The sequence below is a fragment of the Eurosta solidaginis genome, unplaced genomic scaffold, assembly GCF_040869045.1.
Source record: "Eurosta solidaginis isolate ZX-2024a unplaced genomic scaffold, ASM4086904v1 ctg00000120.1, whole genome shotgun sequence".
NCBI lineage: Eukaryota > Metazoa > Arthropoda > Insecta > Diptera > Tephritidae > Eurosta > Eurosta solidaginis.
Genome location: NW_027136879.1, coordinates 1,104,523 through 1,248,701, shown reverse-complemented (window position 1 = coordinate 1,248,701; position 144,179 = coordinate 1,104,523). Strand labels below are relative to the sequence as shown.

The 144,179-nt window shown below is 37.6% G+C and overlaps 1 pseudogene; it reads left to right on the top strand.

The window, feature by feature from the left end:
* Positions 1-27,557: 27,557 nt before the first annotated feature.
* LOC137235622 (uncharacterized) lies at positions 27,558-126,397 on the top strand (annotated as a pseudogene).
* Positions 126,398-144,179: the final 17,782 nt, after the last annotated feature.

Here is a 144,179-nt window from a genome sequence, read left to right as displayed (position 1 = left end):
TGGGTCGATTTATTAACAGATATCGCGCCATCGATTTTTCGATAGGATTTGGGCTCTGGAGAAAAAAGTTCCACTACGCATACCCAAAAAAATTATTTTCGAGCCTGCGAAATTTAATTTTTTTGACTTTTATCCGACTTTGATTGTAAATTTTTTTTTTTTTTTTTTCAAAAAACTATTATCGACAACGTTTTTAGCGGAGATTTTTGGGTCGGACTGGGTATACATATGAAAATTTTTTTAGTAGGTCATGAAAAAATCCTTAAAAATCAAAGTCAAAAAAATGAAATTTCGCAGGATCGACATTTTTTTTTTTGGGTATGCGTAGTGGAACTTTCTTCCTGAGCCCAAATCCTATCGAAAATCGATGGCGCGATATCGGTTAACTTTCAGTCATACAAATGGACCCACCCTAGTGTATATACTAGTTAAGTACTTGCATGCAAACAAATTTTGTGTATGCTCAGAGACTTTAATTTCCATCTAGGCGATGTGTACCTACATTTTGCTAAAGTGCAGTGACAACACTTTCGCTTACATTTTCTTTCTCTCTCTCTCTATCTCTCTCTCTCTCTGTGATACTTCATACGGTATGCCAATTTGCTATGTGAAGCATTTCCAAAGTAAATCTTTTGGAGTAATTGTTCTCTCTCTCCAGTATGCTCGCCGATTCAAAGTCAGGTTAATGGTCGCCCTCTGCGCAGTGGGCCGCAAGTGCTGTTTTTTGTGTGCTGACAGATGATGTACATTTTATGTCAGATCGGTGCCCAGCTATTCTGGTTTTTAGTTTGTTTTTTGTTGTGCCCACATATTCTTTCGCACAATTATCTTTTTTGTCTCCCGCACATGTAATTTTGTATATTGTGTTATTTTTGTCCATCGGGTCTACCTTGCTACTCATGTTGCTGAAAAATATATGATTAGTATAAGCTGGGTTCAGACAAACCTGGTATTTATAGCATGGATTTATATTTTGATGTAGATTTTTCTCCACCCTTCGGGTATTTCACTTTTAGGTATTATTTGATCAATTTTTGTATTAAAGTGGGAGGGAGGTCATTCGTTTTTAGTATCTGTGCTATACGTTTTTTATTGTCTGGGTGAAACACCACATCGCTCGTGTCTAATACTCGTCCAATAAAGTTATACCATACCACTTATAGCATACCACTTACAAAGACTAAACTTATGCTTACGTGCACGCTTACACTAGAGCTAAGATGTTCACACAAAATAAAAACACATGTCGATTCATTTAATATAAGCTACCGAATAAAAATTTCCCGATGAAATCTGCGACATCGAGTATAAATCTTCCGAAGAATAACCCAAGTATATTGATGTAATAACAAAAACCCGGGCAATTGGAAATACATCTCTAGCGCAAATGCGCCACTAAAGAAGGTTTCGTAATCTCAAAGAATTTCTTACGATACACTAATAACACCCAATTTCACCAATTTTGTTCGCAACTCGTTTTCAATTGTTAATACAAATGACATTAACAAAACCGACGATTTCTGCGCGTAACCACAGAACAACTTGTTCTACATGCGCCATAGGCTGAGTGCAAGATGTGGACAACTAAATGTACATCAAACAGCACAGCCATGTGATGCAACAGAAACAAAGCTAAAACTCAAAGCTTAATCTCATTAAGACTTTTGCGAAACCAAATACTGAAAAACCCTATTACAAAAACAAAAGCAGAGCCAATCACGGCGCAAATCAAATTAAAATGGTATTACAACAAAATCGGAAACTGCAAGATACGATATCACCTTCTAAGCGCAAGAAGATATACTCAAGCTGTGATTGTATTTGCTTCGGCCACAGCATGTTGCGTGCAATTTGTTGCAAGTATCATTAGAAGTTAGTTTTTGTATAACAATTTCATGCCATTTGCTTGCATAAAAAGTGCAAGCAGTATTTGTTTGTTAGCTGTTGTTCTAGTTGTGGTTGTTGTTATTTCCTGTTGAGTTTGCACTTCAGCCATAATGGCCGTTTCCAGTTTTAACGTAGCAGCATTGCGGTGTGTTTGAGCTGGTGCTGTTCTTTTTGTTGTTTTTGCTGCAACTGCGACTGCGGCTGCTGCTCGGAATCAGTCATACAATTCATTCAAATGTTGTAGTTGTTATTGGTTTATTATCTTTTACTGTTTGTGGCGTCTCCTGTCTTCGGTCTTTGGTCTTTTCTTTTTGCTATCACACTCTCAGTTTTTTTTTTGCCACCTTTCTTTGGTTTTGCCAAAGTTTTCCAATTAAGAATTCCATTCATATTGTAAATGTACTGGATACTAGCACTTTTAGGCTATTTTAGAAATTTCAAATTTGAAAAGTTTTCCAAGTATCCATTTTCTTCGACATTTTTATTGGAAACTTGACGTCAAAAGCGGCATTTGTGGTAGTGAGTTTAGCATTTCAAGTTGTGGTGACGCTGCGGTGATTTTACTGATGGGAATCACAGTTTCAATTGGAAAAGTGATATCAATGAATTTTCATGTAATCGTGAATTGCTGTTAGTCAAGTGGTGTTATATTTTTTGTTTTTTTTGTTTTTATGTTTTAGTGTAGTAGATTTCAAAGCAACACTCATAAGCACTTAAAATAATTGCTGAAAAGCTAATAAAGCTGCTGTGCGAATAATACGCCATGGTATGGTGGTAGCGTGCTCCATCTACCACCCCGCAGCTCGTGGGTATTCCTGCAGATAAAAGCCCTCCTTCGGATATAAGACGGAAGTTCTTTGAGCAGAACAAAGAGATCCGGCAAACAAAACAATTTAGAAAGTGTGTATTCTACTATTCTAAGTAGAAGGTTTTTGTCTCCGTTTTGTTTTGGCCGCGCTCTGCTTTAAATGACCCAATAAAAACAGGCTAAGCATGTTCATGTGTGTGCTCTCTCTCTGTATAGATCAATTGGTCATAACAAGGAAAACCATTTTGCTAACAGCAGTCCAACACTTTATGTGTCTGCACATTAGGGGAACTAAATTCGTCATGGAAGGTTCCTATCCAAAATCTCTGTTTACAGAGAGTCTTTCATCGTCTTTCGTTGTCCACTTAGTATCTATGTAAGGTGATAGTTAAGCCAGCTGTGCTTTCGCTCGTACTATTCCGCTACATTTCGATCAAGCGTGAAGATCCAGCGTCCTTTCATCGATACTTTCCACCGTTCTTGCCACCTAACTATTGTTCGTGACTGTGCGCTTTTTTTTTTTTTGCATCACCTGATGATCGCCCAACTCCAATGTCACACAGATCGGTCATTTCACTTGACAGTTTACTGGAACTTTCCGACATAAAAAATTATAGGCACTTGCTATTCGTATAGCAGTAATTCGGTTAGCTGATAGTACAACTTTTTGGTGGATTTAGATCCATGCTACACTGTTACTGCTTATAATATTATCGATATAGTTACTTGGTCAATAGCTGATGGCTGTCCACCACTCTGTAGAGCTCATTAAAGGCTATCTTAAAGTAAGTGTTTTATCCTATATATTTCTAGTAAGGATTTGAATTTATTTGATAATCTCCTATGCTTAGAACTTACCCACACAAAGTCTGCTTTAAGCTCACCAAAACCATTTCTGTCTCATTTCTAGCCATCTCTCGCCCCATATTCATCATCCATTCCATCATTCTTTCTACTTCGTCATTACATAATGCTTAAAATAGATCCAGTTACTTGGCCACTGCGTGGGCGACAATTTGCGTGCCTCCGAGAGTCGATTTGAAGCATGTGTCGCATTTTGTCGCTTTTTCCCTAGAACAGGTCTCTGGGGGACGCTGCCGTTTATATTTGCTCTCTTATTCCCTAACCGTATCAAAGAGGAATATTCTGTTGCTTAAATAGCTACCGATTATTCTCAGTAGGTAAGTATCCAATCCGCAGTATCAAAAAATAAAATAAAAATTAATAAATATAAGGCACGAATAATTTCCGAAGAAATTTTAGTCAGAGTTTCTCTTTCAATTTGCGTGGTGCTCCTTTTAATTTTTCCTACCAAATGGTGGAACGGGACCTACATGTTTTTATGCCGACTCCGAACGGCATCTGCAAGGCAGATGAGGGCGAGCTTTATGTATACAACTATTTGAATGGCATCTATCATATATCTTGGTTTTCGAAATTCACACTGACTATTTGACAAGTCCACTGGCCTTTCCTGGGTCTGCTCTAGATGCTCACTAATTATGCGCTCGAAATTCTGTCCTATTGATTCAAACATACAAAGTGGCCTGTATGCGGATGGCTGGTGGGGCAACTTACCAGGATTCAGCAAAAGGGCAAGTCTTTAAAGTTCCATGAGCGATGGGAACTGCCTTATGGGATACAGTTGATTAAGAGATCCGTAAATATTGATATCTTATATTGTATAGCTGCTTTAAAGGCTATATTTGGCACTCCATCGGAACCTGGGAGCTTATTATTGGCTAACTCTAAATGTGTAACGGATTTCGCTCTTAATTGTGCAAAGAAGAAGCTGGCATCAGTGTAGCCCCTTCAGCAAAATTGTGGTAGAACTAACAATATTTTTTTTTTTTAATTTTTTTCGAAAATTTCACTTTATTACACCTACCGCCTTTTTTAAATATGCCACAATTTTATATACTAACATGTAGTTATTTTACAGTTTTATAAGATATTATTTTCTTGTTGTAATTGTTTTGTATTAACGATAAAGGCACTTCCCGAGGGTTTTTGGAGAGTCGGTGTTGATGGTTCTTTGCCGGATATAGATCCGGTACGTTCCGGTAACAAGCACCTTTAAGATACTAGCCTGACTATCTCGGGAACGATTAATATGATCACATTAAACCTTCTAATCCATCCCGCCCCAACTCCTTAGCTTCATGAAGAACTTGCGGTTAGCAGAGTCTCGCCTGCTAAATATGTATATGATACATTTAAATTTATTATTAATCCGAGATTATAATATGATTTAACAAAACTTTAAAGTTTAGCTTTTTATTTTAAAAATTATACAGAAAACATAATCTGTCGATATTGGTTGAAATGTTCAGAGTACAATGAAAATCACAGAATCGAACTCCTCAAGCGAACAGCATTTAGGAAACAGAACCATGTGAAGTTTAAGTAGTTGTACCTGGGACAATCAGATTGGGATGCAGGGCAAAGGACTTATCACAGTTCAGAGTTGAATGTTGTCAGCATAGGCGTATAGTATAGCTGTCTCACAAAATAAAAACATATTATTTATGAAAATATTCTGACGAATATTAGCAACGCTAAGGGATACTATCATCTCTAAGCCAATACTAAGCAGTGACTTGTAGGCACATCAACAAATCAATCAGTATGTCTATACATATGTCCATACAAGCAGCGGAGAGCACAAACACATGCATATATCTGATATACTCCCAAAGGTGGGCAATCATCGGTGGAAGTATCACTCACATATACACGCGCATATGAGAAGCTATAACGTGCATCTGCAGTTATAGCTGGTAATGTTACAACTGGTAAACAAGTAGCAAATTCTAGAAATAGAAACGCCTAGAAATATGTCAACGAGGAAAGCAAAGATTATAAAAGTAGCACCAGCTGAGGCACGACGAGTCAGTTTGATTTAAGCACGCTATCTGTTGAGAAGAAGAAGTGTTATTGTGAAAGTAGTCTAATAAAGACCATTTTGCATTAATGAATACTGCAGTTATTTATTCAACAGTTTAATGATTCGAACGTTAGCGGAAATAAAAAATAAGAGAAATTACCCCAAATTCGTTACAATATTGAATATCAATGGACCAAGAATCAAGGTTTTAGTCCAGATGACTCACATCCAACTTTTTCTCGTTGAAACCCGTTGTTCATAAGCCTTGCTGAATTTTCACAAAATTCAAAAAAGTTTTTTAAATTTAGATCAAATAAGTTCATGATTTACTGAACTAAAAGCCTTTGGGAAATCTAATGGGCAAAGCAAATTTAAATGGTTGTTATCAAAAGTGATTCGGGCTAGCCTAATGAATGTACATACACGTTGCACGTTGATAAGATAAACGCTTCTAATCTATTTGCAAAATTAAAAATAGCTAACATATTAAATAATTAATATAGAGCGGTAAACGACTCACACAATAAAGAATTAAAATTGAAACTCCTTATAGTCGTTTATATATATATATATGTTTGTTTTATTTGGCAAAACAATTGTTTCGACAATCGCGACGTGTCTTCATCAGTTGCTAGTTATCAACTAACCATTGTCTACAAATATAAACAAAGTATGCCTATGCAAATCAAACATTCAAAATTTTTGTAAAAGCTAATGCAATGGGAAAATAATAAAAAGAGAGTTTAAACAACAACAACAAAATACAAAAGTAATTATGTACATATGTATGTAATATGTAATAACAATATATGGAACAATCTAAGTTTACTGGAATGCTGTGAAGAGACTCAAGTACAGTGGGCCTGTATCACGATTTACAGAATCATTTTTGTTTACATATATATGTAGAGATTCTAAAATGTTTAATTTTTTAATATTACATTCCGACTTAATTAACTGGCAATCGTCCTCACTTATTGAATGCTCATTCGCTAAAGCATGTTCAGCGATTCCACTTCTCGGATCAATATTCTGAATATATTTTAGGTGCTCAAGTAATCTGATTCGTACAGTGCGGGTCGATTGGCCGATGTACTTTGCGCCGCATACATTCCCGTTGTCGTTTTTCTGGGAGCAAGTGATTGAATAAACGCCAGGTTTGTCCAAATTTTCGCATTTGTCTTTTGTGGATGTAAGTAATGATTTTAATTTTGTTGTTGTTTTAGGAGCCAAATTCACATTTATTTGTCTGTAGCATTTTTGTAAATCGTTAAAATAATTAGAGTCGTAGGTCATGCTACACCAATTCTTTTTGTTTTCAACGTCCAACGTATCAAAAAATGAGCTACTCTCCCTTCGCTCTTTTTTGTTGTGGTGCTTTTTAATTATCTGCTCTATACTTTTAGAGCTATCTCCATTTGTTTCTGCAATGCTCACAATTTTATCTCTTTCTTTTTTGTATGCCGCATAACTGAGTGGAACGTTTACTAGCCGATGAGCCATGGAATTGAAGGCAGCTAGTTTGTGGGAGTAATGATGATTGGACTCAATTGGAATAAATCGATCAGTTGAAGTCGGCTTCCGATATATATCGAATTCGATAGCTCCATCGACATTGTGTTTGATTTTTAGGTCCATAAATGGGAGCTCGTTATTTGATTCGTATTCACACGTAAATTGGATAGCGTTATTTTTTGAACATAGCGTTATTTTTTTAACATATTATGTTACGTTAAATGAAAATGAATATTTTACCATTTTTCAATCTTCCAACCACCACTAATCAATTGCGTACAAAACACTCAGAAGATGCTGTCAAATTTGTCCCCATTTTGTAATTTGATATGTTAAATCGATTATTATTTTTCACGGCGCTTGTCAAATTTCACCTAATCAAATAAATCACACAAAATATGCTCTACAACGGTACTTACTTACCTCCGCCAAATGCTTTGGGTCTGCACAGTAACATCCATTCATCATTGTTTATAATCGCCGCACACAGAGTTGTTGGTCCTGAATTTTTTGTAATCCATACACAAACAATAACAACAACAAGGCCAGCAACGAAAAATTTGCAAAAATTGAAAAGTAGCTGACAGTTTTACCTTTATGCGGATTTTGATTTTCGTTTTTTTTTTTTGCAAATGTTTATTTATACATTTGTAAGTTTGTAACTGGGACTTTAGCAAAGCAATATTACAAGCTGACGTCATATTAACAGCAAACACAGTGATTTATTTACATGACAAGTAATATGGTTTTTTTTATTGTTACAGTTAAAAGAGAAAGTAAAGCTGAATTACGGGTGGGTGGATGAATGTAAGGACTGTAAAAAAAAACACTGCACAAGGGGTGGTAAAAGATAGGGGTGAAAATAAAAAAAATCCAAGGTTTATGTAAATAAACCAGAAATACTCAAGGGAGCAATTGTCTTTCAAGGAAATTGCAGACATTTTTGAGGTATGCGAAAATCGGATATTTTTATTACAAAATTATTAATTTTTTAAAATGTTTGACTATATATTTACATAAACAATATTAATAGGTGCTAGAGTATTTCAAAAGTGAGCTGCGCTAGACCTCCTTGGTCTCTATCCAATTGTATTCTTCTTTGTCTTCTACTCATCTTATTATGCTTGTCCATCACTGATTCCATTAGTTTTTCTCCCACTACCGCTAACTCTCGCACTACAAGTTCCTCAGATATGGAATCTCGATACTAAATATGGAATAAATGCTTCACCAAACCTTCCGATTTCAATATATTACACTAACACAGGTACAATTCTTAAAATCCCATTTTTTGCTTCTTCCTTTTAAAAAATATTTATAAAAGGGACATCATTACTTACAAATTGATCCTCTTTGCAGAACGCCAAGTGATCTAGTTCAAAAGTTATAATTCAAGAGTGATGATGCCAAAGAGGTATAACTTTTCACGAGTATACGAAGTGTGTTCAGAAAGTATCGCGAATTTTGAATTTTCGCAGGTTACGTATATTCGAATTTCGATTTTTTTATGGCGTTATGTTGGTATTTATGTCTCTCACTTATGTCGAAAAGCTTGGCCATTTTGAATGTTCACTTAATTGTTGACAGCTGCTTTGCTTGCACGTGCTTTGGCTCGTGTTGGATTTTTACCTACTCAAAAAAAAAAAAAAAATTATCAAAGAATCTGTATCAATTTTTGTGAGAAAAACGAAATTAAGTGCGCGGATGCATTCCGAATGTTGTCTGTGGCATATGAAGAAGCCACATTGGACCGAAGCAACGTTTATCGGTGGTACAAAATTTTTTCAGAAGGCCGAGAAGATGTGAACGACGAAGAGCGTGCCGGACGCCCGAGTACTTCAACAACAGACGAAAAAATTGATGAAGTGAAGGAAATTGTATTGGCCAATCGTCGAATCACCGTTAGAGAAGTTGCTGAGGACCTAGACAGATAGATTGGCTCGTGCGACTCGATTTTTATCAATGATTTGGGCATGAGACGGGTCGCCGTGAAATTCGTACCAAAATTGCTCTATTTGGACGCGATTTTTTGGCCAAAAACAACAAAATAATGATGCCGCAGCCACCGTATTCCCCAGATCTGGCCCCCTGTAACTTCTTCCTGTTCCCTAAACTGAAGATGCCGATGAAAGGACGACGCTACGCTACGATTGACGAGATAAAGACGGCATCGAAGGAGGAACTGAAAAAGATAAAAAAAATATTTTTTGAAGTGCTTCGAATATTGAAAAACCGTTGGCACAAGTGCATAATATCTCATGGGGATTACTTTGAACGGGACAAAATAGATGAATAAATAAATAATTTTTAAAAAATACAACTTTCCGATACTTTTTGAATACATCTCGTACTAAGTACATACATCTTTTTTTGCAAATTCAAACATTAGTTAGCTTTTTTTGTAATATATAATTTTTCTCTGCAGAGAATATATACTAATGTTTAGAAGTGAAACTTCCATGACTAATCTCGTATTAACCATATTTTGGAAAATCATTAATTTGGCTCTCTGAAACAACAATTTCCAGGATATCCACATCCTGTCTTTATAGCGACAACTTACTTAATAACCTAATTTGCGCTTAACTGTTTAAACGATTATGGCCATCCAAACGGGCGCGCCAGTCGTTTCCTCGTTGTGTTAACTGGCACCAATTGGTCACATCAAAAGAATTTAAATCATTTGCCACCTGATACTTCCAGCGGAATGGAGGCCGCCCTCTTTCTCCGCTTCCACAAACGGGTTTCGATAAAAAAAAAAAACATAGTGACAACTGCTTTCATTTAAAATTTAAACGTTATAAATATGTAAGAGTTACAGAGGTGCAAATTTAAGTCGATATATCTTACATCACGTCGGTTTTTCGAATTGCTTGGTATTTTTGTTGCAAAGAGATAACCCAAAAGGAAATAATCTGAGTTGATGGGTATAAAATTGGGTAGTTGCAGTGTTAATCAAAGTGTTTCATATCAGGGGGCGCATTTTCAAGTCACCATAAAACTAGTTTTACTTATACATATATTAGGGGAACTGCGGCATTTTTGGATAATTTTGGACTAACCACTAGTCAAATTCGGCAGTTGTTGGTCACAAGTTGTTTAGTGAAATATCATGTATAGCGTACTTTATCAAAAGTTGTATACCAACTACAGTTTACAATTTATAAGACGAAATTCGAGTGAACCCGAAATACCGATTTACAAAAATTGGGGGGTAATGTGGTATGCAAACGTAGTCTAATCTTATTATATAAAAAATATGTGTCACCAGTTTGAGGCCAATGGACTCCTAAACTAATGAACTGATTTTGAATTTGTTTTGCACCACGTTTGTGGTTTTATCTAACTTAAAATATAGGATAGGGTATATCTCAGTTTATAGTCGGAATATTATTTTATTGAAATTTTTTTATTTGTTTATACGTAATATTAAAATTTTACGTATACGCAGTGGCACTCATATTTTCAGGTGTTGCGGATATACTTCCGTGTAATTGCTTGTTGTTTAATTAAACAACCTGCTTATCAACAAAAAATATTATAGCGAATGATATTAAGTATAGCACATCACCAGGCGCACCGAGGGGGGGGGTTTCTGAAGTGATCCCCGATTTAGAGGTACTATGACATTTTTTATAATACAGGAGATTCTTTGGTTGTTCCATGTGCAATTTCAAGCCGAATTTCAAAAGCAACGAAAATCTGCATTTCTTTTTAATATTATAGTGAAATATAGTGAAATAAAAATCTATATATATATATATAAATAAAGGCTAAAATGTGTGTTAGTTGGTCGCCGGTGTTTGAAGAGATGCGTCGGTCGATTTTGTTCAAACTTTCACACAAGTTGCGTAAACCTCACGCGGTGGCTACTACAGGTATAGAGTCTCGAAATATAGGCCAAAACATGGGCCAGTGAATGCCTAGACAGTGTTTATGCAATATTGATATCAAATGAAAGCTGTTGATGAGTGCTTTGGTACAGAGTAATATATTATCCAGAGACGGACTGGGACTGACACTCGGAGTGGGACTGGGACTGGAAAAATATACATACCACTCTCTGGGACAGGCAATAAGGGATGCAGAAGAATGAGAAGGGATTGAGATTAGAGAAAAGAGAGAAGGAGATTGAGAGAGAGATAGAATGAGATGAAGATGGTGATAGATGAAGCGAAAAAGACGGAGGGAAGAGTGAATAAAAGGATTAGGAAAAAGGAAGAGAGGGGGAAGAGCAGAGTCAGGCGGAAAAAGCTTATCAAAATGTATGCAGATAGGCCAAATAGGGCAGGACAACGTCTGCCGGGTCTTCTAGTTTAGTATAATATGCCATTTAACCCGAATAATAACCAGATCAGTTTTACTAACGAAGATATTAAATAACTTGTTTTAAGATTCACCAATTTTATTAACAATAAACAAAAAGCTTCTCAAAAGATAAAATATAATGCCTCTTAGGCTCAATTTTAGTTGATATTAAAAAAGAACAAGTTATTGGAAAAGGCGATAAGTAAATATGAAAATTGCTTAAAAACTTCAATTTATGCTAGACAACTTTTCGCAAAAGGAGCAAATTGCTCCGTCTGGAGACATTTCAACAAAATCCCCTTGGTTAGATTCTGCGTAGACGATGCGTATTTCATTGGTTATTCTTCATATTCAACTTTTCTAGCTATCGCTGCTTTTTTTGGGAGGTTTTCGTTGCTGGTTTTTTTAAGGTTGCTTTTTTTTTTTTTTTTTAACTCGGACGTTGTGGCAGCGCACTGCCCGCAAGTGACCCAATGAAACCAAGCTAATCCTGTTTTTTTTTTTTTTTAATTCATATAAGAGAAGATAGAACCGTCTTTTTTATGGCAAAGAGCGAGTCCGAAACATCAATTATTCTCGAGTGAGAGTTATAATCTTCACACAAACAGAGAAAAGGTTCGTGTAGTTGGAAATTGCTTCTGCATTGTTTAAGAATTATAGGTTTATAATGCCTTGAAACTCGGCATGGAACATTCAGGTTTACTTCGTTCAATAGAAATGGGCTTGAAATCGATCCATTTAAAGGTCTAGCCATAAATAGTACACCTAGCATTTCTCTACGACTTGCAAGAGTAGGAAGATTTATTAGTTTTAATCGATTAGTGTAAGGAGGAAGATTATACGGAGAGTCCCATTGAAGATTTCTAAAGGCGAAAAGTAAAAACTGTTTTTGAATTTATCGATCCATATTCTAATATCGGCCTCACCAATGATGTAAAAAGGGTTTTTGTAACGTAAGGATCACTAAACTCCTTTGCCCATCTTTTCACAAATGCTAAAACTCCTCTCACTTTATTGACTGTGGCATTAATATGAGGGTTGAAACTAAGTTTGCAATTCATTGTAACTCCCAAGTCGACAAAAACATCAACGCTTTCCAGAGTTTGGCCATTAATTGTGTAGGAAGCTGGCTGTATGTTCCCACGTGAAAAACACATGGATTTACATTTTTCTATGTTGAGAGGCATACAATTCGCATTACACCAAGTAACTAAACGATTTAAATCCGCCTGGAGTACAGAACGTTCTTCAACCGACGCGTATGACTTAAAAAGTTTTACGTCGTCAGCATACATTAAAATTTTAGAACATTTTATAGTTGTGGAAACATCGTTTATAAAGATCAAAAACAGAATAGCACCGAGATGGCTGCCCTGAGGCACACCGGAGGGAACATCGATGACATTCGAACAAATTTTTTTAAAAATGACTCTTTGAGTTCTACCGCAAACATAGGAGGAGATCCAGCGAGTTAGGCCAGGTTGAAAACCAAGCAATTCGAGTTTATAAACAAGTAATGAGTGGCGTACTTTGTCGAATGCTTTGCTGAAATCAGTGTATATAACGTCGGTATGATGATTGTTTCTAAACCCATTAAAGACGTGAGTTGTAAATTCAAGCAAATTGGTTGTGGTTGATTTGGCTCTACAAAAGCCATGCTGAGAACTATCTATCAATGTAGAAATCAAAAATGTAAGGTGATTAGTAACGATTGCTTCGAAAAGCTTAGGGATAGCGGAGAGCTTTGCTATTCCACGATAGTTTTCAATAGACGACTTGCTTCCTTTTTTTTGGAATGGGATAAGAAAAGATTCCTTCCAAGCCGTCGGGAAAATGCCATTTTTTAAAGAGAGGTTAAACAGATCAGTAAGGGGCTGGTAAATGTATTCCGCACATTTTTTAAGAAAACATGTTTGGATCAAATCGGGACCGTATTTTAAGGATTCTTTTAGGGTCTTTAGATGTAGTAGAACATCTTCAGGCAGCAAATGTGGGGACTATATTGAGTTACTAGAATGGAGCTCATACGGATAATTTGTAGGTGATGAATCAACCACAGCAGCGTAATTAGAGTGAAAGAATTGAGCGAAGAAGTTTGCAATCTCTTGATCGTGGCTGGAAATGCTATTTCTAAACTTCATGGCAGAAGGAAATCCGTTAGTTCTGCGTTTAGAATTTACGAAATCATAAAAATGCTTCGGGTGGCAAATAATCTTTCTTTTAATTTTACATATGCAAGCTTTATAACAATTTTTATTAAGTTCAAAATACTTATGACGGAAAATAGCGTACTGTGCATAATGAGAATGTAAACCGGTTCTCTTATATAATTTGAATAAACGTGATTTCTTATTTTTTAAAGCTTTTAAATCTTTAGTAATCAAGGCTTGCACTGGTTTAATGCACGAGCATTTGCGTTTGGGCACATGTTTTTCAAAGAAAGTATAAATGGTTTTATTAAAATGTAAAAAGTTTTCCTCTACAACCTCTTTATATCGAGGCCAAGTTATCTCAGAAAGCTCTTTATTTAAATTTTTGAAATTAGTTTTGGAAAAATCAAAGCATCTGGTAGAGACACATGTTTTGTTAGTGCAGCCGACTTCGTTGCTTATGATTTCGTAAGTTACCTCAAGAGAAGGATGGTAGGCGTATTCTGGCAAAACAAGAGGTTCACACTGATTTATAGAGAATTTAGATATGTCGTCAACAAATGCTAAGTCTAAGAATTTTCCATACTTATTTGGAAATAAGTTGATCTGATTAAGGCAAAGATCAGTAATTCCATCCAAAAAGTCATTGTTATGCATCTTGTATGATACGGGGACAATATTGTGATCAACGGTATTCCAAGATATATGTGGCAGGTTAAAGTCGCCTAAAACAATCATTGAGTCCGTGAACATTATCATCGAATTGACTGATTGTAACAGTGAAATATGGTGCATATACACTGATAGATCAGAAGACGGTAGAATATAGCAAACGGCTAAGTAAATATGACCCCGGTCTAGTAAGATTCGGATGCATTTAAACTCGATGGAATCAACTTCGGCTAAATTAACATCTTCATATGGAATTGAAGAATGTACAGCTAGCAAGACACCACCTCCGGTCCTATTTAAGCGATCATTTCTATAGGTCTGATACTCACCGCAAAAAATTTCGGAATTAAAAACATTGGGTTTCAGCCATGTTTCGGTAAAAGCAATAATATTATAGTTACAGTGAATGGTTTTCAAATATAAGTCAGTTAATTTTGTATTTAAGCCTCTAACGTTTTGATAGTAAATGCTTAAGCAAGATGTTAAATCAAGTTTTTTGGATCGGAACTTTGAGGAGGAATTTTTGTTACATTTTGAGTAATCTCAATAGTCGTATGGACAAATTCGCGAACAAAAGCCCCTGGCGGCCAAAATGCGCTGTCCAAAAGTTTATCAAAATCTTCTGAGTAGACATCAATTCTAAATGAAGAAATGTTCCTTAGGTAATTAAATTTAAATTTTCTTAAAGTCATGCCGTCAGCCTTAATTTTCGAAGTGACATAAGATTTGATATCCTCAACGGAAATGTCTTTGTCAAAGCGAGATACAAAAATCGATTTTTTGAGCGGGACTACAACCAGCTTCTTAGCCGGTGCTACTGAATAAGAAGTCACAGATTGAGAAGTTGCAGTTTCAGAAGTTACAGTTTGAGACTCTAAGGGTTTTTCCGCGGCCTTAGAAGTGGATGGAACCACAGCTTGCGGATTAGGAGAAGCCAAGTCAATGAGCTCCACTTGCGGAAGATTAATGTTCTGAGCAGGATTAAGATTCAAAGCATTAGGTGAATCTTCAGAATGTTTTTGATTATTATCGCGGTTGTCTTTATTTCTATTTAAACAATGCGGTAACTCATCCAAACACTTGAAGGATTTGAACAAGCTATCTATTGATTGAACTTTTCCGTGATTACGGAAAACTCTTTAGCAATATCAGAAAACGCATTTCGTGTTTGTCTAAACAGTTTAAATAGGTCAACCTCAGTTGATCTGCATTTAATGCATGACCAACCTACTCCCTTCTCCCCATCATTGACAGTTTCAACAACTCTAGCCGTCAGTCCCGCGCACTTTCCATGGGCGAGCCCATCGCAAAGCCAGCAAGAGACAAAACGTTCGGATTCGCTTTTTACCTGACAGTTTTTGAAAATGCAAGTCATTTTTTATAGAAAGGTGAAAAGAAACTAGTATAAGAATATAGAAATGGTAGAGATATGTTTGTAAATTACAAAGAAAAAACAGTTGAAATAGCACTGAGAATGAGAAAGGTTATATATAAAGCAACTCTGAAAGTTTGGGAGCTTAGCGGTAGCTAGCAGTTTTAGAGTCACTATCACTTGACACTTTAAAAGGACGCTTTAAACACTTTAGAAAACAGCTGCGAAGATAGCAAATTGCGAGAAAAACAAAAAGTGTGCGCACAAAAGCAATTGCAAGATGAAAAGGTGCCAATCAAAAATTGCAACAAAAACACAAATGCACAATGACTCGGGAAACACAAAATGAATAATAAGAAATTGATTAAAAACTTTAAAAATTCACAAAATCTTAACTTTTCAAAGCAAACCAATTGTATTAAAATGAACTCTAGGTTTTCGCCCTTATTTTTGTCACAAACTAGTATTACAATTTAGATATTATAATTTAAAACTCGCAAAATAAACTCAGCAAAATAAAATGCAACTTCACAGCTATAATGACATTTGCGTACCGATTCCATTTTTAATTTTTGGCTTCGCTTTTTCCTGGATATTTCGAATGTTTTTTTCTAACTGTTTCTTATATGGTGATTTTGTTAATACTGTCGCTTTTGACTTTTTTTCTCTTCCGGTAGCTACTGTTTTTCTAATATTTGGCAATGGTAAATTCTTCCATGGTGATACGTCTTTTTTACTGGTTGATGCCACAGGTTCTTGATTAGTCACTCGATTTGTATTATATGTTTGTGAAATAAGAGTACGTCCAGTCTTGGAAGTTGCATTATTTTGCTCGGAAACTTCCAAGTTTTCAGAGTTACGTGTTCCTACATATCATTTTCAGCAATAAAGTCTGCAGTAAACATATTTTGATCGAATGTACACCTGAAACCCTTAACTGCAACCTAGCCAGTCTTAACCTTATAATACGCTTTGGAAAAGAGACCAACTAAATCGAGTTGAGTAACTTTTTGTCCATTTTCTGTCATAAAACCTTTAATTCGTTACTGTAATAAGTCTTGAGTGCACTCATGAATGCTCTATCTAGCGTTTAATATTTTGGACACCGACAAAATCCCGAAGTGTCAGAATGATTCCACTTCCTTCTTCGGAAAAACTTACTATTTTTAATGAGGGTAAGTAATGTGGTATATTACCACATTAGCCACCATCAAATGTATCACAAAAGCCGATTAGTCGCACTTTAACAAATGAACAAATAATATCACTCACACTCAAAATTTGCTGATAATAACACTTTTTTTTTAACAAAATGTAATACTTAATTTATTACAAATTGATTTTACAGAGCACACTTCTTTTATGGAAAAAGACGTTTAGCTCAACTAAAAGGAAGCATGTTTTGCAATAAGGTGCTACCAGATGTCACATATATTTTGTTTAAATTCCACACCAATTGTAGAACGTGGAATCTTCAAAAATTAAGTGGAACGTGAGATGTCCCTCTGTACCGGATTAGCCGCCAATACCACAAATATCGTACTTCCTCTAAAGATATATTTAAGTTTTCCTCTTCCAAAACGACCCAGCGACATCTCAAATTGATACTTCTTTGAGGTCTGAAAGTAGACAGCAAAATAATACACCTGAGCACAGTACCAACAGCAGCGAATAGCAAGAACACCTATGAAAACAGTCCCTCATTTAGAACTCCTTTGAAAAAAGGTCAACTTTCCGTAGAAAGACTGAAAAGCAATTTATACAAGAAAATCCTTGCGAAGTTATGAAATGAGGACGTCATAATTTTGGCATGCAAAATTGTTGATTTCATATTTTTGAAATGTTTGTGTGCATGAATGTATTTATAAGCACTTGTACGTAACTAAGTTGACGTTACAACCTCATGAACTTCATAGAGCTACCCCTGAGATATGAAAAATTGCGAATGGGTAATATGGAATGATGCGCTGCGCTGGCGGTATACAAATAAAGCAATTTGTATTCAAAATATGAAAACAACTTTCTTTTTGTCTTTTGTCAAATAACAGTGACATCAAATGACGACAACAACAACAATAACAAGAAAGCCATTGCAACCCTAATGCGACTATATAAATAGCAGCAACAATTTTGAAATTTTTTTTATACTCAGTTGAGCAGAGCTCACAGAGTATATTAAGTTTGATTGGATAACGGTTGGTTGTACATATATAAAGGAATCGAGATAGATATAGACTTCCATATATCAAAATAATCAGGATCGAAAAAAAATTTGATTGAGCCATGTCCGTCCGTCCGTCCGTCCGTCCGTCCGTCCGTCCGTCCGTTAACACGATAACTTGAGTAAATTTTGAGGTATCTTGATGAAATTTGGTATGTAGATTCCTGGGCACTCATCTCAGATCGCTATTTAAAATGAACGATATCGGACTATAATCACGCCCACTTTTTCGATATCGAAAATTTCGAAAAACCGAAAAAATGCGATAATTCATTGCCAAAGGCGGTTAAAGCGATAAAACTTGGCAGATGGGTTGAAGTTATGACGCAGAATAGAAAATTAGTAAGATTTTGGACAATGGGCGTGGCACCGCCCACTTTTACAAGAAGGTAATTTAAAAGTTTTGCAAGCTGTAATTTGGCAGTCGTTGAAGATATCATGATGAAATTTGGCAGAAACGCTACTACTATTACTATATATGTGCTAAATAAAAATTAGCAGAATTGGATGAAGAACACGCCCACATTTTAAAAAAAATTTTTTTTAAATTCAAATTTTAACAAAAAATTTAATATCTTTACTGTATATAAGTAAATTAAGTCAAAATTCAACTCCTGTAATGATATGATGCAACAAAATACAAAAATAAAAGAAAATTTCAAAATGGGCGTGGCTCCGCCCATTTTCATTTAGTTTGTCTAGAATACTTTTAATGCCATAAGTCGAACAAAAATTTACCAATCCTTCTCAAATTTGGTAGGGACATAGATACTATGAAGGTAACAGTTCTCTGTGAAAATGGGCGAAATCGGTTGAAGCCACGCCCAGTTTTTATACACAGTCCCCCGTCTGTCCTTCCGCTCGGCCGTTAACACAATAACTTGAGCAAAAACCGATATATCTTTACTAAACTTAGCCCACCTACTTATCTGAACTCACTTTATCTTGGTATAAAAAATGGCCGAAATCCGACCATAACCACGCCCACTTTATCGATATCGAAAATTACGAAAAATGAAAAAAATGCCATAATTCTATACCAAATACGAAAAAAGGGATGAAACATAGTAACTGGATTGGTTTATTGACGCAAAATATAACTTTGGAAAAAACTTTGTAAAATGGGTGTGACACCTACCATATTAAGTAGAAGAAAATGAAAAAGTTCTACAAGGCGAAATCAACAGCCCTTGGAATCTTGGCAGGAATACTGTTAGTGGTATTGCATATATAAATAAATTAGCAGTACCCGACAGATGATTTTCTGGATCACCTGGTCCACATTTTGGTCGATATCTCGAGAACACCTTCACATATACATCTAAGGGTCACTCGCTTTTAAAAGCCTCATTAATACCTTTAATTTGATATCCATATCGTACAAACACATTCTAGAGTCACCCCTGGCCCACCCTAATGGCAATATCTCGAAAAGGCGTCCACCTATAGACCTAATGCCCACTCCCTCTTAAAATGCTCAGTAACACCTTTCGTTTGATACCCATATCGTACAAACATTCTAGAGTCACCTCTGGCCCACCCTAATGGCGATATCTCGAAAAGGCGTCCACCTATAGACCTAATGTCCACTCCCTCTTAAAATGCTCAGTAACACCTTTCGTTTGATACCCATATCGTACAAACATTCTAGAGTCACCCCTGGCCCACCCTATTGGCGATGCCTCGAAAAGGCCTCCATCTATAGACCTAATGCCCACTCACTCTTAAAATGCTCAGTAACACATTTCGTTTGATACCCATATCGTACAAACATTCTAGAGTCATCCCTGGCCCACCCTAATGGCGATATCTCGAAAAGGCGTCCACCTATAGACCTAATGCCCACTCCCTCTTAAAATGCTCAGTAACACCTTTCGTTTGATACCCATATCGTACAAACACATTCTAGCGTCACCCTGGCCCACCCTAATGGCGATATCTCGAAAAGGCGTCCACCTATAGAACTGAGGATTACTCCCTTTTTAAATACTCATTACCACCTTTCATTTGATACCCATATCGTACAAACACATTCTAGAGTCACCCTTGGCCCACCCTAATGGCGATATCTCGAAAAGGCGTCCACCTATAGACCTAATGCCCACTCCCTCTTAAAATGCTCAGTAACACCTTTCGTTTGATACCCATATCGTACAAACATTATAGAGTCACCCCTGGCCCACACTAATGGCGATATCTCGAAAAGACGTCCACCTATAGACCTAATGCCCACTCCCTCTTAAAATGCTCAGTAACACCTTTCGTTTGATACCCATATCGTACAAACACATTCTAGAGTCACCCCTGGCCCACCCTAATGGCGATATCTCGAAAAGGCGTCCACCTATAGACCTAATGCCCACTCCCTCTTAAAATGCTCAGTAACACCTTTCGTTTGATACCCATATCGTACAAACACATTCTAGCGTCACCCTGGCCCACCCTAATGGCGATATCTCGAAAAGGCGTCCACCTATAGAACTGAGGATTACTCCCTTTTAAAATACTCATTACCACCTTTCATTTGATACCCATATCGTACAAACACATTCTAGAGTCACCCCTGCCCACCCTAATGGCGATATCTCGAAAAGGCGTCCACCTATAGACCTAATGCCCACTCCCTCTTAAAATGCTCAGTAACACCTTTCGTTTGATACCCATATCGTACAAACATTATAGAGTCACCCCTGGCCCACACTAATGGCGATATCTCGAAAAGACGTCCACCTGTAGACCTAATGCCCACTCCCTCTTAAAATGCTCAGTAACACCTTTCGTTTGATACCCATATCGTACAAACACATTCTAGAGTCACCCCTGGCCCACCCTAATGACGATATCTCGAAAAGGCGTCCACTTATAGACCTAATGCCCACTCCCTCTTAAAATGCTCAGTAACACCTTTCGTTTGATACCCATATCGTACAAACACATTCTAGCGTCACCCTGGCCCACCCTAATGGCGATATCTCGAAAAGGCGTCCACCTATAGAACTGAGGATTACTCCCTTTTAAAATACTCATTACCACCTTTCATTTGATACCCATATCGTACAAACACATTCTAGAGTCACCCCTGCCCACCCTAATGGCGATATCTCGAAAAGGCGTCCACCTATAGACCTAGTGCCCACTCCCTCTTAAAATGCTCAGTAACACCTTTCGTTTGATACCCATATCGTACAAACATTATAGAGTCACCCCTGGCCCACACTAATGGCGATATCTCGAAAAGACGTCCACCTATAGACCTAATGCCCACTCCCTCTTAAAATGCTCAGTAACACTTTTCGTTTGATACCCACATCGTACAAACATTCTAGAGTCACCCCTGGCCCACCCTAATGGCAATATCTCGAAAAGGCGTCCACCTATAGACCTAATGCTCACTGCCTCTTAAAATGCTCAGTAACACCTTTCATTTGATTCCCATATCGTACAAACACATTCTAGAGACACCCCTGGTCCACCTTTATGGCGATATCTCGAAACGGCGTCCACCTATGGAACTAAGGATCACTCCTTTTCAAAATACTCATTAACAGCTTTCATTTGATACCCATATCGTACAAACATATTCTAGAGTCACCCCTGGTCCACCTTTATGACGATTTCTCGAAAAGGCGTTCACCTAAAGAACTAAAGCCCATTCCCTTTTAAAATGCTCATTACCGCCTTTCATTTGATACCCATATCGTACAAACACATTCTGGAGTCACCCCTGGTCCACCTTAATGGCGATATCTCGAAAAGGCGTCCACCGATAGACCTAAGGCCCACTCCCTCTTAAAATGCTCAGTAACACCTTTCATTTGATACCCATATCGTACAAACAAATTCTAGAGTCAGCCCTGGTCCACCTTTATGGCGATATCGCTAAATGGCGTCCATCCATAGAACTATGGCCTACTCTCTCTTAAAATACTCTTTAATACCTTCCATTTGATACACATGTCATACAACCACATTCCAGGGTTACCCTAGGTTCATTTTCCTACATGGTGATTTTCCTTATTTTGTCTCCATAGCTCTCAACTGAGTATGTAATGTTCGGTTACACCCGAACTTAGTCTTCCTTACTTGTTTTTTATAATTTTTTTATTCACTTTGTTTAGCTATGAGTGAATGACATCCGTACATTGGGAGCAGGAGATGACAAGTTATTTGCAATGGCACCGGTAGCACTTTGGTCGCATTTTTAGCATTTTGCAGTTGGCATAATTCTCAGTCAATAGGATTACAAACATACCCACTTGTGAACAAAGAAAGTAATGCGAAAAATCGCAATCGTCAGATATGATATTGACATCAACAACAAATTACTAGGAATGAATTTTTATATATTTAACCGGCATGCGGCCTTTGGGACTAAGAAGACTTTTTTCATACATTAAATTATTATTATTTTCTTTTTGACTTTACGCTCTTGTGCACAGAATCTTTTCCGATCCAACGTGATACGAAATATGAGAAATGTGAGAGAAACGTAGGAGAGCCTAGACAGGAATTTCTTGGAATATTATAATCTAAACTAACGCTCCAAACCTGGAAAGAGAATATGAAAGTGTACAATTCTCAAATAACTGGATATAAGCTTATCATAACGACTTCCAGGCTGATGCAGTGCCTTTCACAGGAATGTCTTTAATATAGGAAGATCGGCTCAACTGCGGCAGTATTGCATAGTAAAAGCAACAAATGTAAAGACCTATGGTCCAGCAGACTTAAATGCGATACAATATCTTTGTGATACAATATCCTGAGGAAAATGAAATGAGATAGTATAGAGCAATGAAATTGGTACCTGCGAATGAGATAGTCGTGAAGTTTTCAAGTATCAAAAGCCATTGATACTAGGGTGCCTATTTTTTAATCGGAACTAATGAGAGTCAATCGAGACCTCTAGTGAAGTTTCTTCTTAACGTGGGCGCAACGGACCACGAAGCTCCCTCCCTAGGGTGCTTGAGTAAGTTAGATGGTAGGTGGGCAGCTCTTGGCGAGGAATGGTTAAAGTTTATTTGGAAACTCACTTTCGGATGTGGTGGTTGCATTGAAGAGGGCCGCTAGTTATCTTGAACTGGACCATGTTCAAAAGTCTTGCAATATAGTGAAAGCTACTTTCATTTCAGGGATGGGGAAGAACTCTCCCGTATATTATAGCACAGCAGTAGCCCAGAGAAGGGTGATAAGCGGAACGCCGCAATGTTTTCTATCTCCCCTGTTGACGTACCAGTCATTGTAAACATCTCCAACACCAGGAATGAAGGGTCCAGCAACACTATCTGTAAAGTCTAATAAAACTGAGAACTTATGAATAGAAGCAGAGGAAACAAGTAAGGAAGGCTAAGTTCGGGTGTAACCGCACATTACATACGCAGCTGAGAGCTCTGGGGACAAAATAAGGGAAAATCAGCATTTAGCAAAATGAGTGGGCGTGTTCGTCATCCGATTTTGGTAAGTTTTATTTAGCACACATATAGTAATAGGAGTAATGTGCCTGCCAAATTTCATCTTGATATCTTAAACGACTGCCAAATTTCAGCTTGCATAACTTTTAAATTACCTTCTTTTAAAAGTGGGCGGTGCCACGCCCATTGTCCAAAATTTTACTAAGTGTATCTTTTGCGTCATAAGGTCAACGCACCTACCAAGTTTCATCGCTTTATCTGTCTTTGGTAATGAATTATCGCACTTTTTCGGTTTTTTAATGTTTTCGATATCGAAAAAGTGGGCGTGGTTGTAGTCCGATCTCGTTCACTTTAAACAGCGATCTGAGATGAGCGCCCAGGAACCTACATACCAAATTTCATCAAGATACTTCAAATTTTACTCAAGTTATCGTGTTTACGGACGGACGGACGGACGGACATGGCTAAATTAATTTCTTTTTTCGCCAGATCATTTTGATATATAGAAGTCTATATCTATCTCGATTAGTTTATGCCGTTACGGATTAACGTTATGCGAACAAAGTTAATATACTCTGTGAGCTCTGTTTAGCTGAGTATAAAAAAGACCCCCCTTTCTGTTGGGAGAGCTATCCGGAAAGTTACTTACGTTCTCTTCATTTTTTTAGCTGGACGGCCAAATAACCAAGATGATTAAGAAATAATTAAGGAAGGAAGTTAGTTATATTTACTACAAGTTGAAGTATGCCTGTTTTCAAGTCTTCCTTAGCGGAGTGTCGCTGTTATTACTCGAATTTCTGCCAGAGGTCCTCGGCAAGCGCTAGGCTGCACAAGGACTCTAATTCAAAAAAGCTGAAAACCGTACATCAGCACTGATTGAAATCGGCGAAGCCCTTTATGCAACACCGGCTTTGGCTTTAAATTTAGGTACCTAATTGATTTATTTAGACCCAACTGGGTGGAAAGCTGGACGGGACGCTGACGGTTATAACAACGCTTGGCCTCAAAACTGTGCGCTCGAGCATGCCGAGCATGTCGATTGCCTGAGCACACTCGTACTTGAATCCTGTTACTTTCCTTAAATATTATTTATGTGACAGGTGAAGTTCAAGGAATTTTGTAGCGGAATCTTTTCCAAGGGTTGCCAAGGCAATTCGCAGCTTCTTCAGCCGAAACGTTAGACTCTGGCGACGGGTTTGGAAAACCTAGAAGGTTTAACGTGATATTATCAAATCTTTCCCGTGATAGTCGTGCAAATATTTTAATTGTGTTTTTTTTCGGAATGTGCCCCACCTACACCAGGTATGATCCAGCGATAAACCTCTATTCAACCTTTGGGGAAGTCTACTTAACGCTACAAAAATAAGAATAATAAGGTGGCAAGGTTAGTAAGGTCTCTGGCAAATTTAGCGCAGGTTCCTTAAGCCGAGCTTTTATGTGTGAACCTGTATACTACTAGTAGAAACTTCAGGAAACCACTGGTCACTTAAGGTCTAACCCAAGAAAGAAGAAATGACTTCTTACCAGATATCACTATCCTACTGGGTAATTCCAATCGCTCAGACTAACTAATATGTCTCATTTGTGTCCATTTGCGGATGGTGTTTGGAGCATTGACGGTACACCGTCTAATGGAAATCAATGCGCTTCAGCTCTTTCGTTCTTAACCAACCAGCTTTTGTAATTACCATAATTAAATATCTCGGAAGGGATGTTTAAATGGAGAAATTTTCGATCGATATTTGCCTTAATCGGCAGTGCGTACATATATCGTTTCTACCCAGCGATGATCAAAAACTAATGTCAAGAAATCTTACATCACAACAAGACTGCCAAGCTATTCAAATTAGCTTTTCCCACTCAACTTGAATAGCGGTCACTCACGCTTACATAACCTAAGCCCAGGTTTCGATAAAAAAGGACGAGGTTTCTGCTGATAACAAAAAAAAAAAAAACTGCAGCAAAGGTAGTTGCGACATTAACAATTTGACGCAGTATTAGCTAACGAACTTATTTAGAGAATCTTTTAATGGTTAAAATGTGTGTTCGTGTGTAGAGCCGTGTGTGTATGCTTCAAGTGGCTGACATTTTTGGCAGCATTTTGAGAGGCGCATAGTTATACTTAACCGCAATTTTGTTTTTTAAAAGTGTGTTGTTTCTAACGTTCGTTGTTATTAGTGTTCTTTTTTTTGTTTTTATTGCAAAACTTTCTTCGCACTGTCACTCATATAATTTCATACATACTTTGTTGTTGTTGCTGCAATCAGCTGCTGGCGCCATTGTCATTTTGTCATCTAACAGCCAATATCATTCGCGCCACTCAAAAAAGCTACGGTTTTGTTGTTGTGCGATAAGTTTGGATATTTCCACGTTTTTAAAAGAATGCATGTTTAGTAATGTCTTATATATATAAAAATGGTTGTGCTATTCACACTTTATTATTCTAAATTAGGCAAAGAACTCATTCTACAATTGACAATCTTTTCAGTTCCGGTACATTTCTGACTTTTCGATTTGTTGTCATTTCATTTGTTATTTCTCTCATTCGAAGTTCTTAAGCACATATTTATGTATGAGATCATAGATATATGTATATACATATGTGTGTATGAACATTTCAGAACTTACGAGATTTAAAATGTCAGCAAAATTTTTAGAACTAATTTAAAACTTGAACCAGAATCGGAAAATAGTTTTCTTGATGTTATTTAATACTTTATTATAATAAAGCGAATTATGCGTTGTGAAACCATTTTGTTTTTAGGTTAGCTGATTTCGGAAACAAACAACATTTGTTTCTTTATGTGAAAACAAAAAAGGTTAAACTTAACTTAAAATAATAAAAACAATTCGAATATATACTCAGCTGCACGCTGCAAGAATAGCTCACGAAATAGAAATATTTGACCTAATACATAAAAACTGAAAGTTCGAAGTTCTGAGCAAAACTTTGGATTTTGTTTCTGTAGCAAATATAAGAAAGCTACCTTTTACCTTAAAAGTTTAGGCTGAACAAATGCTCGCATTTTTTGCATGGCCATCGACATGTCGATATAAGAATCTTTAAGGATATAAAATGTGGCGGGTCTTTTTTTCGACTAAAGGAGTTAGACATATTAGGTGTGGTGAAATAACGCCCGATGAAATAATGCCCGCGGGTATTAAACACTTTAATGGGAAATAATGCTTTGGGCCTTTTTTCTTTTCAAAATGTAAATAACGCCAGCTGACAAAAAAAAATAATAAAATAAACAAATAAAATAAACAAGCGAATAAAATAAAATAAAAAACAAAATAAAATAAAACAAAATAAATTAAAAAAGGCTAAAACAAAATAAATATAATAAAAAAATTAAATGCAAAAAATAATATAAAATAACAAGAAATAAACAAAATAAAATAAAATAAAATACAAGAAAATAAAATACAAGAAAATAAAATAAAATAATATAAAATAAAATAAAATAAAATAAAATTCAAATTTAGAAAAATTAAAAAATAACAATAATTATCATTAGAAAAAAATTATTTTTCTGGCCTTGAGCTCGAATCGAACCTTGAATCATAAAATAAAATAAGATAAAACAAAATAAACTTAATAAAATTATAAAATAAAATGAAACAAAATGAAATAAAATAAAATAAAATTAAATAACATAAAATACAAAAAATTAAATAATATAAAACAATAAAATACAATAAAATAAAATAATGTAAAACAAAATAATGTAAAATAAAATAAAATAAAATAAAATAAAATAAAAAAATAAAACAAAATGAATAAAATAAAATAAAATAAAATGAAATAAGATAAAATAAAATAAAATAAAATAAAATAAAACAAAATAAAATTAATATAATATAATATAAAGCAAAATAAAATAAAATAAAAAAGGATAAAATAAAATAAAATAAAATAAAATAAAATAAAATAAAAAAATATAAAAAAAATAAAACAAAATGAATAAAATAAAATAAAATAAAATAAAATGAAATAAGATAAAATAAAATAAAATAAAACAAAATAAAATTAATATAATATAATATAAAGCAAAATAAAATAAAATAAAAAAATAAAATGATATGAAATACAATAACCCCTCCGGGGTTATCAGATCCCCCATGGGGCGCGTCTCCCGGTGGCGGATAGGGGAAAGCCCAGCAAATATGCCAGGTAGGTGGGAACCCAAATACCACCCGCGGACCAAAACTTGATAATGCAGTGAAAAGGGGTTTCTCTTGCTGTGCCTGGCGAGCACGCATTTCACAGCCAACGCCTTATGGGCCAACCACCCATACGGGAGCAAAATAGTTCCAAATATACACATGGAAGCCTCGAACGAGCATCGCAACGGTCAGGGGCGATGCGGGATACGATTGCCTGACCAACTAATTGACGAACCAGCAATAATCACTATTCATAACCCATCTCTAGCTATTTTACCGAGTAATTCGGTAACCACAAGAGAGGCATCACCTGGGCAACGCATGAAATGGACTAAAGAAATGAATGAGCACATCATGCGAAGCTACTATAAAATTACTAAAAACGAAGCAAGCAAAAGTGGATACCGAACGAAACAACACGAAGCTTTTCAAAGGGCTTTCCCAGATGTTCAAGTTTCAGTTCAAAGGATAGGCGATCAACGAAGTGCAATAGTAAGAAATAAATATATATCTATCAGGAGGCTGAATGAACTTAAACAAGAAGCGATGAATGAATTAACCATAGAGGCTGCAGCCATCAGGTCACATGAAAAGACCATATTTAACAATACGATCGAAAATATAGGCACGGAGGAATCAAATCAAGTGGAGGCCGTCGTTAATGTTATTGTTGAAAATGAGAGCACGAAAGTTATAAAAATTGAGTTCCAAAGCGCTCTGCTAGGGTTTTATGGTACGGACCCACTACTAAGACCAATTTTACCCAGGCAGAAAGCTACGAAGAATTTGGCGATTGCTGTTGTATGTATGAACACCGAAATCCTTCCAGCATACATACAACAAAATGCAAATTCATTTGAAGAACTTCAGACCGCAATATATGCAGCTGCAGCAGCAATAATTCGTTCCACTGGCGGCAGGCTAGTCCGCCGAAAAGCATACGGTAAGCCTAAGTCCTACACCCAACCTTGGAAACATAGGCTGCTCAATCAAATAAAAAAGCTAAGGACTGACCTCGGTCTACTTACGCAATACATAAAGGGCAATCGCTCTAGAAAAGTTCTGAAATGGCTTGAAGGTTTCAAAGTCGAGTATAAAACGCACTCCAGACAAGATCTACCAAACGACATAATAGTCCAATACCTAGACACTCTACGACAAAAACTAGCCATTAAATCGAACCGTCTGCGAAGATATCTACTCTCAGAAAAGAGGAGGACGGGAAACAAGTCCCTTCAAAATAATGAGAGAGTATTCTACAGGAAACTTAGAGAAAACCAAATTAATGAAAATACTGAGCCACCAAATATTCATCGAGTAGAGGCATATTGGCGGTCCATATTGTCGGTGGATAGCGAGCATGCCAAAAGCACCGCGTAGATTGGAGAAGAACGTAGAAGGATGGAAAACCTAAGCGAGATAAGCAACATAACCTTAAACGAAGAAGATGTGAGAAAAGCAGTGCGAAACGCACATAATTGGAAATCCCCAGGACCAGATGGTATCCATAACTTCTTGTTGAAAAAAACACATCGTGCATTAGCTCACCACTATACAAATTTCCTGCAAACAGGATTAATTATCCCAGCATTTTTAACGAAAGCCCAAACATATATATTTCAAAAAGACCCAAAAAATACAGAAGACCAATCCAAGTATAGGCCAATTACATGTCTCTGTTCGCTGTACAAGGTATTAACATCCTGCTTGGCCGATAAAATCTACCACCACATCGAGGCCAATGAAATCATGTACAGCGAACAAAAAGGGTGTACAAAAATAAGCAAAGGTTGTAAGGAGCAGCTCATGATTGACTCGGTTGTTATGGAACAAGCATATCACAAGCAAAGGAACATCTATACCGCCTATATTGACTTTGCTAAAGCTTTCGACAGCGTCCCACACTCCTGGCTGCTGAAGTACTAGACATATATAAGATAGCACCGAATATTAAGGAACTGCTGCGCCATCTCTTCTCCTTGTGGGAAATTACTTTAAATATAAGTCAAAGAAACGGTCTCATAAAATCGGCTCCTATCCCTATTAAAAGAGGAATCTTTCAGGGAGACACATTACGTCCACTATGGTTCTGCCTCGCTTTAAACCCATTATCAACCATCCTAAAAGGAACCAACTATGGGTTTACCATTAAATCTCCACATCTGATGCATTACCAACTGTCACACCTGCTATATATGGATGACATTAAGCTGTATGGCGCAAACGAGCGCTGCTGGAGCTTACAGAGGATTTTTCAAATGATATTAGAATGTCATTTGGAATTGATAAATGCCGTAGACTGAGTGTAGAAATCGGGAGACCTGTACTGCGAAACTTTCAGCTATGCGATAGGCAAACGAAAAATGGCATGTCTGAGAGCGAATGTTACAAATAGCTTGGGCTGCTTCAGGCCCGAAGGATTCAGCACAGTGAAATAGTGTTGAACACAACAAATGAATACTTGGATAGGGTTAAAAGCTTACTTAAGTCATGCTTAAATGGAAACAACCTTTTTAAAGCCATTAATACATACGAAATCCCCGTACTTACATACACTTTCGGAACAATCAAATGGTCGGACACAGAGTTGGAGACCGTGAAAAGAGCAACAAGGACGCTGCTAACAAAACTTGGTGCACATCACCCTAAATCTGCAACAGAACGCCTCTACTTGCCACGCCAGGATGGTGGCCGAGGCATGGTAGATATAAAACATCTGCACAAGAAATGTGTTCATAAGCTACGCATATACTTCCAAAACCAACACAGCCCCCTCTTAGAAATGATACGCAAGGCGGATTTGAAGTATTCCCCACTAAACCTGCATGATGTTATGACGCACGAGCTCCCCTCCGATCGAGAGCACATACAGTCTCTGATACAAGAGTGGAAAATGAATGCTATTCATGGAAGACACGCATATGCTCTGAAACATGCAGAAGTGGACAAATCAGCATCCAATTAGTGGTTAAGTCACTCTGGTATTTACGTTGAAACCGAGGGGTTCATGCTAGCCATCCAAGACCAGGTTATTCCAACAAGGAACCACTGCAAATATGTAATGCGAGCTCCAGTTGAAAATGATAATTGTAGACGATGCCAAAGACATCCCGAAACAATTCACCACATAACCGGTGCATGTGTTACATTGGCGGCTACCGAATATCTAACAAGGCATAACGGAGTAGCAAAGATCGTACATCAAACACTAGCTCTGCGTTATGATCTAATTACATCGGAATGCCCATACTACACATATACCCAAAATGCAATGCCAGAAAACAGCGCCTTCAAAACGTATTGTATTCTAACAGATCGAACCCTGCCACATAACCGACCTGATATAACGATCGTAAATAAGCAGGAGAATCAGGTTTACGTAATAGACATAGGTGTTCCAAATACACACAACCTACAGGAGTGCTATGCGGAGAAGCTCAGAAAATATCAAAGTTCGGTACACGAAATTAAGGAAATGTGGAAACTGCACAGAGTTGACATAATTCCCATTATAATATCCTCAACAGGAGTTATCCCAAAATCACTAAACTGTAGTCTTGTGAAACTTCAACTCACCGAAAAGCGACGAGCGATACAGAAGGCTGTAATTTTATTGACAAGCTCTATAGTTAGTGAATTCTTAAACATACACTAATCTACGATGAATTATATAAATTTAAATACCTGATACATATGTAGTTATTTATAGAAAATCTTACCAACAACTGTAAAACCAAATCAATGTAACTATTTAATAGAATTAAATAGCACTAAGTATCTTGTTCTTTATAACCGATATTTAATGTAAACCCTCAAAGGAGAAAATTTTAAGAAATAAAATAAAATAAAATAAAATAAAATAAAATAAAATGAAATAAAATAAAATGAAAACTTTTGATATAGAGTCGACAAAGTTAAGAAGAAAATATCTTAAACGAGCTCACATTAGCTGACACTGAATGTAACCGTCTCCTTTGTAATTAACAGAGACTTGTTAGATTGGGTTACGTTAAACTGGCCAATCTAGAAGATCTTCATATAGACCGAATAAGTCCGAAGTGTTACCATAAGTCATGAGTCATCAGTCCTCTTTTTTAAATGATAGGAGTAACTTTGTTAGTCTATGGTTGTAAGATCTACACATGATCGTCCACACTTTACAGATGCGCGTTTGGGTCCACGCATTTACAGCTTGGTCGATCTTATGCAACTCTCGTCTTCTATTAATCTCGCCCAATCTAATGGGACATCTGCGGAGCAAGCTTCGAGGAATGCGCCCTTTTTTGCTAGCTCATCCGATTTTTCATTCCCATTTATACCTATATGCCCTGGGACCCAATATGAATGTATGCTTCTCCCTATCTGGACTCTTTCCAGGGATTGCTTCAATTCTGTGCTATGCGAGATTATTGCGCTAATTGCTACTTGGCTGTCAATATCAAAATTGAACAGTGATCTGGCAGCTTGTAGCATCTGTTTCATTCGTCATCAGCTCAGTATACCGCAGACCCTACTCCTTCTACTAATTTAGAACCATAGGTGTTCACATGTAGCAGCTCGTCCGCTATTTGGGCACCCCTGCGCCAAGCATTTACCTCTGTAGAAGCTTGTTTTTTAATGAAAAATATATGATCTGCCTGCAAAAAACAACGATGAACTTATTTTGTTTTGTTGATTTTCCGACAAAGTGGATAAATGATCAAATTTGACAAGGGATGACGGAAAATCGTTCCAATATAACTCATACAATGATGAAATTATCATGTCATATAATTTATTATTATTTTTTTTTTGTTAGCCCGTAGCGTTGAAACCGGCTCTGATTTTAAAGTGTGTATAAAAGGACTGAACTTCGCCCATCAGCTTAAGAAATTGCCATAGAAATTGTAGTCGGCCTTTTTTAAATTTAGGAAAATCCCTTTCTCCATAGTTCAACCGATTTCTATTCTAGTGCTCGTAATAAATAAATTTATATCAGGTGTATTCATATGAAACCGGTATTGGTACCTGGCGATTAGTAGGCACAATTGTAGAAATAGTCTAAACTTACCATTGGCGCTAGTTGGCGTCTTATGATCGGTCAACAATATCCAATACCAAGCATTTCAAGTCTCATACAACATCGTGTTTTTCCGCTCTTGAAAATGTCGAAATACGTGCCTTCAAACAACGATTTGCGGGGAGCATTAATTTTCTGCTTCCATTTGAGTAAATCGGCGATAGAATCTCATGGAATGCTTCTCGGAGCTTACGGAGAGCACGCTCTTGGTCGCGCGTAGTATAATGAGTCGTTCAACAAGTTTAAAAGTGGTAATTTTGATGTAAGAAACGCTGATCGCGGCAAACCACCCAAATTGTTCGAGGACGTCGAAATGCAGCCTTTGCTGGATGAAGACGATAGTCAGAAGCAAAGACAGCTCGCAATCCATGGGAAAGATCATGAAAGCGGAAAATGGTTGCCGCATGAGCTGAATGACAGACAGCAGGGAAATCGGAAAACAACATGTGAAATGCTGCTCGCCAGACAAAAAAGAAAGTCGTTTTTGCATCGGATCGTTACTGGCGATGAAAGTGAAGTTATTTCGTGAATTCCAAACACAAGAGATCGTATATGGATCCTGGCCAACCAGCACAATCGTCCCCGAGACTTCGCTTCAGAAAAAAGACGATGCTCTGTGTTTTCTGGGATCAGTGTGGTGTAATCTGGTATGAGCTTCTAAAACAAGGCTAAACTGTTAATGGTCCACGCCACCAACAACAATTGGCCAATTTGAACCGTGCTCTGCGCCAAAAATGGCCAGAATATGAAATTAGGCATGACAAAGTGATTTTTCTCGATGACAAGCACCATCACACCGAACAAAACAGACTCGGGAATTGGTTGAGTCGTACAGCTGGCAACCGCTACCCCACCCCGCTTACTCACCAAACTTGACTCCACTTTTCACTTATTTGCATCGATGGGGCACGCACTTAGCGAACAGCGCTTCACTACTTACGAAAATAAGTGGAAAGTGGAAAGTGGCTCGATGACTGGTTTGCTTCAAAAAACGTAGACTTTTTTCGGGGAGGTATCCATAAACTGCCTGAGAGGTGGTCAAAATGTGTAGCTAGCGAGGGCGCTTACTTTGAATAAAATATTCGTTACCATTCTCTTGAAATAAATGTGTTTTTTTAATAAAAAATACCGGTTTCATATGCATGCACCTGATATCTACACAGATCTCTGGATTATTTTGTGCCGCTAAAACCCATCGACTTGAGATTAAGGTTTGTTGTGAGTATAGTTAATTCTAGTTGTTTTGCTCTTGTTTCGTTGGATGTATCTCCATGAACGCAAACTTTGGATAGTGAGAAAGGCAAGGAGTTCAGTATTCACTGGTAGTCATCTCTTGCAAAGGTTTTGGAATTTAAAAAATTTCGCTAACTGAAATCAATATGGTGAAGAATTCCTCACTAAAGTTTGTAATAATTTTTTATATATAATTGTTATAGCAGAGTTTGAAAAACTTCTACACCGATTTGTTTATTTATCACATACTCTGTAAAAATCCCATTAATAAATCTTTTCGTTTTTTAACTCCAACACAATTTTTTACCCAGAGTTAAACTGGTAATTATAATGAAAGCCGCATAATATTTCGCGGACAAATAAAGCACTCACCGGATCACATACATCAAACAAGCGCGGCACCAACGTGCTTGCCCACATCCCAAAAAACAGTAAGAGAGAAAGTTAATGGCGAATTACAACTACAAACACCCAGCAGGCACAAGACACGTAAACAAGCAAAGCAACGGACGGACGTGCGCCTGTAATTAGAATATTTCGCGGTTAATTTTTATAATTTCTATGCCGTGCTGGTCATCCGCCAAACTCGCCAACTAAAATGGGAGTAAATGGTGGCTTAAGCTACCAACAGACCTCCAAAGATAATCAGATATACAGATCATATTACATATTAAGGACATTATAGAAGTAGAAAAAACGCAAACGGAAGGTGCAACGCGTAAAATGGTAGGAGACAAAAAATATGCTGTGGCGGCTAGTGAGCTGCACAGTGGGAAAGGACGCCACTAGCGCGGCTGGCGACAGTGTTTTTTGTTTTTTGTTTTTGTTGATGACTGCCGCAAAAGCGCATAATTCTCTTTTATGACTTTTCATGGCATCTATACGCCCGCGCGCGCTCAGACAGAGACAAAGCGAAGCGTGAACGCGGAAAACGCGAATTGCCGACACGGACAACGGTGGAACATTATGAAAGCCACAAAACGCGACCAAGAAGCAACATTAATTTTGATGCCCCGTAGAACGAGGCACATGGCAGAGGGGGTATACTGTGGGTACATGTTGTCATGAATGTTTGTGTATGTGGATTGGATGAGTTCGGGAGACAGACAATGGCAGTTTGAGTAGGCTCGCTGTGGTATTGTGGCGGTAAGATGTTATTGCTAATATAATCATTTACAATCGCTAACGTTATTAGCGCGACCGGTGTGCCAGCGCTATGGCTATCACCATCAGTCAGTACGATGGGCTCGCTCTACCCACCCACTCACACCAAAAGTGCGCGAGGTTTACAATTACGTTAGTTTGCTCATTTACTTATTTGTTGTTTTTTATTATCATCGCTTTTGGTATTTTTAGTTTTCTATGCGTGGGCATAGCTTGGGAGCAGCGTTGGGGGCACTGACCCTCTCCAACTCAATAAAAGTTTACTTTTAAGTTCTCCGCTAACCACTCCACTCACGATTATAGAAGAATTTCTCCTGTGCTACTGTGGCGACGTTATGATTTGTAGAGAGTGATCGTAAGATCGCTAGAAAGGGTCGTGATAAAAGGATCAGATATTTTATAAGCCAGGGTCATTGACTGAAGCCTTAACTCGACGCATTCATGGTCAACATCAATTGTAATTACAACTTCCGGATATTGTGGAACATCATCGCTTTCTCTCTCTCGTGTACCGGTGGAGCTCCAGGACACGAATTAGTTCCCTGATATGTTTCAAGTTCGAAATCCTGTCTGATTTCAGCATTTTTGCTTCGTGTTTTGTACTTTGGTAGAAATTGCGATTATGTGCACTGACTACTGGAACAGTAATGCTTTCGACGAAGTTGCCTTAGTTAGTTCGGTAAGATGAGCTGATTTAATCTACCTTTGAAGATATCTGCGCAGCTATGATAAAGTTTCAAATATGGTAGATTTTGACTTTATATACATTTTCCAGGGATTCAAGGAAAGCGTGGTCGAAATACTTTAGCCTAATTATGACAAAAGATGGACAGTCAAGTATGAAGTGACTCGATGATTCCACCTCATAATCGTCAATGCAGTTGCAGCGTGACGGCTTTTCCTATGTTGAGGCATTCCCGAAGCTCTAATAAGCTCTCAAATCCACTACTGATCTAAACAAACATTTATTTGCCTCAGCTTAGATACGCCCATGTACCCACATTTGTATGTATTTATGTAGGCGCTGACCTCGCGATGTTGCACGTAGCCAATTATTTTCCTTCGTTCGTTGTCATTGCTTTAGTTGTATTCATAACATTATTATTGTTGTTTCTGCTATTACTATTAACGTTATTACCGTTGTAATGTTCTTCTGTTTCGTTAACAGATGGAGTTCGGCCACACTGACTACCGTTTGCCGCAAATATTGCCGTTATCGCAGACATTTACGATAATTTACGTATGGCGGCGGTAAACGACTGCCGACAACACAAAACAGGTGTTCGTTATTTATTGATTTCAGTATTCTGTTGTTCCAGCAACATCAGAGGGTACTAATTTATACAAAGAGGACAATAATTGAAGATTTTTTTTTTTTCAAATTTCAACATAAACATTGAAAATATGGAAAGTGGCTAGAATGTGTATTGTCTTTCAAAACCTATGTTTTTATTCGTGGAATTGAGTTTGAGTACTAGTTGGGTCTATGGGGGTAATAGTCGATTAAAAAGTTTAGAAAGACCAGAGTGGTGCGGATGAAAAAAAGTAAAATTTAATTAAATGCTTTGCTTTCTGATACAGAACCGGATTTATTGCCTCAACGGCTACATAACTAAGCCGAATATCCACAATATCCTCTTGTGAGAGCCGAATAGACCATACATTTATCCTATACCTGCACGCGCTGGCCTTAGGACGTACCACGTAAAAAATTAGATAACCAGCTTGGGATAAGATCTCGATTTTCTGCTGATGACAACGGCAATTTTTTGCAGACTGTTATTGGTGAACATATATCTGTAGGAGGACTAACTCTTTGACTAGAGGAAACACGATGGATGAAACAAAGCAAAAGTAGAGTAGGGCTTGGAAAAGTCTGCCTTTGGTGATATGAGGATCGTTGGTGATATAGGAGCCTTTGATGATACAAGAGTATTTGGTGATATTTTGATCTTTGGTAATACAGTCATCTTTGGTAATATAGTCATCTTTGGTAATACAGTCGTCTTTAGTTATTCAGGGGTCTGGTGGTACAGGGGTCTATGGTGATATAGGGGTCATTGTCGATGCAAGGGCTCTTTGGTAATATAGTCGTCTTTTCACTAGAGGAAACACGATGAACGAAGAAAAGCGAAAGGAGAGTAAGGCTTGGCATAGTATGAGGGTCGTTGGTGGTATAGGATACAAGGGTATTTAGGGATACATGAGTCTTTGTTAATATAGTCGTCTTTTGTAATACAGTCGTCTTTGGTAATTAAGGGATCTGAGAATACAGGGGTCTTTGATGATACAGGAGTATTAGGTGAGCAAGGGCGAAACCAAATCGATAACATCATTACTATCGGCAAGCATAGCCAGAGTCCTACACGTGCGCACTCTACGAGGTTCTGATATCGACTCGAACAATAACCTTGTGCACCATTACCTGCACATGGATCTCCCAGAGAAGCTGCTTGCAATGCAGGCAACTGACGATCATTCCACTCGGCTCTCAAACTTGCTCACTTAGGTAATTATTTTACCCGATAAGGTAAAGGAACTGAAGGAGCAGACTTTCCTCGCATTACTTACCTCCACTATAGGTTTAAAATGAACATAGGTAAAGAACTGGACGATGAATAATAACGCCGTAAGATATAGGGACTATCTCTTGGAAGAAGAAAACATGACGAGGAAATGTAACGAGCTTCAGCCGCTGGCTGTTTGAATTAATATGAAAAATTCAAGCACAATGAAATCTTCAATGGGTAACTGCCGTAATAAAGTTGTGAAGGGAGTACTTTTCATAGGATCCTGATGCCAAAATATCAGATCTGAGAGCGACGCATTTCCCGCCGAAATCTTCAATAAAGCAGGCGAAGAGTTGGTAAAGAGCATGCTCAAACTTTTAATATGGTCTGAAGAGCGCATGCCCCAGATTGAAATTTAATTGCGCCATGGTCAATTCACGATTGAGATGCCATCACAAGCCGCGCAAGAATATGGCCAAATGTTAATCAGTGCTTCTTTAGCCTGCTTTTTGCACTTTGTATCCGTTTTTAGCATTGAGAAAAAATGTTGCTTTTGTGCTGTTGTATCTGAGCTTAACTAATAGAGCTTTGTCGAGTGACATTGAGTATTATTATCAACACCCGTTTTTGGAAGCCGCACTTATCACTGAGTTAAGATGGGTAGATATAGAAAAATTCGAGCTCTCTCTGTGCTCCTAACTGCCATCAGTTAAGGCGCTACAAGGATAGCCGATCTTAATTGTTATACAAGGCCAAAATCTCCGCGTTCAAACGCTAATTATTATTTTTTATATTAACTAATCATGAATGCTGTAGAACTTTTGATAATTGACTATTTATTAATCGATTACTCAATCAAGAAAACTGCTTTAATAAAATATTCGATTATTTTAAGCCATTTGCATCTCACATGTTTTGCACTTTGCTCGTTTGGCATCCTCGGAACTAGAATATAAATTCCATATCCAGCCACATTTCCGAAAACTCAATTTGCAACAACGAATTTAATTTTCTGAACTTTTATTACAAAAAATTCTATCTTTGAGCTTTTTATACTCAGCTGAGCAGAGCTCTCAGAGTATACTAACTTCGTTCGCATAACGATAATCTGTAACGGCATAAACTAATCGAGATAGATATAGACTTCCATATATCCAAATGATCTGGGCGAAAAAAGAAATTCATTTAGCCATGTCCGTCCGTCCGTAAACACGATAACTTGAGTAAATTTTGAGCTTTCTTGATGAAATTTGGTACGTAGGTTCTTAAGCGCTCATCTCAGATCGGTATTTTAAATGAACGATATCGGATTACAACCACACTCACTTTTTCGATATCGAAAATTTCGAAAAACCGAAAAAGTGCGATAATTCATTAACAAAGAGAGATAAAGCGATAAAACTTGGTAGATGCGTTAATCCTATGACGCAAAATAGAAAATAAGTAAAATTTTGGACAATGGGCGTGACACCGCCCACTTTTAAAAGATGGTAATTTAAAAGTTTTGCAAGCTGTAATTTGGCAGTCGTTGAAGATATCGTGAAGAAATTTGGCAGAAGTGTTACTCCTATTACTATATGCGTTCTAAATAAAAATTAGCAAAATCGGATGACGAACACGCCCACTTTAAAAAAAAATTGTAAGTCAAATTTTAACAAAAAATTTAATATTTTTACAGTTTATAAGTAAATTATGTCAACATTCAACTCCGGTAATGATATGGTGGAACAAAATACAAAATTAAAAGAAAATTTCAAAATGGGCGTGGCGCCGCCATTTTTCATTTAATTTGTCTAGAATACTTTTAATGCCATAAGTCGAACAAAAATTTACCAATCATTGTGAAATTTTGTAGGGGCATAGATTCTGTCACTATAACTGTTTTCTGTGAAAATAGACGAAATCGGTTGAAGCCACGCCCATTTTTTGTACACAGTCTGCGGTCTGTCCTTCCGCTCGGCCGTTAATACGATGACTTGAGCAAAAATCGATGTATCTTTACTAAACTTAACTCACGTACTTACCTGAACTCACTTTATCTTGTTATAAAAAATGGCCGAAATCCGGCTATGACACGCCCACTTTTTCGATATCGAAAATTACGAAAAATGAAAAAAATGCCATAATTCTATACCAAATATGAAAAAAGAGATGAAACATGGTATTTGGATTGGTTTATTGACGCAAAATATAACTTTAGAAAAAACTTTGTAAAATGGATATGACAGCTACCATATTAAGTAGAAGAAAATGAAAAAGTTCTGCAGGGCGAAATCAAAAGCCCTTGGAATTTTGGCAGGAATACTGTTCGTGGTATTACTTATATAAATAAATTAGCGGTACCCGACAGATGATTTTTTGGGTAACCCTGGTCCACGTTTATGGCGATATCTCGAAAAGGCGTCCACCCATAGAAGTAAGGCCCACTCCCTTTTAAAATACTCATTAACACATTTCATTTGATACCCATATCGTACAAACATATACTAGAGTCACCTCTGGTCCACCTGTCTGGCGATATCTCGAAAAGGCGTCCACCTATAGAGCTAAGGCCCACACCCTTTAAAAATACTCTTTAATACCTTCAATTCGAAACCCATGTTAATTTTGCTAAATGGTGATTTTCCCTTATTTTGTCTCCAAAGCTCTCATCTGAGTATTTAATGTTCGGTTACACCCGAACTTAATAACCTTCCTTACTTGTTAAATTTTAAATTTAAGTGACGAAGCCTTGAGTTTATGAAACCATCAGTATTCAAATAATGACTTTTAGTGAATTATGTTGAAAACGAATACGAAGTAGTCGATTTTCAATCGGCGCAAAAGTTGCTACAAGACTAGTCGGTAAGCCGAATCGTTGATTGTAAACGAGGGTCATACTGTTATGACTTGGACATTTATAATTAAGAGTTTGATTTATTAAGATTTAATTAAGAGCACGAGTAACTACGGGAAATTACATTAGATTGTTCTTCTCGATATATGTACTTGTGCCACTTATAGCCTAACGAATTGAGAACCAAAGCCAAGCGAGTAAACATGAGGTCAAGTATTTAAAAATTTATTTTTCTTTGTGTGTTTATTAAACAAGACGATCACGGCAAAATTCGAAATTTAAATAAAGGTTTGATTGTATTATAATAATTTAAAATATTTTTGCTGCACTTAAATTTACAACCTCAGTCCAAACATATCCCAAGCATCACTAGATATCCACCAACCCACTTTTCTTACCCTTACATACATCTTTACTTACATAAATCACCCATTATATTTAAAGCAGCAACAACTCGAACCAATTTCATGCTGAATTAAACTTGGAACAATAGTTGAAGTGTCCTGCCAACAATTGTGCAATTGCATTTCCCCAATCCCATAGCAGCGAGCTCCATATTTGTTCAGAGCACGAGAATTGTTGTCTTTGTTGTTGGTGTTACCGTTGACGCCTGTTGACACCCTTCGCACGTGAGTGTTAGTTTTATTTTGTATTTTTCATTCACAAACACCGTTCTTCATAAACGAAAAAACACCTTTAGGCTATTTTTAAGAAACTTTTGTATGCTGCTCAACACCGTCGACGGTACAGCACAGAGGATGTAGTCGAACGCAACCAAACAACAAAACTGCAAGCCAAATAAACCAGGCAACAATGCACTAAAGGACCTTTTGCGGTTACAGCCACTATAGCCCAAGAAGGTATTCAATCTTTTACTTGGTAGTGAATGAAATTGAAGGTGTATGTGTAAGCATTTGACGTGTCTGTTTTGTGGGTTGTTGCATTTGTTGTAGCGTGAAATGAATAACGAAGCGAAATGAAGTGCGCCTCAGGCGCATTGATGTCTCACCTAAGAGAAGTGTCTGGCATATTTCAAATTGGTTTGCGCAATCATGATGGCAGGGGCTAAGATACATGGCTTGGATATCATAAGTGATTCCGGGCTCTGGATCAGTCTTGACGAAATGTCACGCGTGATTAGTTATCACGTCCTGCAGGAAGTGCCCCTGCTTCTACTGATAATGGCGGATCTAGAGAGAACAACTCGATAAAACCCGCACCTATGAGCTATTGTGCCGAGCTCAGGGGAGGGATGACTCTTTAAGAGTCAAGATCGGTACACAATGGTGACGAACTGGATTGTTAGGGCTTTTGATTATTGACATTGAATTTTTACCTGATGACTTTGGGCTGATAGGTGCAGTATTCTGCCACCTTAGTAGGTCGGGGTGAAACCCTACCGAAATGGCTGGTAGGCTAATGCTGCACTTGCAAACGTCCCGTTAAAACCGTGGCGGGCCTCAAGGTACGTTCCGGCTCCATCGCCGTTAAGTTGGTGGTGTAGGTGCGGTTGAAAATTGTCCCGCTTTGTGTCCGGTCTGGCTCTGAACGCATTACCCATAAGGTAATGCGTCAACCCTCGCATGGCCTCCCTGTATAGCATAGATAACAAAGAGGCCGTTGACAGGCGACTCCGCAATCGGCTCCGGATAGCGGCCTTGAGGGGGACTTTTTAAAATGGACACGACTAACACGAACCCGCCAAGGATGGGGTGCGGAAGAAAAGTGGTTTTGATGGAAATCAGTCAAATCAATCCTCAGCACTCTAAGGCGGCTTCCAAAATTTGTTGCTCTGCCTTGAAAAAGGCGGAGTGGATATAGTCCTTGTCCAGGAGCTGTGGCTGAGTAGTAACGGCAGTAAGATTTCTGGATAAAGGACTGGAAAATTCAACACCTTGGTGCATGGGGAGGCAGATAGGCCTAGATCCTGTGTGCTTGTTAGAAAAGAGATTAAAGCTTTTATTCTCTCTAATTTCTGGAATGCTGACGTAATCACGGTCTGCCTCGAGCGAGGCAGTAATGAAATATGGGTGGTCTCAGCGTAAATGCCCCATGGGGACGTAGCGGGACCACCACCTACGATACTGGGCGAAATCAAAGCTGAAGCAAGGCGGAGATGTGTTGGCGTGATCATCGGTGCCGATGCTAATGCCCATCATAGTATCTGGTTAAGCTCGGATACCAACACTAGAGGTGAGTCTTTATTTACTTTTATTGTAGATGAGGGGCTTTGTATATGTAATAGGGGGAAAAACCCGACTTTTATTACTGCAGTAAGGGAGGAGGTCCTGGACCTCACTCTGGTTAGTAGAGAACTGGAAGGTCGGATATCTGGCTGGAGGGTTCTCAACGAGCACTCCTTCTCCGATCACCGTTATACTCAGTTCTCGGTGAACGAAGAACGTCCCGGTAAAATATATTTTAGGAACCCTAAAAGTACTGGGACTTGTATTGTAGGAAGCTCGGAGAGCTATTGCCTGCGGCGCCCACCGTTATTTCCAACCTGTCCGAATCTGAGATGGACGTTCTGGTAGAAAACTTCACCTCGGCAAGCAATAGCGCCTTTCAACTGTCCTGCCCATTGAAAACTTACAGGGGAAAGGGCAAGCCGCCATGGTGGTCGAATTCTCATGACGACCTAAGAGCGTCCAGTCGGCGGCTCTTAAACAGAGCCTGGAGGAGTGAATTATCCTCGGACTGGGAGCTCTATAAGGTGAGTCTGGGGATTTATAAATATGAAATATGGATAGGCAGCGGGATTCATGGCGAAGCTTCTGCGAAAACGTGGAAGGTTGCAATGAATCCACGAGGCTTAGAAAAATACTTTCTAGGAATCCCGCTGCGCTGGGGTATCTGAGAGATGATGGTGGGGACTGGTCGATGATTAGGGAGGAGTCCCTAAAGCTTTTATTGGACAATCATTTTCCCGATGTACCAGTTGCGCAGAGATCTTCGCCTGCATGGTCGGCAGTCGTTGGCCATTCCACTACGGGAAAGTCAAATAACCTGGGCTATAGGGTCGGTCAAGCCCTATAAATATCCCGGCCCGGATGGAATCATTCCTGCGAAACTTCAAAAGACTTTAGGGATTTCCTGCCGCTGGTTGGCCGTCATCTACACTAACTGCCTCAGGCTTAACTTTATCCCGAAGTCTTGGCACACGGTTAGGGTTATCCTCATTACGAAGGCCGGCAGAAGCTCTCATGTATCACCTAAGGTTTTCAGGCCAATCAGTCTCTCGCCGTTTCTTCTTAAGACATTTGAGCAGTTGATTGACCTGTACCTACGGGGAAAGATACCTCGGAGGTTACTGTCGGCTTCACAATATGCGTACTGAAAGGACAGATCGATGGAAACGGCTCTCCACTCGATTGTAAAGCAAATAGAGGGGTCCCTAGAACACAAAAATTTGCTCTGGGTGCCTTTCTAGACATCGAGGGGGCTTTTAATAATGGGTATTTTGTCAAGAGCTAAATGTAAGCCGCAAGTATAAGCTGGCTGATCGCTGCAGTGTATTCCAAGCGGAAGTTGCTACGATTAAGGATGCGGTGGATGAAAAGTTATCCAGTGCTACTGCGGTTAGGGAATTTAACATCTGTTCTGATATCCAAGCGGCTATCAAGGCCTTGAGCCTTGACCTCGCTTTCGATTGCACCGAGTTATTTTAAAATTAATATTATCTGGGTCCCGGGTCATAGTGATATCCTGGGCAACTGTCAAGCGGATCTCTTAGCTCGCATCTGTACAAATGAACCGGATGTAAATGGCTGTACGGATTTCGGGATTTCGCCGGCCACCTGTGGATTGCACCTCCATAGCTGGGCCTCGAGTCAACTCAACAAATGTTGGGCAGACATAAAGTGGATGGCAGGAGGTCTGCTGAAATAACTGGGTTCACTAAGGCTCACCTATCAATAATTATTGGGGTTTTGACAGGGCACTATCCCACGGTATCCATGCGGTTCGTCTCAATAGACTGGAAACTCCATCCTGCTGCAGATGTATAGAGGATGATGAGGCGGAATCACCAAATCACTTTCTGCTTGATTGCCCAGCTTTTGCAAGAACTAGGCGAAAGTACTTTGATCGCGACTCACTTGGATCTCCCGAGGATTTATCCAAAGTTGAGATCGGTATCATTCGGAGCTTTATCGTTGCTACCCGACCATTCTCTAAGTAGCTAGATCTGAGTCACCGTTAATTTTGGTGTATGTGGTATCACAACGGACCTTCGTGTTGTCCAAGTGAGCTTTCTTTATCAGGGCAGCTACCACCTAACCTAACCTAATCATGATAGCAAAGAAGGCAGGAACGTCTTCAGGGGAGGAGTAGGCATGCTTAAAATGACAAGAAAAGAGAGTTAGTAAAAAGTTACGGAAAATAATCTTTAAAAAGGTTTTGCTGGTTTTGTGTTTAGCCATTTTTAAAGCCTACATATATCTTATATATAAAATGCTTACTCTGGTATGGACCAGCAAGGCGCTGGGTGGAATTACGCTCCATTGATTGGAAATTATAGGCTCCATAGACTGGCAACTAGAGAAGGTCTCCATCCGCTGCTTTGGGAGGTGAGCGTTAACCAACTGCTATGATTCATCGGAGAGAAGGACCATACGGCGATCGCCTACGCGGACGGTAGGTATTTTATTATGCAGGGAAATTTCGCCCCAAACTCTATGCAGTCTATTGAAGATGGCATTAACAACAATTTGTAGCTGGGCAAGCAGTTAAGAACCCGGGATAACCCGGAAAAAACTTAAATGGTCCTCTTCACAAGAAAATACAAACCACCTAATCTTATACCGCCCCATACTTTATAGCAAATTACTCTGGATTGACAATATAGTAGAGCGAATAAAGAAAGCAAAAACTGCATAGATGTTAAGTGGGGTTTTTCTTTCAAAGTAGTACACTGAATCTATACAGCCATTGTATGCTCATTAAACTGCTATTATTATTCTGGTTTAGAGACCGCTTCTTACATAGGCCGCGAGCCTCAAATGCTAACAAAAAATACCAGAGGAACTTAGAGCTATGTATTAGCGGTACTCTTGTCTGCACTCCAAAAGAAGGCAATCACCACTATCCTGCACCTACCTCACTGGATTTGTTTATGAAGGAAGTAACCGTTATCGCAGATCTGCCAATTAGAGAAACCGGCTGTTGGAATAATGGAGAAAGTGGTCATAATACGATTTTGAGCAACCAAGTTTCAATACTATCGATGGTCCTTAGCTCGATGAGAAGTTGGGGTGGTATCTTTTCACTGGACTTGGGACAAGAGATCTCCTTCCGCGTTCGCAGCGTATATCAAACGAAAATGTTTGGAATACGCGAAGCGGTAAATTGTTTGGATCGTATAGGCTCAGCACGGGAAAAGGATTATTTTTTTTCAGGCCGCCAGGTGGCGGTTGAGGCCTTTGGCTCATGTGTTGACAACATACAGTCGATCACTGAATACCGCCGATGTCTCTAGACTTCAGTACCAGCCTTGTGTGGGTACATACACGCAAGGATATTGATGGGAACTTTTTCAGTATGTATGCCTATGGTACCTTTTAAATTCAGTGCGAGCACGAACACTATATTAAAACAAATTGCGCTTCCTACATGCGAGTCATCTTGGCCCTAAAAAGGTCAGGGAATTGTGCCTGGTAAGTGCTCGCACTGGTCAGTGTTTGATAGGTATTCCTGCCACTAAAATCGGCAGAGAAAAATTGGGTTTCTGCGGCAGCTGCACAGGTATTGAGTGAAGAAAAGCGTGCAGCATATTCTGTACCACTGGCCGACACTAAGTAGGCAAACGTTGGATGTTCTCGGCCAACTATTTTTAAATGATCTTGCGGAGGTATCCAAGCTCAAAATAAAGGCAATAGATGCCAGGAATTACAGTGCCACTTCTTTTAATCTGAATATACCTCCGTTTCTCTTATTCTAGTAATGGCAAAAGAAATTAGAGAAGTGATATCGATGTGAGCGTACTGTGACATGCATGAGTCTATACCCTAGTGCTAATAAACTCTGTTATCAACTCGGCTACAGGACGAGCAATATCTTTTACCCCGATATGTTCGAAGTTTAAAATGTAGCCCTAAATCAAGAATATATATATTTACATATAAGGAGAGGTGAAAGGCGTCACATTTGCAGATCGGCCACCAAGCTACAATGTGTCTACATGTGTGGTACCCATTTCTCCCTGAGCCTCCAGCTGATATACCGTTGCACAATGGCGCCTTTTGAGTCTTTTCTTTGCAAAAATCATAACTTTTGAATCAATGAAGATATTTTAAAAATTTAAAATGCAAATGAAAGGTAATTACTTGAAGTTTTATTGTGTCAGAATGTCACAGATACAGGGTGCTTCAAAAAAAATCGTCAAATACGAAAATTTTTGAAAAATGCAAAAACAAAATGTTTTTAGTAAAAAAATAAAATGAGATTTGTCTTATAATGACGTATTTAAGCATTAAATAAGATAAACTAATGATTTTGATAAGATAGCGTGGAACTGCCCACTTATGATAAAAAGTTGTATCTGAGTAGTCACGTAATCAATAACTACCAAAATCGATAGACGTATTGTTTCTTTTAAATGTTAATACTCTTATAAAACTCAAATGTCCGTTTTTGGTGCCACAATAACAAGGTGTTTCAAAATTCATCGTAAAATTTTACGTTTTTTTTTTTTTTTAATTTACAAGCCAAATATGTATTTTATTAATAACTAAAAGTTATTGAAAGTGGTTCGATGAAATATTATTTGAGCTAAAGATTAAACAGCCAACGAATTTTGGAAAAGGGTGGTGGCACTGCCCACATATGCTAAAAAGTTTGATCTTAGTAACCGCTTTCAAAATTTGTACCAAACTCGATAGACGTATTGATTTCTATAAAAATTTAATACTCGTTTGAAGGCGAAATGCCCAAGCTTTAAAATAAATTTGACAAACATCAGAGAAATGCAATAACGAAAAGTATATATTTATAAATTACTAAATTAATTATTTTTTTGAAATAAAAAATTTACTTGTACATAGATATTTTATTTTTCAATAAAGTAACAAAATTGATTAGTAAATCTCTTTTTCATTGTTGTGATAAAAAGTGAGACACTTATTCTATCTTAACATAGTCATCGTCACTGGAACATATATCTAACAAAGCAACCATTTCTGAGCTATACGCATCTGTAAGATCTTTTTATGTTCTTACATATCTGATAGATGATATGACTGGATCAGAAGAGATAGCTAACATGTTGAAAAGGTCTTCGTTTTGTCTAACTCGTGATACTTTGCAGGTGTTCATACATCTATATCTTTTTTAGTCCTTTTTCTTAGATTCTTGAGCTTCTTCGGACAATTCTCCTAATGGTAAGCACTGGTACTCTATTAAATCTTTTCCATGTGTTAAAATTTTATGTACCGTTGGTGTAAGTTTCTTCTCAGGATACTTTTGATGCAGCAACTCTGTAGTTTTAGATGCATATTCTCCAAATTTGGGTCCATTAACTTGTTCGTGGCAGTTTAAGATATTTTAAATTACTCCCAATCTTTTCACAATATCTCTATCAACTTCTGTTATGTGAGCAGTCACTTCATCGTTTTCAAAAAATCTTCTTGAGGAGTTACCATCATTTGTATTTCCGTATCCATACTATGGACAGTCAACTCTAAGGCCAATCTCTTTATAGAATCCATCCTGAATTATTTTTTTTTCTCCTGTTTTGTTTCACCTTTCATGTTGTATTGTCGTCGAAGACTTTTCCTTGTTGTGGTAGTGTATAAGCCAGCTTCAAAACAAATTCCATACATCTTATCCTAGCATGCAAAGGAGATATTCCATACTCATAATTTAGTTCGTCAGTTATTGAATCATCAAGATTTTCAAAGTCCTTTTGGCTCTAACAAATTGTATACTTCATTGTATATGTCGTATTTGTTATTAAGTTCAAAACTTTTCCATCGACCAATGTTAGAAGAAAATCATGCTTTATTTTAATGACATTCCCCTCTTCAATTTCAATTATTGTTAGTTCTAATTTGGCAATTTGATTTTTTATATCACTCACTGTAGCTTTTATGAGTTCCGAAGACTCCTTCTCGTATTTAATATCGGGTGGCACAATATAATTGATGACGGACGTGGATATTTCCAATATTCTGAAGCTTCATCTTTTAGTCGTAATGAAACTGTAGAAGCCATAAACATATCACTATCTGTAATTATTTCATCGTCTACATTTATTCTTTGTTTATATGCGCTTTGTACTGATGATCCATCACAGCCCCACTTAGTTATCAATGCTAGATCCTTTGGAAGTAATTTCAACTTTCCTTCAGTAAAACTTTGAAGTAGTCGTGTAGACGTATGATCCTATAAGTTTTGTAGCTCAATTTCTGCTGATACTTCTGTCATTTTGGGACTTAGAGGAACTGCTTCTTTCTTGGCTTAAGTAATTTTTTTGTATCCAGGTAAAATATCGGCATTACGTTGCAATAATGACTTACGCAATATAATATATTTTTTCTTCGTTAAGCCGAGATCTATAAACAGCGCCAAAGCTTCTTCGGGAGTGTATTTCCTAGGTAGCGCATTTGATGGTGTGGGAATGCTGTTTTTGATCCCCATCAGTCGCACTGGACTTGCTACCGCAACTTCTTTTTTTACACGAGACTTCACGTTTTCTTCGTCTTTCTTATATTTAATAGCCAGTACTTCTGAAAGATGAGTCGTGGCCATAGCTTTGTGGTATCAGACAGCTTCCTTTTCCTTGTGTAGGTAGAACACTCTTCTATGGGTTTTGTTGGTCTCCCTCTAGTTGGATTGGTTGACGTGCTAGGCGTTTCTTCGTCCAAAAAATTTTGTCAGCTAGCCACTTTTCATGCTTACTTTGAAATTTTGAATTGTTACGATAGACGTCCTTCCATTTTCTTTCTATGATAATGTATTGTAAACCAATTTTTTTGCAGGCCTTCCTTTTCTTTAATGCTTGTTTCACTCGCTAATTCTCTCATAATAGCGTCAACGAAGTCCCAGCTTGACTTTGTAGATTTAAACACCGCAAATAGTTTCGAGTTTTCTATATACATATTAGAATTGGCTTCGAGTTTATCTGACTAAATATTAAACTGTGAACTATATTTAAAAATACTATTTCACTTAATTAAACAGAATACTTAGTTCCTTAATCTCCAAAAGACGAACGATAATGTGCATTGTATGGTGGATAGCTTTATATACCTAACCAAATTATTAAAATGAATTTCAGGTATACAATTCGTAACTAAAACAAGTATGGACGGGACTCTCTTCGGCTGTGCCGAAGGCTTCATACCTTTCATGAATGGGGCTGAACAATAATCTTATGCCGTTCGTAATCTCCGAATAATCGGATGTATAAGATAAGAAATATATAATGAACAGATCTACATACCTAAACGATTTTTAAGATAAATATAAAATAAACTAGATTGCATACAAATAGACAAACGGACAGACGGACATGGCTTAATAACTCAGCTCTTCATCTTGATCATTTCGGTATACTTATTGCTGACGCTATCTATTTTCCTTTATGGACTTACACTTTTGGGATTCGTGACGAAATTAATATACCATTTCATTTTCATGAAAGGTATAAAAATAGGTAGGTTCTTTGTGTGAGGATGCAAAGCTTCACGTTTTTTGTGGTCTGCATGTAAAAACTATGACTACGAATCACCTATTTCAAAAATATATGACGCAAGCGTAACTATTTGATGGAATTTTGAAGCTTGTAGCCATAAAAAAGGGGCAAAAATGACAGTTTATATGAAGTATATAATATATATACCACCGATCTCTATGATTTTTTCAGACAACAATATATGCTATATACGTAAGCATTTTGTGAAATTTGAAGCTTCTAGCTGTTAAAACGGAGCAGAAATTGCGCAAAGTTTCTTATCTGAACAATCGGTTGTATGAGATATATACTATGTATACCACCGATCTCAATGATTTTTTCAGACATCAATATATGCTATACACGTAAGCATTTGGTGAAATTTGAAGCTTCTAGCTGTTAAAATGGGGCCGAAATCGCAAAAAAAATATATATAAACTATATATATATACTATATATACCATCATATATATATTATATATATCACCGATCCCTATGATTTTTTGACACAACAATACATACTATATACGTAAGCAATCGGTGAAATGTGAAGCTTATAGCTGTTAAAATGGGGTAGAAATTGCGAAAAGTTTCTTATCTGAACAATCGGTTGTATGAGATATATACTATATATACAACCGATCTCTATGATTTTTTTAGACAACAATATATGCTATATACGTAAGCAATCGGTGAAATTTGAAGCTTATAGCTGTTAAAATGGGGTAGAAATTGCGAAAAGTTTCTTATCTGAACAATCGGTTGTATGAGATATATACTATATATACAACCGATCTCTATGATTTTTTCAGACAACAATATATGCAATATACGCAAGCAATCGGTGAAATTTGAAGCTTATAGCTGTTAAAATGGGGTAGAAATTGCGAAAAGTTTCTTATCTGAACAATCGGTTGTATGAGATATATACTATATATACAACTGATCTCTATGATTTTTTCAGACAACAATATATGCAATATACGCAAGCAATCGGTGAAATTTGAAGCTTATAGCTGTTAAAATGGGGTAGAAATTGCGAAAAGTTTCTTATCTGAACAATCGGTTGTATGAGATATATACTATATATACAACCGATCTCTAACCGATCTCTATGATTTTTTCAGACAACAATATATGCAATATACGCAAGCAATCGGTGAAATTTGAAGCTTATAGCTGTTAAAATGGGGTAGAAATTGCGAAAAGTTTCTTATCTGAACAATCGGTTGTATGAGATATATACTATATATACAACTGATCTCTATGATTTTTTCAGACAACAATATATGCAATATACGCAAGCAATCGGTGAAATTTGAAGCTTATAGCTGTTAAAATGGGGTAGAAATTGCGAAAAGTTTCTTATCTGAACAATCGGTTGTATGAGATATATACTATATATACAACCGATCTCTATGATTTTTTTAGACAACAATATATGCTATATACGTAAGCAATCGGTGAAATTTGAAGCTTATAGCTGTTAAAATGGGGTAGAAATTGCGAAAAGTTTCTTATCTGAACAATCGGTTGTATGAGATATATACTATATATACAACCGATCTCTAACCGATCTCTATGATTTTTTCAGACAACAATATATGCAATATACGCAAGCAATCGGTGAAATTTGAAGCTTATAGCTGTTAAAATGGGGTAGAAATTGCGAAAAGTTTCTTATCTGAACAATCGGTTGTATGAGATATATACTATATATACAACTGATCTCTATGATTTTTTCAGACAACAATATATGCAATATACGCAAGCAATCGGTGAAATTTGAAGCTTATAGCTGTTAAAATGGGGTAGAAATTGCGAAAAGTTTCTTATCTGAACAATCGGTTGTATGAGATATATACTATATATACAACCGATCTCTATGATTTTTTCAGACAACAATATATGCAATATACGCAAGCAATCGGTGAAATTTGAAGCTTATAGCTGTTAAAATGGGGTAGAAATTGCGAAAAGTTTCTTATCTGAACAATCGGTTGTATGAGATATATACTATATATACAACCGATCTCTAACCGATCTCTATGATTTTTTCAGACAACAATATATGCAATATACGCAAGCAATCGGTGAAATTTGAAGCTTATAGCTGTTAAAATGGGGTAGAAATTGCGAAAAGTTTCTTATCTGAACAATCGGTTGTATGAGATATATACTATATATACAACTGATCTCTATGATTTTTTCAGACAACAATATATGCTATATACGTAAGCAATCGGTGAAATTTGAAGCTTATAGCTGTTAAAATGGGGTAGAAATTGCGAAAAGTTTCTTATCTGAACAATCGGTTGTATGAGATATATACTATATATACAACCGATCTCTATGATTTTTTCAGACAACAATATATGCAATATACGCAAGCAATCGGTGAAATTTGAAGCTTATAGTTGTTAAAATTGGGTAGAAATTGCGAAAAGTTTCTTATCTGAACAATCGGTTGTATGAGATATATACTATATATACAACTGATCTCTATGATTTTTTCAGACAACAATATATGCTATATACGTAAGCAAACGAGTAAATTTGAAGCTTATAGCTGTTAAAATGGGGTAGAAATTGCGAAAAGTTTCTTATCTGAACAATCGGTTGTATGAGATATATACTATATATACAACTGATCTCTATGATTTTTTCAGACAACAATATATGCTATATACGTAATTATTCGGTGAAATTTGAAGCTTCTAGCTGTTAAAATGGGGCTAAAATCTGCGAAAATATATATATATATGTACTATATATATATACTATATATACCACCATATATAAACTATATATAGCACCGATCTTTATGATTTTTTCAGAAAACAATATACGCTATATACGTAAGCATTCTTTGAAATTTTAAGCCTCTAGCTCTTAAAATAGGGCAGTAATTACGAAAAGTTCCTTATCTGAACAATCGGTTGTGGGGTATATTTACTATATATACGACCGATCTCATCAATTTTTTCAGGCAACAATATGTGCAATATACGAAAGTATATGGTGAAGTTTGAAGCTTCAATCTGTTAAATTGGGTAAGATATTACAAAAATCCTCTTTTTCTGAAAAATCGGTTGTATGGAGGATATATGCTATAGTGGTCCGATCCGGTCGGTTCCGACAAATGTCTAATCGGACACCCAAATACACTCGCTCACCAAATTTTATCAAGATTTCTCAAAAATTGAGGGACTAGTTTGCATACAAACAGACAGACGGACAGACGGACATGGCTAAATCAACTCAGCTCTTCAACCTGATTATTTCGGTATACTTAATGGTGGGTCTATCTATTTTCCTTTAAGGACTTACAATTTTCGGTTTCGTGACGAAATTAATATACCATTTTATTTTCATGAAAGGTATATAAATGTATGTTGTTAACAAGTTCCAATAACAACAAGTAAGGAAGGCTAAGTTCGGGTGCAACCGAACATTACATACTCAGTTGAGAGCTATGGAGACAAAATAAGGAAAATCACCATGTAGGAAAATGAACCTAGGGAACCCTGGAATGTGGTTGTATGACATGTGTATCAAATGGAAGGTATTAAGGAGTATTTTAAGAGAGAGTAGGCCATAGTTCTATGGATGGACGCCATTTAGGGATATCGCCATAAAGGTGGACCAGGGCTGACTCTAGAATTTGTTTGTACGATATGGGTATCAAACGAAAAGTGTTACTGAGCATTTTAAGAGGGAGTGGGCAATAGGTCTATAGGTGGACGCCTTTTCGAAATGTCGCCATTAGGGTGGGCCATGGGTGACTCTAGAATGTGTTTGTATGATATGGGTATCAAATGAAAGATGGTAATGAGTATTTTAAAAGGGAGTAATCCTTAGTTCTATAGGTGGACGCCTTTTCGAGATATCGCCATAAAGGTGGACCAAGGGTGACTCTAGAATGTTTGTACGATATGGGTATCAAACGAAAGGTGTTACTGAGCATTTTAAGAGGGAGTGGGCATTAGGTGTATAAGTGGACGCCTTTTCGAGATATCGTCATTAGGGTGGGCCAGGGGTGACTCTAGAATGTGTTTGTACGATATGGGTATCAAACGAAAGGTGTTACTGAGCATTTTAAGAGGGAGTGGGCATTAGGTCTATAGGTGAACGCCTTTTCGAGATATCGCCATTAGGGTGGGCCAGGGGTGACTCTAGAATGTGTTTGTACGATATGGGTATCAAATGAAAGGTGGTAATGAGTATTTTAAAAGGGAGTAATCCTTAGTTCTATATGTGGACGCCTTTTCGAGATATCGCCATAAAGGTGGACCAAGGGTGACTCTAGAATGTTTGTACGATATGGGTATCAAACGAAAGGTGTTACTGAGCATTTTAAGAGTGAGTGGGCATTAGGTCTATAGGTGGACGCCTTTTCGAGATATCGCCATTAGGGTGGGCCAGGGGAGACTCTAGAATGTGTTTGTACGATATGGGTATCAAATGAAAGGTGGTAATGAGTATTTTAAAAGGGAGTAATCCTTAGTTCTATATGTGGACGCCTTTTCGAGATATCACCATAAAGGTGGACCAAGGGTGACTCTAGAATGTTTGTACGATATGGGTATCAAACGAAATGTGTTACTGAGCATTTTAAGAGGGAGTGGGCATTAGGTCTATAGGTGGAGGCCTTTTCGAGACATCGCCAATAGGGTGGGCCAGGGGTGACTCTAGAATGTTTGTACGATATGGGTATCAAACGAAAGGTGTTACTGAGCATTTTAAGAGGGAGTGGGCATTAGGTCTATAGGTGGACGCCTTTTCGAGATATCGCCATTAGGGTGGGCCAGGGGAGACTCTAGAATGTGTTTGTACGATATGGGTATCAAATGAAAGGTGGTAATGAGTATTTTAAAAGGGAGTAATCCTTAGTTCTATATGTGGACGCCTTTTCGAGATATCGCCATAAAGGTGGACCAAGGGTGACTCTAGAATGTTTGTACGATATGGGTATCAAACGAAAGGTGTTACTGAGCATTTTAAGAGGGAGTGGGCATTAGGTCTATAGGTGGACGCCTTTTAGAGATATCGCCGTTAGGGTGGGCCAGGGTGACTCTAGAATGTGTTTGTACGATATGGGTATTAAATGAAAGGTGGTAATGAGTATTTTAAAAGGAGTAATCCTTAGTTCTATAGGTGGGCGCCTTTTCGAGATATCGCCATAAAGGTGGACCAAGGGTGACTAGAATGTTTGTACGATATGGGTATCAAACGAAAGGTGTTACTGAGCATTTTAAGAGGGAGTGGGCATTAGGTCTATAGGTGGACGCCTTTTCGAGATATCGCCATTAGGGTGGGCCAGGGGTGACTCTAGAATGTTTGTACGATATGGGTATCAAACGAAATGTGTTACTGAGCATTTTAAGAGGGAGTGGGCATTAGGTCTATAGGTGGAGGCCTTTTCGAGACATCGCCAATAGGGTGGGCCAGGGGTGACTCTAGAATGTTTGTACGATATGGGTATCAAACTAAAGGTGTTACTGAGCATTTTAAGAGGGAGTGGACATTAGGTCTATAGGTGGACGCCTTTTCGAGATATCGCCATTAAGGTGGGCCAGAGGTGACTCTAGAATGTTTGTACGATATGGGTATCAAACGAAAGGTGTTACTGAGCATTTTAAGAGGGAGTGGGCATTAGGTCTATAGGTGAACGCCTTTTCGAGATATCGCCATTAGGGTGGGCCAGGGGTGACTCTAGAATGTGTTTGTACGATACGGATATCAAATTAAAGGTATTAATGAGGGTTTTAAAAGCGAGTGGCCCTTAGATGTATATGTGAAGGTGTTCTCGCGACATCGACCAAAATGTGGACCAGGTGATCTAGAAAATCATCTGTCGGGTTCTGCTAATTTATTTATATATGCAATACCACTAACAGTATTCCTGCCAAGATTCCAAGGGCTGTTAATTTCGCCTTGTAGAACTTTTTCATTTTCTTCTACTTAATATGGTAGGTGTCACACCCATTTTACAAAGTTTTTTCCAAAGTTATATTTTGCGTCAATAAACCAATCCAGTTACCATGTTTCATCCCTTTTTTCGTATTTGGTATAGAATTATGGCATTTTTTTCATTTTTCGTAATTTTCGATATCGATAAAGTGGGCGTGGTTATGGTCGGATTTCGGCCATTTTTTACACCAAGATAAAGTGAGTTCAGATAAGTAGGTGGGCTAAGTTTAGTAAAGATATATCGTTGTTTGCTCAAGTTATTGTGTTAACGGCCGAGCGGAAGGACAGACGGTGGACTGTGTATAAAAACTGGGCGTGGCTTCCACCTATTTCGCCCATTTTCACAGAGAACAGTTACCGTCATAGAGTCTATGCCCCTACCAAATTTCAGAAGGATTGGTAAATTTTTGTTCGACTTATGGCATTAAAAGTATTCTAGACAAACTAAATGAAACTGGGCGGAGCCACGCCCATTTTGAAATTTTCTTTTATTTTTGTATTTTGTTGCATCATATCATTACAGGAGTTGAATTTTGACTTAATTTACTTATATACAGTAAAGATATTAAATTTTTTGTTAAAATTTGAATTAAAAAAAATTTTTTTTTAAAAAGTGGGCGCGTTCTTCATCCAATTTTGCTAATTTTTATTTAGCACATATATAGTAATAGTAGTAGCGTTCCTGCCAAATTTCATCATGATATCTTCAACGACTGCCAAATTACAGCTTGCAAAACTTTTAAATTACCTTCTTGTAAAAGTGGGCGGTGCCACGCCCATTGTCCAAAATCTTACTAATTTTCTATTCTGTGTCATAACGTCAACCCATCTGCCAAGTTTCATCGCTTTAACCGCCTTTGGCAATGAATTATCGCATTTTTTCGGTTTTTCGAAATTTTCGATATCGAAAAAGTGGGCGTGGTTATAGTCCGATATCGTTCATTTTAAATAGCGATCTGAGATGAGTGCCCAGGAATCTACATACCAAATTTCATCAAGATACCTCAAAATTTACTCAAGTTATCGTGTTAACGGACGGACGGACGGACGGACGGACGGACATGGCTCAATCAAATTTTTTTTCGATCCTGATTATTTTGATATATGGAAGTCTATATCTATCTCGATTCCTTTATATATGTACAACCAACCGTTATCCAATCAAACTTAATATACTCTGTGAGCTCTGCTCAACTGAGTATAAAAACGACCTTACGGCCGTAACTAATTATATATACCTGCTCAGGCGCGTATTTATGCCCAAGGTTGTTTAACTTTATTTGATGTAAAAAGTGAAGTTTCAGCTGGGCGCAGGTAGACTTTATGAATTTAGGTAACTGAATTTTCACAAATAAATACTGTTAATTTGACGGAGCACATATTTTAACATTTTTTTTTTCCATCAAAATTTTAAAAAGGGCCTAAAAATAGGCATTTCTAAAAACATGTATATCCGCCAACTTTTAACAAAAAAAAAAAAAAAAACAAATTTGCTTTTGTTTCAATCCTAAATTTTTAATTTAATCTTTAATTGTTATACAAGAAAACGACAACCGGCCGCCTTATTTACTCACAAAACCATTTTAAATACAACGAAAAAGAAGAAAAATTTAAAATTTTTCCCAATGTTGAAAATTGGTCAACTTTGAGCGGCTCTAGCTGGTAAACTATAGTTTTCTGGGAAAAAACGGTTGAATATTCTTGATCCCTGGAAAATTCTCTATTAGAAGCATGTATTAGATTTTGCGAACGCTTTCATGATTTTTTTGATTTTTGCCATGCTTTAACGGCAGAGGCGCCACTGTGCGTTGTAAAGGATGCTGTTAAGACTCCCGTGATGAAAATTTGTATCCTCTAAAATTCATCAAATCTTTACCAAAAGAAGTTTTTTATTTTAGGGGAGTTATTGGAATTTTTTTTATGGACCCAGTCTAATGTTGTTGTCGTTGTTGTATTAACGATAAAACACTCCCCGAAGGTTTGGGGGAGTGTTGTAGCTGTTGATGATCCTTTGCCGGACATAGATACGGTACGTTCCGGTAACAAAGCATCATTAAGTTACTAGCCCGACCATCTCGGGAACGATTATTAATCTTCTAGGCCATAACGCCCCCATCCCCTAGTTATATGAGGAACGTGGGGTGGCTCGAGCCTCGCCTGCTAAATATGTGTATGACAGATTCACATTTGTAACAGGATTCTCCTCGCGAAAGTGAGGTTGACAATTGGGTTGCGGAAGCTTTGGAAGCTATAAAGCTTTGTATTGCGCTTATCAACCCCTTGAATCCCACCCAGTCTAATGTAATTTACATACGATATGGCTGCAGAGCCTAAACACGTAGCTTGTTAAGATCCTCAGAGAAAAGCGGCATAAAAGCTAGAAGCAGTACTGGGTACCTATCTGATAGCACTTGGAGCATCAATAATTTTAGCTGTTTAGCGTGAAGCTGAAGATAAGCCCGATCATATCTTTGAATAGGATAGAAGTAGGTTTCGTATTATGCATACTCTGAATAAGTATAACAGACAGAGTACTGGTGACCGATCTAAGTATAAACTTCATTATCTCTATTCCCCAAGCAGTAATGGCAGTTTTGTTCTTAATGAGATGAAAAAATCGCGAAGTGCGTTCCTTTAACGATTGATGCGAGAAATCTAATCAGTGCAAAGTTCGCAAAGGGCTTATTGACTAATAATGTACTGGGGCTCCGCTACCTTTTTGGTCATGACTAGTCAAATCTTCTAATGCCATTGCTCCTGGGTAATATAAGACAAATGTCAAATTTTGGTAAGACGGTGTGACGCTTACTTTTTTTCATAACTTATAGGGGAACACGAATTGTGCGGGAATGTTAGTAACTTACATATTTTTTTTTTAACAAACTCAAAAATAAGCACGTTGTTTTACTAAAACCGAACCAAATACATGCAAACATTTCCGTACCAACTGACAAGACAGTCACCGTTGCGTATACGTAAATAGTTTGTATTATTTGATATAAAAGAGTTACATTCATACAAACATACAAGTCAGTCTATTTTAAGCGTTTTAAAGACTAGCAAAGACCTTCACATAAGTTTAGAAATTAAACAAGATTTTGTTGTGGACATAAAACGGGCAGTTTTTTTCTATTGAATCGTTTTGCGTAAAGAGGAACATCGAAACTTGACCCTTTTTTACGAGCAACTTCTCTATAGAAAATTCTTTTGGCTAATAGGACTTGTAGTTATTGTTGCAATAGTGTCGCTTAATAGAACTGTTCTTCTAATGGGAAGAAGGCAGCTTTCAGGTTCGACTTTTGAAAATATAGGGGAGAAATCTAGAATGCGAAACATATTTCTGGCAAGTCTGGGTTTAATGTGAATAGATAATAACTTGGAAACAGCGTGTTCCAAACACCGTGCTCTATACACCGAAGGTCCAAGGTTCAGCTCCTGAGCGAAGTAACATCAAAAATTTTGAAACAAGTTTTGTCAAATACAAAAAAGTTTTTCTAATCGAGGTCGCCGGTTTTAAGTGATTTGGCAAAACAAACTCCGAGTGTATTTGTGCCATGAAATCTTCTCAGTGAACATGTATGTCGCGTGCCTCCAAATTTTATGGAAATTTACCAGGGGCACGACACAAATTATAAGAGATTCTCAATCTAAATCTCTTCGGAGATAATTCGCGCCAAGTAATTATTTATTTATTCTTAGTTATCGTTTATGCTGTCGGAATGGACGTGATTCCGAACAGCAGGGTACAATTTTCAATGAACAATTATGGTAGAGCTGCTTTGGAGGTTCGAATTATAGCTGCCTTTATGCAGGTTGTTCATAGAAATTAAGGAGATCGGAAAACCTTAATTGAGCATTCTGATAGGTACATATACAGTGAAATGGGAAACCATGTGGCGTTCAGCGATTGCGGAAAGGATAAAACTTATTTATGGAAAGGTTTAAATTTTTGTTTCTTCTCACCTCAACATATAAAAAAATGTATACATTTTAAGTAAAGGTACATCATAGTTAAATCACAAGGAAGGCTTGTGAAAAAGGGCTTAGACAAACCACACGTCGCTAGCCATTGTTGCGACAAAATCGCAGCCCTGCTGTCTGCACGCATTAAAATAGACATCTGCATTATGCAAACGTGTTGTGCATTTCGTGTTTAACTGGTTGGAAAAATAAGGGGACATCATAAATTGTTCACAAATGCACAGACAAGGGGGGCTGAGTTTAATAGCAAAACAAGCGTTGGAAGCAGGCAAATAAATGACGAGAGTAACAACAATGCATTGTTTCCCCTTCAACTAAAATATAAAATATTAGAATTTGACGGCCTACTTGTCTGCCCACTTGCACCGCACTCCGCTACTTCTATCCATCCATATGTTGAGCTAAAAGCTGCGCTGTACGCTCATATACATAAATTGCAAAGATGGCAATAAACACACTGGGAAACATCCGCCGTAAATTCGTGTCTTGCGCTGCTGTTTGCCATTTCATTTGCTGCAGCAAAGCATTTTTTTGCTACAACAGCAAGGACTTCCTACCTTCGTTGCTGTATGTTAGAGTAAGCTGGAATAGGCCATAATTGTTATTATTATTGCTATTGCTATTGCACCTTTTGATGCCATAAAAAATGTTGTGTACAAAATAAAAGCAAACAAGTGAAGCGCTGAATATGGACAAAATGGAGTGGAGGGACATCAAAATTTAAAGTCTAAGCAAAAGAAGAATTATCACTAAAGTCACACAAACTATAACACTTACACACATGCATATGTACGTGAATACAAACAATGAAAGGTTTATGTGTGCCATTCGCATTTAAATTCACGCATTCATTAGTCAGTCAGTCAGTTTGGTGGTACGTTTTTCCAATGCCTACTTTATATGCCGCAACACTTGCAACGCTATATACAGTACTGTGCAATAAAATAGGTTGCTATAGGTCTGTATGTAATTTCCCTGCATTATAATTACTTCAAGTAGCTATTCAACAGCCGTTTTGATGCCATAAACTCATCTAAACTTATTGAGCATGAAATGAAATATACGATTCTACTTTTGCTGGCTTCATATTCCTTTTCTAAGCACAAGCTTATAAGTCCTCTCACTGCTAACGATTTCTGTATACTCCGGAATATATTTAATGGTGTGTAGTGGGTGTAGGTTAAAGTTTATAAAAGTGTCTTTCATGCTCCAAGTTCCCATGTACCGCGGTTACCACAGAAATTAACTTTGCCAATTTTATTGACTTTCAAATCTCTCTAGTGTTCGAGGGGGCTCCCGCTACTCCTAAGTCCATCTTGGAGACATTGGTGTTCACTTCTTTGCCGATAATTACTAGGATTGTTTTTCTTTTCCAAATGTTCAAGCAGCAATGGTTTGAGTTGCCCTCAAATTCCAGTTCGTGACGATAATAATCTATTCCGGAACTAGCTATTTATGCATATATTTTTATTGGTTTTATCTCTTTATAACGGCGTAATCTGGTCCTGCCAGAGGATTCGTTTGCGTTACATTTATAAAGTAAGCCCCGCTTCCATTCTTCACTTTCTATCTAATTTTCTTTTACTTTATCTTCCATTTCCCCTCTTATTACTAACCATCCTCTGTACCTTTTTATCCCTTCAACCGCCAAACCTTTTCCCAATCCCACATCCACTCCCACTCCCTTTCCCATTCCCACTCGTACTCTTATTCCCATTCCCATTCCCATTACCATTTTAATTCTCATTCCCATTTCCATTCACACAACCACGCTCACACGCACCCCCGATCATAATCCCACTCCAAATCCCACTCCAACCCCCCATTTCTATTCCCACTTCCACTTTTAGCCCTACACCAAATTTCACTCCCATACCCACTCCAATACCCATTTCTATTCCCATTCCCACTGCGTCTACCTTTTCCACCTCAATTGACGCACATTTGGAATCTATTTCCCAAATATCGAGTACATGCTTAAAATAATTGCGGAGACAGAGCGAAACTAAATTGACTTAATGGGGCGTGGCACCGTCCACTTTTCCAATATTCGATACAGATATACATATCAAGTACCTGTACTCAAATCTCATTAGTTTGAGTTAAGCAGACTCGGATTTTTGGAAAAATGAAATTAATATTGCCTGGGGCGTGGCTCCTCTCACTTTTCAAAGAGTGTTTCCAATCCTCCCCTGGCTAAATTTTTTTGTCGGCTTCTTATTCGCTTTTACATCACATTATATAATTGATGTCACAATATAAGGGGCACTAAACACCGTAGGAAATATCGGCTGAGTACAGATTGAAGGGTTTATAGGGTTGAGCGGAAAAAATTTAAATAAGCACGACGAAAATTGGAAAAGGAGCTCGGCCCATATCTTATAGGAGATTAATCGCCCCATTAATTTACCTTTTTTTACCTCGAATCAAATTTTCTGGTTCTTCTGGGAAGAATAGCATCTTCGCTCGGTGATTTCAATGACGAGAATCTATTTATTTCGCAATAAAAACCTTGATTTTCCTAAGGTTTTGGTCCTTTGCCAGATAAAGATCCAGTAGTATCCGATAACAAGCACGAAAAAGGAACAAATCCGACTATTTCAGCAACAATTTAATATGGTCACCTTGAACCTTCTAGGCCATCCCTCACTCCCTTCAGTTTTATTACAAACTAGGAGTAGCCAGAGCCTCGCCTGCTAAATATATGTATGAATCATTCCTATTTGTAACCGGATTCGCCTCAGGTAATAGCCCTCAAGTTTTTTTTTTCCTATGAAACCTTATTCTACTATTTTAGTGCACTACACTGTACACTATTCATAAAGTTGTTTGCTAGCAATTCGCTCTGTATGAGAAAATCGCATTTAGGGTTCAAAGTCACAACTAGCACTTTACCAAAGATCTTATACATACTAACTATATACATATTTAACGTGCATTTCACCTCGTCCTTTAAGCCTGTCAGCTATCATGTGAGTCGTAAAAATTATGAATTTCAATGCGTTTTACAATGCACGAAAGCCAAGAAACACTAACGCCGCCTATTCTAGCCACCACCAAAGACAACACTATGAGTTAAATGCCATTATTACTATCTTGGTGAGTATTGTTGCAAGCGTAGCTACTAGAGCGGGTCGATTTAAAGATCGCTCATTGCTCTGTGAAAATCGTATTCAAGGGATCAAATAGGAAACTTTGCCGAAGGAACCATACCTCTAAAACGAATTATGATGTCCCCCCTTTGGGTCGAACTTTTGTGTAGGGGCAATTTCAATTCTACCTGCTGTGTCTTGTGGTGGCTTAAAAAAACAACACAAGCAATTTTACGATCTGCAATTGTGTCACAGTGATACCGTCATTTTTTAAAACGGTTGAATTAAAAACCCACACCACTATGTTTACGACATGCAAATGCATCACAGTGATGCCTTGGTTTTAAAAGGGGGTTGTAAAAACGCAATTTCTAATAATTTTTTTTTTATTTCTTTTCTATTACTAAGTTAAATCCATTCTTTCATTTACATATGTTCTGACTAAACAAAATTTCTAAAGAGAAAAATAAACTCCAAAAAGAAAAAACATAGGCATTTCAAAGTGGGATTTTACAAAATTTGCCCTTACGCCCAAAGTGGGGGACATCAGAATTCGTTTTAGAGGTATGGTTCCTTCGGCAAAGTTTCTTATTTTGATCCCTAGAATATGATTTTCACAGAGCAATGGGCGATTTTTTTGCCTCCCCACAAATCGACCCGGCCTAGTAACAACATAGTAAAGGCCACTTTTTGTTGTTGTTGTTTTTGCACGATGTGCCTTAGCTTTGCCAACACGCAGCAGTGTGTTCCTTCGAATTATTATTACTGCTGCCTTCGCCAGGCCTTTTGACTTGTGAATTATGGCGTGTTGCAGGCCATAGCTCCTGGCTCGAGGTGGCGACTAGCGACATCATGTCCCTCGATGAGCAGCGATAAAACTACAGTACAATGCATGCATATATGAGTGGAAGTTTGTATGTGTATATTTGTGCGTATGTAAGTGTTCACTTAAAGTCGCTGCGATGCTCTGTGATTTTTACACATTTTTCGCATTTGTGTCCCCAGTAAAGGTAATTTATAATTACTTTAATGGAATTTTAGTACAATCGTAAATGTTATTATTTTCTTCCACTATGTTGTAGTTGAAATTAATGATGCTTTTCTTTTATTTATTTATTTTATTTTTTTACTTGTACTACTTCGGTTAAGTTTTGAAACTTATATTTCGCACAATTTAATTGCAGTTTAGTTACATGAATTTCTCTACGAAGGTTTTATGTACTCAATACATAAATATTAAAGTTAACGTAGTGTTCTTCTAAGATCCAAGCGAGTTAGGCGGGACATACCCAAGCCGCAAAAAATCTACACAACACGCATAGAGGACAGAGTTTCTGATGTATATTGGAACGATTTTCCGTCCTTTGTCAAATTTGTTTTGATACAAACCGGTTTCGGCATTGTGCCATCATCAGTGTCGATTTTCGTTCTTCGACCAAACCAAATTTGACAAGTGATGACGGAAATTCATTCCAATATACATCATTTATCCACTCCGTCGGAAAATCTACAAAACAAAATAAGTTTCTCATCGATATATATGTCAACAGGTTCAACTCCGTCACCGCAAAAAAGACAAAATATTCCCCCAATTTCGTGTAGCAGTCAATCTGTAGATTTCCGCTTAAAGTACGCATAATGCAAGTCAGAAGACCAGGAACTGCATAGCGAAATATAAATAGTACTCCTAAGGAGTCTTCTTAGACTCTAACAGTACCCAACAGTGTTTCTAAGGAGGCGATCACAGGTCTTATGTACATTGAAGTACATCCTGCCATAACCAGATGGATTGACTACATGTTAAATTGCAGAAAGATTATTTCGCAAAGCGGATTGTATGGGGCCACGAAATCAGTGGACAGGGTCACGCCCCTGGACGTGGTGTGGTCACTTCTGCTGTGGAGGCAGGCTATCAACCAACTGCTTAGGCGGTTCGGTGAGGGACCCGTCAAACTTACCGCATGCGCAAACGAAGTTGCAATTGTATAGTGGACAGTAGAGTCTATCCCCTCGCCTCTTTCATTGGGTATTTACATCGTTTGAAAAGCCTATCGCATACTATGGAGTCCTTGTTTGAGGGATAGCCACATAAAATAGAACCTAGCTCAAAAAATTAGATCAATGCTTAGCATTACAGGAGCCATAAAAACAACCCCGATGACAGTACTCTATGCTATTATGCACATCGCACCTGCAGATCTGGTGGCAAAGACTATACTACTATAACGAGGCTCAGTTCAGGGCAGCTTGAACGCAGACCGTACGGCCGTAATAGTATAGCGTCATTAATTATCGAACAAACAGATTACCTGATTCCATATCTTCGCTTCGAATTGGCTCTTAGATCCACAATAGATGTGGACGGTTGGCGCAAGGTGCTGAAATGGCGAACAAGACGATACGTATGTGTTCCAAAGCTGTGGAAAGAGTAAGGTGTGCATTATACTGTGCTGATTCGGAAGCTGATTATAAAAGCCGCCAAATCACTGTAGTATTTTCAGGCGGAAGTAGTAGCAATACTGGAAGAAAATTGCCTAAGCTGCCGCCACGTCAACTTTTATATTCCCATTCAAGCAACAACCAATGCAATATTCTTATATAGCACAACATCCAAAAGTGTTTTAGTGTCTGAGCAATCCCTGGAAATATTCGGGATAGGGAGAAGCATACAATTTATATTGGGTCCCAGGGCATATGAAAATAGATGGGAATGAAAAATGAATGAGCTAGCTTAAAGAGGCGCATCTCACGAAGCTTGCACCGTAGATTTCATAACTAGATTGGCTGAGAATAATATAAGGCGAGAGTTGTACATGATCGATCAAGCAGAAAAGGCGTGAACCAAAGCCCGGGCTGTAACTTGTCCAAGATCATGTGTAAGTCTTACAATGTTAGACTTACAAAATTACTATTATCATTAAAAACAGAGTTCCAGTCATCTCTGATGATGGGTATTTAAACTAGACACTCTGTTCGGGAGTCACGTGCGCTTAAAGTACGTTTAGTTAATGTTAGAAGAGGTAAGAATTGTGGTTTGAATGAGGAAGCGATCAAGCACGTTTTGTGCTCTCGTCCTGCGCTCGCCATGTTAAGACTCTAGCTATAAGTAGTGATACAGCGATCAGATAAAGAAGCAGAAAGTTTCGTAGGTCCTTGAAAGCTTCCAATATTTGCAAAGAGGACGAAGTAATATTATAGCGCAGTTCCTAATTTTTGAATTTGGTCAATAAACAAACTTTTAGAAACACTATGGACTCATTAACGTTATGTGAGTACCTCACGAACCTTGCCTACTTTTACAAACTCTTATACCAACGCTACCGAATTTAGCTTTTGAATTTTTTCAAATATTATTAGCTTCGCTGAAATTTTACCTGATTCACTGTCACCACAAAATCCGGTGAGTTTTTGCTGTCACGTACATACACATGCTTACTTATACAAATATTTCAAAAGTAGGTTTCTTTAGTTAAGTTCCAAAGCTAGGAATATGTGCACGATTTGCCCTGTACCAACAATGAAATTCTCCTTTTTTATTTCAGGCCCAAGAGTTTATTTGCTTTAAATTATTAATTATATTTTTCCATGGTATAAAATTAAAAGTGTCTAAAACTTGTACTTTAAATGAATTATCTTTTTATACTCAGCGTGCTTTGCACACAGAGTATATTAACTTTGATTGGATGGTTGGTTGTACAGGTATAAAGGAATCGAAATAGATATAGACTTCCATATATCAAAATCATCAAGATCGAAAAAAATTGGACTGAGCCATGTCCGCCCGTTAGCACAATAACTCGAGTAAATATTGAGATATCTTCACCAAATTTGGTACACTAGCTTATCTGGACCCACAATAGATTGGTATTGAAAATGAGCGAAATCGGATGATAACCACACCCACTGTTTATATATATAAAATTTTGGAAAACACAAAAAACCTGATAATTTAGTAAATAATACACCCAGAATGTTGAAATACGACATGTGGACTGATATTGAGACTATTGATAAAAATTTGGAAAAATTTTTCAAAATGGGCGTGGCAACGCCCCTTATGATAAAATCAATTTTACAAATATTATTAATCATAAATCAAAAATCTTTAAACCTATCGTAACAAAATTCGGCAGAGAGGTTGCTTTTACTATAAGGAATGATTTGAAGAAAAATTAACGAAATCGGTTAAGGACCACGCCCACTTTTATATAAAAGATTTTAAAAAGAGTCATGGACGAATAAAATATGCCACATCTTTGCAAAAAAGAGTTTTATATCAATGGTTTTTCATTTCCCAAATGGATTTATAACAATAAGCAGGAAAAACTTCAAATTTAAAAAAATGGGTGTGGCACCGCCCCTTTTATGACTAAGCAATTTTCTATGTTTCGGGAACCATAACTCGAAGAAAAATTAACATATCGTAATGAAATTGTGTACACATATCTTAAAAATGGACGGAATCGGTTAAAGACCACGGCAACTTAGATATAAAATAAGTTTAAAGCGTCTTAAACTAGAATAATAAGCTATAACTTAGCAAACATTTTTTTTGAATCAATGATATTTCACTTATCAAGTTTTATTGTAAGAGGAAATGGGGTGACATTTTTTTTTTTTTTAAATGGACGGTGCCACGTGTTATGTAGAAAAGTAATTTATCTGAAATGAAATGTACAATTTAAGCTCACGCTGAGTATATAATGTTCGGTTACACCCGAACTTAGACAACTTTACTTGTTTTGATATAAATTCTTCGAAATATGTTTCAATGCTTTACTTATTTTCCGAAAATATTTTTAATTTACTTCCATCTCTTGTAACTGTGTTGGTGTTTCAGCTTGCTTGTATGTATTAAGCAAGTCTACAGTGTTTGAAAGCCGGTTTTGTTCCTGTTTTTATACCACACTGTCAGATATGTTGTTTTTCAATTAGGTACGTAAAGGAAAGTGAAAGCAAGTTAATTAATACCACAACATAACCAAGCTATTCATATATTAAGTAAGGCAATTGAAAGAATATGTACTCATAACAATGCTAAATCAACCTACAAATATGTCCTTACATGTACAGCTTATAAAAGTTTTATACATAAATATTCACGTGCTTATACATATATAAAAATCTACATATCTAAGTAATGTATACCTAGACTTATCATAGAAACCGCCAACATTTTATCCGCGTTCTGATTACTTGACAGGATTTGCGTGTAATTAATTTGCGTTAGTGTGAATGAATGAAAGGATTACAATAATAATTATGCTGTATTGTGGTACCATGAGTTACACATCTACATTCTCATTCACATAGAGATAAATATTTGTATGAATATGTATGTACAATTGTCAGAAAAGAAAGTTAAACCTGTCCCAAAAAAGTGTGACTCTAATTAAGTGCCGACACGAATATTAACTAAAATACGACAACAGAACAACCACAATGTGCTTAAATATGTACGTATGTAAGTACATACTTGTGTGATAGTTATTACTGATTATGTATCCGAAGCTTAGGTAAAAGTTGATATTATATAAAAATTTTAATACACTGGTATGCAGTTTGGTCATGGCTCTTTGAAAATTTTAAAGTAGAAATAAAATTAAATGAAATAAAACAAATAAAAAGCATCCCATGAAAAGAGCTGATTTATATAACAAATATAAGTGAGCTATGGGCTATAGCATTTACTAGTCAAAAAAATTACAGTTGGGGTAGATCTAAGATGTAAATGGATTTTAATCTATAAGTAACTAGCAGACCCCGCAGAAGTTGTTCTTCCCTTACCTTGGTCTATCAGTTCTAGTTCCAGTCCCAATCCCACTACCAATCGGTCCCTGGTCCATTACCTGGAAAAAAAGTTTCGTAAATACTAATCTTGGCAAAGGTGTACCAATTTACCAAATTTTAGGCAAATCAAACGATTACTAGAATTTGTTTGAATAGATCGGTCCTGGTCCACTTCCCGAAAAAAAAGAATTGTAATTCCTAATCTAGGCAAAGGAATATCTGTATACTAAATTTCAGGCAAATCGAACCGTGAATAGAATTCGTTCGAATGGATCGGTCTCTGGTCCACTTCTTGGAAAGAATTTATCCCTCCGTAAGAAGCATGCTCGTACTTTAAGGAATATTCTAAAAAAAAGAAATAGCTAAATCGGTCCAACCGTTCTCGAGTTTTGTGACTCATTTTTGTATTATTATATTAAAGCTTTTATCGGTTCAAAACGAAAAAAGTGGAAGGGCATTTCATTGTACATTACATTAGTTAAATAACTGAACAACTGCATAATATATAACGGCCTTTATTTATGTAGGTATGTATGTATATAAGCGTGTATAAACTAACATCATGGTTAATTAAGTAAAAGCGTCATAATTTACAAAATCTACTTAAACTCAAAGAGCATTAGTCAAAAATGTGAAATTATCGGTGTTTAAATTCTGCAATAATTTACGGTTAAATTAGAAAAATTGTTTAACACACAAAAAATAAAAAAGGTTAAAGCAAGTAATGACGGGACTTTCTTCGACTGTGCCGAACACTTCATACCTCCCATGAATGGGGCTGAACAATAACCGTATCCCATTCGTAATATCAATATAATCGGTTATATAAGATATGAAATATAAAGTAAAAAGATGTGCATACCTAAGCGATTTTTAAGATAAATATAAATAAAAAACAAGTAAGGAAAGCCAATTTCGGGGGTAACCGAACATTACATACTCAGCTGAGAGCTTTGGAGACAAAATAAGGGGAAATCACCATTTAGGAAAATGAACCTAGGGAAACCCTGGAATGTGTTTGTATGATATGGATATCAAATGAAAGGTATTAAAGAGCATTTTACAAGGGAGTGGGCCATAGTTCTATAGGTGGACGCCATTTCGGGATATAGCCATAGAGGTGGACCAGGGGTGACTCTAGAATGTGTGTTGTACGATATGGGTATCAAATGAAAAGTGTTAATAAGTATTTTAAAAGGGAGTGGGCTTTAGTTCTATAGGTGGACGCCTTTTCGAGATATGGCACAAAGGTGGACCAGAGGTGACTATAGAATGTGTTTGTACGATATGGGTATCAAACGAAAGGTGTTAATGGGTATTTTAAAAGGACACTCCCTTAGTTCTATAGGTGGACGCCTTTTCGAGATATCGCCATAAAGGTGGACCAGGGGTGACTCTAGAATGTGTTTGTACGATATGGGTATCAAATAAGAGGTGTTAATGAGTGGACCTTAGTTCTATAGGTGGACGCCTTTTCGAGATATCGCTATAAAGGTGGACCAGGGGTGACTAGAATTCGTTTGTACGATATGGGTATCAAATGAAAGGTGTTAATGATTATTTAAAACGTAGTGGCCTTAGTTATGTAGGTGGACGCCTTTTCGAGATATCACCATAAAGGTAGACCAGGGGTGACTCTAGAATGTGTTTGTACGTTATGGGTATCAAATTAAAGGTACTAATGGGGTCCTAAAAGGGAATGTCCTTTAGTGGTATATGTGAAGGCGTTTTTTGAGATATCGACCAAAATGTGGACCAGGGTGACCCAGAACAACATCTGTTGGGTTCCGCTAATTTATTTATATATGTAATACCACGAACAGTATTCCTACCAAGATTCCAAGGGCTTTAGATTTCACTCTGCATAACTTTTTCATTATCTTGTATTTAATATGGTAGGTGTCACACCCATTTTAAAAAGTTTTTTCTAAAGTTATATTTTTCGTCAATAACCCAATCCAATTACCATGTTTTATCCCTTTTTTCATATTTGATATAGAATTACGGCATTTTTTTGTTTCATTTTTCGTAGTTTTCGATATCGAAAAAGTGGTCGTGGTTATAGTCCGATTTCGGCCATTTTCTATACCAAGATAAAGTGAGTTCAGATAAGTACGTGAACTAAGTTTAGTAAAGATATATCGATTTTTGCTAAAGTTATAGTGTTAACGGCCGAGCGGAAGGACAGACCGTCGACTGTGTATAAAAATTGGGCATGGCTACAACCGATTTCGCCCATTTTCACATAAAACAGTTATCGTCATAGAATCTATTCCCCTACCAAATTTCACTAGGGTTTTGTTCGAATTATGGCATTAAAAGTATTCTAGACGAATTAAATGAAAAAGGGCGGAGCCACGCCCATTTTGAAAATTTCTTTTATTTTTGTATTTTGTTGCATCATATCATTACTGGAGTTGAATGTTGGCATAATTTACTTACATACTGTAAAAATATCAAATTTTTGTTAAAATTTGATTTAAAAAAAAATTATTCTTTTAAGTGGGCGTGTTCGCCATCCGATTTTGCTAATTTTTATTTAGCACACAAATAGTAATATGGGTAATGTTTCATCATGATATCTTCAACGACTGCCAAATTACAGCTTGCAAAACCTTTAAATTACCTTATTTTAAGAGTGCCATTCCCATTGTCCAAACTTTTACTAATTTTCCATTCTGCGTCATAACGCCAACCCACCTACCAAGTTTCATTGCTTTATCCGTCTTTGGTAATGAATTATCGCAGTTTTTCTGTTTTCGAAATTTTCGATATCAAAAAAGTGGGTGTGGTTGCAGTCCGATTTCGTTCATTTTAAATAGCGATCTGAGACGAGCGAACAGGAACCCACATAGCAAATCTGCTTAGCTGAGTATAATAAACAAGTAAGGAAGTCTAAGTTCGGGCGAAACCGAATATTACATACACAGCTGTACACTCGAAATGCTGTTGTTGTTTGTTTTGTGTGCTTAATAGTGTTTCAAGGCTGCGCAATAATACATATACATATGGTTCTATTCTGAACTAATTTTTCTTCGAGTTATGGCTCCCGAAACATAGAAAATTGCTTAGTCATAAAAGGGGCGCTGCCACGCCCATTTTTTTAAATTTGAAGTTTTTCCTATTTTCCACTTGAAAAATGAAATACCATTGAAATAAAACTCTTTTTGCAAAGATATAGCTTATTTTATATAAAAGTGGGCGTGGTCCTTAAACGATTTCCTGAATTTTTCTTCAAAGCAATCCTTATTGTAAAAGCAACGATTTTTGATCTAGGATTAATAATATTTGTAAAATTGATTTTATCACAAGTGGGCAGTGTCACACCCATTTAAAAAAAAAATATTTTTCCAATTTTTATTAAGAGTATCTATATCAGTCCACACGTCAAATTTCAACATTCTAGGTGTTTTATTTACTAAATTATCAGGTTTTTGTGTTTTCCAAAATGTTATATATATAAAAAGTGGGCGCGTTTATCATCTGATTTCGCTCATTTTCAATACCAATCTATTCTGGTAAGCTCGTGTACCAAATTTGGCGAAGACATGGCTCAATCAAATTTTTTTTCGATACTGATGATTTCGATATATGGAAGTCTATATCTATCTCGATTCCTTTATACCTGTACAACCAACCGTTATCCAATCAAAGTTATAATACCCTGTGTACAAGGACAGCTGGGTATAAAAATAGGTAGGTACTTTATGTGAGGATGTAAAGTTTCACGTTTTTTGTGGTCTGCATGAAATAGCTCCGACAATGAATCTCAACAATATATGACGTAAGCGTAAGTATTTGATGAAATTTAAAGCTTCCATCTGTTAAAATGGTGTAGAAATTGTGAAAAATTTCTTATCTGAACAATCGATTGTAGGGGACATATGTTATATATACGACCGATCTCTTCGATTTTTCTAGACAATAATATGTGCAATGTACGAAAGCATATGGTGAAATTTGAAGCTTCAATCAGATAAATTGAAGAAGATTTGACAAAAATCCTGTTTTCTAAAAAATCAGTTATATGGGGGATATATGCTATAGTGTTCCGATTTGGCTGGTTCTAATAAATGTCTAATTGGACACCTAAATATACTCGCTCACCAAATTTTATCAAGACATTTCTTAAGTTGAGGGACTAGTTTGCATACAAACAAACAGACGGACATGGCTAAATCAACTCAGCTCTTCATCCTGATCGTTTCGGTATACTTATTAATGGGTCTATCTCTTCTCCTTTAAAGACCTACAATTTTGAGATTCGTGACAAACTTAATATACCATTTAATTTTTACGAAAAGTATAAAAATGTTGTTGAAAAAGTGGGTGCCAAAAAAATTTTGCACATTCTTCAATTTCGCCTGATTTATTTGGCCACGCTTCGGCCAACCAACCGCTGGCATGTTGTTGCCCCGTAACATTAAAGGAGCTTTATATGTGAGTATGCACGTAAAACAAAATAAAAGTGAATAATGAGTAAGTGAATGAAAAGTGAGTTATTTTACAGTGTGCTAAATAAGCACTAAATCTGAGTATGAGTACCATATCATGGGGCAAGCATTATATGCTTCCATTCACTAATATACAAATTTATGTATATCTGACATGACCCTCAACTGTCCGGTTTGTGCCCACTTTGTAGCTATGTACCGTTACTGCCACTGCACGCTGCGCAAACGTAAGCGGTCGCTAATTAAAAAATCCTTTTTCCGTTGATTATTTTTTGTGCTGCTTTAGTAAAGTAAAGCTTTTGGAAAATGTGAAAAAAAATGTTCATACCAGTGTTTTTAGAAGGACATCGAAATGCCGCGTAACCACATTCATGTAGTTTGTATATAAGTACACGTGTGTGTGTGTTGAGGTAATAGGTTACAATGAATTTGTGTGGCAGAAGCAAATTAATTATCGTGGTACTTGAGGACATGTATGAGACCACCTACTGACAGAGTGCTTTATGTACTGGAGATGATTTAATTTATTTCGGGCAAATGCAGAGATATTCTTACTTGAGGTGAGCACCCATTTTTCGATTGTCACCCATGAGTAGGTCGCAAATTGATACAGAAAGGAAAAAACAATTTAAGTTAGAAATTTAAAGATATTTGCATGGAATGTCTAAATAATCCCAAGGTAGGCAGACGTTCTGATCTTTTTCCTTTCACGCTAATATCTTAAGTAATGCAATAGTTTGTGTAACAACCCAGCAAAACAAGAAGCCAAATACTTGCTAAGTTTGTTTTCCAAGCTTTCATGAGTGGTGCTAACCTTTTTTTTTTAATCAGATGTAGGAAATCTTACAATTGTATGTGAAAAGAATAAGTTTTCCACCTTAGCGTGCACCGTCTAGCAGAGAAGTGTTTCCAATTAGTACTTTTTGGATCTCGGTTACCATTGCCGTTTTCGTTTTTGCGGAGGTTTACCAAGGGTTTTTTGATAAAATTTTCTGACACTATTCTCGCAGCATATACAGCGTGACACCGATATCTCATTACGCGCCACATTGTCTCTGCTTCGTTGAGCAATATAAGGAAGATATGGACTAGGCTCCAAGCTGTTGCTTATTGGCTTTTAAAATCAGGAAAAATGAACGATTGGCTTTGGTAGTACAACCCGGAATATTTCGTTGTTTGAGGGCTAATGTAATAGGAAGATAATGGGTTCCGCAAATACTAGGAATTTCATGTAAGGGTATTTTACTTTTCGTGGAAAATTACTAAAGTACTTTAATTGCTGTCCTGTGTCCGTGGACAAAAAATCACAACTTTTGAGAGCATCATTTCATATATTCTCCTTTTTTAAGAGCCTTCTGTTGTTCCTGCGCCAGATCCCATTTTTTTTTTTTGGTCTGTTTGTAACTTTTACGAAGTTACTAAGTTTTTGCCACTCCTCTGTGCTGCACAGCATTTTTGCTGTAACATTATATGCAAGGATTTGTTTGACTTTTTCCTCGACCAGTTGCGGGTTCTGGCTCGCAGTAAACGGACCTATAATATTCTTTATACTATAATATATATGTGATCGCTGGCAGCAAAGTCTTCAAGCATTTTCCACATATTTCTCCTGAATTCTTACCGACGCCAGCGTGATATCCGGTGTTGTTTCTGCGCAGCCTGGTCTCCTAAAGGAAGCCGATGAGCCAGGGTCAATGACTGGTGATCTCGATCTAGCCGCCATGTCCACTATCCGTCTTTCTCTTGGGTTAGTCGTTGTATTCCCTATTCAATAGCTGTCGAATTGAAGTCACTTGCTGACGGATTACACTGGACGGACCTCCAATTCTTGGGCCGTGTCTTAGATGTCGTCAAGCTTTTGTTAGAACTACAGTATGCTATGGCTGGCTGTCAGGTGGCAATTGATTATTGTGGCGTTCTGATATTGGGACCAGACGTAGCTGGTATGGAAAATCCTGCTTTAGGGCGGAAATCAAACTGCAACGGTTCCAGTGCGGTCTTCCAGCCAGCAGACGGCGTCTTTTTGTTTATACCGCCTGCTGATTATAACAACATCTGCGCTTCTTTCCTCTACCAGTTGCGCCAGGAATGCAATTTTACTTCTGTGCATGTTGTCTTGTAGTACAATCACTTTGGTTTTCCGTGACTTTCGTACATTGCGCACATCGCTGAGCACGGTATATGGTATCTCCTGTTTAGTTCAGCTGCAACATACCAGCAGGTGACCTCAGAAGGTCAGGGGCCTTAGAATATACCCGCGGTAGTTATGCCTGTTGTAAGAGGCGACTAAAATACCAAATTGGTTCGATGTGTTGCTAGTGCAAAATATTGCTTCTCCAACCCAATTGTCAACCTCACCTACCCGTGATGAATCCTGTTACTTTAATAGCCGAGGCTCTGGCGACCCCAATTTCCTCACGTATCTAGGGGGTGGGAGGGCGGTATGGCGTTCAAGGTTTCACGTGGTCATACTAAATTGTTCCCGAAATGGTCGGGCTGGTACCTTAAAGGTGCTTGTTATCGGACCGTACCAGATCTGCATACGGCAAAGGACATCAACATCGATAACACTCCCCAAGGCCTTCGGGGAGTGTTCTTATCGCTACAACAATAACAACCAGCATTTTGGGGGTTTTATGAACTCCTCCAGTTTATGTTTGGGTTTCCCTCACCGGATGCAAAGACCTTGGCCTTCTTGTCACCATTTTTTTCAGTTTCAAGTGCTGTGATTTGAACCAAAAACTTAAAGCAGCGCTGCATACATTCATTTGGCTTCATTGTGCATACACCCAGCCGGTTTTTATTCGGGATTTGCTGATGAGAATGTTCGCTCATCTTTGGTAAGTGCCATATAGGCTGGCACTTGTTCTCTAGCGTTTGATGGTGTGATGTTTACTTTTACCTCTTCCGTCTCCGTACATTCCTTAACATTCATAATAGCGAAAAATTAGTTGATTCTTATTCTTTTGTTTATTTTTGTTTCTAGCGGTATATAAATAGTATTTGAATTTAAATTTTTCTTTTAATTTTTCCTACAAATTGGTGGTACAGGACCTACTTGTTTTATGCCGACTCAGAACTTCATCGCGTAGGCAGATGAGTTTTCACTGAGAAACTTTTTATTTCGGAAATAAACGCGGAGTGCTTGACAAATCACTGCCGACGGGCGACCCCGCATAGAAAAGTTTTCTTCTAATTGAAAAAACTTATTTCTAAAATTTTGACGTTGCTTTGCCCGGGGCGTGAACTCAAAATCTTCGGTGTGGTAGGCAAAGCACGCTACCATTACACCACGGCGGCCACCAATTTTTCTTATTCTTCTTTTATATCAAAATATTCACTTCACAAGCCCCGCATTCCCCCATTTATTATAAAATCTCTCCTAATTAAAAGTTGTGCGCCACTAATGAGCAATGAAAACAACTTGTTGCCCGCCTATTAAACGCTGATAACCAACTAAAGGTACTCAGTCCAACCAACTTCAAGGCAATTATTCCTGCGTTTATACTTTTCTTTGCAAAGTAATTGGTTAATGGAAGGTGATTCAAGAAATCTCCAATCAACGTCAACACAAGCGCTTACGTCACCTTTTTTTTGTAATTTTCTAAATTGCTTTGCAGGTCTTTACTTTTCTCTTTTATTTCATACTAAATGGGGTGGCAAAGCAATTCAGTAGGCACTTGTACACTTTAACATTTGCCGCCATCTTCTTTCCATTTCTCACTTACACACAAATCTTTGGGTTAACGAATGCATCAATTAAAAATCAGATTTAAAACTTTTCTTACATTTTGCAAAACTTTTATTTTTTTATTTTTGCTGCCAAAAAAAGGGTTGTTATTCTTATGTTTTTTTTTTACTTTTTAAACTCATCTATTTCGTTTGAATATTCATTCAACTCATCACTTTAAATGGCTTTTTAGTTTGGTATGGCAGTAAAAAGGTGAGTTTTCTCGTTTTTATTTCCCTTCATAGCTAAATGCCAAACGTCAGTCATTTTGAATGATTTTAAGATGACCGTAAAGAATTGGATTTTATTGCTGGCAGCAAGGATGATGGGATAAGATTTTAATTTAAGAGGAGTGCTGTTAAGCTATTAGTTATCAGTCGGTTACTGTAGATTGGCTTTTTCGCCATTCAATTAGCATAATTAAAAGAGTTATTTTTGTGTAATTGAGTGTGACTTAAAATTTGAGAACTTAAATTATTTTAGTGAAATAAAAAAGCCCTTTGAATGTTTTTAAAGAAATCTGAACAGTAGTCCATTGAATGCTATACGCGGGAGTTTAGAATTATTCAGAGGGCTAAGAATCGTATCTTGTTAACTTTTGCACCTCATTGGTGAATAGAAAGAATAATGAATTGTCTTTAAATATCGCCCTGCTAAAACTTTTTTTTTTTTTCAATTTACCTGGCATTCGAATCGCTGATCTGTGATATGGAAAAGGAATATCAAAGCAATATTTTTGGAATCAGTCGTTCTTGCAATAACTTACGCTGATTGGTAGCACGAAGGGAGACTAAGTCTTCCTCCACAAGTCACTCCCAACTCTGTTTAGGTCTTCCCGTTCCTCTGTTCCACACTGCGGTGTCGATTTAAATACTTTATTGGCCGAAGAGTTTTCGTTTTTGATCTTTTATTAATTGTATTCAAACACTCAAAGCGCCATCTAATCTTCTCTCGACACCGTCCACGATTCCGATCCATATATCAAAACAGGTACGATGAGCGACTTTTACTTTGTATCACTTCATTGGAGGAGGCTTTAGTGCCGTAACCAAACACCTGGACTGTGAGATTGACGTATGCAAGAGATTGTGAAGCGCATATTTTTAAGGGGGTTGCCAGCGTAATTTGAGGTTTCTCTAACCAAATGTAAAACTTTAATTAACAATTTCATATCCTGTTTGTTTAGCAGCCGAGGGTCTGCCTATTCTAAGCATCTCACGAAAGGAGAGGGTAGGATGACCTAGAAAGTTCAACATAGTCATATCAGATCGGCTGACTGTTCGTTTAGCAACTGTCAGTAACTTTTTGTTACATTTGAGCAAATGCTGCTGCATTGAAGAGATTTGTTTGCCATCGAGCAGCCTCCTTTATGGCTATTTGTCTGCCTGAAAGATACTTATTACTAAAGGAAACCGAAAGATCGTTTGAGTATATACCACTGTGTGCATTGCCATTAAATTTGGGACCATCCATGAAGAATACTGTGGCTTCTGATTTAACAATTGGTCGATCCCACTCCAAGTAAAATAACGAATCGACTACGGCTTGCGCATAGACCACGGTAAATGCTTCCTCTTTGTTGAGAAATATACTTAGAGTGAAGTCCTTGAAAGCAATCCTTCTATCTATCTTAGCTGTGATAGCTTGTAGTCCTCTCTACACGTATTTGGTTTATTGCTGACCAACTTCGTTCACATAATTTAGAGAGGTTGACCTTAACTCAGGCGGCCACCGTGGTGTAATGGTAGCGTGCTCCGCCTGCCACATCGTATGCTGTGGGTTCGCACCCCGGGAAAAGCAACATCAAAATTTTAGAAATAAGGTTTTTCAATTAGAAAAAATTTTTCTAAGCGGGGTTGCCCCTCGGAAGTGTTTGGCAAGCGCTCCTAGTGTATTTCTGCCATGAAAAGCTATAAGTGAAAACTCATCTACCTTGCAGATGCCGTTCGGAGTCGGCATAAAATATGTAGGTCCCGCCCGGCCAATTTGTAGGGAAAATCAAGAGGAGCACGACGCAAATTGGAAGAGAAGCTCAGCCTTATATCTCTTCGGAGGTTATTGCGCCTTACATTTATTTTTTTTTTTTATGACCTTAACTTAGACGATTCAGTTTAAGCTCGGAAAGTGTTGGGTAAACTAGGCGGTATATTATTATATGTTTTTGTTCACTATTATGATCATTGATTGACACATAAACTCCGGAGCAATTTTTGCCGTTTCGAAAGAAGTAACGCCAGCAATTCTTGTTTCGCGATAACTGACGCTAATTGTAAGCTCGAAGAGAGGTTAAGTCTCAATTGAGTGCTCTCTGCTTTCAAACTGTGATCTCTGTATAAATACTTTCTTGGCGGGAACGTCTACTTCCCTATGCCTTTCATCGATCCTATTGACTTATTAGTAAGTATGTCCAGTATAATTTCTGCCTAAAATATAGTTATCCAGCTGCCGTGTCTATAATATCCAAAGAAAGTGAATAATTTAATTGAGCAATAACAATAAGTAGCTCAGCTAATAATTACGTAGTACATAATAAAGTAATTGAATTAAAGTGAAGAACTCTTGCTTCTCTATTAAATTTTTTCACATAACTTCAACATTTCCCCCTACTAGTTCGACCACTAAACTTTTCACCTCATATTCTATCAACAGCGTAAATAAATTACGAAGCTAAAGAAAAATTGCACACTATTTGGAATCAATTTTATTGCCAAACTTCTCATCCCGCCATTACATTAAGCTTTAATTTTTTATCTTCCAACAAGATATTTGAATCAACTTATCGAGCGGCGAATGTTGGTGTAATTGAGTAAGTAAGATGAGTATGTGAACTTAGATGTGGTGAAGCACTCACATATGTATGTGTATGTGTGTATTTAACGTTTTGTTGTTTCTCGTAAGTTTTTCTAATTGCCTTTTCGACATCCAGTTAATCCCTATTAGTCCTTTACATATAACATCAGTGGAACTTTTGTGCAACCTTGGCGTGATATGGAGCTACATACATATGTGTAAATGTATGTATTTGTTTGTAACTTATCAGAAGCTATCTATTGGCAGCGAGGGATTTCCACTAAACTAACTCAACAAATGTCGGCTTATATTACCTCCCCACCTCTCTGTACTCACAAAACACATTTATTTACCTTTTTGGGGTTTGATATTTGTCCGAACAAATGCTGTGGCCGTGTCGTTTCGACACTTTAACGAATTGCTTTTGTGTACTTCTATTACTTATTTGTCGTATAAAAAAAACCAAATTAACAACAGAATTGTTGTTAGAAACAACAAAAATCATACGTACATTAGTGTGCAGTACGTCACATGAGCAAATAGTTTAACATTGTTTTAACACCAAAGTGTTTTGATACGTACTTGAGCATTGCTGATGTACTGTGGGTTATTTTCAAAAAATTTTTCCTTAAAATCCAAAACCAATGTCGTGAAGTGATAATTAAGCGCTGAGACGTCAAGACTATATGGAACAAGCAGAAAACAAAGCTATTTCTGAAGTAAATGTATTCGTTTTCGAGTGCAGATTATTTCATACAAAAGAAAAAACATTCAACGAATCCACTACCTCTCATCTGGTGCAGGGGTATACTCAGTATATCCCCAGTGGTCCTTTTAAGATTTATGTATACTTTTTTAATTCGCTTATCTATATCTGATAAACTTACGAAATTCTCGATACCTCTCTCCTAGTTTAGAGGCTCGCCTCACTGAGCAGTTGAATTAATGTACTACAAAATATTTTACAACAAAATTCTTTTTATTCACCACGGATATGGTATTATAAAACTTTACAATTGAATGTACTAAAATTAAATTGATTTATTAACCAACTGGGTGCCGATATTATTTTCCCCCAGGGTGTATGTAGACTTTTCGCGAACAGTTTCCCTGAATAGTTGCTCAAATAATTATTTTCGAAAGATTTGTGGTATCAGTTCGTGGTTGTTCCAAAATTGATAAATAATATCTTTTGGCTTTTTTTATTATTTGACGATTGATTTGATGATAGTTTCAGCAAACATGTTGGAATAATTTTCTGATTATTAAGAAATTATTTTGTGACAGTTTTGAGCTAGTGATTGTTTTCAGAAACATTCTGGTGCAATTTCAGAACAGGTTTAGTATTCTGCTGGTTATTATAATATTTTTGGCATTTTTATACTTTTGTAAGTATTTTAGTAAAATAACCGAAATCGGTTGTGTGGCGAAGGGACAAAAAAGTGTAGTAATAAAAATATGCCACTAATAAAAATTATTTTTCTAGAAACGTATAGAATGATATCTACTATCTCGCCTTGTCACTCACTCTGCTTCTTCGTTTACTTGACTTACCGTATTAGTTGTTTCTATCATTCAAGATAACATGTTGGTGGATATTTGTGATGACATTTATGTTATGCGTGCTTCAATCTTGGATGCTACTGTCGATGTTTGTGCAGATATTGCAGCCTGCATCATGTTCAAGTCTGTATTCGCCATTGTCTGTGGTTTTTCATTTTTCTCCTCCAATTTTGTTGTCTCCTCACAATCAAGATGAAAGACATACACGTTAATTCCTTCTGTTTCCATTGTCTCTCGTAGTCGTGCCTGAAGTTCGAGTTTATTGCCGGTTGTATTCAATCCACGGCTCTCCAACTCCTTCTTCAGTTGTGGGATCTTCAATTCACTCCACTTTGCCATGTCCAATTTGTATTCGAAGTCTTCGGAATTTATTTATTAAAGAATTCCTCTTCTAAAATCAATTTTTAGGAATTTAGGGAAACTCCGCTTATTTTACAACTTCTACTAACGTTCGTATCGCTAAATTGTTGAATAACTAACTTCAATATTGAATAATCCAAAATGGTCTTAGACTTCTTTGCAAATACTTCACAATAACACTTATACTTCGCAACCAATAGCGTGCTTAAATCAAACTGATTACTGACCACTCAGCTTTCGCTGCTATTATACTCTCTGTTGTCTCGTCCACCCATTTCTCCTTAGGTCTAGTAACTTCTCGAAATTCATGATTCGTTATAGCCACAATGTACATGTATATTTGTAGTTTATAGTCTCTCGCATAGCCATATGCGTACGTATATATGAGTACTACTTCTGCTGGTGATTACATCTGTGTGTGAGTTATCTCTTCGTTGCCTTGGATGTATTTAGTAAATGATGATTAATATGTTTATGTAGCTTGCTTTAATGTTGCTTGCTCGCTGTTGTGATTAGTTTTAAGTCCGAAGTTATTTGATAATATTATAAAGATCAGAATATCGTTACAAATATGTAAAACTCCCAAGTTAGCGGGTCTGTCAGTTTGCAATATATAGTGGCCAAAGTTATACATGTTTCTCTGCAGGAATATTTCCATAAAAAATTAGCCTGTTTCAAACTATCTGAACGGTCCAGGTCTACTGGCTATGCCCCACCTGTATATGTATATAAACACATTAGCATTATATGCATCAACATCATACCAATGGAGTTTACGAGATGCGAATTTAATTTGTAAGCAAATTTTCTCAAACTATACCACTGCATTCGTATGAGTGATGTGATGTCCTTGCTCGTATGTGTGTCGTGGTGGGAGTGTGTATTTGGTATTTTGTCTTGCCACCCACTTTGTGTAGTTGGCCAAAGAGCACACGTGTGTTGGAAGATAATTTAGTTTTACTCGTATCTATAGGTATCGATGAAATGCTGCAGCACATATCAATAGATATCAATTCCAACTTGCCTTCAAAACCTCCATCATTCCAACGATGAAAATGCTATTTGTTAAGTTACATATGTAATTTTTATAGCATACTTGTATATGGGAGTAAAAGATATTGTGTTGGTGGTTGTTGCTGCACAGAAGCTGTGGCAATAGTTGATGACCTTATAATTGAAGTTGTACACTTTGCACCAAAAGTGATTCCTAGTCAGTGTGTGTGTGAATGCGTTGTGATGTATTTTTAATCTGCAACAATTGCTGTGTAGGGAATTGCCCAAAAGTCACATACGGATGGGTGTTTATCATTTCCGAAACGTTCAAAGCACCAAAATCAAAATAACTGTAAGTATTCGTGCAATTATTTACATTAAGCGTGGCAATATTTTCATTGAAGCGTGCCTTTGTTGTTAAGACATGAGATCACGTGGCATGTTCCCCTACTTTTCTGTAATTCATCTTCATCTGCCATCAATGATCAAAGGAGATTGAAATGTATCCGCAATTGTTCTATTAACGTGATTATTTATAAATTTTGCAAATAATTTAGCTTTGCATTTTGATTTGATATTATCGTAACTATGCATAACTTATTTTTGTGATTTCATTTTAAGTTGCTTAATTTGAAAGAAAGTATCATGCAAATCAAGAATTTTTCATAAACAAAATTTTTGGCTTATCTTATTTTATCTCACTAAAGGTTTTCCTAGCACTAAATTTTATGTGGGTTAGGTTGAACTGGCCGGTCCATGAGGCCCTCACATAGACTGAATGAGTTCGTAGTGTTGCCATAAGTTTATTTAAACGACCAAACTGAAAAATCTTATCAAAAACCTGGACTTATGTTGTGGCAAATACTACAAGCTTTCTAGTACCTATGCCACTTGCTGCTTCTAGATCTTACAGCTGTATCAATCTCAATAGCTGGAATTTTAGCCCGGCAAACGCACGAACACAGAACGGGCTCGATCGTTTCCTCCTCCAACTCGAACTTCCTACATCTGCTATCACTGACCAGACCTAATTTAAAGGCATATGACACCAGAAGACAACGTCCAGTCAGAATACCCATCATGAGTATACAGTCCTCTCTTTTTAGTGATTGATGCAACTTTGTTAGTCTAAGATTGTAAGACATAATTTTCGACATTTTACAAATCCGCGCTTGAACCCCCGCCTTTCTCGCTTGGAACGGAGCAAGCTTCAAGGCATGCGCCTTTTTTAGCTAGTTCATCTGCTTTTTCATTCCCATCTATTCCCATATGCCATGGGACCCAATATAGATGTATGTTTCTCCCTGTCCCGATTCCCTACAGAGACTATTTACACACTAGCATGCATTTAGATACTGTGGCTATGCGAGATTATTGCCTGAACTGCTGCTTGACTGTCAATATAAAAGTTAACACGGTTGCAGCTTTAGCTATTCTCTTCCAATGTTTCTACTGCTTTGCTTACGGATTGGAAAATGCTACAGTAAGCCGGCAGCCTGTAGGGTCTGTTTGTTTCAGGATCAGCACGGTATACCGCAGACCATACTCCTTCCACTCCATTGGAACCATCTGTGTACACATGTATCGCCTCGCCCGCCATTTGAGTATCCTTGCGCCAACCGTCCACTTCTATTTTGGCCTTAAAATCTCCCCTGAAACGCAGATAGGGAATCATGTAGCCTGTTCGTCCTGTAATTGATGACGTTATAATACTATGGGTATATGGTAAGCTGCACCGAGGCACCGAGCCTGGCTGTAGTTGTTAACGCTATGTTCTTTGCTACCAGGTCTACAGGTGGAATGTTCAGAATGGCATACAGTGCAGCCATCGGGGTTGTTTTCAGGGCTGCCGTAATGCTAAGCATTGATTTTCTGCATATCCCGTATAATTTTTGGGGTAGGTTGTTTTTTCTGTGGCTTACCACCAAACAAGAACTCCATAGTTTAGAATAGGGCTTACAATATCTGTAAAAATCCAATGAGAAAGAGGGTGATAAGTCCTACGTACACCCAACATTCCTTTGCATGCATAAAGTTCCGTTGACACCTTCTTCACCCTCTACTCCGCGTTGGGCTTCCATGGCAGCTTACTGTCTACGATGATTCCTAGATACTTGTGCAAGGTTTCTCCTGTAGTGTCACCCCTCCTAACTTAGGCTTGGAACAATTTGAGACCTTTTATGTAGCATGCATTTAATTTAAAAATTAACGCTAAGCAATATTTTGAGGGGGCATAACTCATTTATTGAATAAAAGTAGAGAAAGAGGAGATTTTAGACCGAGCTTTTCTTGCAATTTACGTCTTGCTCCTTTTAGTTTTTCCTACAAGTTGGCGGGAGGAGACCTAAATGTTTTATGCCCATGCCGAAGGGCAACCGCAAGGATGATGAGGTTTCACTGATAAAATTTTCATGGCAGAAACACACTCCGAGTGTTAGCCAAATCACTACCGAGGGCGGCGACGCTTAGAAAAACTTCCCTCTAAATGAAAAAACTTGTCTTAAATTTTGAGGCTGCTTCACCCGAAGCGTGAACCCAGGATCTTCGGTGTGGTAGGTGGGGCACGCTCCCACTACACCACGGCGATCGCAAAATTTGCTATAGCCAAAGGAATATCATGCATTACAAGACACTTACGGTCTGAAGAACATTCAATGATAAGCTTCAAGAGCCTTATGCATACATCAACATAGCCAGAACTAAAACACAGCGGCTACGCAGGTAAGGTCATATTATGCGCTAATGGAAGCAGAGGAAGAGGGTAGCTCTCACTCCATCGGCAATACTAGGGGAAAATTATCTAGGTTCCCTTCACATTACCAACTGCCGTCAGTTTACCAAATTAGGAAGTGATTGGGGCCGTCTAAGAGACATTTAAGTAAATAAGTAACACAAAATGTGCAGATATACATATAATGCCGAATCTGAAGGTCGTCTACAAGGGTCAACGATTTTTACACCCAGCTGTACTTGATATGGGAAAACTTTCGGGAGTGTGTACAGATGGTGCAAACATTATGGTCTGTAGGCACGAAGGCTTCGTAGGTCAACTAAATTATAATGGAATTTCAGTTTCAAGGTTTCACTGCCTTATACGAGGTGTGTTCAAAAAGTATCTCGAATTTTGTGTTTTTTCAAAAATTATTTATTTATTCATGAATATCTATTTTCAAAGTAATCCCCATGAGATACTATACACTTGTACCAACGGTTTTTCCAATCTTCGAAGCACTTCATAAAATCACTTTTTTTATCTTGTTCAGTTTCTCCTTCAATGCCGTCTTTATCTCGCCGATCGTAGCGTAGCACCATCCTTTCATGGGCCTCTTCAGTTTAGGTAACAATAAAAGGTCACAGGGGGCCAGATCTGCGGAATACGGTGGCTGCGGCATCATTAGTGCGTTGTTTTTGTTCGTACGAATTACGCGGCGACCCATCTCATGCCAGAATCATTGATAAATATCGAATGGCACGAGCCAATCGATATGTCTAGCTCCTCAGCAACTTCTCTAACGGTGATTCGACGATTGGCCAATACAATTTTCTTCACTTGATCAATTTTTTTGTCTGTTGTTGAAGTGCTCGGGCTTCCGGCATGCTCTTCGTCGTTCACCCACAGAATGTTGAAATTTGACGTGTGCACTGATATTGAGACTCTTGATAAAAATTTGAAAACATAGACTTCCTTTCATATCTATTAGTTGTAAGTTAGCAACTAAAGTAGATCCTATTTGAAGGAGAGAAAATGGGCTTGTTTTAAAATTTTTTGATGGACGAAGAGAAATAGTTCCGCACTTTACCGAATTTTATTGTACTAAAATCACACGAAATCTGTATGAGTTGTATATTTGCGATGGCGATGTCATTTCGTTGTAATCGCCCGTGTTCGATCCATGGAGCTAAGAGTGCAAAGTTCGGTTAAAAAAGGGAAAAATATACCAACTGACGGAGTTCCTCCTGTAACATAATGCCACAAATGTCATCTCAAAAAACCCATCTAATGGGTAAGATTATTATTGCATTTAAAGGATTTAAGCTTTAAATTAGAGCTAGCAATACCTCCCCTTAAAGGTGTTAAAAGCTTAAGGAAAACTTTTCAATAAGTATTTTCAAATAAAATTTTATGGGTGAACACGGAAAATGTGTAAAAGTGAAACTTTCAACTTGGGCAATACATTTTAATAAGCCAAAGTTCTTGCGAAATGCCGTTGGGCATAAATGTTCCAGCATAATTGTAATTAACAACAACGACAACAGCGCTACATATATATAGCGCGGCAAGGTAGGAGCAATAACAGCGCGTAAGCAAAGAGAAAGGGAAGAAGCGATTGAAACCATGGCACGCGGAAGCTATTGGTGAGGCGAGTTGAGTTTGTGCTATTAATTAACCCTTCAACAATAAAATCAGATAGCTAATACGTATAGCAAACAACAAATAGCAAAACGGTATTGAGGAATGCTTTAGCTTCACATCATAAAAAGTTATAGCATTATATGAAAAAGCCGCAGGAATGAAAAGCGAAAAGTAAAAATTTATGAAGCGTTTAATTGAATAAATTAAAGAAAAGTCATATAACGAAAATTTCGAAGGAAGCAATAAAAGGTGAGTTACAGACGAACGGACAATTTTGATAGAAAGAAAAGTTTACATGGACGAGGTGTATGCAAGAAATTGTAAAAGTTTAATTACAAATGAACAGATTTAAATGATAAAAGCCACGAAAGTGAGTAAATTCAAGAGGAATGCGTAATTAGCTGAAGCAGCAAGTGGGGAGCGGTGGCGTGGAAGAACGTTGCATGCAAATCAATTTTTCTTTACTTATAACGAAGAAGAGTAAGAGATTTGCGAAATGCATACAAACGCAAAACACACAAATCATAAGTCAAATATGCGCAATGAAAAGGACTGCTCTAGTAACATAAATCAATAAAAAGGACACTGGGAAAAAGACTCACATATCTACAAGTGAACGCAAATAGCAAGTCCTGAAACCGTGTTTCCAATTAAAACAATTACTCATGGTGAAAAGATAATAACGGCAAGGAAAAGTAGAGGAGATGAAAGATGAAAAGGAAGGGAATGGATAACAAGCATCGTTGGAGAGTTATCGGATTGTAATCGATGGATTGTTGGCGATTTAAAGGCGACTTAGCGATTTAATATCGAAGGAGTAAAAATTTTTTTTGATAGCAAATGTTATTGATAAGCTACTTATTTTATTATCAAAAAGTAATCAATTTGTTATCGAACAATATCGATTTTTTATCAAAATGTAATGTTTGTGTTATCCAAAAATTACCGGCTTGTGGTCAGAAAGTTATAGAAGTTTTATCGAAAAATTATTAATTTGTTAATTTTTCGATAACAAGTTGATTCCAAATATATATTTTTTCAAAAGCCGATATTTTTTCGAAAACAAATCAATATTTAGTTTCGATAAAAAATTGAAATTTTTTAGATTATAAATAGAGTTAATTTCGATAATAATCGATATTTTTACGATAGTTAACTGAAAACTTTTCGCCAAAAAATCGATATTTTGTGAATAATGCAGCGATAAAATATCGATAATTAAGCGCCAACTCGTCGATGATTCACCTATAATAACCCGATATCTCTTCGACATCAGTTGTTATCGATAACAAACCGATAACTCTTCGATAACACACCAGTAATATGGCGATAAAAACAGCCCGATAATTTTTCATATTCATAAATGAATGTTTCCGAAATCTGCCAAAACAGTACCAAGGTTGTTCTGAAATATTAACTAACACATTCTCGTAATTATTTAGAAATGCCTCCAGAATGGTATTTCATTGATTCTGTAACGATACCTAAATAATCACGAAATAATCCCGAAATGTTCCCTAATACGGCCGTTGTGGTGTGGCGGTAAGTTGCTCCGCCTATCACGCTAATGGTCCTGACTTCAAATCCCGAACAAAGCAAAACGGAAAATTTAAAAAATTTTTTTTTGTTCAATAAGAAGAAAGTTTTTCTGAACGGAGCTGCCCCTGGGCAGTGATTTGGCAAACACTCGTGATTGGCAGCCAATGTGTAGGAAAAATGAAAAGGAGCACGACACAAATTGGGAAAGAAGCTCGACCCAAATCTCTTGGGAAGTAAGTAGCGCCAAAACGATCTGAAAATAGTATCTAAAACAACCCCGAAGTGATCAAAAAGCAGTCCCGAAATGATCCAAAATTATAGCCGAACAGTCCAGAAATTATCTAAAATTTGTACTGGAGTTAGTCCCGCATAACACAGAAAATATACGATCGGGACGAAGTGTGGGCTTCTGCTTAAAATTTTGGTGAATAACAGCTAATTTGTTTATTTTAGCAGTGTAGACAAAATATTTACTATTGTAAATGTAAGGCGCGATAACCTCAGAAGAGATTTTAGGCCGAGCTTCTCTTCCAATATGATCCTTTTTTTTTATTTTTCCTACAAATTGGCGGTACAGGACCTACTTGTTTTATGCCGACTCCGGACGGCATCTGCAAGGCAGATGAGTTTTCACTGAGAGCTTTTTATGGCAGAAACACACTCGGAGTTATTGCCAAACACTGCCAAGAGGCGACCCCGCTTAAAAAAATTGTCTTGTTTCTAAAATTTTGATCTTGCTTGCCCGGGGCGAGAACCGGCGAATCCTATTTCGGTCGCACAATAACAGTTTTATAGAGAAAGCGCTTCAAAATTAAAATTTATATCTTAGAAAGATCGAAAAGATTCAAAAATAAACATATCTCACTGAAAAGGCCCTTTTTTGTTATTGGATATTGCCTGTTGTCCGTTATAAACCGAATTGCTTATTCTGGTTAACTGTTAAATGCAATCTCTGACACAAAATATAATTTTTGATGACCAACTAGCATTTGCTGCTTCCGTAATAAAATTTACGCAAAAGACACACGAAGTATGCGAAAGAAATGTGTAGAAGCAAAATGGATACATAGTAATGTCGGAAGAAGAGAAACAGCGGTGTTGTGTCACAATCACACACGGCGTATACGTAACCGCAAAAGCAAGGCGAATCTTCGTGTGTGATGCGCTCTTATATCCCTACAGACAAATACACAATCATACCAAAACTTCATTCTCATAGTTATAACGTAACAAATCGCCAACGTTGTGAGCATTCACTGCATGGGCATGAAGTAAAAAGTGTCATAAGTCAAATTTATCAACAAGCCAAAGCTCTGTTTTAGAAGAATTATGCTTGAAAGTTGGATTGAGAGCAAGATTGAGATTAGAATGTGTGAGACAGCATATGCGCTATGTAGTAAACATGCATATTTACACACGTACATAGGTATACATATATCTGAAACACATTCTTGGCAAGTCAACTCGCCGGTGCGTTTCTGCGTACATTCTGCTTGACTTCTGCTTTTGCGCTTAAAGATGGATTACTTGGCATCACTTGAGCGATTCCAAATGCGAAGTGTCGTTAGCCAGTTCAAACTAAATCAACACGAGCCTAAAAAGGGTCACGTACGTTGCGTGCTATATGAAGAAAAATATGCTTGTCTTTGATGTCATAAATCAATTAAAGTTTGATTCTGTAAATAAAGCTCAATTCGAATTAAATACTTCAGAAGTAAAAATTGTTAGTGTAGAGAATGATTGCGGTAGTCAGGGGAATGCGTTAAGAAATAATGAAGTAGAGGATATGAGGATTATAGTGGGATGCCTTGCATTTAAGTTTTGCTGGTTTTTTAAAGAAAATCAGTTTTTTTTTTGTTAATTTCATTATTAGTTTATTCAGTGGACGGTATATTATTTCAGAAGAACGGGATGTGGTTATCTCCTGCTACACCTTGGATTTTTTTTAATGGGGCGAGGACCACGATTTAGGTTACTAAACTTCAACTATGCCTTAAAAGTATTTCATCAACCAGTTGAGAACTGCAAGCAATGAAATAAACTAAAGAAAAATGTTCACAGCATAAGTTATTTAAAGATACTCGTCTGCCTGTACCGCTAAAATGTCTAATATAACTTCCAAAACTAGCCGGTTGTTATGGCTCTCTCTAAGGTTCATAACTAGACCATGGGGGTATGGAGATTAGGCATTTCTTTGCCACAATGTATAAAGTTTGAATACATAGTACATACATAAATACTACCTCTTGCTAAGAAGGTGCGCTAATTGTGGTCGGCTACTCATTAAAGACGGGTGAGATTCCACACAATTGACAAACTTTATTAAGATAAAACCTTTAGATAACTTTTTTCCGAAGGGTAACCGTGGTCATCAACCGTTTTGCTTTGGTCCATATACATAATATAGAGTTTTTAAGGAATGCATTTACCCCGGATTGCACTCTTAATCCTGGATAACACTTTTATGTTACAGCCTTTATTTCTTTTTTTTTTAATAATGACCCATTTTTTTAGTCACTATTCCTTTTGGTCATTCGGTACTAATTATATCTTTTTGTACTCCTCAATAGGAATAAATAAATTTAAAAGCATTCCGCAAGGAAATAATGACATTTAAAGGCATAAGGAATGCACAGGATTACGGAATGCATTCCCCCGGGTCTTTGAGCCCAATACATGTAGCCCATGGAAAAAAAAAGAGGATTGCAAAAAGGAATAATGAATAAAATTTTACATTCATTATTCCGGACTAACAAAAATTTCAACATTATATGAGCCGCCTCGTTTTACAGCTTGCAAAACTGGCGGCAATCAAGGTGTGGTGGTAGCGTGCTTCGCCTAGCACACCGAACACCCTGCATTCAAGCCCCGGACAAAGCAAAATCAAAAATTTAGAAACAATTTTTTTTTTTAATTTAAAAAACTTTGTTCTAAGCGAGGTCGCCCCTTGGCAGTGATTTAGCAAGAACGTCGAGTTTGTTTCCGAAATAAAAAGCTTCTCAGTGAAAATTCATCTGCCTTACAGATGCCGTTCGGATTCGGCGTAAAACATGTAAGTCCCATATCAACAATTTCACGACGCAAATTGGAAGAGATGGTTGGCCTAAAATACCTTCAGAGGATATCGAACCTTGCACTGATTTATTTTTTGCAAAAATTTTAAATCCGTTTTTCAAAACTCCAACTTAATTTTATTTTGCTTCATAATGTCAACCCACTTACCAAGCTTTATAGCGTTGTGAGTATTTGGTAACGAATAATCCATTATTCTTAACTTTCGATACCGAAAAAGTAGGCCTGGTTATCATCCAGCTTTCAATACCAATATTTTCTGAGTTCACATAAGAGTTGTTTTTCCTTTGGTTAAAGCATCTCAATTGTTGCTCAACATATCTTGTAAAGAAACAGAAGACTGGGAATAAAAAGTGGACGTAATTTCCAACTGGTTCACACCGTTTTCACAGGAAGCGGTTATCAAGCTGCAGCCAAATATTTCTTCCTCCCAGTTTACTTTTAAACTCAGGGTAATGCTTCTTGATGGCACTTTTACGCGTAAACCTTAAGCTGACTATACAAATTTCTCGCAATCCGGAAGTCGTTTGAAGTATATCCAACTGACGTTCAGGCTGAATTTTGCAGCTGTGAAGCCAAAAGCACCTTCCTTGCCTACCCTGGCGTTGAAGTCGCCAAGCATCTTAAAAAGATACTGGAATGATAAAAATATAGTTCCAACAAGTAAGAAAGCTTAAGTTCGGGTGTAACCGAACATTACATACTCAGTTGAGAGCTATGGTGACAACATAAGGGAAAATGACCACGTAGGAAAATGAACCGAGAGTACCCCTAGAATGTGTTTGCATGACATGTGTATCAAATTAAAGGTATTAAAGAATATTTTATGAGGAGTGGGCCATAGTTCTATAGCTGGACGCCATTTAGATATATCGCCATAAAGGTGGATCAGGGGTGACCCTAAACTTTGTTTTTACGATATGGTTATCAAATGAAAGGGGTTAACGAGTATTTTAAAATGGAGTGGGCGTTGGTTCTATGGACCCCTTTTCGAGATATCGCCATAAAGGTGGACCAGGGCTGACTCTAGAATTTGTTTGTACGATATGGGTATCATATGAAAGGCGTTAATGAGTATTTTAAAAAGGCGTAGGCTTGGGTTCTATAGGTGGACGCCTTTTCCAGATATCGCCATAAAGGTGGACCAGGAGTGACTCTAGAATGTGTTTGTACGATATGGGTATCAAATTAAAGCTATTAATGAGGGTTTTAAAAGGGAGTGGTTGTAGTTGTATATGTGAAGGCGTTTTCCAGATATTGACCAAAATGTGGACCAGGGTGAGCCAGAACATAATCTGTCTGATACCGCTAATTTATTTATATATGTAATACCACGAACAGTATTCCTGCAAAGATTTCAAAGTTTTTTTATATCGCCCTGCAGAACTTTTTCATTTTCTTCTACTTAATATGGTAGGTGCCACAAGCATTTTACAAAGTTTTTTTCTAAAGTTATATTTTGCGTCAATAAACCAATCCAATCTATGTTTCCCTTTTTTCTTATTTTGTATAGAATTATGACATTTTTTTCATTTTTCTTAATTTTCGATATCGAAAAAGTGGGTGTGGTCATAGTCGGATTTAGGTCACTTTTTATACCAATACAAAGTGTGTTGAGGTAAGTACGTGAATTGAGTTTAGTAAAGATATATCGATTTTTGCTAAAGTTATAGTGTTAACGGCCGAGCGGAAGGACAGACCGTCGACTGTGTCTAAAAACTGAGCGTGGCTTCAACCGACTTTAACCTTTTTCACATAAATAAGTTACCGTCCTACAATCTAAGCCCCTACCAAATTTCACGAGCATTGGTAATTTTTTGTTCGACTTAGGGTATTAAAAGTATCCTAGACAAATTAAATAAAAAAGGGCGGAGCCACGCCCATTTTGCAATTTTCTTTTATTTTTTTAAAGATATTAAAGTTTTTGTTAAAATTTGACTTTAAAAAAATTACCAAATTACAGCTTGCAAAGCTTTTAAATTACCTTCTTTTAAAAGTGGGCGGTGTCACACGCTTTGTCCAAAATTTTACTAATTTTCTATTCTGATTCATAAGTTCACCTCACCTACCAAATTTCATCGCTTTATCCGTCTTTGGTAATGAATTATCGCACTTTTTCGGTTTTTCGAAATTTTGGATATCGAAAAAGCGGGCGTCGTTATAGTCTGATATTGTTCATTTTAAATAGCTATCTGAGATGAGTGCTCGGGAACCTACGCACCAAATTTCATCAAGATACCTCAAAATTTACTCAAGTTATCGTGTAAAAGGGCGGACGGACGGACGGACGGACATTGCTGAGTCAAATTTTTTTCGATCCTGATGATTTTGATATATGGAAGTCTATATCTATCTCGATTCCTTTATACCTGTACAACCAACCGTTATCCAATCAAAGTTAATATACTCTGTGAGCTCTGCTCAACTGAGTATAAAAACAATTCTTTAACAGTACTTGCGTGATCCCGAAATGATCCGCAAATTATCAAGAAGAGGGTAGGAAATCATCTCGAAAGCAAAAAAAATTTCCTTGAAGTTATACTGAAATACTTCCAAAATGATTCCTAAACAGTCCCGAATTTATTCTGAACTAGCCTTGAATTGTCCCCCGAACTAGAGTTCCGAATTCATCTAGACAACAATCTTGAAAAGGCTCCGAAGTGATACGGAAAGAGTCCCGAAATCATCCGGAAATAGTCCTGAAATCACTCCAATACAATCTCAAATTTTTCTCGAAGTAGCCCTTGAGTGTTCAAGAAATATGAAATAATATTGATAATAATGTCAAGTCCATTACCAAAACAATCCCAAACAGGTTGCAACCTTAAAGTTTTTAGTTAAATACGAAGCAGATGACCTTTTCAGCTCCCTCGGTGAAAGTGTTTTGATTTCAGTAGGTATAGCAAATATTTTCACATTTGATTTGAGAACTGGATAATTAAGCCTTGCGTCATAAGTTCAACATCAAAATTCAAGTATCTTATAATATTTTCTGGTTGTATAAACAAATAGCTTTCATTAAAAAAAAAAAACATAAATTTGTTGCTTAGTGCATACCCTGCAAAAATTGTGCGCTTAATCCCTAAAGAGAGTGGTCTGCGACTGGACTCTTTTATATACATTGGTCAGCTCTAGTCCCTTTTGGTTACAGTAAAATAAAAAAAATGCAAAGTTACTCAATCATATTATTTAAAAAACCGAACCAAAAATACTAGAATCCTATGACCAATGGTCGTAGTATTTGTTTTATTTTTATACAACACCAATATGAAAGAAATAAAAACAAAAATATTGTATTAGAGTTTAAAGAATTATTAAATTCTTAAGAAATCCGTACGGGAAGAATTAGGACTTGTCCGAAAGTACCCATAGGCGAACAAAGAAATCTTGTCCGACACTAATTGCAGGGTACGAAGAGTATTTGTAGTGATACAAAAAAGATCTATCTAACAATACCTGTACGGGTACAAAAATGCTACAAAGAGTGGCTGTCTGAAACCACCCATAGGGTTACGAAGAAGATCTGTAAGACATTATCCATAAGGAAAAAAAGATAGTAGAAAAAGGATTTGTCCGACAAATAAAACTAGTCCGACACTACCCGTTCAGGCATAAACAGGTACAAATGGCCTCTCCATAAAACATGCTCAAACAAAGGTTAATTCCAAACACACACATATATATAAAGAGATCAAATTTAACTATAGTCGCATACTCCTCTGCGACTCACCTCGGATTCATTCTACACTTATTGCATTTTTTGCAAGGTATGTTTGGATGCACCTTTAATATAAATATATGATATAATTTCTATTCTTCTTATTACGTTGGTATTATGTTTATTCAAAGGTTCCTGTTGAATGTCAACAAACGTCTGGCTGTCATCTTGCAGACAGCTATCGTTGGCATTATTTAAGAGTAACTGTTATTTGCTCTTTCTTCACTTTCATTTGCACAATAAGAATTTCTTAATTATACTTCAGTACTTCCGTACCTACATTGGGAAATATTTAAGTATCATTAAGCCATATCTATGCATGTGTATATTTAACATATGTTTGTATATTTGCGCTTCAATGTCACTTATCAAAGTCAGTCTGACATATAACAACTGGCAAATAGATTTATAGGAACACCATATTCACATACATACATACATACATAACACAATGCATAATACCTTAAAATCTTACAAACCACCGTAGTGTGATGGTAGCGTGCTCCGCCTGCCACACCGTATGCCCTGGGTTCGCAACCCGGGCAAAGCAATATCAAAATTTTAGAAATAAGGTTTTTCAATTAGAAGACAATTTTTCTAAGCGGGGTCGCCCCTAGGCAGTGTTTGGCAAGCGCTCCGAGTGTATTTCTGCCATGAAAAGCTCTCAGTGAAAACTCATCTGCCTTGCAGATGCCGTTCGGAGTCGGCATAAAACATGTAGGCCCAGTCCGGCCAATTTGTAGGGAAAATCAAGAGGAGCACGACGCAAATTGGAAGAGAAGATCGGCCTTAGATCTCTTCGGAGGTTGTCGCGCCTTACATTTATTTTTTTTTATGTAATAAAATATATACATATATACATTGTATGACAAAGTTATTTTTACTAAATACACAATGATGAATTTAACTTTTGTTTAAGCTTCTTCATTTCTGATGTGGAAATAATTATTTATCATATGACAATAAGCCAAAGGGTGAAAAAATATTTGAATGAATTGGAAAAACGGTAGTTGGTTGTGGCAAGTTAATGATGCATATATGTTGCGAAATTGTGTGTTTATTTAATGAATATAGTACATACATACATATAAGTAAATGTAATGTTGTGGCACGTGTATGATCATAAGAGTTTGTTTCCTCAAGGGAATTGAATATGACTTATGTACATATACATACATCATTTTAAGTTTTTAATTACATATCCATATCTAGCTGAAACTACTTGGATAAATACCGAAATTTATGCAGGTACCGATACAAACTTCTTTTTTTGCGTACTCCTAAAAGTGCCGGTATGACTCTTAGTATTTTGGGAAAAGTCATCGGACATAACTAATGCAATCCCAAAGTCATACCACAAAAAAACAAGAAAAAAACTAGTAAGACAGCCCAAGCTCGTACGAAACCGAACATTATATACCCAGCTGTGTGCTGTTTGTAAATTAAGGATACCATTAAAGTGAAATATCACGAACATTAATCATGATATCACATCATCTTTGATGGAAAAATACATCAGCGCTAGGGCAGATATATAATTATATTAATAATATGTCATATAAAGATATATTTAATGGCATTCCGTATATTGTCGAAACTCAAAGCTATTTATTGTGAAAAAATACTTTGTGAAATGAGAGTTCAAACCCACGAGATAACTGAGAAAAACTAACAGGTTAACATCATTTCCAGAAAAGAATTTTGCTAACAGTATTAGACAATCACATCACCTTATCAAACTATTTAAGATCACATAAAAATAACATCTTATAACGTTAAATCATTTCAATTGATACAGTAACGTGAACTCATATCACATAATTTCAAATGACATCATATCAATTATATAAGATCACATAAACATAACATCTGGTCACGTAAATTCATATCAATTAATATAAATAAATAAATAAAATCAATTAATATAGTTGCATGATAAATCGTATCACATGATATCAAATTAAATCAAATCATATCACATCATATCTATTGATTATATCGCACCAAATAATATGACATCATGTCATTTCAAATCAAAACAAATAACTTCCTAAGTAATTAATTTGTGACATCAAATCAAGACAAAGACAAATCATAGAAAATCATATCAAGTAAAAATTAACGAACCAAATCATATGACATAATATCAAGTATGACATCATATCGAATCAAAACAAATATATTCTGAAAGAATATTTTGTGAAACTTTCACACAAGAGAAAGCGCAGAAAACTAACCCTGTTAAATAATTTCCAAAGAAAATATAAAACAATCTCATCAGCATAGCAAACTATATAAGATCATATAAATATAACATCTGGCCACTTCAAATCATATCAATTAATACAGTAACATAAAACCATAGTGTAACGAATTTACTGCAAAACCCCTTATTTGCAATCTTCTGCCAACGTTCGTATCGCTAAACTGTTGAATAAATAACTCCAATATTGAATAATGGAAAAATGGCCTCTCAATGGCCTTTATTAAAGTACTTCACAATAACACTTATACTTTGCTACTCGCTGGCTTAATAACCAAACTGATTGATAACTCAAATGAAACTCCACTATTGGCCGCCAGATCGCGTGCTTAATCAATAACTGCTTGATAGCTCAACTCAAACTGAATTCCAGTGCCTCTACACTTGTTGCCTTTTATACTCTTTGATTTCAACGCTCGCATCTTCTAGGCGCTTCCAGAATCTACTAGTCCATCAGCTCTCAAACTTCTCAGCTGTAACTACAATTGCACAATTTTATAGCTTTTCTCATTGCATACTTTCAGGAGTATCTCAGATATATGCATGTGTTTGTGCATTGACTCTCCGTTGCTCGTATACGTACATGGTACATATGTGTAGACGCAATTATTGTTTCGTTTATGTAGATACATAAGGAATTTGATGTGAATTCGCGTCACTGCTTAGCATCGGCTTAGAGATAGCAGCACACCTTAGTTTTGCTAATATTCGTAACACTGCGCTCCACCTAAGTCTGATCGTCCCGATCAGACAAATCTCTCGATCTAAACGCTGCTAGCATCGCCAAATGTACCACTCTTCTATTTCGTGATTTCCCAATTGCTTGTATGCGGTAGACGACATCACTGATCGTCTTCACAACTCTGTACGGGCCTTCCCAACTGCACCGATATTTGGATGGAACACCTTTTCGCCGGTGAGGGTTGTATAGCAGTACCAAATCTCCCTCCCGGAAACCTTCCAAATTATTTTCTTGTCGTACCTGTGTTTCATCTTACTACTCATTATCCTGGATCGTTCCCTCGCACTCTGTTGCCTGGCCATTGAACTACTTCGTAGAGCTTGCGCTTGACGGATTGGCTTCGCATAATCTATATCGTTCCAACATTTCACAACAGTAGTGCGCTCCGGCTTGAAACTATCCTCGCATTCTTTCTCGGAAATTCGTTGCTTCGTTTTCCTGCGTCTTTTAGGTTTTGTCAATGCCAGTGTTTCTCTCGCAGGTACTTTTGGTTTTGCTTTATTTGGCCCATTCGACCTATTAACCTTTGCCTTTGACTTCCTTGGTTTTTGTCGAGTCTTCTCCACCAGTACTCGATTACTACTGAATCCTTTCCGCAAACTGAAGTTAAGTGGTATATCCTGGTTCTCATAACGCATAACCCTTCTCTGCATATCGATCTTGATGTCATGGTCAACCAAGAAGTCCACTTCCAATATGACTTCTTCAACGATCTTCGCCACAACGAATTTGTGTAGAACCGTGACCTTTCCAATCAAGACTTCACATATCACTTCTCCCTGAACTTGGTTATACTCGCCAGTGACCGTACGCAACTTTGCTCCAGGTAACGGTTTTATTCTCCTGTTGACCAAGTCATATCGGATCAAGGAATGCGCGCGTATCTACAGTCAGTACACATTCTTTACCATCCACATTCCCTCTGACGGTAAAACTGCTTGATTTCCTTCCAATTTGCGACACAGGTATCACAGGACATTCAATAGCCGGGGCAAGTTTCCGTTCTTTACATCCGACACGCTCTTGCTCATTTCCGCCAGCTTTGCGTTTACGGCCACCCACATTGTTGGAACTATTAGGACCAAGATCGCAATGACGTGCAATGTGACCTGGGTTTCCGCACTTGAAACATTTAATAACTCCGGCATTCTTCTGTTGAGATCCCTTCAGTGCTTCCAAAATTGTGTCTACCCACTCTGGCCTTTCTACTTCCACACGTCGTGCTTTGAAAACTGGCTTAAACAGAAGCGACGCTGTTTCCTGAATCAGAGCTTGTGACACCGTTTCTGCGAATTTTGGCTTTGGGTTTGCGTATGTAGCTCGCTTTGTTTCGGCGTCCCGTATGCCATATATAAAACTCTGGATTTTTACCCTCTCGGTGTATTCCACGGGTGCGTCCGCATTTGCGAGATGAGCCAACCTTTCAACATCCGATGCAAACTCCTGCAAAGTCTCATTCGCTCTTTGGTGACGGTTTTGCAACTAAATTTGGAATATCTGTTTTATATGCTCGCTTCCATAACGTCTCTCGACAGCGGCCATCAATGCTTCATAGCTGTTCCGTTCGTACTCTGGAATAGTCTGTAAGATTTCGGCAGCTGGTCATTTCAAAGCTACGAAGAGTGCAGCAATTTTATCTTCAGCATTCCAGTTGTTTCCTGTTGCGGTCTTCTCAAACTGTAACTTAAAGACCTGGAAAGGAACAAACCCGTCAAAGGATGGTGTTTTTACCTTTGGATTACTCGCTGAAACTGCTGGGCGATTTAGTTGTAACTGCTCCATACGACCCTTCAAATCATCGACTTCTGCCTGAAATTGCGCGATTTTTGTATCCTGTGCTTCCAGCTTTGATGATATACGGACTTCCTGCTCTTCAAGTTGTGTAGAGATCTGAGATGATATCTGCGCTGAAATTCGTGCCGACATTTCGAATATACGTGTCTCTTGCGCTTCCAGTTGAGATGCCAAATATTTATTTTGTTCTTCCAATTGTGATGTTATACGTGTCTCCTGCGATTCCAGTTGTGATGACATGTTGGTAGATATTTGTGATGACATTTCGGATATTTGTGCCGATATTGCAGCCAATATCATGTTCAGGTCTGTGTTCTCCATTGTCTGCGGTGTTTCATTTTTCTCTTCAATTTTTGCTGTTCTCAAACTTCTCAGCTTTAACTACAATTGCACAATTTTATAGCTTTTCTCATTGCATGCTTTCAGGAGTATCTCAGATATATGCATGTGTTTGTGCATTGACTCTCCGCTGCTCGTATACGTACATGGTACATATGTGTAGAAGCAATTATTGTTTCGTTTATGTAGATACATAAGGCTTGAATTATTGATGTGAATTTGCGTCACTGCTTAGCATCGGCTTAGAGATAGCAGCACCCCTTAGTTTTGCTAATATTCGTAACAATATCAAATATGTAATTTCAAATCAAAACAAATCATATCACATCGTAAACTAGATAGATCGATCCAAATCATATGACATCATATCAAGGGTATATCATATTACATCATATCAAGGATATAAGATCACATAAACATAACATTTGATCACGTCAAATCATCTATATATTAATACGCTAACAAAATTTCCATATAATCAATTGATAGGCTGTTTCGCATAGTTAGCGTACGTAAAATCATATAAAAGTTATATCAATCGATTCGTATGGATCAGCCGCAGTCGTAGGCCTATTCTTGTTAACAAATATTACTCTATTTGTTTATAATTAATAGAAAAAGTTTTCTGTAAATTCGAAAATCTGTGCAAATATCGAAATTGCCCTCTGTAGTATCCATTATGTTCACAAACCCCGCTGAATTCGAAATTCCAAAAGCTGCATTGTCGCGTTGCTCAAATGTTTCATCTACATATGTACATATTCGTACGCGCCAAACGGTGAGAGAACTACTGCCTCACTCATTTTCAGTTCAAATAAAATATTGTTTCCCATTGTTGCCACTTATCTATATCGGTCTTTACCAAAATCCTTAAAAAATTGTTCTAAAATAATTGTTAGCAAAAAAACTTTAAAGAGAAGGAATAACTTAACCGGCCTATTTTTTTGGACAAATTTTACTTACAGGTAAATGCATAGCTTTTTATTTAACATATTCTTTGTTTTTTATTTTAGTTGCTTTCAAAAACATGAAATCACAAATAATGAGTAAACTTTAATTCAAACTCACTAAATTTATTTATTTATAACAATTATTTGCAAATTTGCATTTCCAGATTGTATGCTCATTTTAGATATAGTACGTCTTATACTGAACAAAAAATAAATAAATTTGCTACAAAGATATTACATTAAAATTTGTATATTGTCTTTTATGCCAATTTATTTTGATAGTTCTTATTTTATTTTATTATATTATCTTTTATTTCAACTTAGTTTATTATTATTTAAATGCAACTTGATTGTATCGGAAAATTTCACGTTGTATATTAAACGAAAAAAACGACCCAAAAACATTTTCGATTTTAGGTCGAAATATTGCATAGGCAGTATATTACCCACTATATTTATTATTAGGCTAACTTTGTTGGATTATATGCCCATTAATCGGATGCTTAGATCCCATAACCTCAATTTGTTTATGTCGCTTAAAGTTATGAAATCAATTTTATTTTAGTAAGCATGTTTGCGTGAATAATTTCAATGTTTTTGTTTGTTTTTCTTTTCTTTCTAATTTATTCTGCTTTGTTATATTTTAGTATTATATCGTTCACAAACGATATTTTATGGTAGATATGGTCATATGTATTCATGAAATGGAGTGTTTACAAATTTAATACAAATTAATTACGTACATAGATCTCAATGGGAATCCCAACATTAAATATCTGAACATTAGAATATTCAGATTTCCACAATGATCACATTGAAACCCGGAAAAAAGTCTAAGTGCACTTATTGCGTTTTTATATGGAACTGTTTATTCACTTCACTTAATTTTTTCGCACTTTAAGTAGTTTCTCATATTTCTTTCCTTTAAATTTTTTTAGTAAACTCTGCCTTCCTTCGTATTACATAATTTTTTTATATTTTTATTTTATTTTTTATGAAGGTATCCTCTATTCTATTCGAAATTTTCATTTGGGTCACACTTATGTACATATTACATATGTATTTATACAAAATTAAACTCGGTAAAGCGCTAATTGCATATCTAACGGGTGACGTGAAACATGCTAAATTCCTTTAGCACATTTCTTTGTTTTTACTAAAAGTTCGTGTTTTTTGAATTATGACACTATTGAAGTAAATGGGCGATATATGTGTTTGGGTAATATAGGCCTACTGGGGAACCGAGCACCCAAACTAACTTCGGGAGCGCCCCAACGGGGACCTCCCGGGTGGTGTGAAAAAAGCTATTTTTCAATTCAATTTCAATTAATTTCGCCATAATTCTATGTCAATTTCATTTGATTTTACATATTTTTTATATTTTTGTTTAAGGAGCTCCATACCAAAACGTTATAATTACATTTGAAAATTTTGTAGAAAATTTAAGAAAATACAATCAAAAAGTACAACGTCTTAGATCAAATTCAAAATTGAAATGAAAAACGTAAGCAAGTTAGATCAGTTTGCTATATTTCTACTCACCACTTAACTATTAACGCATTATTGCGCTACCCCCAACACTGGATGCATAGACTGAGTTAAAAAAATACAAGTTGGTCGAATTTCGACCACAGGCGATACTAGTATTAGTTAATATAATTGCATGATTAATCATATCATATTCTATAAAATCAAGACAAATCACGTCATATCATATCAAGTAGAAATTATTGAACCGAATCATATGCATCATATCAAGTATGACATCATATGGAACCAAAACAAATATATTCAAATGCCGTCACATCATACTCAAAAATAGAACACATATCTAGTAAATAATATCAAATTATAGCAAATATTATAAGCAATGTACCGGTATACCATATTCTGTTTATAATATAAATTATACGTATGTAATCGCTTAATGCAATACTACCCAAGAATAATGATAAAGGTCAACGAAAGTCAGCAACACATATATAGTAATATTTACATTTTATTATTTTTAATGAAGCTATTTGTAAATCTTTAATACCGGACGCAAATTTTTGTGTATGGATTAAATGCCTTAGTAAGCGAGTCATCACGGCGTACGGCTGACATAGAAGATTATATGTTGCTTAACATTGTTGCATTTTACCACGTAAATGTGGAGAGCTTACGTATGAGGAATCGTAAAAATTTTTACGATTTCACAGTATCACCAACACTTGTATGTATCATGTATGTATGTATGTGCTTCTAAGATTTAAATTCCAAATGCAAATTCATATGTATTAGCGTATAGTTGAAATTAAAAGTGCCCACGATTTGGCATATTTTGGCTAATGAAATTTCAGCTGTTTTGGCAAAGTATTAAAGTAAAAGAATTATGTCTGTGGTATCATTTGATTATTTGTCTGTATGCGTGAGCAAAGGTATTTGGCCAAAAATCGCCATCGTAAAAAATATTGCCACATTTAGATCTGATACTAAAATTAAAAATTGTACAATTGTACATGTAAAATTTAGACAAGTAATTATGACGTTTATTTGGGAAAATAGCTTGGCCACAAAATAGTAACACACCTTTAGTAATAACTAGCGGAAAGTAAACTTCTTCTTCCGAAAAAAATACGCATTTAGTTGTATTAGAAGACTTGAGTTATTTTGGAATGGACTATTGGTCGTAAATTTATAAAAAAAAAGCTGCCTTTAGATGCATAGAAAATTATGGTTGCCGACGAGTTGGCACAGAAAGGTGTAGCACTCGCTGAATTGAGGGTAGAAGTCCCAATCCGTTTGAGAGAAATCAAAGGACTTTCATGTAATCCATCAAGCAGGAGAGATGTGAACAGAAGCGAGCGGCTGCAAAACGTCTAATATTATGTGCAAATTCTACGACATTAAACTCACAAAGTTGCTCGTATTGGTACAAAAGAGAAGATTTAAGGCTCACGATGGGCAAACTAACTGAACAATTCCTTCTGGCGTCATATGTTCGTAAGTTAGGCTACGTCAGTAACAGCACATGTAGGACGAGCGAGCTGCAGTAAGAAACAGTTGAGCATGTTCTATGTTCAGGTCGGGAGGTCACGGAGGTCACGGAGCGGCGGAGGAGCCAGATTTCGAGGCAGAATTTAAAATAGGTCCTAGAAAACTTCTTCTGTTTGCCAATAGGTCAGAGTTATTTAATAACATTAGTCAAATAAATTATGTTAACATTAACTATGGCCACATTAAGTCTATGTGGGATCGACCCGCTAGCTCTACCAAACCGTACGAAAAAAACCCGATCAAAAAAACCACTCGTGTAAACACATAAAAGCTTAGCTACCACCTTTGAACTACGTGAATTATTTTTGGTAGCAGAGAGAGGCTTTATCGTCTATGCTATGAAGTGTCAGTCAATCAGTCAGTCAATCAGCCATTACTTTAGCAATAACTATTCGTCGGGTTAACAGGATATTAAAAACAACAAAGTCATTTTTAACTGGATTCGTTGCGGTACACAGGACACGTGTCATTTGTTCAAAGCGAGCAACGGCAAAGTAAACATTGCAAGTTGCCCTAACTCTACGTATGTGAATTAGGGTGGGTGATTTTCACGTGATTTTGGTTTTTCTACTATCGTTTTTTTGAAGTCGTGTCTGTGTTGCTTGCCATGCATGAATTGAAGGAAATGAGATGCCTGATGAGCATATATGTATGTATTTTGGGATGCTGATTTTGAACTTTTAGTCAGTTCTGCCAATATAGCCTCAGAACCTTGAGATAATGGCAGAAAAGTTAAAAGCACAAATTTGAATTCATTGAAAAATATTTTCATTTTTTCTTTACGTTTTCGGTTGGCCCCTGAATAATTATACTCAGCTGAGTAGAGCTCACAGAGCATAGTTATTTTTTCGCATACTATTACTCCGTAACGACATAAACTAATCGAGATAGATATAGACTTCTATATATCAAAATGATCTGGCTGAAAAAGGAAATTCCTTTAGCCATGTCCGTCCGTCCGTCCGTAAACACGATAAATTGAGTAAATTTTGAGGTATCTTAATGAAATTTGGTGTGTAAGTTCCTGAGTAGTAATCTCAGATCGCTTTTTAAAATGAACGAAATCGGAATATAATCATGCCCACTTTTTCGATATCGAAAATTTCGAAAAACCGAAAAAGTGTGATAATTCATTAACAAAGACGGATAATGACGATGAAACTTGGTAGGTGGGTTGACCTTATGATGCAGAATAGGAAATTAGTAAAATTTTGGACAACGGGCGTGGCTCCGCCCACTTTTAAAAGAAGGTAATTTAAAAGTTTTGCAAGCTGTAATTTGGCACCTGAGTATGTAATGTTCGGTTACATCCGAACTTAGCATTCCTTACTTGTTTTGGAATAGTTTTTGTTTTGTAAAATTTATTAAAAAAAGGAGAGTTTGTTGAATTTTGCCCCAACAAAAAGTAAACAAACAAAACTTCAAAAACAAATATCAACTTAGCTGTTTTATCACAAAATCTTTCATTCCAAATAAAAATTGCTCAAATCGAATGACAAGTGAGGTATGTAGCGTGTTCGGAACCATAAATTCTAATATTGAGATACTCTGAAGCGATGCCAAAGTAAAACCAATAAAAATACCTTCTCATTTGACTCTCACATAATCCAAGTTCGAATAAAAATACATAAGTATTTGGCATTCCTATCTGGAAACCTAAACTAAAGATCCAGGTCTGTTTAAAGTACCAAAATTTCCGGTATTATTTGACTTTAATCACGAGGTTGATGAAAATAGCATTCCTGTAGGCATTTGAATAATTTAAAACTGGTTCCAAAAAAATATCTCGTTTTTTAAAACCCGTTAATATTTGGATTTTTTTAATATCTGGACACCAGCGCAAACCCCTGTAAATTCAATTGACGCGTTTTTGTAGAAACAAAAAGAGATTTTCCAAAAACTCAAAATGAATTTTTAAGAGTAGCAGTGGTACTTTTAGGTAAAGTAAAGATCTAAAGGAAAATAATAAACTTCTAGAAAAGACATGACTTCAAATGTACACTGTTAGAAATTTGAGCTTAAATTTTAAACTATTCATCGGTTTAAGCAATTTTTCAAAGTTTTTATATTCAAATTCAAAACCGCCCAATTAGCTACACTGTATTCTAATTTAATTAGGTTTATGTTTTAAACTTAAATTAACGTATACGTTTTAAACTTCAAGATTGTTTTAAAAACAAAACCCAACAAGTTTAAAAAAATTTACTATAAACTTGTACACAGTTCTGGTTTAGTAACAAAACACAAAAGTTTAAATTCATTGCTGAAACTCTAAAATAAACAAGTAAGGAAGGTTAAGTTCGGGTGTAACCGAACATTAAATACTCAGTTGAGAGCTATGGTGACAACATAAGGGAAAATAACCATGTAGGAAAATGAACCGAGGGAAAACCTGGAATATGTTTGTATGACATGTGTATCAAATGAAAGGCATTAAAGAGTATTTTATGAGGGAGTGGGCCATAGTTCTATAGGTGGACGCCATTTAGGGATATAGCCATAAAGGTGGATCAGGGTTGACTCTATAATGCGTTTGTACGATATGGGTATCAAATGAAAGGTGTTAATGAGTATTTTAAAAGGGAGTAATCCTTAGTTCCATAGGTGGACGCCGCTTCGAGATATCGCCACAAAGGTGGACCAGGGGTGACTCTAGAATGTGTTTGTACGATATGGGTATCAAATTATAGGTATTAATGAGGGTTTTAAAAGGGAGTGGTGGTTGTTGTATAGGTGGTCACCTTTTCGAGATTTCGCCATAAAGGTGGACCAGGGGTGACTCTAGAATGCGTTTGTACGATATGGGTATCAAATTAGAGGTACTAATGAGGGTTTTAAAAGGGAGTGGTGGTTGTTGTATAGGTGGTCGCCTTTTCGAGATATCGCCATAAAGGTGGACCAGGGGTGACTCTAGAATGCGTTTGTACGATATGGGTATCAAATGAAAGGCGTTAATGAGTATTTTAAAAGGGAGTAATCCTTAGTTCCATAGGTGGACGCCGTTTCGAGATATGGCCATAAAGGTGGACCAGGGGTGACCCTAGAATTTGTTTGTACAATATAGGTATCAAATGAAAGGTTTTAATGAGTATTTTAAAAGGGCGTGGGACTTAGTTCTATAGGTGGACGCCTTTTCGAGATATCGCCATAAAGGTGGATCAGGGGTGACTCTAGAATAAGTTTGTACGATATGGGTATCAAATTAAAGGTATTAATGAGAGTTTTAAAAGTGAGTGGTGGTAGTTGTATATGTGAAGGCATTTTCCAGATATCGACCAAAATGTGGACCAGGGTGACCCAGAACATCATCTGTTGGATACCGCTAATTTATTTATATATGTAGTACCTGCCAAGATTTTAAGAGTTTTTTATTTCGCCCTGCAGAACTTTTTTAATTTTCTTCTACTTAATATGGTAGGTGTCACAACCATTTTATAAAGTTTTTTCTAAAGTTATATTTCGCGTCAATAAAACAATCCAATTACGTTACCATGTTTCATCCCTTTTTTCGTATTTGGTATAGAATTATGGCATTTTTTTCATTTTTCGTAATTTTCGATATCGAAAAAGTGGGCGTGGTCATAGTCGGATTTCGTTCATTTTTCATACCAAGATAAAGTGAGTTCAAGTAAGCACGTGAACTAAGTTCATTAAAGATATGCCGATTTTTGCTCAAGTTATCGTGTTAACGGCCATGCGGAAGGACAGACGGACGACTGTGTATAAAAGCTGGGCGTGGCATCAACCGATTTCGCCCATTTTCACAGAAAATAGTTAACGTTATAAAATCTATGCCCTTACCAAATTTCAAAAGGATTGGTTTGTTTTTGTTCGAATTATGGCGTTAAAAGTATCCTAGACAAATTAAATGAAAAAGGGCGGAGCCACGCCCATTTTGAAATTTTCTTTTATTTTTGTATTTTGTTGCACCATGTCATTACTGGAGTTGAATGTTGACATAATTTACTTATATACTGTAAAGATATTAAATTTTTTGTTAAAATTTTACTTTAAAGAAAAATTTTTTTTAAAAGTAGGCGTGGTCCTTCTCCGATTTTTCTAATTTTTATTGAGCGTACATATAGTAATAGCAGTAACGTTCCTGCCAAAGTTCATCATGATATCTTCAACGACTGCCAAACTACAGCTTACAAAACTTCTAAATTACCTTCTTTTAAAAGTGGGCGGTGCCACGCCCATTGTCCAAAATTTTACTAATTTTCTATTCTGCGTCATAAGTTCAACTCATCTACCAAGTTTCGTCGCTTTATCTGTCTTTTGTAATGAATTATCGCACTTTTTCGGGTTTTCGAAATTTTCGATATCGAAAAAGTGGGCGTGGTTATAGTCCGATATCGTTCATTTTAAATAGCGATCTGAGATGAGTGCTCAGGAATCTACATACCAAATTTCATCAAGATACCTCAAAATTTACTCATGTTATCGTGTTAACGGACGGACGGACGGACGGACGAACGGACATGGCTCAATCAAATTTTTTTTCGATCCTGATTATTTTGATATATGGAAGTCTATATCTATCTCGATTCCTTTATATATGTACAACCAATCGTTATCCGGCCATAGTGGTGTGATGGTAACGTGCTCCGCCTACCACACCGGATGCCCTGGGTTCAAACCCCGGGCAAAGCAACATCAAAAATTTTAGAAATAAGGTTTTTCAATTAGAAGAAAATTTTTCTAAGCGGGGTCGCCCCTCGGCAGTGTTTGGCAAGCGCTCCGGGTGTATTTCTGCCATGAAAAGCTCTCAGTGAAAACTCATCTGCCTTGCAGATGCCGTTCGGAGTCGGCATAAAATCATGTAGGTCCCGTCCGGCCAATTTGTAGGGAAAATCAAGAGGAGCACGACGCAAATTGGAAGAGAAGCTCGGCCTTAGATCTCTTCGGAGGTTATCGCGCCTTATATTTATTTATTTTTAACCGTTATCCAATCAAACTTAATATACTCTGTGAGCTCTGCTCAACTGAGTATAAAAATTTCACTTGTAAAAAGTGCTGCAAGTCATAGATTTTTTTTCGATATCTTTTATACATAAAAGGCGTTATGATAAGTTTTTTCACGAAGATCTGGTGGCTCAGTAGGCAGGGAAATCTCTTTCAATCAGGGACGCGTCGGTTCGAAACCAGGTCAACGCCCACTAGTCTTTTCCTCTTAGGTTTAGCAGAAAGTGTATGCTTCTCTAGATTAAAATTTAAACCTAGTTTAGCGCTCTCATTTCCAGGAAAATCACTTAAATCTAAATTTTAAGCCAAATTTTATTTGGTCATATATGTATGTAGCACTTTTCGGCTCAAACTTTTAGCCGTGTACCTAAAAAACATGTTTTTTGCACATTTACGTTTGAATATCTCAGAAAGTAGAACCAATTTGACAAAACTAGTATTATTTTCGTATTCCGCATACTCGTTTAATGTGCAATTGATTTCAATCAAACTTGCCACAAAATGACTTGCGTACAGTGTTATTCTTCTGTGTTTACAAACTGTTAGAATAAAACAGGTGATGTAAATGTTCAGAGGAGAATTTAATTTAAAATTAAACAGAAACATATGAATTACCATAACTGGTGTTTTTATATTATATATACATATATATGTACATATGTATTGCACTTTTTGTCAAAACACCTTAAAGAAATGTTTATAGGATATATTTTGGGATAGTCACGTGATCCCGAGATAGAACTTTCAGATCCCGATCATCCCAAGTAGCAACGCAAATGTTCATCCCTAATCTAAATTGTTTATTTTATTTTCATGATTTTGCGCTTACGTCTTTTTTGTAATTTTCCCAATATTTTGAAGATCTGACTAAATATTACGAATCAGCGCCCCGGAGTACGTATAGTCCAAGGTACAGAACAATTTTTTCGTGAGTCGGTGCAACCGAGACATGAAGATTACAATGAAAAAGTGTGGAAAACCATCTTAGAACAAGGGTTTATAACCTTAAACAGGACTTGAGCAAATGATGTGCGCACCCTAATGTAAATATTTAATATAAAAAACGCATACATAAAGCACATGCACTGACTTACGCATGAATTATCCTTGAGTACTTAAACGTGTGTGTTGACACACGCGTACCGATACACCGTTAATAATGAATCAATGTTAGAGCATAGTTGAAGTATAACAATAAAAGTAATGATAATGATGATTTTGTTGAAAGCAAATAAATCTCTACTTTGCTATATGAACAAAATCCCACCCAATGAGCGCTACAAAAAATTGACTAAATTTCGACAAATCCTTAATGCTTAACACTTCCGAGATACAATTTAGATCTAAGATTATGGAATTGACATGGACCTCAAATGAGCCTAAGGTTTCGATATTGGAGAAAAATTAAAGAATTGGCATGTTGCGGCGATGGTTAAAAGGTCATGTTTCAGAATTTCATTTTTTTTTTCCATTAGCTACTTTTCGAGTATCATACGAGTATCATACGTGTTCGATTAGCATTAGGCATCTGCCTCTGTCCACTCAGCCATTTGAAATCCCCGCTGTAAGCTGTGTAATTTTTCTCAAACTTTGCCTCTTTCTTGCTTCTCCTTTTGTGCAATTATGTACTATATGTTTCAATGCAAAACTTTGTGGAATATTTTTCGGCGCATTCAACAGAACTTTTTCAGTGACAAGCATAAATGTTGGTTGGGTACATATAACAACAATACAATTAAAAAATTAAACTCTTTCTGATATAATGACAAACATTTTGTCTATAATCTGCATTTAGAGCAACTTTTCAACCCTTGAGGTGATATGTGGAAATAGTTGACAAATTTTTACGGCAACCACTTAAGAGGATGCTGAAGTATACTTGAAAACTCTAAACAATTGCATTTCGGGGGTTGTTCCCAGCACTGTTTGATTATAAAATCAGTAACGTATGCAATGCAAAAGAAAAGATTTAATTACTTTCTTGATGATTGCACAATTTGAATTTATTATAATTATGACAATTGATTTTAAATGCATTATTGGTAAATTAAAAAAAAAATGTGGTTACGGCTGATATGTCAGTGTGTCACTGAAAATTGATTCTCACCTTGTTTTTTTATTTTCTACAAGAAACCAGTTGTCGAATTGTTAATGTACTTATGAGGTTCTCGCCGAAAATGAAATATTTTTACACATGCTTACTATGTACGGAAGGACAAAATTTTCAAGTCGATGAAATGTAATTTCGAAAAACTTTAGAAAAAGCTAGCTAGTGTTTCAGGGTTTCATCCATATAAGAAAGAAATTTTATCACACTTTATGTGAAAGAAAATCAAAAACACCCTTAAAAAGAAAATGTTTATTAATGCAAATTTTGAGAGACCCATAACTTGTGCTTTGTTAGACTAAAATGATATGACTACAAAACTTCGGACTTAAAATAATGCAAAGAACTTCTCGAGTTTCAGTTAGAAAATTCATAGAAGTTTTTCTTAAAATATCGAATTGATATTAGAGAAAAATGACAGATTTACTGAGTATATGTTTCTGAATTTTACTTCTTCGTCAGCTAGCTTTTCGGAAGCTGAGCAGAGAACTCGAAATCTCGAGATAGTATTGATATAGTAGTCAACAGCGGAGTCATTAAGAATAAAAAAACACTGCTGAAAATCCAATGTTACTAGGCTCTGTTGAAGCGCGCCTGTAAATATTCCACTCAATTTGGATTAAAAAACAAATACATAGTAATCATATGTATCAAATTGTGTATAAAAATGGAATAGCAACAAAAAAGGCAATACGTAGGGATAATTTAAAAAATGTGCAGCGGGACATTTAGTGGGACTGAGTTGATATCATCGGCCTAAACACCCGCGCTGTTAGTTCTGCTTACTCCAAGCTGGAAAAAGAAGCGGTAAAGATGGGTTTGATGGTGAATGAGGACAAAACGAAGTACCTGCTGTCATCGAGCAAAGAGTCAGCGCATATGCGCCTTGGCAACCACGCTACTGTTGGCAGCCATAATTTCGAAATAGTAAAAGACTTCGTTTATTTGGGAACCAGCATCAACATTAGCAACAACATCAGCACTGAAATCCAGCGAAGAATCAATCTTGCCAATAAATGCTACTTTGGACTTGGTAGGCAATTGAAAAGTAAAGTCCTCTCTCGGCGAACGAAAATCATACTCTACAAGTCACTTATCGTACCCGTCCTGCTATATGGGGCAGAAGCATGGACCATGACAACAGCAGATGAAGCGGCTTTGGGAGTGTTCGAGAGAAAAGTTCTTCGAAAGATTTATGGACCTCTACGCGTTGGCGATGGCGAGTACCGAAGAAGATTTAATGATGAGCTGTACGAGCTATACGCAGACATCAACATAGTCCAGCGAATTAAAATGCAGCGGCTGCGCTGGCTAGGCCATGTTATGCGAATGAAAGATGATGCTCCGGCCAAGAAAGTGTTTCTATCGGAACCCGCCTATGGAAGCAGAGGTAGAGGGCGGCCCCCACTCCGTTGGAAGGACCAGGTGGAAAACGATTTAAACTCCCTTGGTGTGACCAATTGGCGCCGGTTGGCGGAGCGAAGGAGCGACTGGCGCGCCTTGTTGGACGGCCATAACCGTTTAGACGGTTAAGCGCCAATTAAGTAAGTAAGTAAGAGTTGATAGAGACATCTGCCTTAATACCAGTATGAAGTTTAAGAAATTTAGAGTTCAATACTCATCTCATAGAAACCTAGCTGACGGAGAAGTAAAATTCGGAAACAGGTTCTTGTAACCATCACCGTGCGTAAATTTTATAATTTTTTTTTAATATTAATAACAAAAACCATTGTCTAAAGCAATATAAGCTCCCTTGCGATATAGACAATAAAAAAAAGAGAATTAAATTGACGAAACTTGATAAAAACTGGCACTCCTATTTTTCTGTACGCTGCTGTATGTAAATGCTCATATGTAAATAAACATAAATAATAATACACTAAAAGAGTTTCGAATGCATAGCAGTAAACCTAATTTCGCTGGGCGAGTTCACTGTCCTAAAACTGTGACGATGTATGCTTCGCTTTATTTTTTGTTAAGCTTACTGTTTTTATTCTCACCTTGTTGGCGCATACGTTAATTTGCATATTAACTGGGTTACAAGTGGAATACTTTTAATTCTGTCTAGCAATATATTAAATAATGTGATCTCGTGTGCATTTTATGTTTAAATTGCTGTGTTATTAGATCTTATCTGTCTGAACTCTAAATGAACTAATTTTTGTAAAATAATACCACCCAATGTGATGTAGCCTGAGCTGACAATGTGATGTGATTTTGTGAAATCTCACATGATTTTCTCTAATATGATTCGATATGGTCTTATTTATTATAGTAGGGTCTATGGAGTACGAGCTGGCATACCCACATATAATCTAAATTTTAAAGTTTTTATCTAATTTGGCAAGGGGGACGGATGCAGCAAGGTAATCGCATATGCTGATGACCTCGCGCTGTTAGTTAGCGGGAAGTCTCCGCAGACACTATGCGATCTAATGCAAACTAAGTTGAAAATGGTGGAGGACTGGACCAGGAGTAAAGTTCTATCGGTCAATTCAGCCAAAACTGAACTGGTTCTGTTCACTAGGAAATATAAGATTCCTGTGTTGCAGCTGCCGGTGCTAGCGGGTACGACGACCCTGACGCTGAGGGACTCCGCCAAATACCTAGGAGTAATTTTGGATAGGAAATTATCCTGGAGGAAAAACGCTCAGGAGCGTGTGAGGACAGCAACTCTGGCACCGTACAGCACTAGGGGATCTATTGCACGAAGATGGCTCTACACTGCTGTGGTTAGACCAATCCGTCTATACGGGGCTTTGGTTTGGTGGACGAGCTTATATACAAAATCGAATCTACGAGTATTCCAGAAAGTACAAATAAGTCCTCTAGTCTGCGTACCGGGTGCTCTACGCACCATTCCTGCGGAGGCGCTGGATACCCTTTTTAATGTGTTGCTAATAGATTTAATGGCCAAGCAATGTGCGGTCTTTTCTGCTCTACGGCTGCGGGAGTTGTCCGGCTGGAGAGACAATGTGGTTGCCCATGCAGCCATCCTTAAGGATCTGGATTCGCCTTCGTCGGACTATTGCGCTCCGACTGTATTATTCGATACGAAGTATGGGGTTGTTATCCCGGATAGGGACTATTGGTCGAAGGAGCCCGCGAATCTGAGCGATAGGCTACATATTTATACTGACGGCTCCGATCTGGATAAAAATGTGGGCGGCGGAGTCTTTGCATCTCAAATAGGGTGGAATCTATCCTTTAGCCTACCCGATTATTGCAGCGTCTTCCAGGCGGAAGTGGCTGCTATAAATGAGGCCGTTGATCACCTGAGGAATGATGTTCACGGTTATAATAAAATTTGTATTTACTCTGAAAACCAGACATGTAAGTCCAGTACAGTGGAGAAATGCCGCAAATCTCTTAACGAGACCGCTGAGCAAACTTCCCTCAATCTGGTATGGGTGCCTGGACACCCGGAAATACCGGGCAATGAGATGGCTGACGAACTTACAAGAGCGGACACATCCATTCCGCTTTCGTGGTCCTGGAAGGGATAGAGCATGCCGCTCGCTAACAGTAAGCTCACCTTGAAACGAATTTTCCTTAGGGAAGCGGGCGTATGTGGTACGAATGGGACGCGAGACGTACAAGAAGTCTCCTTCTTCTGGTGGTTTGACTTATAACCAGCCACATAGCAATCGGGAAGCATGCACAACGACTGGGTGCTCCTTATAATGATTACTGCAGGAGCTGCAAAGGTGAAGAGGAGATAGAAACCTTTTCTGTGCGACTGTCCTGCGCTTTGTCGCAAGAGGGAGAAATCTCTGGGATCTCCCTTCATTGACGATCTTTGTGATTTGGCTAAGTTGGAACCTAAGAAATTCCTGACATTTGCTGAATCGACCTATTCGTTTAAATAGGGGAGAGATGCACGTGGTATCAAAATGGGACCTTTTGGGCCTAAGTGCACTGGTGCTCGCACCGGTGGCCACTCTAACCTAACCTAACCATCTAATTTGGGCAGTGAATATCAAGCCTAACACCAAGTCGTAACTGAAAAGTCATTAGGAACACGACTTGACATAATGTGATATGATATATCTTTGTTTAATAAAATATGTTGTTGTTGCAACCGCAAAACAACTCCTCGAAGGCATATTTGTGTGGTACTGATGTGGGCACTTCTCTCCCCTCTGAATCTGAAGCATTAGTTAATTTCAGTGCACATTTCACACTAATAAATCCGATCTAGATTTTAATAGTAGCTACAATGTTAACGTATGTCGTCATACCTTCAATGTCCATAACCTGATATTCAAAGCCGCTGATGTTTAAACACCGCTGCCGAGTTCTTGTGATCTGACTGTCAATAACCACACAATCAAGCACAAAGGTTTAGAGCAACAGCACCAATAGGTTGTACAAAATTCTTGTTTGAAAACATGGATGTGTACAGAGCGGGGTAGATGGGTCCACTGCCTCAGCTTAAAATTTACAGATAATTCGCGGAATTTTTCGTTAATATTTTTGGTAATTAATCATCGTCGCAGACGGCATGGGGAACGCTGTAGAGTAGATATGAGCAAAATGGGAAAACAAATCAGCTAATGGATATTAAAGATTGCAGAAAAACAAATTTAAAAAGGAGAAAGTGAAACGACAAAGAAAAATAAGTAAATGTAAAGAAGATGAAACAAAAACAGAAGACGAGTAAGAAGAAAAAGAATAGTATTGTAATAGTGCCGAAAAGATGTGGATACTAATAACGATGCTTAAGGTTATCGTCATGCAAGGCAAGGAAAAGCAATGAAAGTAAAGGAAAGGAAATAATAGGCAAGGAAAGGGAAGAAACAGGAGGAAAAGGAAAGGAAGTGGAAGATAAGTAGCCAAACAGAAACCTGATGGCGAGTTATAAAATTGTAAACAAATAATTAACGGTTGTTTATGGGCTAGTGTGAAATCTAAGATATAGTGGTTGATTGAATAGCAAATTGTAGATTAAAAAGTACTGTTTTAAAACACGTCTATTTTATTTGCTCGATCAACCGGAATTGTCCGACCATCATCTTTATTTCAGTAATACCAACATAATTGGTCATCCATAGAGGGTTACCATCAAATAAGCTAAGGCAACGTTCTAAATAGTTCACAGCTAGTGTAACTCCTTTTTTGTCGACAACGGCGAAGTATAGACGAGTTATCGATTCATTGTTCAATTGTTATAGTTTTAACGATAACAAAGGTTATGAATGAGATATCCATTTTTTATCGGGAAATTATAGTTCTTGTCAAAAGGCTATGGAATTATTATTGAAAAAATTTTGATATCAAAAATTTGTGGTTTTCGGTATAATTTCGGTACTCTTCCCGAATGATTTCAGAGCTCACTTACTTACTTAATTCACGCTGAAAATAATAAAAGGCACGATATACCTCCGAAGAGAATTATGCCGGGCTACTATTCCAATTTACGTCGTATCCTTTTAATTTTTCCTACAAATTGGTGGGACGGAACCTACATGTTTTACGCCAACTCCCAACGGCATCTGCAAAACAGATGAGTTTTCACTGAAAAGCTTTTTATATTACAAATACACTCGGTGTGTATGCCACATCACTGAGGAGGAGCGACCCCGCTTAGAAAAACTTTTTTTCTAATTAATTGAAAAAAATAGCTTATAAACCTTTGATGTTGCTTGCTCGGACGGTTGCGTTATAGTTTCGGAGCTATGATTATTTTGGAACAAACCACGAATCATTTTGGAGTTATCTCTGGATTATTTTGTATTGTTTCCTGTTATTTTACGGGATTGTTTAGGAACTGTTAGGCCTAGACTTCTGTGTAGGCATAATTCCCCTTGCTGGTATAAAACTATTTAAAACTATAAAAACTTATTTGCAATTGTTACTTTTGGGTCAGATGCAGATCCAAGTTATTTTTAAAATGTGGTCAGTCTAATTTTCGTAATGTTTTAATTTCATGTATTAATGTGCCTTAAGTTACTTTGTTAGACCAAAATTTATTTGGCTACATAACTTTATATATACATATGTTTCTTCTCTTGGAACTAAAATGTTTTCTGCCAAATTTGTACATTTCCCTTTTATTTTGTACTTCCAATTAGAGATAACACTCTAAAGGTGGTATTTTTTCTAGGAAATAAAAAACCGGTATCTCTAGAATTTGTTAATAACTACTGATTACCGAAGGGAAAGGTTTATATGGGAAATCTAGTTAATTAATTAACGATTAGGAGATAAGAACGAAAATTGAGATAATCTCGTTATATGTAAGTAGGTCTTAGTTACAAAATTCATAGAAGTTTTTTTTTTCTTAAACTTTCGAAAAATAGACGAGAAGAAATAAACTGATGAAAATTTGATAAAAATGAACACTGATATTTTTGTGCTCACTGGTGTATAAACTCAATAAGCTCTAACTGTGTGTGTGGTCTCACAAATGATCTCTTTTAACACTCGCCCAAACAACAGCAAAATTTTATTATATCAAAAAAATTTATTCCATTAATATGAAGTCAAGCCGCCCTACTTAGTTGGAAATTATCTACGCCCTTTGTTGAAAAGTTCTTCAGCAAAACCATTCTTGCAACGCTGAATTTTAACAAAACTCTTTGGCTCACAACAAAGCTCTTCATTCGTGGTCAAGTATTCGTTTGAGTAAACGTTCAAGTAAAGGTAGCAACAATCTGCTTAGAATTTATTAAAGTGACTTTGAGGTGTGTGGATTTTTAGAAAGTAGGGCGCATAGAAAATATGGAATTCAAACTTTTTTGTGAGTATAAAATGTAGAAAGAAAGACGCATTTCATCACATATGCTTTTTTGTTTTGGTCGTGATTTTTTTCTCTCTTTCTTTGTTGCAGTGTTAACATACCTAAGTTGCACACTCGCCACAGCGCTACCCACACAAAAGACCAATGCAGATGGAGAAAGAGAACCAGCTGCTGCTACAGAACCAGCAGCAGTAGCTACAGAATTAGCTTTATCACTACCACGCTTTGCTAGCATTGCTTCACAGAAGATCGCTTTGAATATGCTCAAATTCAATGCCGATATCGATTCGAATCAAGTTTATTCACCTTTGGGTACCAGCACGATACTTGGTGTATTAGCGGAGGGTGCGGCTGGTGAAACATACGATGAGTTTACGCAAGCACTTAGCTTCCCCGCTGAACGTGCACAACTGCGTTCCTCCTTCCAGCGTATATTGGCTCGCTATCAAAATCGTGAATATTCAACAGAGCCATCATTTCAAACCTGGCTCTATATCTACCGCATCAATAGTGCACGCGATGAATGCAAAAAGTTGATTAGTGATAATTATTATGTTTTGGTAAAAGACATCAGTAGCGATGAATATGATTGGAATGCGCCAAATACATCGTTGGATGTAGAAAGCAGCTCAGTAGGTAATAGCAAAGATGTGGAAGGCTTTGAAACTTTCAAACGTTTAAGAGGTGATGTTGATTTGGTTGCTGCTGTTACGGCAACAGAGACACAAACACAAACCCAAACTTATACATACGGTGAGGAGGTGGTTCATAAGGCAGCATCAAAGTTCGATCGTGTTGTAGAGGATAAGCAGTATGTGGAAAAAGTAGTAATATTAGACGAGATTAAAAAAGAAGAAGCTGAGAAGAAAAAAGAACAGCTGTTGGAGTCGGCTTAGACAGAAGGTGGAAAATGTTTTGCAGATACACTAGTACCGGCTGAAGCAGCAGTAAATGCAACAAAAAGCACTAACGAAGCAAGCGAGCAATTCAAAGAAGCCGAAGCCACAGATATTGCAGAAATACCAAAGCATGAAGGTGAGCTCCTAACTAAGGATATCAGCAAACGCGAGGAGCAAACAAACTTCGAGGACAACGAAACTGTACATTCTGATGAAAAATTACAAAAGCATTACAGCGCAGATAGCGACGCGGAGGGCGTTGTTCCGATTAAGGAGGTGCTGGGCTCTAACGAACGAGAAAAGGTGTCACTGCCATTGGAAAAATTAGAGTGTGCGCTCGATACGGCTAATAAGAATGCAGGAGAAATCATGATTGCGCTGGAATCACACATAAGCTCAGTGAGAAGAGTCAGTTCAATTAGAGAAGAAGTGATGTTTATAGCATATATTTTAAAAACTCGTTCGGGACAGAGGGAGGGAGACGAAGATAAAAAGGGCAACAGAGGTAGAGAGGGATAGGGTATTGTGAGAGGCAGAGACAGAATGGAGGGAGAGGGGGAGCAAGAGGACAAGGATAGGAAGAAGGAGAGGGACAGGAAGAGTGATAGGGGATGGAAAATGAAGAGGGAGATATAAAGGGAGACAGAGATAAAGAGGGTTAGGGCGACTGAGAGGTAGAGGCAGAGAGGTAGAGACATATGGGGTGGGAGAGAGGGAGAGTGAGTAGGAAAGAAGAAGGAGAAGGTGGTGAAGAAGGAGAGAGTAAGGAGTGTGAGTGTCAGAGTGAGATGTAGAGAGGGGATGAGTCTGAGCTCAGGCCAAGAGGGTCACTGCTGGCGGACAGTGAACGGCCTATTAATTAGGTTAGTTGCGAATATCAAATAAGCAGCCCTCGACCAAGAGAGGCTGGTGAGGAGGGTTTAGCTTAAAAGGCCTAAAGCACCCTGAGAACCTCCAGTGACAGGGCGAGTCGATGCCGCCCTGAATTAAGCATCCACAGCCTAGTGCGGGGTTGCATCGAGGGAATACCTACCCAAGATAGGGAGGCAACTATACGACGTGGGATAAACACTCAGGAAGGTAAAGAGGTAAATTATTTGTAAATTTAAGGTGATTGTCACATTAAGACTGAGCCCAGTAAGGTCTTAATTAAGGTATACTGGAATCAACGACTCGGATATGTTTGTTAAGGGCTGGCGAATGTGGCATTCGGAAATCTCAGTACACGGCTTGACACACCGTCGAAATGACTTTCCGGTTAATGTCCCATTCGTCTCCGTCCCGCTAAAACCTTGGCAGGCCTTGGGGTACGTTCAAAGTCCGTCATCATTAAGTTGGTGGTGCGGGTTCGGTTGAGATCCTCCCGATTAATATTGATCTGGCTCTGAACGCAGTCTTCATGAGGGACTGCGTCAACCTTCACGTGGCCTCCCTGCCTTCACATAGACAGCCACGGGATCTATATAGGTAACTGCACACTCGGACCAAGATAGCGGCCTCAAGTGGGGACCCAATTAAATAAATGATGAGCAACAACAATACTAAAATAAAAAACCAAACACAGGAGAATGAATTGGCGTTCAATCCATTTGCAGGAAGGAAGCTAGGTCGCTCTCCAGAAGAGCGTGTCCCATCGGCGGGGGGCCTTAACATTTCGTCGCAAGTGGTAACGAAACCCAAAGGAGCGGAGGCCGAAAGCAAGCAAGGAGCGTTGTCGCCGGGTGCTACACCGAAGCTTTGCAAAAATAACTCCGACAGCAAGGCTCAAACGGGCACACTATTATTAAGTGAGCTAATTAAGCAGGAGTCAGCTGCGTTAAATCAGCAAAACCCCCCTGGAGAAAAAAAGATGACCAAGCTAGGCAAGGCGATTGAGGACTTGATGCAGTTCTTCATAGGGCGTAATAATATACACGCGGAAATCAAGCGCTTGGCCTCCGTAATAAAAGTGCTGTACATAGAGTCGGCCCTAGAGGTAAAGAATTTAGAACATAAATTGCGTGCAAGCGAATGCGCCAAGGATAGAAGTCCATTACCCCCAGGAAAGCGACCGAGGAATAATTCGTACTCGACCAAGGAGAACAACGTGGTAAAACCCACTACTACTCTAAAAGATGTCTTACCAGGGCACGTGGGTGGTCACAAACGACGGCAAGAAACGCAAGAGAAGACGGAGCGGAAAGAGGAAACTGCAGCCCAAAAGACGGGAGAGTGGCAGTTAGCCAAAAAGAAGAGCAAGAAAAAATCACTTAAGGCTAGGCCGGATGCAATCATCGTTTCCAAGGCGGGGGATGCGACGTACGCCGACATATTGCGTAAAGTGAGAAGATGCGACGAATTAAAATCCCTGGGTGATGACGTCAAAACGATTAGAAGAACGGCGAAAGGAGAGCTGTTACTAGAGCTGAAAAAATCGCAAGATGGGAAAACAAGCGCGTACCAAGCAGAAATTGAAGCGGTACTAAAGGACTCGGCTAAAGTTATAACAAAGTCCCAAATGGTCACGCTACAGTGCAGAGATCTCGATGAGATTACTACGCCCGAGGAGATTTGCAACGCCCTCCACCAGCAATGCAACATCAAACTTCCAGATGTGGCTGCCATAAAAAGCATACGCACAGGGTACAGTGGCACGAAGTCGGCACTTATAAGCCTTACAGCGGATGATGCCAAGGCGGTTCTTAATACGCAAAGAATCCGGGTAGGATGGGTTTCCTGCCGAATTAGAGAGCTCAAGCAAGAAAAACGCTGTTATAGGTGCTGGGGCTACGGGCATATAGCTCAGAAATGTAAGGAGACTGTAGATAGGTCTAGCTTATTCAGGAAATGCGGCCAGGAAGGTCATAAGGCTGCAAGTTGCGAAAATGCACCGAAATGCGCGCTATGTGGGGGACAACATTCAGCAGGCAGTTTTAAATGCCCACAACTGGAGGGCAGCAAAATGACTGTCTCATGAGGGTATTGCAGCTCAATTTAAACCATTGCGAGGCAGCCCAAGAGCTATTATCCCAAACAGTCTATGAAGGAGGATATGACATAGTGGTACTCTCTGAACAATACAAAAATCGCCAGGAGCAGGGTTGGCTCTCAGATTCAGCAGGGAAAGCCTCAATTTGGGCACCAGGGAAATTTCTCCCACAGGAAATTATGACGCCAACGGTAGCAGGATTCACGTGGGCAAAAATCAACGGTATATACGTCTTCAGTTGCTATGCCCCTCCGAGCATGACCATCGCCGAGTTCGAAGACATAATATACGGGATCACCATTGAAGCACGAGGTAAACACCCGCTTTTAGTGTGTGGAGACTTCAATGCATGGTCATCTGTGTGGGGAAGTAGACGAACCAACGAAAGAGGGAGAGTTCTCCTCGAAAGTCTTACTTCTTTGAGGCTAGAACTCCTAAATGAACCAGGGATATATACCTTCGATACAGGTATCAGACGATCCATTATAGATCTCACCTTCGCTAGCAGCGAAATAGCAAGACGAGGAAAATGGTCCATAAGCAACGTCTACACACACACTCGAAACTCCACGAACGGTAGCAGCAAGACATCGACAAAGTAGGAAATGGAAACAGCACCTTTTCGACCCACAAATATTTGACATTATCTGGAAGGACGCCATAGTACGAGAATCGCATGCGGAAGACCAGTCGGTTCAAATCACTAAGTTGCTATGTATGGCATGTGATGCTGCGGAAAAGCACAGCGCACTCCGGTATATTGGTGGAATGACGAAATTGCGGAAGAGCGTAGAAAATGCCACAAAGCACGAAGAATAGCGCAGAGGGCGCGCTCATCACCACGATATGCAGAGCTACACAGCACCTATGTCGCACAAAGAAACGCACTTAAAAATGCCATAAAAAAGAGCAAGAAGTTATGCTTTAGGGAACTGCTGGATAATGTCGACCTAGATCCTTGGGGATCAGCCTACAGAAGTGTGATGGCCAAAGTTAAAGGACCGATATCACAGCAACCTACGTGCCCGATAGTGATGAATATTATTGTTGAAACACTTTTCCCGGCGCAAGATCGCTGGACTTATCCAAGCGAGGAACTAGAAAGTACGGAAATTCCGCAAATTACAGAGCAAGAGGTGCTGGACGCTGCAAAAAGAGTTGCTGATAACAAATCCACAGGACCCGACGAAGTACCAAACATAGCCCTTAAAGCCGCGATTACAACTAGGGCTACATTATTTACTGATCTTTTTAATGCCTGTATGCAAGAAGGCGTGTTCCCTCGCCCGTGGAAATGACAAAGAATTGCCCTATTGCTGAAACGTGGTAAACAGCCGGACCAACCATCCTCATATAGGCCACTTTGTATGCTGGATTCCCTAGGGAAGATTTTCGAGCGTATAATTAGTGAGCGCCTACAGCTGACTCTAGAAAGACCAGGTGGCTTATCGAATAGTCAATATGGGTTTCGCAAATCAAGATCCACCGTAGATGCAATACAAACAGTCGTCAATATAGCTAGAGAAGCTATCTCTGGAGGCCAAAATAAAAGGAAGTTCTGTGCACTGATTATGTTGGACATCAAGAATGCTTTTAACACTGCGAACTGGATGCAGATAATGGCAGCGCTGCAAAGCTTCGGCACTCCAGCTTACTTACGCAGAATTATAGGTAGCTATCTTAAAGACAGAGTACTTCTTTTTGACACGGATCAAGGAGCTAAAGAGTACAAAATCACAGGAGGCGTCCCACAGGGATCTGTTCTCGGTCCAACGCTTTGGAATGTAATGTATGACGGGGTGCTAAAGATTGATCTACCAGAAAACATGAAATTGTGGGATATGCTGATGATATTGCAGTGGTAGTAGTGGCCAAGAAACTGGACCTGCTTCAAGCATTATGTAATGACGCCGTAGCAAGAATAAAGGAATGGCTGACCAATACAGGACTGGAGTTGGCTAGCCAAAAGACGGAAGTGGTATTAGTAAGCTCCAAACGGTCGGCGAACGAGTTAGTCTTAACTGTCGGTGATCATTAAATCACCTCAAAGGATTCCTTAAAATACTTAGGAGTGCACATTGACTCTAAGTTAACTTTCAAAGAGCACTTCAGAGCGGTGGGGGAGAAAATTACCAAAGTTAATGGATCACTTATGCGAATAATGCCTAACATTGGTGGTCCGAGCGAAGCTATACGTCAGCTATTGTCCACAGTAACCAACTCAATAATACTATACGCAGCACCAGTGTGGTATGGATCTAAACAGACCCATCAAAAATATATATTAGCAGCGTACCGACTTGCTTCTTTAAGAGTAGCAAGTGCTTATTGGACGGTGTCCGACGACGCGATCCTGGTTCTAACCCGGAAAATCCCAGTGGACTTACTGGCAAGCGAAATGGCCGATCTGTATAACACTAATATCGAGCGACCATCTGAAGAAGACAAGAAAAGAGCAAGGACACAAACAATACCTGAGTGGCAAGAACGGTGGGAGGCCTCGAGTAAAGGGCGTTGGACTTTCACACTAGTTTGGAACGTAGCTCAATGGAATGAGCGGAAGCACGGCGAACTGAACTACCATCTCACGCAGATAATGAGTGGACATGGCGGTTTCAAAGAGTATTTATGGAAACGTAGGATAGCGGAAGATCCTCATTGCCCAATGTGTACCATAGAGTTAGAAAACGCAGAACACGTCATGTTCTACTGCCCCCGTTTCCAGGAAGAAAGACTCACCTTGCATGGAGTCTTTGGGGAGGAACCTATCACGAGAAATTTAGTTTCACATATGTGCAGCAGGAAAGAATGCTGGACTGCAGTGAGCAAAATGGCATTTATAGTAATGACACGCCTGATGGATGCTGAGAGGGAGCGCAGAGAAATGCGCATGCGAAGCAGTGGCGATTAAATGAAAAAAAAAAAAAAAAAAGAGAGGGGATGAGGGAATGGCAGAGAGAGATAGATGCAGATGTGGATACAGAGGAAAGCGAATATATGTATAGTTTCATAAAATAGCGAAAAGAGAGATAAGGAGTGGCAGAAATACTGAGAAATGATTCATGGTTCGACCTGGGAATCGTCGATTTGTAAAACTCTTATTCATGATAAGGGAGATAGCGGGAGTAAAAAGCAAGAGGTAGAGAAAGAGGTAGACTGAGATATATATTTTTTTTCTCAAAATTGTGCAGTTTAAAGAAATTTCGGACAGAACAACGTCTATTTGTCTGCTAGTCCGTAAACAAAACTAACGGTTTTTGAGTCCATAACATATTTGATTGTGGGGAGATGAAATAATCGGGGTTAATTAGATACCGTCTGATGCTTTTGTTGTCAGCTTAATGAATTCTTTGCTTTCGAACACACATTTTATAGCTTTTGCTTCTAAGCCTCAGAGGCCTCCAATTAATAATTTGTTTCTCTCTTTCACCGATCTTGGGTCTCTTCCGAAAAGAGTGCACGCAGTCTCTTCCGAAAAGAGGATGTCGCACACGCATTGAGTGCCAACTCTATAACTGGACTCGAAGCGGGTTCAAAGACTAAGATGCTACTCTTCAATAGTCTCTACTTTGCCGGGCACAACCATTTTTCAAACTAAGTGAGGAGGAAGGCAATTTCTTCTTTACGACAGCTGATGATGCTAAGAAGGCAACAATTATGCAATCTATTCGAAAATTTCTTATAGCAGATTTACCAAATTTAAATGCTAAAGTGCTGTGTTTGCCTTATCAGGTAAAATTTTTATGCATGTTTCAAAAGTTAACGCTAATTCGTAATTGTTTAAATTTTGTCATTAGAACAAAAAATTTGCTTTGCTCATCGTTTTGCCGAATGGCACGGAAGGTCTACCTTCGTTCGTCGATAAATTTCAACCGGAAGATCTTAAATATGCCAAATCGCTAACACAAGAAGAAGAGCTGCGTATCACCTTGCCACGCTTCCAAGTTGAAGAGACTTCACGCTCTGAGTCTGTGCTGAAGAGTATTGGCTTGTCAAGGATATTCACACGTCAAGAATCTGATTTATGTTTGCTTTCCGACGATCCCAATTTACATATTGATGAAGTTCTACAATTTGTTAGTGTTCGTGTTGATGAGAGCGGTGTAAGCGCCAGTGGTATCACTGCCTCAAACCCTCAGGCGCGCACATCAGGTGCAGCGGATATGGAATCGATCGAAGTGAGTCGACCATTTTTGTATTTCATAATGGACTGTGAGAAAGAATTTGTAATTGCTCCTTGTAAAGTTTATAATCCAGAAATAAGGGAGGAATGGCCGATTACTATTGAAGTGGAGTTGGAACAGTCCTAGTTTTAAGTAACCAAAAATACTCAAAATGTCATATAGGTCCAACAATTTTAAACATACATGTTTTAAAAGTGCGTAATAAAAAAATATACAATAAGGAAAAAATATAAGAAAACATCTTAATATTCGTTATGACAAAGGTAACAAACATTGGACATGATCCATAACTTGTCCTCTTCTGATCTACCTTAGAGTACAAATTTAAACTAATTGATAAATTTTCCAATTATCTCAAAACTCTGTGCTTACGAGTAAAAGGGTACTGAAATTCGTATTAAGCTTAAGAAATATATATAGGTGCATGGGTTTAGTCATGACTGCATTAATAGCGTTGGCTTTAACAAACGCACCGTGAGTTCTGCCTTCTCTGGATTTGATAAAGAAGCAAAAAAAATTATTATTGCCGTAAATGAGGAAAAATGAAGTACTTGCTGTCATCCAAGAAAGAATCGTCGCAATTGCGACTTGGCAGCCACGTAGCTATTGACGGATACAAATTCGAGACTGTTAGTGATTTTGTCTATTTGGAAACCAGCATTAAATAAAAAAAGAATGTCAACTTAGAAATCAAACGAAGAATAACCCTTGTCAACAAGTTCTATTTGGAACTAAGTAAAAAATGAAAAATAAAGTTCTCTCTCGACGAAGAAAAATCACGGTCTAGAAGTTGCTCATCATACCTGGCTTGATGTATGGCGCGGAATCTTGAATGGTTCGAGAGAAGATGAGATGGTTCTTTGAGTTTTATAAGATTTATTGTCTTGTCCGTGATGCCGGCGGCGAATATCGTAGGAGGTGTAATGATGAGATTTATGAGCTTTCCGGGGATATGATGATAGTGCAGCGTATAAAAACCCGCAGCCTTCGCTGGCTAGGACATGTTATATACATGGATGAAGACGCTTTGTAACAAAAAGTATTTCAGTCGACACGGAAATTTGGAAGCAGAGGAAGAGGGAGACCTCCATTAACTTGGGATAGGTGCTCTCAATTGGTGCCAGTTATAGCGTAACAAGTATATGTAGCTGGCGCGATTTGTTACGAAATAGCTAAAATCAGTAGGATTTATGCAATTTTATTTGAGCCGATTTCTTGTCTATTTTTTTTTACTTTCAACAACTAATTGCATCTTATTTTGGTTGAACACTGAAACAAAATGAATTGAGTACCAATTACCGGTGAAGCTCAATGTAAAAACATGCAGGTCAACGTCTAGAAGGATGATGTTTTTAAGCAAACTAGAGTGCGCCCATGAATTAAATTTTAAACGCACATAGCAAATTTTCCAAATACAAATAATTTCGGGCCTTTTGAGCAAATCTGCGTGGGTCTCTTATTTGTAACAACGGATACAATTTATTGTTTCATTATCGGCTAGTCTTCGAAAGCAAATTATTATTGTCGAGTTATCGGTTTGTTATCGGCTTTTTATCGTCAAGTCATCAGCTTTTTATTGGTTTCTTATCTGCTTATTGTAGTCGGTTTACAGATCTGTCATCGATTTTATGGTAAAGTTTTAGCGGTATCTGTTCTATAACAATCCGATGAGCCGTCGATAACTAATCAATAACACGCTGATGACTAATTGGGAACAAATCAATGACTTTTCAATAAAAAATCAATAGCACACTGACAACAAGGTTTTAACACTCCGAAAGCACATCTATAACTTTTTTATAGCAAATTGTTTACCTTTTGAAAACACATCGTTATATTTTCGATAAATGATCGAGCAGAGCTCACAGAGTACATTAATTTTGTTCGCATAACTGTACCCCGTAACGGATTAAACTAATCGAGGTAGATATAGACTTCTATATATAAAAATGTTCTTGGCGAAAAAAGAAATTCATTTAGTCATGTCCGTCCGTCCGTCCGGCTGTCCGTAAACACGATAACTTCAGTAAATTTTGAGTTATCTTAATGAAATTTGGTACGTAGGTTTCTGGGCACGTATCTCATATCGGTATTTAAAATGAACGAAATCGGACTATAACCACGCCGACTTTTTCGATATCGAAAATTTCGAAAAACCGAAAAAGTGCGATAATTTATTACCAAAGACGGATGAAAGTTGGTAGGTGGTTGCCCTTATGACGCAGAACAGAAAATTATTAAAATTTTGCAAAACGGGCGTGGTACCGCCCACTTTTAAAAGAAGATAATTTAAAAGTTTTGCAAACTGTAATTTGGCATTCGTTGAAGATATTACGATAACATTACTCCTATTACTGTATATTTTCTAAATAAAAATTAGGAAAATCGGATGACGAACACGCCCACTTTAAAAAAAAAAGTTTTAAAAGTCAAATTTTATCAAAAAATGTAATATCTTTACAGTATATAAGTTAATTATGTCACCATTCAACTCCAGTAATGATACGGTACAACAAAATACAAAAGTAAAAGAAAATTTAAAAATGGGCGTGGCTCCACCCTTTTTCATTTAATTTGTCTAGAATACTTTTAATGCCATAAGGCAAACAAAAATTTACCAATCCTTGTGAAATTTATTAAAAGCATGGCTTCCATGACGATAACTGTTTTCTGTGAAAATGGGCGAAATGGGTAGAAGCCACGCCCAGTTTTTATACACAGTCATCCGTCTGTCCTGCCGCTCGGCCGTTAACATGATAACTTGAGCAAAAATCGACATATCTTTACTAAACTTAGTTCACGTACTTATCTGAATTCACTTTATTTTGGTATTAAAAATGGGTGAAATCCGACTATGACCACGCCCACTTTTTCGATATGGAAAATTTCGAAAAATGAGAAAAGTTCCATAATTATATACCAAATACGACAAAAGGGATAAAACATCTCATTGCATGGAGAATGTCTGAGTTTAAAGTTCACGCATGAGATGTTTACTTGCTTGAAGTACAAGCTGAAACTGTTTGATTGCCTGATTTACTGAATGTGCTCACACGACATGAAGGCGAATTCCATGATTCAATTGCTAGAGGTTTGTGCTCCAGTTATGAAGTAAGGAAAGCGGGGAATAATTCAATCCCCTTCAGCGAAAATTGTAGTAGAAAAGTTCCTATAGTAGTATATTAGTACCTAGTGATAATAAATTTGTAAATGCCAACAGGTTTTATTCAAAAATACACTATCTATGTCAAAGTTTGTTTCAAAAACTTCCTCTCTGAGCACAAGTTAAATGAATTTTGACATAAGAGAAAGATACTACCTCACGAATATTCCAAATATAACACGATTCCACAAATTCTTAAATGGAGACGAATGTTCCGAAAATACGGAATGAGTAAGTTAACATACTCAATGAGTACATTTCATTATGGTGTCCATTGTTGCCTTATGAAATTTTAAGTCGATTTACTATTCGAGTTTTTGACGTTGAAGTATGAATTTTAAATTGGTTTAGTATCTTCATAGGTTAACGAAAATGCACGATTTCGTGGTGTCCGTACTTTTCAAAAAATTACCTATATTCAGCCAAACTGATAGATTATGGCATAGTTAATAAATTCATCATAAAATTAACAAGTAAGGAAGGTTAAGTTCGGGTGTAACCGAACATTACATACTCAGTGGAGAGCTATGGTGGCAACATAAAGGAAAATAACCATGTAGGAAAATGAACCGAGGGTAACCCTGGAATGTGTTTTTATGACATGTGTATCAAATGAAAGGTATTAAAGAGTATTTTAAAAGGGAGTGATGCTTATTTCCATAGGTGGACGCCGTTTCGAGATATCGCCATAAAGGTGGACCAGGGGTGACCCTAGAGTTTGTTTGTACGATATGGGTATCAAATGAAAGGTGTTAATGAGTATTTTAAAAGGGAGTGATCCTTATTTCCATAGGTGGACGCCGTTTCGAGATATCACCATAAAGGTGGACCAGGGGTGACCCTAGAGTTTGTTTGTACGATATGTGTATCAAATGAAAGGAGTTAATGAACATTTTAAAAGGTAGTGGTCCTTATTTCCATAGGTGGAAGCCGTTTCGAGATATCGCCATAAAGGTGGACCAGGGGTGACCCTAGAGTTTGCTTGTACGATATGGGTTCAAATGAAAGGAGTTAATGAACATTTTAAAAGGGAGTGGGCCTTAGTTCTATAGGTGGCCGCCTTTTCGAGATATCCCCATAAAGGTGGACCAGGGGTGACTCTAGAATTTGTTTGTACGATATGGGTATCAAATGAAAGGTGTTAATGAGTATTTTAAAAGGGAATGATCCTTATTTCCATAGGTGGACGCCGTTTCGAGATATCACCATAAAGGTGGACCAGGGGTGACCCTAGAATTTGTTTGTACGATATGGGTATCAAATGAAAGGAGTTAATGAACATTTTAAAAGGGAGTGGTCCTTAGTTCTATAGGTGGAAGCCTTTTCGAGATATCGCCATAAAGGTGGACCAGGGGTGACTCTAGAATGTGTTTGTACGATATGGGAATCAAATTAAAGTTATTAATGAGGCTTTTAAAAGGGAGTGGTGGTAGTTGTATATGTGAAGGCGTTTTCCAGATATCTACCAAAATGTGGACCAGGGTGCCAAGATTGCAAGGGTTTTTTATTTCGCCCTGCAGAACTTTTTCATTTCATTCTACTTAATATGGTAGGTGTCACACCCATTTTAACAAGTTTTTTTCTAAAGTTATATTTTGCGTCAACAGACCAATACAATTACCATGTTTCATCCCTTTTTTTCGTATTTGGTATAGAATTATGGCATTTTTTCGTTTTTCGTAATTTTCGACATCGAAAAATTGGGCGTGGTTATAGTCCGATCTCGGCCATTTTTTATGACAATACAAAGTGAGCTCAGGTAAGTACGTGAACTGAGTTTAGTAAAGATATATCAATTTTTGCTCAAGTTATCGTGTTACCGGCCGAGGGGAAGTACAGACGGTAGACTGTGTATAAAAACTTGGCGTGGCTTCAACCGATTTCGCCTTTTTCACAGAAATAAGTTATAGTCCCAGGATCTAAGCCCCTAGCAAATTTCACAAGGATTGGTAAATTTTTGTTCGACTTATGGCATTAAAAGTATCCTAGACAAATTAAATGAAAAAGGGCTGAGCCACGCCCATTTTGAAATTTCCTTTTATTTTTGCATTTTGTTTCACCACATTATTACTGGAGTTGAATGTTGACATAATTTACTTATATACTGTAAAGATATTAAATTTTTTGTTAAAATTTGACTTAAAAAAAAATTTTTTTTAAAAGTTGGCGTGGTCGTTCTCCGATTTTGCTAATTTTTATAAAGCATAGATACAGTAATAGGAGTAACGTTCCTGCCAAATTTCATCATGATATCTTCAACGACTGCCAAATTACAGCTTGTTAAACTTTTAAATTACCTTCTTTTAAAAGTGGGCGGTGCCAAGCCCGTTGTCCAAAATTTTACTAATTTTCTATTCTGCGTCATAATTTCAACTCACCTACCAAGTTTCATCGCTTTATTCGTCTTTGGTAATGAATTATCGCACTTTTTCGGTTTTTCGAAAATTTCGATATCAAAAAAGTGGGCGTGGTTATAGTCCGATATTGTTCATTTTAAATAGCGGTCTGAGATGAGTGCTGAGGAACCTACATACCAAATTTCATCAAGATTCCTCAAAATTTACTCAAGTTATCGTGTTAACCGACAGACGGACGGACGGACGGACATGGCTCAATCAAATTTTTTCCCAACCTGATGATTTTGATATATGGAAGTCTATATCTATCTCGATTCCTTTATACCTGTACAACCAACCGTTATCCAATCAAAGTTAATATACTCTGTGAGCTCTGCTCAACTGAGTATAAAAAAATTGTTCTAAGGAATTATGCAGCTCAGTACTTATCGGGTATTTTTAAACTGATTGCTTCCCATTTCTACTACTAATATCTTTCGAAAAATCGGAAAGAAACAACACAGTTAACGGTTGTCAATTCGGTTTGGGAGCAAAATGGACGCAATTTTCAAAAAATTGCTTTTCGAAGCCCTTGAGTTCATCACTGCTCTAAGTGAGTGTTAAATTGCTGCTGAAACGGAACTTGGAATGCACGAGTTGAATTTTTGGAGAATATATCAAATCCTACGATATAAAAGGCCCAACGTATGTTTAAAACTATCTATCGTATTAATTATTCTTGATTTTAATTCCAAAAACGCATTTTTCATGATGTTAGTGACAATTCCATGGTATAATATTCCGTTCCAATACAAGCTTTCCTTATGTCTAATCTGAGTAAAAACATGTGTTGTATGGCGCCCCGCCCTAATTATTTATTCGCTCCCCATTCACTAACGATTCCAAATTTGGTGTGAAGTGGCACACCACAAAGTGTCACCAATCACAAATTTTTGTTGCTTTTAGAAGTTTCTGTATGATTCAACCGCACACATGTAAATACTACGAGTGCAATCTAACAAACTTATCAAAAGTGTTCTATTTGGCTTTTTTCTTAACAATTATTTACTCAATTTAATTTGCTTTGTATGAAAAACAGCTGTATGACAAGTAGAACAAGTTTACTGAAATTATCCACTTTTCCCATGCCAAAGCCGCAAAACATTAAAGAATACTTTTTATACTCAGTTGAGCAGAGCTCACAGAGTATATTAAGTTTGATTGGATAACGGTTGGTTGTACATATATAAAGGAATCGAGATAGATATAGACTTCCATATATCAAAATAATCAGGATCGAAAAAAAATTTGATTGAGCCATGTCCGTCCGTCCGTCCGTCCGTCCGTTAACACCATAACTTGAGTAAATTTTGAGGTAACTTGATGAAATTTGGTATGTAGGTTCCTGAGCACTCATCTCAGATCGCTATTTAAAATCAACGATATCGGACTATAACCACGCCCACTTTTTCGATATCGAAAATTTCGTAAAACCGAAAAAGTGCGATAATTCATTACCAAAGACAGATAAAGCGACTAAACTTGGTAGATGAGTTGAACTTATGACGCAGAATAGAAAATTAGTAAAATTTTGGACAATGAGCGTGGCACCGCCCACCTTTAAAAGAAGGTAATTTAAAATTTTTGCAAGCTGTAATTTGTCAGTCATTGAAGATATCATGATGAAATTTGGCAGGGACGTTACTCCTATTACTATATGTACGCCTAATAAAAATTAGCAAAATCGGAGAAAGACCACGCCCACTTTAAAAAAAAAATTTTTTTAAAGTAAAATTTTAACAAAAAATTTAATATCTTTACAGTATATAAGTAAATTATGTCAACATTCAACTCCAGTAATGACATGGTACAACAAAATACAAAAATAAAAGAAAATTTCAAAATGGGCGTGGCTCCGCCCTTTTTCATTTAATTTGTCTAGGATACTTTTAACGCCATAAGTCGAACAAAAATTAACCAATCCTTTTGAAATTTGGTAGGGGCATAGATTTTATGATGCTAACTGCTTTCTGTGAAACAGGCGAAATCGGTTGATGCCACGCCCAGTTTTTATACACAGTCGTCCGTCTGTCCTTCCGCATGGCCGTTAACACGATAACTTGAGTAAATTTTTAGGTATCTTGATGAAATTTGGTACGTAGTTTCCTGAGCACTCACCTCAGATCGCTATTTAAAATGAACAATATCGGACTATAACCACGCCCACTTTTTCGATATCGAAAATTTCGTATAACGGAAAAAGTGCGATAATTCATTACCAAAGACAGATAAAGCGACGAAACTTGGTAGATGAGTTGAATTTATAACGCAGAGTAGAAAGTTAGTAAAACTTTGGACAATGGGCGTGGCACCGCCCACTTGTAAAAGAAGGTAATTTAAAATTTTTGCAAGCTGCAATTTGTCAGTCGTTGAAAATATCGTGATGAAATTTGGCAGGGACGTTACTCCTATTACTGTATATACGCCTAATAAAAATTAGCAAACTCGGAGAAGGACCACGCCCACATTTAAAAAAAATTTTTTTTTAAGTAAAATTTTAACAAAAAATTTAATATCTTTACAGTATATAAGTAAATTATGTCAACATTCAACTCCAGTAATGATATGGTGCAACAAAATACAAAAATAAAAGAAAATTTCAAAATGGGCGTGGCTCCGCCCTTTTTCATTTAATTTGTCTAGGATACTTTTAACGCCACAAGTCGAACAAAAATTAACCAATCCTTTTGAAATTTGGTAGGGGCATAGATTTTATGATGTTAACTGTTTTCTGTGAAAACGGGCGAAATCGGTTGATGCCATGCCCAGTTTTTATACACAGTCGTCCGTCTGTCCTTCCGCATGGCCGTTAACACGATATCTTGAGCAAAAATCGGCATATCTTTAATGAACTTAGTTCACGTGCTTACTTGAACTCACTTTATCTTGGTATGAAAAATGAACGAAATCCGACAATGACCACGCCCACTTTTTCGATATCGAAAATTACGAAAAATGAAAAAAATGCCATAATTCTATACCAAATACGAAAAAAGGGATGAAACATGGTGAGGTAATTGGATTGGTTTATTGACACGAAATATAACTTTAGAAAAAACTTTATAAAATGGTTGTGACACCAACCATATTAAGTAGAAGAAAATGAAAAAGTTCCGCAGGGCGAAATAAAAAACCCTTAAAATCTTGGCAGGTATTACATATATAAATAAATTAGCGGTATCCAACAGATAATGTTCTGGGTCACCCTGGTCCACATTTTGGTCGCGATCTGGAAAAAGCCTTCACATATACAACTACCACCACTCCCTTTTAAAACTCTCATTAATACCTTTAATTTGATACCCATATCGTACAAACACATTCTAGAGTCACCCCTGGTCCACCTTTATGGCGGTATTTCGAAACGGCGTCCACCTATAGAACTAAGGCCCAATCCCTTTTAAAATACTCATTAACACCTTTCTTTTGATACCCATATTGTACAAACAAATTCTAGGGTCACCCCTGGTCTACCTTTATGGCGATATCTCGAAACAGCGTCCACCTATGGAACTAAGGATTACTCCCTTTTAAAATACTCATTAACACCTTTCTTTTAATACCTATATTGTACAAACAAATTCTACGGTCACCCCTGGTCCACCTTTATTGTGATATCTCGAAACTGCGTCCACCTATGGAACTAAGGATTACTCCCTTTTAAAATACTCATTAACACCTTTCATTTGATACCCATATCGTACAAACGCATTCTAGAGTCACCCCTGGTCCACCTTTATGGCGATATCTCGAAAAGGCGACCACCTATACATCTACCACCACTCCCTTTTAAACCCCTCATTAATACCTTTAATTTGATACCCATATCGTACAAACTAATTCTAGGGTCACACCTGGTACACCTTTATGGCGATATCTCGAAACGGTGTCCACCTCTGGAACTAAGCATCACTCCCTTTTAAAATACTCATTAACATCTTTCTTTTGATACCCATATTATACAAACAAATTCTATGGTCACCCCTGGTCCACCTTTATGGCGATATCTCGAAACGGCGTCCACCTATGGAACTAAGGATTACTCCCTTTTAAAATAATCATTAACACCTTTCTTTTGATACCCATAATGTACAAACAAATTCTAGGAACACCTCTGGTCCACCTTTATGGCGATATCTCGAAACGGCGTCCACCTATGGAACTAAGGATATATCCTTTTTAAAATACTCATTAACATCTTTCATTTGATACCCAAATCGTACAAACGCATTCTAGAGTCACCCCTGGTCCACCTTTATGGCGATATCCCGAAAAGGCGACCACCTATACAACTACCACCACTCCCTTTTAAAACCCTCCTTAATACCTTTAATTTGATACCCATATCGTACAAACAAATTCTAGGGTCGCCCCTGGTCCACCTTTATGACGATATCTCGAAACGGCGTCCACCTATGGAACTAAGGATTACTCCCTTTTAAAATACTCATTAACACCTTTCTTTTGATACCCATATTGTACAAACAAATTCTAGGGTCACCCCTGGTCCACCTTTATGGCGGTATCTCGAAACGGCATCCACCTATGGAACTAAGGATATATCCTTTTTAAAATACTCATTAACATCTTTCATTTGATACCCATATCGTACAAACGCATTCTAGAGTCAACCCTGATCCACCTTTATGGCTATATCCCTAAATAGCGTCCACCTATAGAACTATGGCCCACTCCCTCATAAAATACTCTTTAAAACCTTTCATTTGATATCCATATTGTACAAACAAATTCTAGAGTCAACCCTGATCCACCTTTATGGCGATATCCCTAAATCGCGTCCACCTATAGAACTATGGCCCACTCCCTCATAAAATACTCTTTAAGACCTTTCATTTGATATCCATATTGTACAAACAAATTCTAGAGTCAACCCAGATCCACCTTTATGGCTATATCCCTAAATTGCGTCCACCTAAAGAACTATGGCCCACTCCCTCATAAAATACTCTTTAATGCCTTTCATTTGATACACATGTCATACAAACACATTCCAGGGTTTCCCTCGGTTCATTTTCCTACATGGTTATTTTCCCTTATGTTGTCACCATAGCTCTCAACTGAGTATGTAATGTTCGGTTACACCCGAACTTAACCTTCCTTACTTGTTGAGTGTTGGTTGCGTCATGTTGCATGTTTACTTTCCCCAAACAGATATTAATGTTGGATATGTTGCATTCAATATTCTATGCAACTTATGAGCTATGTACCCTCACTAGGGTAGGCACCTTGTCGTTAGTGTGAGGGCTTAGCCGAACTCCATAGCGCCTGACTATGAGGCGGAGCTGTTTAGGACTGACATCTACGCCGTATCGCCTCATAGGAAGGCGGCAGGATGTCGGTGAGCAAGAACTGCCAACCCCCTAATTCAGGGTGTTATGCGGACCGTGCCTATTGGACGATTTGCAGCCAGGGGATAAATTCGGCTGTATTCGAAAGGAGCCTTCCCGATACCGAGCCACCTCGGGAAGTATTGAAGGCCTTACTACAATAAGGGGCGCTGCTGTGGTGGACGCTTCCCATTTCTACTACTAATATCTTTCGAAAAATCGGAAAGAAACAACACAGTTAAGGGTTGTCAATTCGGTTTGGGAGCAAAATGGACGCAATTTTCAAAAAATTGCTTTTCGAAGCCCTTGAGTTCATCACTGCTCTAAGTGAGTGTTAAATTGCTGCTGAAACGGAACTTGGAATGCACGAGTTGAATTTTTGGAGAATATATCAAATCCTACGATATAAAAGACCCAACGTATGTTTAAAACTATCTATCGTATTAATTATTCTTGATTTTAATTCCAAAAACGCATTTTTCATGATGTTAGTGACAATTCCATGGTATAATATTCCGTTCCAATACAAGCTTTCCTTATGTCTAATCTGAGTAAAAACATGTGTTGTATGGCGCCCCGCCCTAATTATTTATTCGCTCCCCATTCACTAACGATTCCAAATTTGGTGTGAAGTGGCACACCACAAAGTGTCACCAATCACAAATTTTTGTTGCTTTTAGAAGTTTCTGTATGATTCAACCGCACACATGTAAATACTACGAGTGCAATCTAACAAACTTATCAAAAGTGTTCTATTTGGCTTTTTTCTTAACAATTATTTACTCAATTTAATTTGCTTTGTATGAAAAACAGCTGTATGACAAGTAGAACAAGTTTACTGAAATTATCCACTTTTCCCATGCCAAAGCCGCAAAACATTAAAGAATACTTTTTATACTCAGTTGAGCAGAGCTCACAGAGTATATTAAGTTTGATTGGATAACGGTTGGTTGTACATATATAAAGGAATCGAGATAGATATAGACTTCCATATATCAAAATAATCAGGATCGAAAAAAAATTTGATTGAGCCATGTCCGTCCGTCCGTCCGTCCGTTAACACCATAACTAGAGTAAATTTTGAGGTAACTTGATGAAATTTGGTATGTAGGTTCCTGAGCACTCATCTCAGATCGCTATTTAAAATCAACGATATCGGACTATAACCACGCCCACTTTTTCGATATCGAAAATTTCGTAAAACCGAAAAAGTGCGATAATTCATTACCAAAGACAGATAAAGCGACTAAACTTGGTAGATGAGTTGAACTTATGACGCAGAATAGAAAATTAGTAAAATTTTGGACAATGAGCGTGGCACCGCCCACCTTTAAAAGAAGGTAATTTAAAATTTTTGCAAGCTGTAATTTGTCAGTCATTGAAGATATCATGATGAAATTTGGCAGGGACGTTACTCCTATTACTATATGTACGCCTAATAAAAATTAGCAAAATCGGAGAAAGACCACGCCCACTTTTAAAAAAAAAATTTTTTTAAAGTATAATTTTAACAAAAAATTTAATATCTTTACAGTATATAAGTAAATTATGTCAACATTCAACTCCAGTAATGACATGGTACAACAAAATACAAAAATAAAAGAAAATTTCAAAATGGGCGTGGCTCCGCCCTTTTTCATTTAATTTGTCTAGGATACTTTTAACGCCATAAGTCGAACAAAAATTAACCAATCCTTTTGAAATTTGGTAGGGGCATAGATTTTATGATGCTAACTGCTTTCTGTGAAACAGGCGAAATCGGTTGATGCCACGCCCAGTTTTTATACACAGTCGTCCGTCTGTCCTTCCGCATGGCCGTTAACACGATAACTTGAGTAAATTTTGAGGTATCTTGATGAAATTTGGTACGTAGTTTCCTGAGCACTCACCTCAGATCGCTATTTAAAATGAACAATATCGGACTATAACCACGCCCACTTTTTCGATATCGAAAATTTCGTATAACGGAAAAAGTGCGATAATTCATTACCAAAGACAGATAAAGCGACGAAACTTGGTAGATGAGTTGAATTTATAACGCGGAGTAGAAAGTTAGTAAAACTTTGGACAATGGGCGTGGCACCGCCCACTTGTAAAAGAAGGTAATTTAAAATTTTGCAAGCTGCAATTTGTCAGTCGTTGAAGATATCGTGATGAAATTTGGCAGGGACGTTACCCCTATTACTGTATATAAGCCTAATAAAAATTAGCAAACTCGGAGAAGGACCACGCCCACATTTAAAAAAAATTTTTTTTTAAGTAAAATTTTAACAAAAAATTTAATATCTTTACAGTATATAAGTAAATTATGTCAACATTCAACTCCAGTAATGATATGGTGCAACAAAATACAAAAATAAAAGAAAATTTCAAAATGGGCGTGGCTCCGCCCTTTTTCATTTAATTTGTCTAGGATACTTTTAACGCCACAAGTCGAACAAAAATTAACCAATCCTTTTGAAATTTGGTAGGGGCATAGATTTTATGATGTTAACTGTTTTCTGTGAAAACGGGCGAAATCGGTTGATGCCACGCCCAGTTTTTATACACAGTCGTCCGTCTGTCCTTCCGCATGGCCGTTAACACGATATCTTGAGCAAAAATCGGCATATCTTTAATGAACTTAGTTCACGTGCTTACTTGAACTCACTTTATCTTGGTATGAAAAATGAACGAAATCCGACAATGACCACGCCCACTTTTTCGATATCGAAAATTACGAAAAATGAAAAAAATGCCATAATTCTATACCAAATACGAAAAAAGGGATGAAACATGGTGAGGTAATTGGATTGGTTTATTGACACGAAATATAACTTTAGAAAAAACTTTATAAAATGGTTGTGACACCTACCATATTAAGTAGAAGAAAATGAAAAAGTTCCGCAGGGCGAAATAAAAAACCCTTAAAATCTTGGCAGGTATTACATATATAAATAAATTAGCGGTATCCAACAGATGATGTTCTGGGTCACCCTGGTCCACATTTTGGTCGCGATCTGGAAAAAGCCTTCACATATACAACTACCACCACTCCCTTTTAAAACTCTCATTAATACCTTTAATTTGATACCCATATCGTACAAACACATTCTAGAGTCACCCCTGGTCCACCTTTATGGCGGTATTTCGAAACGGCGTCCACCTATAGAACTAAGGCCCAATCCCTTTTAAAATACTCATTAACACCTTTCTTTTGATACCCATAATGTACAAACAAATTCTAGGGTCACCCCTGGTCTACCTTTATGGCGATATCTCGAAACGGCGTCCACCTATGGAACTAAGGATTACTCCCTTTTAAAATACTCATTAACACCTTTCTTTTAATACCTATATTGTACAAACAAATTCTAGGGTCACCCCTGGTCCACCTTTATGGTGATATCTCGAAACTGCGTCCACCTATGGAACTAAGGATTACTCCCTTTTAAAATACTCATTAACACCTTTCATTTGATACCCATATCGTACAAACGCATTCTAGAGTCACCCCTGGTCCACCTTTATGGCGATATCTCGAAAAGGCGACCACCTATACAACTACCACCACTCCCTTTTAAACCCCTCATTAATACCTTTAATTTGATACCCATATCGTACAAACAAATTCTAGGGTCACACCTGGTACACCTTTATGGCGATATCTCGAAACGGTGTCCACCTCTGGAACTAAGCATCACTCCCTTTTAAAATACTCATTAACATCTTTCTTTTGATACCCATATTATACAAACAAATTCTATGGTCACCCCTGGTCCACCTTTATGGCGATATCTCGAAACGGCGTCCACCTATGGAACTAAGGATTACTCCCTTTTAAAATAATCATTAACACCTTTCTTTTGATACCCATATTGTACAAACAAATTCTAGGAACACCTCTGGTCCACCTTTATTGCGATATCTCGAAACGGCGTCCACCTATGGAACTAAGGATTACTCCGTTTTAAAATACTCATTAGCACCTTTCATTTGATACCCAAATCGTACAAACGCATTCTAGAGTCACCCCTGGTCCACCTTTATGGCGATATCCCGAAAAGGCGACCACCTATACAACTACCACCACTCCCTTTTAAAACCCTCCTTAATACCTTTAATTTGATACCCATATCGTACAAACAAATTCTAGGGTCGCCCCTGGTCCACCTTTATGACGATATCTCGAAACGGCGTCCACCTATGGAACTAAGGATTACTCCCTTTTAAAATACTCATTAACACCTTTCTTTTGATACACATATTGTACAAACAAATTCTAGGGTCACCCCTGGTCCACCTTTATGGCGGTATCTCGAAACGGCATCCACCTATGGAACTAAGGATATATCCTTTTTAAAATACTCATTAACATCTTTCATTTGATACCCATATCGTACAAACGCATTCTAGAGTCAACCCTGATCCACCTTTATGGCTATATCCCTAAATAGCGTCCACCTATAGAACTATGGCCCACTCCCTCATAAAATACTCTTTAAAACCTTTCATTTGATATCCATATTGTACAAACAAATTCTAGAGTCAACCCTGATCCATCTTTATGGCGATATCCCTAAATCGCGTCCACCTATAGAACTATGGCCCACTCCCTCATAAAATACTCTTTAAGACCTTTCATTTGATATCCATATTGTACAAACAAATTCTAGAGTCAACCCAGATCCACCTTTATGGCTATATCCCTAAATGGCGTCCACCTAAAGAACTATGGCCCACTCCCTCATAAAATACTCTTTAATGCCTTTCATTTGATTCACATGTCATACAAACACATTCCAGGGTTTCCCTCGGTTCATTTTCCTACATGGTTATTTTCCCTTATGTTGTCACCATAGCTCTCAACTGAGTATGTAATGTTCGGTTACACCCGAACTTAACCTTCCTTACTTGTTGAGTGTTGATTGCGTCATGTTGCATGTTTACTTTCCCCAAACAGATATTAATGTTGGATATGTTGCATTCAATATTCTATGCAACTTATGAGCTATGTACCCTCACTAGGGTAGGCACCTTGTCGTTAGTGTGAGGGCTTAGCCGAACTCCATAGCGCCTGACTATGAGGCGGAGCTGTTTAGGACTGACATCTACGCCGTATCGCCTCATAGGAAGGGGGCAGGATGTCGGTGAGCAAGAACTGCCTACCCCCTAATTCAGGGTGTTATGCGGACCGTACCTATTGGACGATTTGCAGCCAGGGGATAAATTCGGCTGTATTCGAAAGGAGCCTTCCCGATACCGAGCCACCTCGGGAAGTATTGAAGGCCTTACTACAATAAGGGGCGCTGCTGTGGTGGACGGTTCTTTCCCCGTATATAATACTGGATCGCTGAGCCCGCCTTGTCGGGCAGGTGGTCGTACGACCAAGATGAACGACTCATTACCTAATTGTAATAAGGTCGATGATAATATTAGGACTGAGTCGCAATCCAAGGACGACAAATACGGATTAAGCGATGCGTCAGACTAGGGGAGCAAGAGTAGTGCTGATTCAGTGAACTCCGTGTTGGAAAAGCACACAAATGAAAACGGAGTGGAGAAGGGTACGGAGCAGAGGAAGTAAAAGAGCTCTCTCGCAGTACCGTGCAACGCTAAGAATTGTACAACTCTTGGGAGCAGTGGTCGACCCAACAGAAGTGGAGATCAAGCGCTTGGAATGGGCCCATGAGGCGGTAGAAGTAGGTCAAAGGCAGTTCAAAATGCTTGCTGCGAGAAACTCTCGGTTTGCAAACGGTATGAGGAGGAAGAAACGTCGAATGGCAGAATGAAAAGGCAAAGTTCGGCGGAAGACGTCAAGTCTACTTTCAAGAGGCAGAAAGGACCCAGACAGGGCGCGAGGCAGGGCAGCCGCATAGACAAAGCAAGTAGGCCCAAAGCTGTAAGACAGATGGGCTCCAATAGCGAGGTAGCAACTACCTCGAAAGCTGCGAGTCAGAGGGAAGTTCCAATTACGGAAGTAGGAGATAAGCCAAAGGGAGATAACGCTAAGACTCCGGCTTTCTCGGAGGCGGTAAAGGGAGTTAACGCTAAGTCTCCGGCTTTCTCGGAGGTGCCAAAGGGAGATAACACTAAGACTCCTGCTTTTCCCGAGAAGATGAGTGATGTGGCAAAGCAGTCACTGACTGTGGTGCTGGTTGATCGTAGCAGTCCTTTCCGACAAATGACTACTGAAAGGTGGAGATCTGTGGAAAGGGAGCTTATTACCTTAATGCTTGATATGATGCGGGAACAACCAAGTAAGCCCCTTCCAACCTTTGATTCGGGGGGATGGTATAATGGGGGAATGAATGGAGGAAGTGGTTCCAAACCTCCAAAGGCAAGACACGAACTCGCGGTTTGAGGTCGTGGATAAAGCGCAAATCCCCACGGTAACAAAAGTTAAGTTTTTGATACCATGCGTGATGAAGTCGGAGGATACACTGCGACTTCTGCAGAATCAGAATCCGAACATACGGACACAGGATTGGAAGGTACTTACAGTATCTCGGCCTACCGAGGATGGTCAGTTCTACATCTTCCAAATAAACAAGCAGGCGGAGGATATATTGTACACGCAGCTTAGAAAAATGTCCTTTGGGACAGGCAAAATTTATATGCGACTCAGGAAAACAAGTCCCGAGGATAAAAATCCGAACACGCTGGAAGTGGGCGAAGTTGAAAAATACCTCAAAAGCCTAAGGGAAAACAGACAGGTGGAGGTAGCCGATGTCACCACGAGGGTGTTAGAATAGGAGCCAGATGGTGAAAAGAGTCGCACAGAGGAACACCCGGCACAAGAGTTACAATAGGCTGAAGGGGGTTTCGAACACTCTAAACCAAAAGGGCAAGGGGAGGACGACGACGTCACGCCGAAGGTGCTGGAAGGGGACAAACAGCCCAATGGTGCTGCGAGTCCTACAGATAAACCTCCAAAACAAGAAAGTGGTGTCGAGCGAACTCCTCCTAATCCTTGAGGAGGGTTCGTTTGACGTGGCGCTGATCCAGGAGCCGTGGCTCTC